The following is a 121,631-nucleotide window of genomic DNA, read 5'->3' as shown; positions in this document are numbered from 1 at the left end:
TTTGGAAATCAAATTATCCTTACATTTGGTCGACATAGTGGCAGCTGAAGAGGCAGTCAAATTGTCTATATGTTCCCAATCCGATGTGGACATAGTTGCCGTCAATGATAAGTGTGATCTGTAGAGTGTCTTGTCTAACTGATCTAGTTCGGTGCGTGTAAGTCTGATTTTTTCTGAGATAAGAGCGAAGCTAGTTCTAGCTAGAATTCGTTTTGCATTAAAAGAAGTTACAGCAGCGGAGGTTAGTGGAAATGCCGTTGGTATTACCTTAGAATCGCGGAATCTCTTTATAAAGGTGAGAGACTCGATTAGCTGAGCCTTCTTATCCCGGAGTCTGTTGAAGGATCTCAAGGTTATGTGGAATCCCTCCCCGTATAGGCGGTTAAATTTCGATTTAAAGCTTTCGTGACTGCAGGGATTCATCTTCTTGGTTCTTTCGGTAAAGTCAAGTAGAATGGAAATAAAATAATAAAAATAAAACATAATAAAATAAAATTCTCACGACGTTTCGGCCACAACACAAGTGGCCTTCTTCAGGTGAAGGAACAGAACTGTCGGGACGACAGCACTTCAATGAATGCTGCTAAGATTTGCAGCGTCTTTTAAGCTTGGTGGGAGGAGCAGAGCGCCTTGACAAAGGAGTTTACATATCAAACAGGAGAATTTAGCAATGAAATAGCTGTGTTAAAATGTTGAAACAGCAGGGTGTTAAAGTCAGAAATTAGCATGTAACTGGGGGATTAGCATGATGTTAATGTGAGGGATTAGCATGTGACTGGTCACGGAAATAGCTATGTTAAAGTCAGAGTTTACATATCAACAGAGGCATTTAGTATATGGACCCTAAAGGACTGCAACTACCCAACAATCATACAATAAACCAATGTGAAAAAACGAAGTATAAACTACATGAATATAATAAATGTACTCAATATATTCTTCAATAAGTTGAGCTATTAACATAAAGTAAAGTGCATTACTATAAATCCCATATAGTAAAATAATAAAATAAAAAATAAAAACATAAACTACATCAATGTTATCAATAAACTCTATATACTCTCCAATCAGCTGAGCTACTAACAATAAGTTGTTATACATTACAATGCCATATGGCGAAAAATTGGGTGGCGGTTTTTTCTTTCTCTTTTCAACGTTAGCACCATGGAGAGCGACGAGCTTTTTTAGACGTACGACTCCGTCTATGCTCGGAACTAGACTACTATAAATTGCAATGTTATACTTTCCAATCTAAACTACATTGTATAATATCGTATACACAGCCCCATGTAAGCTCTAACATTATGCATTATATTGATATGTCTCCAACTAAACGTTTTTCTACATTACGCGACTATTCACCGTAATATACACTGCCATAGACATACCCACCCTTGAATTATACAATGTGCTACTATACATTACCCTATACTTTAGACTGTAAAGTATTATACTTGTAATAGTACACTATGTATTATTCTACCAACCCTACTGTATACCACACTGCTGTATGTTCACTATACAATTACGATACTATACATTGCCTTATGAATTATGTTAAACATTACAATGTTATACTATTTATTATTAATCAACATGCTATAAACCATACCATTGATCGTCGTGTGAAAGATATTAAGAGGCAGTGCCACTGAATGGACTGCGGTCTGAAAGTCACCGTAAAATACAATCAATTAAGAACCGAAATGGTTTATAACGTCTTTCCAATGGTTACTAAGCCAGAATCCATCTTCTCGGTTGAAATTGTCTCTGTGTTTGTATTTGTGAATGGCCGGTGTCTTCGTCGGACCACAGATAAAGAAGATCCTGAAGTGAAGCTCATGAGTAAGGAGAAATCGGCTTTGAACAGCTTGGTCGCAGTGGTTCGTGGCTTCCTGGGCAATCACAAGGTCGAAAACTACGTGGAGCTGGTTGAGACTCTGGTGAAGAATTGCGGCACAATGAGCTTTAGGATGTCCCTCAAAGATAAATTCAAGGAGAACATGGGAGCATACTCGGAGGAACAAGGCGAGCGCTTCCACCAGGATATACTGGACTTTGAACGCCACTACCAAGGACAGTATAACGAGAACATGATGGGAGACTACATTTGGGGACTGATTCGTGAAAGTGATTTACAGTATATTCGTAAATCTCGAAAAACTTCTCACTTCTCTAATCTTTTAATCGTCATTTTTGTATTACTTTAGCATAAATACATGTTAATTTTGATTCATATGTTACTTTTTCTGACTTTATGTAAACGAAAAGACACAAATTCACCCGTTTTCTCATTGAAAATAGGTCAATTTCAAAATATCATTGTCCTGGTCATAAAAGCAAAGTTTGTGGGGAATAATAGCCATTTTCTATACTTTTTTGGCATAATCAATTAAAAAATAACACTTACTACCCAGGAACAATAAATTGTGTTACATAGTGTTATCACTCCCTTAGCCTCCCTGCGAAGGAAGGTGGCCTGGCCCTTCTTGACCTATTTAAATACCATAAAGCAGTCGCCCTTCAGAAAAAGCACTGATTTAACCCTGCAAAAAACGGATCAGTCTGTGAGTCTGGAGTCCCTTGTCGGGTTTTACCTTTCCTCGACTACGATAGGTCCCAGGGCCTTCAAGTCGGTGTGGACAGTCTCATCTATGCTGCAGATATGTATAGATAAACACACCACCTTCATGCACCCCTTCTTAGAAGGTCCTGTTTTAGGGTAACCCCTCATTGAAATCTGAGGGGTTAGGAGATATGGTGGCTCAGCTGGAGAGCGACAGGACTGGAAAAAGTTGGTGACCTCTTGTCTGAGCAGGGCAATCTGTTAACCTTTGAACAACTGCGAGCAGAATACAATTTTCCCTGGACACATTTATTTAGTTACCAAAAAATCAGGGATGCCATCACCAAAACCCCTGGCAAGAACATTGACAACTTTGTTCGTTCATCTCTCAGTCCGCTTTTCCTGGATTGGATTGTGGTGGCAGCATGTTGAGTATGGCAGTCTAAACCTCTCTTTCCCTGGCGACAGAGTCTAGCTCTTCCTGGGGAATTCCTAGGCATTCGCAGGCCAGCTCAGTGGCATAGTCCCGCCAGCATGTTCTGGGCAGACCCCGGGGTCTTCGCCCAGTGGGACGTGCCAGGGTAGATTTCCAGGGGGAGTCTACCGGAGGGCATCCTTACCAGGTTCCCGAACCACCTCAACTGGATCCTCTCGATTCGGAGGAGCAGCGGCTAGACTCTAAGGCCCTCCTGGATTGCCGAGCTGCTCACCCGATGCTGGAAAGTAAGCCTGGCAACCCTGATTTAACACCAAGAATATGGATACAGCTCTCACTCCGGGAATAGAGGGACCAGATAGCACACAAAAGCTACACCAGTACATCATGATCTAACAGCACCTCCCACAAGACATTGCGGGGGACACAGTAATATGCTTTCTCCAAGTCTAAAAGCAGAGGTAGACTGGAGAAGCATACTCCCATGACCCTTCAAATACCTGTGAGAAGGAAAAGAGCTGGTCCATTAAATTTTGATTTATAGCTTTCGTGACTGCAGTAATTCATATTCTTAGTTCTTTCGGTAACGTCACGTTGAAGGGAAACAATAAAATAATAAAATATATATTAAACAATAAAAATTCTCACCACGTTTCGACCGTTTGTGTTATGGTCGAAACGTCGTGAGAATTTTATTGTTTCATATATATTTTATTATTTTATTGATTCCCTTCAACGTGACTTTACCGAAAGAACTAAGAATATAGCTGGTCCATTGTTCTATCACCATGACGGAATACACATTGTTCCTCCTGAATCTGAAGTTCGACCACCGAGAGAAGCCTCCTCTCCAGCACTGTGGCACAGGCTTTACCTGGTAGGCTGAGGAGTGTGATCTCCTCTGCAGTTGGAGGACACTCTCTGGTCCCCATTTTAAAAAAATGGGAACCATGACTCCAGTTTTGCCAATCCAGAGGTACTGTACCCGCCTTCCATTCAACATTGACCACTACACTTCTGCACTGTCCAGCGCTTTCTAAAACTCTGGGCGAATCTCGTCTACCCCAGCAGGTTTGCCACTATGACAGCCCTCGACCAAAAGCAGCAACTTCAACAGCCGTGATGGATCTGCCCCCCCCCCTCCCCGCAAGGTGTTTCCTTGGTTGCTCCCTGAGAGGTGGAATTTCCACCAGGTTGAGGTGCTCCTCAAAGTGTCCCTTCCACCTCTGAACTATCTCCTTAGTTGAGGTCAATGTTATGCCTGGGCCACGTCCCATTGACCCCTCCAAACACGGCCGGATCATGGTCCCGTGGGGCCCCTGGGCACATGTCTTTTGGAGCCCCCCCCCACCACCCCCGCTTTCTTATATTGTTGTCTTTTTTTCCTTCGTCCTCGCAAAATCATCCACTAGATCGTCAAAATCTAGCTGTCTGACAAGGTCTGACTCTATTGACTTACATGCAAATGAGCTGAGACGTGTTTGGCACATGCTACTCCGCATCTCATTTTTTATTCTGCCTAAAAGGGAATATTTCCGCTCACACCTGGCAGTTTGTCACTGGCAAAGTTAGAAAAATCCGAAGTGCCACGAAAACATTCGGGAACACTGACTGCAGATTAAGTGCCTGCAACGTCTCAAGCAATTTAGTTGGGCACTTCTCAACCTCAGACATGAAAAACTTGAATTAGATGAGTTCGTTGGCAAAGTTCATGTCGAGTTCTGATGGATATGCAGCAGACAATGCATTTACCTTTCCCACTATGACATCACTGTTAGACACCTGATCTGACATAAACAGTACTCCAAAGAGACTGGTCAAACGCTTGTAAGCGTCCAAGCAATGTTCAAGGCATGCCACTAGCTTATCAATGACCACATCCAATGTTTCTATTTTTAACTTCTCCCTCCCCTCTAGTGTCACGCCTGGCTTTGAGCTCTCATCTGCAAATGTTTTGCGTTTCCTCTTTCGCTGAAGATCGTGCTGATATGACTGAGAGACACCTGTCACATTTAAGGCTGCCCTTTCAAAAGCCTCAAACAGGTCTCGCTGTCTTGCCACAAAATCCCGCAACGAAGACAAAAGCTGTGCTGCTACAGAGATGTCAATGTCACTTTTCTGTAGGTGCATGCTTGTAGCGTGGAACCGGTCAAGTATGATGTCCCAGAAATGTGCCATGAACACCATCTCTAAGGTGTCCAATTTAGCACATAGTCCAGCGGCCTCAATTCGAGTATCTCTTTTCTCATGATCATCATTGCACATACCACCGAAGGCCTCTCTAATGTGGGTGTAATTTCTCCACAGTGCCTCGGTCGACTGCCCGAGCACTCCACCGAGTACTGGACAGCAATTTTAACGTCAGTCTGACATCTGTCTTCCCAAAGACTTTTCCCCATCCGTGTGTGGATGAAGAGCAAAATGTGTACAGTGACTGCAACATGTCAAAAAAACTCGTCAGCCTCTGGGCTATTGCCGTCTAAGGTGTTAACACCAACTAAGTTAAGCGAATGTGCTGCGCAAAGCACATACTCTATTAGAGGGTTTTTTTTTGTTTCAGGTGGGCCTGTAGCCCATTGCATTTTCCTGACATGTTGCTTGCTTTGTCATATGACTCACCTCTACAGTTTTGAGAGGTCCAACCCAAGGCCCTCCACCATCAAAGTCACAGTCTGCTCAACTTCTACCAGTGTGACTCTCAATTGGCCCAGGAATCGCTCCACAACATTCTCAATGCTGAAGAGAAACAACAAAATAACAAAATATATATAAAACAATAAAAAATTCTCACGACGTTTCGACCATAACTCAAACGGTCATCATCAGGTGATGATGACCGGTCATCAACACACCTGATGATGACCGTTTGAGTTATGGTCGAAACGTCGTGAGAATTTTTTACTGTTTTATATATATATTTTGTTATTTTGTTGTTTCTCTTCAACGTGACTTTACCGAAAAAACTAAGAATATGAATTACTGCAGTCACGAAAGCTTTAAATCAAAAATTCTCAATGCTGTTAACAAACCGTAATATGAACGCCTATTGGTCCACATGTGACAGGTCTGGGTTGGAGTCAACAATTATTGATAAGTATTTGGCATCCCGAATGTCATTTGCTATTGTTTGGCGAGTTGTCTGACCCATTAGCTTAATGAGTTCTTCACATATTGTCGATGACAAATAGGACACTGTACCTCTTCCTTTTCTGCCAAACTTTTTTACATGTTCAGCTAAGAATGGGTCAAATTGTGATAGCAATTCTAGGATGACAAGGTAATTACCGTTATGGGTTGACCCAAACTGTACAGCATCTCCCCTAAAGGCAAGTTCTCTTTCACCCAAGAACTTGATCACTGCTACAAACTCTTTTCGAAATGTCCCTCCAGTATTTACGTTCCCAATCAAGTTGCTGCATCAAATCTGCATCTATATCACTGCCCTTTGTCCGCTGGTGCAAGGCAATCATGCGTGATCTGTGTTCTACGCTCTTTTCGTTTTCCCCTATTCGTTCAGATTGCTTGCAGTCACTAAACCCCTGGCTAAAGCCACTGAGCTTGCTGGAGAACAGTTTGCATGCACAACAGCGCACACAACCTGTTGAGGGTGAGTACAGTAGCCACTGTCTAGAAACCTTCTGCCCATTTCTGAATATACAGTTTCAAAGTTCATTGTTGAAACTTCTAGTCTTTCTACCAATCGCTCTATCTCGGACTAAAGCTGGGTATTTTTTATTGTGGTTTTGGAAGGGGACTGCTAATCCTTCAATAAGCACTGACTTAACAATGTCACTGGAAGTGCTTTTCCATAATGCAGGGTCAGTGACCTCATAGCACCAGGAATGGCTTGGTTGCTGATTTGATTATTGTAAACTGCCCAACTTCTCCTGAGGTGGAAATGATGGTGCTTGTATACCATTAGCTGTTGAGGGTTCGCCTTCAAAGGATGGCTCTGGGCGAGTGACAATATTACTGGAAGCTGAACTAGTGCTAGTTCCTTCCTCACAGCTGACAATAGTGCTGCTGTCATCATTATTACTCTCAGAGGGTTTTTGAAAGAAGTTGGTAATGAGTGGAACACTTTGAAGCAAAACTGCCTCTCTTGCCTCCTTTTCTTTTTTGGCTTTCCTTTTGGAAGCACCACTATTCCAACGTTTGTGGTCCATATTTCAGACCTAGTATGCTATTTATCTGAATATATTTATAGCATAGCTCACTATTTATTAAATAATCATTGAAATAATATATATTAATAATGACAATACCCTTCAAATACTGCTGAAAAATACAATCATGTGGTCGTATTTTATAGTCTACTTGTACCTAAAGGCAGCTTTGCGTAGATAAAAGAAAAAAATAGAAAAGCACATTAAAGAAAATAACCCTAACCCGTTACAATAGCTGTTAGAAAATAGCCCTTAGGAGGGAATGTTGAAATAGCCTTTTAAAAGGCTGATGTTTTAGACTAAGATGAAAAAGTCTCTGAATATATGACTGTCGCGTACCAAGCAAGAAAACAGGCGTCTGTCTGTGGCTTTACCTACCAATAAATGTCTTATATACCTGCCTGACAAAGAGAGAATCATGTTGCTTGAAATTCAAGAGATAACTTTTTTTTCATTGTCTGAACAACCAACAAAGGTTTCTGATAAGTCAGTGAAATTACTTGGTGGAGACTATGCACATCGGCCACACCCCATCGATGGGGAGGGGATAAAAATACCTCGTAAGAGCTGTCGACAATTTGCATGTCAACGTTAGCATTATGTACTCCCGTTAATCTAAAAATAGACGGTCTATGGAAAAAAAGAATGGGGTTTTCCTTAATCTTTAAGTATAGATTGGGTTTCATATATGCGTTAGTGTATTAAAAAATATAGCTTTTGACATATTCTTTAATGTTTCATAAAACCGCGGTGTATTTTTAATGATTGATTTTGTCAACGGCAAACTAAGCTCTCAACAAACGACGAGCCCTCGTTCTCACTAGCTGCCTTTTTCGTGCCGCTAATTCGTTTTTCAGGGCATCCCTCGGGAAAATGGGCAGCTAGCTAAAATAAAGGAATAGCTAGTTATGGTAAGTCAAATATCGAACGGCTTGCCATAATATGACGCCCTTCAAACTGTCCTGTTATGCGGAAAGAACTGACTTGTTGGTGAATATTGTATCATGTCACAGCATATTGTTGAGTGCCAACCAGTGGCTCAGTTGTACAGAAGCGCTGTGCTCTACGAGAGGCTCTCGTTTTAAGCATGCATGGTATGTACCAAGGGGCCCAGGTGTTATTTTGGATGTATGCACAGAGGGGCCCTAGGGGTCAACTCACACTGTCAGCATCCAGGGTCCCGGGGGCACTAGTGGTTAGCTCACGCTACAAGCACCCAGGGGCCTAGTGGTCAGCTTGCGCTGTGCGCACTGAGGGCCCTGGCATTCAACTTCCTTGTGAAGTCTTGGGCCACGCACCGTGCGTGGCCTGAGGCTTGGTGGCCCCCTGGCAGTCCGAGGCCCTGGGGGCACTGGCCCCACTAGCACGGTCCATAATCCAGCCTTGCTGGCACACCACGGACGCTGTTTTAATATCTGACACCCTACGCCATGTTTCTTTTCCACCCAACACTTTTCTCTGCTCCCGAAATGTTCCTCTGTCACTACGTAGCTTATTCCAGGCCCCAATTGCCCTCACTACAGCAAACCAAATGTTTTATCACGTACTCACTACCCTGCTGGCTCCTCCTTCCCATCGTTCCTCACCTGTCACCTGGTTCCCCTTACCCAAACTCCACCCACTCAGAAACCCTCACCAATTAGGAGACACCCTGCCTCGAAAGCCATCCCTCTCTGAGTGTCACAGGGTGTGTGGGAGGTGGTATTATTGGGTGAAATACTATATAGACTCCTCCACAACATATTGGTTGCATCAGTGGGCTTCGAGCACTGAAGACTGCATGTCAAGTCATTGAAAAAGCACGACTAGATGCTGTTATGCATACAGGCGACTCAGGTGAGTGAGAATGAAATGCAGTTAAGTCAGTGGTGCCCGTATTGTACGTGTGAAACAGGTAATATTGATATATATATATCAGTCAGGGGTAAGTTTCGAGGAATAAAAGTTCTTTTTTCCTATGTATGAGCATATGTAAACACGTAATTTTATCATTATTTAATTTATAAACAATGTTTAATACAAGTTTAGAGGACGTGCCAATGTGTTTTTTATTGCCCTTCAAAGTTTGAACAAAAATATTAATTTATGTATTTTATAACTTTGAAAAAAGAAAATATATAAATTTATAAAAAATCTACTACCTTTCCTTATGTAGAAGTCTCGTGAGATTTTCTGTGGAGCAATCAGTGTCAATAACACTGTGGCCTTTAACAGAGAATATTTCTATATATAAAAGTTAGTAGTTTCGTGCGTGTGTAGTGGGTCAATGACAGAGAGGAAACTTATCTGAGGCAACACAGGTTTATTGTAACAATTATTTTCCCGCATATAACCCACGGGGTATTCCACTTTTTACAAACAAAATGAGACCCTGTGGAGTATATAAAGGTGCAGGCTATCCCAAAAAGTAGTTTACACGTGTGACATGTCATAACTCGTTTAATTTTTTCATGGTAGGACTATCCACTATGCAACACTTATTTTTGACTAAAGCACTGCTGAATAAACCACTCGCACTAAAATTGCACTTGTTATCACGTTTTAAATGTTTCGAATTGTTCGTACAATGAAACGACAATGTTTGAAGGGCGCACACTTTGTTTACCGCAATACTTTCATTGCTTTAGGGGGGTGTGAAAGTTTCAGCTGAGGCTATGGATTGCGCAATGGGAAGGGCCTCAACAAGCGTCTACCAGACGCGGAATCATAATTGCTGAGTCACTTAGGCCGCTGCTATTGGCTGAGCACTATAAGTCGCGACCATGAGCTTCGTTTCAAACTTCCAATGGCTTTGTTGCCAGGAGGCAATGGCGTTACCGTAGTACCACTATTGTCTGTGCAGTGCACAATCTACCAGTGCTAAAACTGTACAGGGGTAACTACCGGTCCAGTAGCTGTAATATGATGAGGTCGAATGCTGGTAAGCCAAACAGTATGCTTACTTACTTATCTAGCAGTAATGTGTTACTTATTTATCGGATATTTACTTTGTTACTTATTTACTGTTTTACGTTCACTCGTTTCCAGTTAGTTTGTTTTCTTTGTGCACGTTATGATATTAATGTTAACAATTGATAGTGGAATGTATTACAAATGTAAACTTTGTGTTAATATGATGGAATTATGCTGCAGTATCAACGTTAAAGATATGAATGCATGCGGGGTATATGGAGGTGCGGGCTATCTGAAATTTGTTTTACACAAAACGCTATTTTTGTGGGTTATATGTATATGCGGGCTATATGTGGGAAAATACGGTAAACACAGAGGGGTGCGGCCCCTCACACTTGATACACTATGGAGAGTGTGCCCTCCAGACCAATATGCCTCTCACTGGCTAATCTATAACTTCTCCTTAAGTGAAGCTTGGATCTTCACTGGTACATAAGCTCAGCCGTCCCTTGCCAGGGGTACGGCTCTGCCCTTGGGCTCTTCAATCTTTAGGAGCTTCTTGTCTTCAGCTGGACGACAACTGACTCAAACCGTTCAGGGTCCGGCTTTTATCCTCGGCCCGTGGCTCGCTCCACCCTAGCCACGCCTTCCGAACCTTCGAGAAGGATCTGGGAGTGATCATCCCCCAGCCCCCTCCTGGGGTCTGGGGTCTGTCCTTTTAACATAACGATCCATAGGCTAACCGTTGGGTCCTACGGCCCAGTCTCTCATACTGGAGCTCAACCCCTCGATTGCCCTCTATTGGCATGTAGCCGTTACTGCGAGCAACTGCATTGGAATGGCGCATCTTTTCCAAATAGCACCATTTCCCTTTAACGGATCCTTTTTGTTTTCCCATTCAACACTTATTCTCCACTCCCTTTAAAGCCTGCCTCCCGACCAATCACCGTGGAAGACTCTTTCCCCCAATAGGAGACCGTTGTTTATTTTTAAAAAGTGAGTCACATCTGAGACAACAATAGTAGGAGGCAACACACGTTTATTCTACACCTTAGGCACTTGTTCATACAGGATAACTATTACTGGGCCAGGACAGCCGGCACTCTGCCTGACCCCGGAGACGAAGACGTAGCATGACGGGTTCCATTCCAACGACAAACAGCCCTGATCCAGCCTCGGGACTTCCCTTTTATACCCCACGGCGTGGCTTGGCTCGGCCCTCAGCCACGCCCCCTTCTGGAGTGGACACGTGGGGCTATACCGCACGTGTCCCCTCGGTCACCTTTGCCCCAGATCCTTTTCCCCGGCCTATCATGTTCCCTGTTAGCCGGCCCGGCTGCTACGTCCTCATATGCCCCTTTCTGCCAGCAGCCAACGCTACACACCCTAGTGACCCATTTCTTATCATTGCGTGCTCTACTGGCAGGTCGGCTGTCACGCCAACAATTCCCGTCTGTCAGTAAACAGCGCAATAAGCCGTAATGACCCATTCTATGTCACTACACATGTACTGTGATGTGCAATGTTGATACATAGGTGCATTTGTTGCACACCATTAATGGTTGAAACCTCATCAATGTGTCTTTTATTTCTAAACGATCTATCACTTATGTGACTTTTCCATGACAACTAACACATTATTTTCTCATAATACCCTCATCATTTATTGTCTACAGATCAGCTATTTTACTTGGTGAGGGTATGCAACAACATTACACGCAAGTTTATTATATCTGAGCTATATACAGTAGATAGTGTGATGTGTAATGTTACGAAACAACCTCATTCCTTGGGTCCAGGTAACGAGGCTCCCCAGCAAGTATACATCTAATGTGCCGTTATGGGAAATGGCGCTTCTACACTCATCAAAGATCCATTTATCATTCTCAAGAATTCTTATCCATGGAGCATTTACCCATCAAGGATGTGCATTCTAACCCACGACCATGATGTATCCAAGTTAGAAAATCACCCAATTAAAAAGCTTACATTTTGTTTCAGAATTATTGACTATATTCTCATACATGAGCATGGTGGGGAAATTGATGAGCCAATGCAACCCAAGGTCTCGCCGGTGCAGCAGGGGTCAGCCTGAGATAGCTCCCATCTCCTGCCAGTACTTGCACGCTGTCGTCGCTCGTCCCCGTTAATGACTCCACTGAAGATGCATCACGTGGCTCTGTGCCCGCAGCCGGAACTGACCACTGACTCGGCAGAGCTGACCTTGGCGCACCTCCAAGTCTTTGTCCATCCATGATGCAGTTTTGGTTAGATCGTGTAAATGGAAATGTGTCATGAATTCAGCAAATCAATAAGGTTTTGTCACGTTAACAATGTGCCAATTAGTTACTACTTCAGCACACCATATTCCCATCTCCTATATTGTAGGAAACCCCTTCTCCTGAGCGCCTGGGATCCCATAGCCCCACGGCCGGGTCGCGACGGGTGGTGACCGAGCCTCCGCACACGAGAGGGAGTCCCCCACCTCGCTCAGGCCATTCATCTCCCTCGCTCTCCATACCTGGAGGCTTAGCCAACTCCCCAATAGGAGCCTCGGGGGGGGGGGGGCGTATTTGGTTGCTGGAGGTGATCCATGCTGCGTGAGCACAGCAGCAATAAAAACAAAAGACCAAAACGTCTATATTGGAGCAAGGGAACGAGTACAGGGTCCTTCAGGAATACTGCACAACTAACAAGCAAGGTATTAAACGGTCGTGAATGAAACCCATAATAAAAAAAAACAGTGGATATGTATCTGTTTATATGTTGAACCTCTTTCGCACTTGGCATACCAAACCATGCTAAAACAATGAGAGCAACATGCACTAGAAAAAGTTAGGTGAGCAAGCTCGCTATTTTAGTCTAACAGTGACAGACACAAGAACATCGAAAAAAAAGGGAAAGTATGTGGGAGCAAGAGGTGTCATAAATAAAGTTAGATACAGGTGCAAATATGACATTTATGTGTTTGCCTAATAGGGAAAAAAAGGGGGAGTTGAAGGGAGGGAACCAAGCTATAGATGAGTAGCAAAAGTATTCCAGAAACGTGGAACAGCAACGCATACAGCAAAGGTTTAGCCAATGGAATGTTCCAAAGGAATAAGGAGGCACTTTTGAAGCAACAGGAAGGATTTAGAGGAACTGGGTTATCTTTTAGGTACCGGTAGTTGGCAGATTTGTTTAAGTGGACCCTTAGGATGAAGACAACCCAGTGTTGGCCTTTCCGGATATTCACAGGGACATATTTTAGTTAATATTAGTTAGTTAATGCAACTCAGTTTGCATTTGTGGTAATTGTTATATTGGGGAAACGAAATGACGTATCTGGCCGCATTCGCGAGTCAGATTTGAGCCACGGTAGGACGAATTCTTCTGCTGTGGCTGATCATTGCTACAACGCGGTAAGTTCTCATGATATTGTTTTCTCCGATACCAAAGTACTCTGCAAGCCGTCTGGATACCACTAAAGATGTGTCCATGAAGCCATCCAAATATACAAACATAGACATAACTTCAACTGAGAGGATGATTTCAAATTGAGCAATCATTGGAAGGATGCTATTAACCAAGTAAACTTTTAGCTGCATATAGTTTATATTTATACCCATATCTCCGGTCTTTTACTTCCTGCCTTACACACTACCACTCTCCCCCGCCCCCCTGCCGTCTCCCCCTCCATCCGTTGTACATGAGTACCATGCCCAGGAGCTTCTCTAATCCCTGTCCCCCAACACTCATCCCCCCCCACCCTGCATCCGTCCTCCCTGGCTCCTCCCCCTTTTCTTACCCTATATAATCTCGTGTTACAAATAGCTCTCTCTACTCACCACAGTAATTTTGCTGTGACTGTTACCACCTAATGACGGAAGCTTGTTTTGCCTCCGAAACGTCGTGATTTGTTTTTGTAGTTGTTTTCATTTTTTATTTTATTTTTTACCTACGTGACTTGCAGTTACAAAAACTTCAAATCTAGAATTAACCACAAGGCTTGTTTGAATTTAATCATCTTCCGATGGGTCTTCACTACGCTTCAGCCACGTTCCAGTGATTCATAGAACAAGTTATAGCGGGCCTCCAGTGGGACTCGTGTCTAACAGATCTGGAGGATGTTATCGTTTTCAGCCTTATGTTTAAAGAACATCTAGAACAGTTACATGCTGTCTTTCTTAAGATGCATGTGGCAAATCTCAAATTTAAACCACAGAAGTGTCACCTGCTCCAAAAATCGGTTCGGTATCTTGGCCACATAGTCAGTAAATCAGGGATAGCGACAGACCCGGACAAAACCGCTTGAGTTCGTACTTGGCCCACCCCCACGTCGGTGGGGGAGGTGCAGAGTTTCATTAGATTTGCGTCCTATTACTGTACCGCAATTTTGTATCCGGGTTAGCCACTATCACCAAACCTCTCCACGCCCTTACGGCAAAGGGTCAGAAGTTCCATTGGGGGTAGGAGGAGGAGGCCGCATTTGTTGCTCTCCGAGATTGCTTGGTGAACGCCCCTCCCCTCCGCTACCCCGACTTTTCCTTGCCGTTTGTCCTTGATACGGACGCTAGCAACACCGGAATTGGCGCTCTTCTGTCTCAAGTCGTTAATGGTGTCGAGAGTGTTGTGGCATATGGCAGCAGATTGCTGTTTCCGGCCGGACAACGGTACTGTCACACGCCGGGAACTTTTGGCTATTGTTTTTTTGTGCAACAGTATCGCCCTTATCTTTATGGCAGACACTTTGAGGTGCGCTATGGCCATGCAGCGCTACAGTACGCATTGCGTATTGAGCAGCCGTCTTGCCAACTTTCACATTGGTTGGAAGTCCTCCAGGACCATTCCTTTACTGTTTCCTATCACAAAGGTACCTGACACATTAACGTGGTTGCCCTGTCGCGATTACCAACGAGCGACAGGTGCACGTGTTTCTCGGGCTCGGGGCGCTGTAAGGCGCCTGTCGAGGACTCGTCCCCCCTCCCCCCCCCCTTGCTGCGTCGGCCGAGGTTGACACCTTTGAGGAAGCCGACGGTCCTGTGGCTGGTGATGCCGTTATTGGCTTGAACCATCCCATGCGTAGTGGGGGCGCCTTCAAGTTGAGGACGCTTTCCTGTTTAAGTTACGACGCCGTGTCAAGGAGGTGGACGGGGGTGGGGATCGACGGGGTGTAGCCTCTGTCATCCTCAGAGGCGGGTTGCTCATGCATTGGGACGGAGGGTTGCGCCGTTACAACATTGTCGTTCCCACTGCCCTACGGGGTAAAGTCATCTGGGCTGTGCACGAACGACTGTTGCACCTGGGTGTGCATAAGACGCTAGCCACACTTAAGCTCGACTTCTTCTGGCCAGGCATGGCAGAAGATGTCGCTAATGTTTTGAAGGGGTGTGTGTTTTGCGCGCGGCAGACACCCCCGTCCAAACGCTGTTACCCACCCTTGCAATCCATTCAAGTTTCCAGCATAAATGATTTGGTCGCTCTTGATATCCTTGGTCCATTTCCTACAACCCCTCGCGGCAATAAGTATTTACTGGTAGGCGTCAAATATTTTTCACGGTGGCCGATGACCTGGCCGCTCTCCAACCACCCGTCTTCAGGTGAAAATCGCGACAGCTGCGATATCTGCTGCGAGAAGCACGATGTCTGCTCCCTTGATTTTCACCTGAAGACGGGCGCTTGTATTACGTTCGAAACGTTGTGATTTATTTGATTGAATTTCTACCTACGTGACTTTACCGAAAGAACCAAAGAATATGGATTCCTGCAGTCACGAAAGCTTCAAATCATTAATTGTATTTTTACCATGTGGCCATGCAACCAAAGTGTCATCAACATATCTAAACCAAAAATATGTTTTTAATGTAATGTATTTGAGGCAAGTGCTCTTGTTTCAAATATTTCCACGTACAGATTCAAAGGTAACACCAAACAGTTAAAATAACAAATCACATGAAGTCTGTTAAAGCTAACCAACACCACACAAAGCTAGCGAATTATTATTAATAGAGAGAATACAGCACAACAGGAGTGAATTATCTCACATTTCTGAATCTCTAAAGCACTTGCACGTACGTATCAGCAATACTGTATCCATACATTATTGAAATATAATCGATACTATAACACACCAATCGGCTGATAATGTATTTAATCTAACTTAAACTAACCAAATTAATGAATTCTCTAGACTTCATAACAAACAATTCCCAACTAATAACCAAATTTTTTTAATTCAATAACTGTAATGAACTCAACTAACACTGATTTAACCAGCGACATGATTTCCATCCTTTATAAAGGCTTAACTTTTCCATTACCCCACGCACAATTCCAGTAGATGAAATCATTGCTGAGGTAGAATCAGCGGTAAGACACCTTCCACATAATGAGGCAGAGATGACTAGGCACGAGGTTGCCAAAATTATTGAGAACAGCAAAGTACTAAAAATATGTGCCGTGCCGGCCATCATAGGTGCTGTTCGCTAACAACAATTGCCCCGATAGTATGTTAAAGCTATGGGAGATATTTGTCTTTGTGTGTGCGTGTGAAAATGAGTGTGTGCGTGTTAAATTGTAAGAGTTTACTGATGAGTAGCGCTCTTCTCATAATTAAATCCTTGCGGGTTCCTGTTAGTAACGTATTATTACGCTTGGAAGCGTATTATTATTACATAACTAGAACGGTTAAAATATTTTTTGAATGCCAAAACTAAATCAAACAATACAAATGTTGAAATGTATCAAGTCATTGCAATGATTAAAATACCGTACATTGCAGGAGTAACTGAAAAGCTAGCCACATTTTTGGAAAAAAGTAAAATCCGAGTGAAATTTGGCACAGTACATATATTACAAAAAGTAATATCTGGTATGAAAGATGAATTACCGAAGCTATCAACAGACGTACACTGGATTCAGTGCTCCTGCGCCAATACTATGTTAGACAGACGGGACGACAGCTTAGCATAAGATGAATAGAACACCAAATAAATATAAAATACTCACAAACACAACTGTAATTAGTTGTAAAACATGCTTGCCAACATGATTTTGATAATGTTGATGTGTAAAACGAATTATTACTGGTCAACACTAATTATATAACCTATTGAAATTGAGGTAATGTGACAGTGATGATGTGACCGTTACTCTAGTTAAGAACAAAAATAGGAAGAAGTCTTCACAATTCTGGGAAATTGACTGATGAAGCTGGTTGTAATCGAAACGCCACTCAAGTTGCAAATGTTATGGTTTACGCTCCAACACAACGGTGTGCTTAAGTTGGAACTAATTGGCACGTTTTGTTTACATAACAAACCTTACTTATTGGCTGTGTCAGGTGGTGGTGGGGTTATGACCAGCTTATTGCATAATTTGAACAAAATTGGAAATTTAGGCTTTGCAACATTGTACCATGATCCACACTGTCAAATGCTTTAGACAGATTTAGGAATTAGATGGCAACAATGATGAACATAGTTTGTTTAGTTGGAAAGGTATGGTGCAAAAGAAGTTCAACATACATACATACACATATATAAACTTCACGTAACTATAAGCCATGTAACCACACCCATTGTGTACTTTGGTTTTGTTTACCCCCAAGTCGAGGTCACACGTACATCCAGTGGTACATGTACTACGAGTTAGAACAACGGCCCTGAAAGAAGATGTTTTAGGTATCAAATTTCGAATTTTAAGCACAATTGTGGTTTAACTCACTGTCGTAATTATAAAAGATATAAAATCGTACATGTAATCGTGTTTGTATTTTAAAAAGTTAAAGAAACGTGATATAACATATCTTAAGAAATCCAACAATTATTTGCAATTAATTGCGCCCATAATGTGACAAATGCCTAAGACCACAAATGTCACTTGATAACATTTGCATTTTGTTCTCGAATCCATGTTCATAGTTTTCTGTCTCTAGTTGTAATTTCCAGCGAACATTTCCCAACGGATTTTTTAATAAAATGCAGTGTTTTTTCTACGTGCGTAATCAGTCAATGGTCCAATTCAAATGGCATGACAAAATGGTTTGTTGCTTTTCATTCTCATTTTAAAAAAGGAGTCACTTGATGGCACTTTTGTCACTTGATGGCACTTTTGTCACTTGATGGCACTTTTGTGCCATCAAGTGACTCCTTTTTTAAAATGAGAATGAAAAGCAACAAACCATTTTGTCATGCCATTTGAATTGGACCATTGACTCTGATTACGCACGTAGAAAAAACACTGCATTTTATTAAAAAAATCCGTTGGGAAATGTTCGCTGGAAATTACAACTAGAGACAGAAAATTATGAACATGGATTCGAGAACAAAATGCAAATGTTATCAATCCTGTGGACTAAATGGACTTGGGCAAGAGCTTGGATAATGTCAGAGATTGTGAGAATAATGGTGGTGATAGAGTGATGAGATGAGCTGGTGTGCAAAAAAGACATGTTGTAGCATCACAAGGTTAATGCTCTGTTCAGCAAATAAAATGGCTGATGTTGAAAATTGGCTGATGCATATGAATAATTTTTGTATTTTGCAATTGATTCTTTTGACTAAGTAAAGCAGAAACCTAACTTATTCAACTGTTGTGCTCCCTTTGTAATTGAACAGACACTGCAGAGGATGATTCTTATTGGCGGGGAGTGATCCGCGCAAGCAAAAGAAAACTCATAGAATGGATCAGCGAAGACCCCTCCGAATTGCTGGATGAACTGGACAGTAAAGAACTAATTAACCGAGACGTTTATAAACAGGTTAAGGAAATCAGTGACTCTAAGAAGCAGTCTCGCTTCCTGCTCGACCACTTCATTGACAGCCAAGAGGAGAATTGCAAGAATTTTCTACAATCACTCAGAGATGTGAAAAATAATTACCATCCGGAGCTTCAGGATTGGATTGAAAATCTCAGTAAGTAACCATTTCAAATGTGAAATATAGATCTCCCCCAATTAGAAGAAATAGCTATTAAATAGGCATTAAATTGTTACATTCATTTAACTAAGCATAATCTAAGTTGCACTGAAAACAACTACAAGAGCATTTTGTCAGAATACAATGCATAATCAGAAACTATTGTTTTCTAAATTCATTACAGAGCAACGTAAAATGCAAATACGGTTAAATTTAGCAAATGTGAAACGGGTGCGTAATTGAAAACCCCTTAAAGTACAATTACTAATATCAAACAGCAAATCACTATGTGGCTGACCTTATTGCACCAAGCAAAAATAAGTGATTGCTATATCGGGGAGCCAATGTTTTCATGAAGAAATTTGAAACGGACGCCATCCAGACTTCCATCCTCAGACCTTCCCTGTGGAAGAGATATGTGGATGACACTTTCGTCATTTGGCCACATGGCCTCCCAGCTCTGAACCTTTTCCTACACCACATCAATTCCAGACATCCCGCCATCAAATTCACCATGGAAGTGGAGAAAGATGGCAAGCTACCATTCTTAGATGTTCTGTTTGAGAGGAGACCTGATGGCTCATTGGGGCATTCTGTTTACAGGAAACCCATCCACAGAGATTCCTACTTGAAACCTGATTCCCACCACCAAGCCCAATAAAACGCTCTCATCAAAACTTTATACCATTGGGCTCATTGCATTTCGGACCAACACCACCTGACCAGTAAATTAAAACATGTACAACTGGCCCTCAAAAGGAATGGATACTCTGACTGTACCATCCGCCAAGCTGTTTCTCCCTCCATACAGAAACAACCACTTGATACTCCGGTCAAAACCATCACACTACCATATATAGCAGGCGTTACTAAAAAGATTTCCAAAATTCTAAACAAACACAAGATCCAGGTCCGGTTCAATACAGTACACAAAATTCGTGATCTGATCCCATCCGTGAAGGATGTCATTCCTGACTTACAGTACCCCGGGGTTTACAAATTGAGCTGCACTTGTGGTGATTGCTATATCGGGGAGACGAAACGACATGTCTCTGACCGAATTCGCGAGCACAAATCAGATTTGAAACACGGCAGAACGAATTCTTCTGCCGTAGATGATCACTGTTACAATGCTGTGGGTGATCACGATATAATTTTCTCCGATACCAAGGTTCTTTGCAAACCCACGGGTTTTTATCAGAGATTTGTTCACGAGGCAATTCAGATCTACAAACACAGACACAATTTCAACCGAGAAGATGGTTTCAAATTAAGCAACCATTGGAAAGATGTTCTAAATCGAACCAAACATTAAACTAATTTTCAATGGTACAGTATATTTTTTCAAGTAGTGGTACCCAAACTTTCGCAGCACGTGCGGGTGCATGTGCACCCGCATGGTCACCCTCTCTACACCTTTCAACATGCTAAGTCCGCCAATTAAATGCTAAATTGTTATGCTAATTCCTTTGTCAAGGCACCCTAATCCCTCTCACACAGCTTAAAGGCCGTCGTCTGAGCTTGGCTGTTTCACTCCAGCGCAGTCTTCGAGACAGTCTGGTCCCTTCACTGATGAAGGCTGCTTGTGTTGTGGCTGAAACGTCGTGATTTTTGTTGTTTTATTTTTTACCTACGTGACTTCACCGAATAGAACCAAAGAGTATGGATCCTTGCAGTCATGAAAGCTTCAAATCTAGAATCATTATCACTCCCCATCATCACCCTCACTACAGTACATCCTCAGCATTACAACGACAGAAACCTGTCACAACACAAACGCACAAGAAAACACTGTACACCACTATCCAAGGAGTAATGGAAAGCCTGGTTCAAACCAGGAGATCTGCAATCCTAATGGCTTTGTCTCTACACCCAGTACTCCAAGAGCAAACGTATGGACATTCACTGACTCTGCAACCACATGATCCTCAGAAGAGTAAAGGTTGATGACTCTCACTTCACGAAAATATGTGCCATACAGACTACGATTCATTTTACAACAGAGCACTCAGTACATGCAGGTGTAATGGGCTTAGATAGGCGCACACACTTCCTGGGAGACAACATTGTTTATTAACAACACCCTCGTTACACTAATATAGGGTGGTAACCACCGTCCTGCTCTGACTAACACACACACCGTCACTCTCTATCTCAGACTCTCATATATACTAGCGTGACACAGCCAGGTGGGCTACTGGTGGGTCCACTGACTGCAGGCTTGACTCTATTTCTTAGGAGGTGTCTTCACAATCCCTCTTCATTCTTGAGAAGGGCAGCCCCGAACCTCGTTCAGAGGCTACTTATATCGTCCTCGGCGTGCCTGGGCCGCACCCCAGTCACGCCTCCCTTCGAGAACCCTCTCGAAGCATCCCTGCTGTGCGCGTGCCCCCCAAGGTGCCCTCCAGGCCCGCGGCTCCCACTGGGATCTGGTCACATGTCCAGCCAGGGTCACAGAGAGTGCCACTACCTCACACCACCCCGTGGCCTCCCGAGTCCAGAACCGGCCCTGACGTCATCCCCGCCTCCAGCCGAGATGGCGTCATATGTGTGTGTATATGCAATAGTGACGCTACTGGTCACTACATTACCCCCCCCCCCCGATCCGCCTGAGACAATCCCAAAAGAAAACCCCATGTACCTCCAACAATAACAGCAATAAATAAATGGAGGAATTAAATAACGCAAGCACATATGTACATCATAACAGAACATGCAACAACCCAAGAACGCGGCGAGAGGAATGAACCAACCCCCAGCGCCAATCCTGTGGGGGGGAACCCATAACAAAGACGAAGCACGCTCGCCATAATAAATAACAGAACCTGACACCTGTGTGGAATGTTTATGTAAATCGTGCTGTGCGGGAGCGAGTCCGCGTGGTCGGACCCCCAGGCGATGCCAGCCAATGCACGCCGGAGGGTGATGGAGCCACGTCGCCACAGGTAGGTGGCCACGTTCCCTCTAGCGGGGGCGACGAGGCTGGCGGGTGTCCCTGGGGCGATCCACGCACCACCTGGAGAGGGACGTCCGGACGGCCAGCTCCTGACGGTGTGGAGGGAGTCACGGGCTCTGGTCCTGCGGGCGGCACCACAGAGCCACCCTGAAGGAGCACTTCAACAGGCGCGTCCCCCAGCTCGCCCAGCGCACCAGACATGTGGCCCTCGGTGATTGGGGATGAATGACCGTGCAGAGGCGGAATGAACGCTTTAAGTCGTGACGGGTGCACAAACCACGACCGACGACCGAACCGAATCTTAACACATTGAGGGCGGTCGGCCTACACAATATCGACCGGCCCGCGCCAAGGTTTGTACAACTTTGGGGACGTCCCAACTCGTACCTGCAGGCAGTGTAGCCAGGCCCTGTCCCCAATGACCCACTGCTTGCCCGACACCTGACGGCCCCGCAAGCGCTCGTTGGCCTTCTGGTTAGCATCCGAATGGGCCCTGGCGGCCTCGCTTGCCTCCGCGACCCGCTGAAGGGTGACTCGCATCGAATTGGGAATGACCACCTTGGCCTTGGAAGTGCTCACCCTGAGATGAATGTCAATGGGGGGCTAGGTTCCCGACCATATATAAGGAAGAAAGGCGAGTAGCCCGTGGAAACAGGGGGGCCATCCTGTAGGCCGCAAGCACCCCCGGGACACACAGGTCCCAATCTTTTTTTAATCATCCACCTGGTGGCTTAACATAGAAACCAAGGTCCGGTTAAGCCTCTCCACCATTCCATCTGTTTGTGGGTGGTAGGGTGAGGCGCACACCTTCTCGGTGCCCAGAAGGTTACACACCTCCTTAAGCAAGCCGGCCGAAAAATGTCACCCTTGATCAGTAAGGAGATGCTCTGGGGCCCCCTTGTCCAGCACGTATCCGTGCAGGAACGCCTCAGCGATGCTCACAGCCGTCTGAATGTGGAGTAGCCAAGCAACAGGCCACCATGAGAAATATTCCACTCCCCCAAGTAAATATAGTTACCCTGGGCCATAGTGGGGAAGGGGCCCAATATGTCAAGAGCCACCAATTCATTTATACGGGACACTGAGATGGATTGTAAGGGCAGGCAGCATTTTACAGGCGGCTGCTTCCGGAGTGCACACTGCACAGACCCAGATGCTATGCCAGACCAAAAATAATCCAATTTCAGGGCAGCAAGCGTCTTGTGGCGGCCCAAATGTATCAGCCATTCATGAACGGCGATGACCAGCCTGCCCCTGAGGCATGTGGGCACCACAATGTTATACCGCTACAGCCCGCCATCCCAACACATCAGTAAGCCCCCTTTCAGGATGACAGGAGCAACCTCCAGCCAGCCTGCGGCACCACGCGGCGCATCGCTTCGGTGGCGCAACTTGAGGAGGGAAGCGTCCTTCACCCTGGAGGCGTCCCCTCTTGGAGTGGGACAACTCCAACACAGCATCGCAAAGGAACAGGGTCTCAGGGGAGGACATCGACGCTGCCGCGACAACAGGAGCTGGTGGTTGAGTCTCCAGGGACTAATAGCGGATCGAACCCAACAAGCAGGCACAATGGCCGCACGAGGGAAGCCGCGACAACGCATCGGCGTTAGTGTGCCGGGTCCCTTTACAATGCGACACCCAGAAGGAGTAATCTTGGAGGATCTCCAACCAGCGTGACAACTGTCCCGAAGGTTGGTCAACACGCAATGCGTATTGTAGGGTGGCGTGATCTGAGCGCACCTCGGAAGTCCGCCCATATAAATAGGGCCGGTACTGTTGTACGAAAAATACAATGGCAAGCAGCTCCCTCCGCGTCATGCAATAAAGCTGTTCGGCCGGCGAGAGCACCCTGCTCCCGTACGCCACCACCCTCTTGACGCCGTCGATCACCTGGGACAGTACCGCCCCGATGCCCATATTACTGGCATCGGTGTCCAGGATGAAGTGTAGGTTAAAGTCAGTGTACCGCAGGGGAGAGGCGCGCACCAACCCATCCCGGAGTGATACAAAGGCGTCCTCCTCCTCCTCCCTGCCCCAGTGAAATTTCTGACCCTTAGCCATGAGCGCGTAGAGAGGCTTAGCAATGCTGGTGAACCCCAGCACAAATCAACGGTAGTACGAGGCGAACCCGATAAAACTGCGGACCTCACCCATGTGCGCACGCACGCAGTTTTATCAGGATCAGTTGCGACGCCTGACTCATTCACGATGTGTCTGATGTACCGTACAGATTTTTGCAACAAATGGCATTTTTGAGATTTGAATTTGAGATTGGCCTGTCTCATTTTAAGGAAAACGGCGCGCAATCTACCAAGGTGTTCCTCAAACGAGCGTCCGAAGACGATAACGTCATCTAGGTAAATTAGGCAGGAGTCCCAATGGAGCCCTGCCAAGACCAATTCCATTAGCCTCTGGAAGGTGGCTGGGGTGGAATGTAAGCCAATCGGAAGCCTGTTGAATTCGAACAGGCCTTGCGGCATTCGAAAAGCCGTTTTAGGCCTGGACGATTCGAGAGGCAGTTGCCAGAAGCGGGAGAGGAAATCTAACGTGGAAAAGAATTTGGCTCCAGCCAACGCATCCACGAGTCATCCATACGGGGCAGGGGGTAGGCGTCAGCCACCGATACTTTATTGAGCTTGCGGAAGTCAATGCAAAAGCGCAGACTCCCATCTTGCTTTTTCACGAGTACTATCGGGGTGCCCCAGGAACTCGTGGACGGGGATATCACATCGGCCGCCAACATTTCCTCAATAGCGACCCATACGTGTTCCTTCTCAGCCGGGCTCAGCCGGTAGGGCCTCTGACAAATAGGGGGAGAGACCCGGTATCAATGCGGTGGCTCAAGAGGGTGGAGCGGCCTAAGTCAAACTTGCCGTGAATAAACATGTCCTCATAGTCCAGCAACAAAGCTCGCAACGTGGACCTCTGGTCGTGGGAAAGGTCCCGATTCTCATTACAAAGCGCGTCCACCCAAGCAGTATTGCAAGGCGACGCGCGCACGCCACCCCGCAACCCATCAACAGCCACAACACAGTCAGCCCCTACTTCCATGGCAAACGCGTGGGTGAGTACCGTACCCGCCTGAATGACCGACATGTCGGAGCCAACATTTAAAACCTGGATGAAAGGCTGATGTTCCCTAGACACCAACGTCTGCGCCCCCACAAGCGCCATCGCTCGGGCCGCTTTATTCGCGGGCGCAAGCACGATACCCCCCTCGGTGTCACCCCGATCAAGCGGCTTGCGCAACCAGTGGGGGACGAGCATTTGTCCCCCTGGGGGAATCGTAACCGTGTCCGTCACCAGGACCTGCACTGACGCACAGCCCTTGGCCACGTCACTGGGTGACGACAAAAATACCATCCGGCGTCCCAAAGGCAACTCCAGACACCTATGGTCTGTCAGGATTTTTAGGGGCATCTTCCCGAGGAAGTCTGTCCCCAACAGACACATGACGTCATCCCGGCTGGAGGCCGAGATGACGCCATGTGTGTGTATGCAGTAGTGACGCTACTGGTCACTACACATGTATTGAAGAGAGTAGGGGCATAGACATTCCCCTGATTCACACAAAAATCACTGGGCGAAAGACAGAGATATACCCACCATGCTGTACAGCACTCTGATTTCCTGCATGCCGGCACACCATCACATCTCATATATTTTAGAATTCCAAAAAGTCTCAGGACTTCCTACAATGTCTCCTGACACACTGCATCAAATGCCTTCTTGTGGCGTAAATGTAGACTGTTCAGGCTGCTTAGTGGACATCATGTAATGGAAGAAACACATACACCGACAGGAGTCACACGATGAGTTGTTGCAGTCCTGCTGGTCACTCTTGCCTTTCCAGATAGGTATGACACGACTCTGCCTCCTCTCACCTGGATTGCAACCAGACTCCTGGGTGGTACACATATTTGCATGCAAAACCATGACGTCGTTCACCTGCAATGCCAACCAACTCCAGTCACTTTCCAGCTCTTACATTCATCCTCCACCAATCGAGTTTCCTCAGCTAAGGGTGGAGCATCACTAATTGGAAAGTTAGCATCAAAACTTCAACTCCATTGGAATTAAACAGCTACTCAAATAAACTTGCCCAAATGGATCTGTACTCATTAGGAGTACAACCGACTACACACCTCTCAATTGGAAGTTCCTGAACGCATGGGCTTCAAACCGAGACGTTTGAGGAGGTGATGAGCAGTCTTTTGACAACAGGTTGAATTAATATATCACGAACAATACAGCCACTTCTCCTATAACGTGTGTTCTCATAATGCGAATTGGGTATAACACGATTAATGTATTAGGGAACACATTTTAGTTGTATTTATGTTGTGGATGCGAATTGGATACAACGCGATTGAGTGAGCAGAACTACGTCACGCAAGTAGGAATAAGTAGTCTTACAGCTGCCACGACGTAGCATCACAAAAAGCGGGATGCTGCTGGATTCTTCTAGATGCTTACGGCACACCTCAGTCTTTGTTTAGCCTGCGTACGAATCTGAAGTGTTTTCAAGGACTGCTTCATCCTATATTACATATTTTCTAATATAACACGATTTTTTCCAAAACTCGGTGTTCTTCAGGAACACAACTACCATGTTATCAGAGAACAGACTGTACTGGGAATCCAACATTACCTCTCCCTCCTTACAGAGAATTTTCCCTGACGACTCTGCTGTCTGGCGTTTTATGACTTTTAGGATAGCGGTGTGCAGTCCACGCATTAGCCGGGCAGTGGAGGTGCATGTTGGTAATCCAGAACTGTTGTGGCAAGGGTTGGTGGATTGCACAAATGTTGCAAATCTCCTCTCCCATGGGTGTAGAGGTGGCATACCTTCTTCTTATGCTGACGTAGAGGAAAAGCTATAATTTTACGTTGGGATGATTGAGCCAGATAAATGCATTAGCAGTAGCGGAATGTATCTCAGTGATGCCTCCATATTTGTGAATTGGGAATTAAGGCTTTACATGTTTGGTGGTTCTGTTATGTGTGACCATAGTCACATACTGGAGATTTTTTCCTATCTCCATTGTGGAAAAACCCTCCTACGTGCCATCTCTGCTGAAGGCAGTGGGGTCTTGTTGATAAATTTAGGTCATTGTCTGCTAAAGTTGATGATGGATCTCTCACTTGGTGTTTTCGTAGTGTGGTCCTTTTGTGCTATCCACTAATTTGGAAGCTATGCAGTTGGGTGGAACTTTTGAGGAATGAAATTCATTCGGATGATTAGCTCCAAGACGTTCTAGAGTGAAGTGCAGTCCTTTAACTCATTTATTCTATTGCTGGCGTCTAGAGGCTTGAGCAGGGCCCTTACAACTTGTGTGCTGCCTGATAGCTTTGTACTGCTGGAGCAGAGCCTGGGTCTCTTTTGTTCAGCAGGGAGTATATTCTTCCCAGAACTCCCAGAGGTTGCTCTTCTTGGCAGAGATAAATGTGGGATTAGTTTTGACATGATCATGGGAATTTCGTGATCATGTCGCATTATGATGGGCCTATGTTGGCTGTTGTGGAAGGCAGTGTGTATTTTGTGGGATATGTGAAGCATGCTTCTCGATGATCTTTGTAAGCTATAGTAAGGTCCAGGTTGTAGTCTCTTTTCCAGCAGAGTGAAAATTTTACTGATTTGGGGTAAACGACCATTTGCATATCGTCTGCGAACATCTAGCTTGTGAGGTATTTGCCATCGGTTTCATTCACTTCATATCCCCACTAGAGTAGTGGCTGTTAAAGTTACCAATACATAGGTATAGCGCTGGAATTGGTGCACTTTGGATTTCTGGATTATGCCATTTCGAAGTAGGGGCTTTATACGTGATGGTAATGTGCAGGTCCCCTTTCTTGATGGCGGTGGTGTAGGAGGCTTCTACTTCAGTCGCCGAGTTGACTGCATTAGCCCTGATTTCTCACTTAACAGAGTGGGTCATGTGCAGGTTGCTATCTTCCATTCTCATACCTCTTGTGACCCATTCGTGGGTCTTTAAAAATATCGTTGTGAGTCACTTAAAAAAATAGTGAAAAATAAACACATCGTTGTTTTTACATTTATCATAAAATTATTACCTTACATATGTCATCTTAAAAAACAGATAAAGTAGAAGGTCACGACTAAACTTACATCAATTAGAAAAATATACAACTGTGATGTGTAAAATGTGTGGATCAGTGAGCAAGCACACATTCCCACTGATCCACACATTTTACACATCACAGTTGTATATTTTTCTAATTGATGTAAGTTTAGTCGTGACCTTCTACTTTATCTGTTTTTTAAGATGGCGTGTACTGGAGTGCTTCTCAACCTGTGACTGTTCCACCTGAAGACGGAAGCTTGTGTTTCCTCCGAAATGTCGTGATTTAATTGAGTTGTTTTCATTTATTTTATTTTACCTACGTGTCATTACCGACAAAACCAAAGAGCATGAATCCTTGCAGTCACGAAAGCTTCAAATCTAGAATTATTCTAAAGAATCATCTTCTTTGGTTCTTTCGGTAAAGTCACGTAGAATTAGAATAAAATAATAAAATAAAAATAAGACAATACAATTCTTACGACGTTTCGACCACAACACAAGCAGCCTTCTTCAGGTGAAAGAACAGAACTGTCGGGACGACAGTGGTTCAAATGTTTATTCATTTGAAGCACTGTCATCCTTCATCAGGTGAAGGGAGCAGACTGTCTCGAGCGCTGTCCTCGAGACAGTCTGCTCCCTTCACCTGATGAAGGCTGCTTGTGTTGTGGCCAAAACGTCGTGATTTTTGTTGTTTTATTTTTTACCTACGTGACTTTACCGAATAGAACCAAAGAATATAGAACCAAAGAAGATGATTCCCTGCAGTCACGAAAGCTTTAAATCGAAATATTCTAAAGAAGTTGATGGTACACCGGTAGTTCGATATTTGGGTCTCAAATGAGGTGTTAATTGCGAATGTCCACGTTGTTTCAGTGTTTGCTAGCATTCTTCGAGATCTGTGTGAGATTCTAGGATGGTGACAGAGTGATTCCAGAAGGGGAATCGGGACTCAAGTCGGCGCCAATGTACATGTTTAAGGTCTTAGTTGATGGGCAGGTTGCCGTTGGCTAGAAATCACGTCAACTCCGTTGTAGTTTGATCGTTTCTCTGGATATTTGATGGCAGAATGTTAGCCATAACAAGGAGCCAGGTGATTGATGTCGGTTTCAAGTGTTCAGGTTATGATGCTCATTGTGGAATTTAATTGTACATCTAGCAGTTGTGTACGAGGTCCCGGACCAGGCAGGAGCACAGCGATTCTGCCGCTGAGTGGATGAGTGAGAGGGTGGCAGTTCGCAGCGCATCAGCTGAGGCACCCCAGGCTGTTCTTGCAAGTTTCTGTGGCAGGGCGATTATTGATTTGGTATTTTCAGATTTGTTTTATGTGGGGATTGAAGGTTGGGCTTCTATCCATGATAACCCCTTGACATCCTGGAGTGGGGTCACAGCTCACTGGGCTACAAGTGACAGCTGTAATTTGCTGACCCGTCCCTACTGGACAACTGTGAAAAAGAGCGTCATGGCTCATCGGATTCCGCATGCAGTCTAAATAAAGATTCTGATTCTGAAAAGATTTTGATTCTGTCGGAAGTATGCCTCCCATAAAGATCAGTTTTTAAAGTGTTGGCCTGTGCAGCAAGGGCTATGTTATCTACAAATATGAACTTGTGCGATGATGTGCATGGCAGTTCACTTATTAGATAATGTGCTGCACTGTAACACCTGCATAAGAGGTGGAATGAGTTGGGAGACTTTTGGGTATTCTCTGGCTGCTCCAGCTTTCTCATCATGAAACGGCATTTCTGCGTATCTGTATTTCTCTCTATTAGAGTGAGCAAATACTGTTGGCGTTACAAGTTTAAAGTATCATATCAGTGATAAGAATGTCAAGGTCTTAGATATATTAAACACATGCCAGTAATTGGCGATGCTGTGTTGGCAAAAGTGCATGAACACAAAAAAAAACTCACATTCGTCAAAGGTCATTGCATGTTTTTTAGCATTGCTCACAAAGCATTGGATATACAGAAGTGTCAAAACGACTGAGACTGGAGCATTAGATATAATGTTACCATGTTTGAAATGTGTTACCTTAACAAAAGGTTAAAACTATGTTTTAGATACGTCTGAACTCTTTACAGAATTTTACAGTATCGATGGGATGACTGTACAAGTCATAGGCTACTGCAGGAAAGTAAGATGAAGCTTGCTACCTGTATGATATTATTAAGCCAATAAATGCATTTTGTTGAATATGCTTTTCATTCCCTTGGCTGACCCTGCCCACTAGTTAATCTGTGCTAGGGAACCTCTAAGGTGGAGGAGGAAGCCAAGGGTCATCTTGGTTGCATCAGATTGACCGTTCCTCTCAAGATGTAGGGAAAGAATAAGGTCTTGCTTTGATGACTTTGCCAGCTAGAACTTTAGAACTAATAAAATTTACAAAAACTGAACAGATTGGATGAAGTTTGTAAAAATATACATATTTAAAACGAGAGTAAAAAAAGGTCACACTTTGGCCAAATGTACGCATGGCAAGATAGAAATGTAATAAAATGTGGAGAGAATGGTGGCATTAACGATATTCAGTTAGACTATAGGAATACAATTTTGATTGTATTTACTTGGGCACGTGATTAAAGTGGGACTGAAAGAGAGTTTTGATTCCAGATAATGTCTAGATATTGAACGTTGTCAACCTGTTCAATACGTTTTGAGTCCAGAGCCGCAATGCGCATAGGTGGCGAAACAGTTTTGGAGCAGCCCGAGAATAACATAAATTTTGTCTTTTTAACGTTGAGGACCTGTATTACGGCATTAAGTAGAAATTTAAGATCATCGAAATACTGTTGCAGATGAGATATAGCAGAGCTGTATTGACCATGACTAATGATGATAAATATTATTGCAGTATTACACAGTATTTTAAGTAATTTTGAATGGTTTGCCAGTGTGTTTATAGATGTTTCGAGAAAGTGATCTGACAGTTTCTGCTTTAAACGCGTTCAAACGGGTAAACCGGAATTAACTCAATACACTTTGATGTCAGACAAACATAACACATCTGCAAAACCTGTACTGTTCACAGGTGGTCGGAATAAATCCAAACAAGACACATACAAGACGTCCAGTAATACAAAATGTACAGATGCAGGACCATATTATCAATCCAGGTATTGTATGCTACACAACTGTCACAGCAAGTGATGTGGACATAAGATAATTATGATTTAAGAATGGAAAAAAAACTCAATGAAAAGGCAATTAATGAAAGAAATATGATTCTAGCTTAGTATAGAAAGTAATTCTAAATGCTATACATGTAAAGTCATCCGTAATTACCAAAAATATATTAGCATTAAACATCAGTTTTCTATACTCTTTGGTTCTATTGGGTAAAGTCACGTGACTTTACCCAATAGAACCAAAGAGTATGGATCCTAGAAGTCACGAAAGCTTTAAATCTAGAATCAGTTTTCTAGCTTAACATGTAATAATCTTCTGAAACTAAATATATACATACCCTTGCAGAACTTCACACGTGAACAAAATACATCTCTCTAACTTGCAATGTACAGGTTATTTCTTCTTATTTTATAGTTACAATTTTTACTTTACTCGAGCTATCACATTTTATTTAGTAACTTTTTTAAAAATCACCACTACTTATATACTTTAAAACCCTTTAACACGTTTCATTAGTATATTTAGATTTACACTGCTCTACTGTATTATCCTACAGACCTACACTATCTCTGTTGAGCTATGCTGGACTGGTTTGCGATACTGTCTCCATCTCTATCCTTGTGTGCATGACTCAGAGCTCTGTCTAACCCACTGCTGCTCTTCTTCTTGTCTACAGGAAAGTTCGTATTGTCACAGAACATATTATTAAACCATAGCTAACCTTACGTTGTATATTTTCAGATTTAAACAGGTGTTTGTAACGTCCTGCCTTATGGGGCGTCCATAAATGACGTCACGCGATTTTGGACGATTTTTTATTCCCCCCCTTCGTTTTGTGACGTCACACGACGTCAAAAAGTCAGACCCCCCTTCAAATATGCCGTCACAAAGCTCTGCCCCCCCCTCCAAAAAAATAAAACATGCTTCAAATCGCTTTAAACAATTGTCATTGTAGCGTATTTAATGTGGCGCTGCACTCTGCTGTTGTAGGAGAAAACATTTATTAAAAAGTCGATTTAATTGAGTAGAACGTGTTGTCAATATTTATTTAAAGTTGCGCATTTTGATGTGACGTCAGATTTCTCAAACCCCCCCCCTCGTTACACATCGTCACAAATGTCTGACCCCCCCCCCCCCAGGTGCGTGACGTCATTTATGGACGGCCCCTTATATTAAATATTATCTATATACAGTATCATGATTCCATTGTATGTGTGTGTGCTACATAGCGATCGTGTAGTGGTTAGTGTGCCACGCTACGAACCTGGCGACCCTAGTTCGATTCCCGTTAACGGCCAACACCAGTGACAATAATGATCTAAACCGGTCCTGGGCCTCCTAGGCCAACTCAGCCTCAAATGAGTACCTGATGTGATGTGTAAAAACATCGCTACTGGGGAGACAAAGGCAGTCGGGCATGGTACTGGCCACCCACCCCTCGTGTGCCATGCCGACCTTCATAGGTAAATGATGACGACCACTTGTGTTGCGATCGAAACGTCGTGTGAGTTTTTGGGTCTTATGATTTTTTTTTATTTCCCATCTACGTGACTTTACCGAAAGAAGTCACTGATACAAGTGTTTGTTGATGTACGTATGTGCTCAGAATCATCAGTCGTACTTGACTGTTATAGAGCACAATACTGTCATTACCCGCTAGATGGCAGTCAAATTATGCGGATGGAATTCCGGATTTGCACGACAGACAGACAAATAATCCCTGGTGGGCAGTGTGGAACCTGTTGTTCCTACCTGTAAAAAACAATATCATGCAAGCCCACAGAGTTATAACAATGGTCAGCTGTTATTAACCTGGTAATGGTTGTCTTTGTTTCCAACGTACCTGCCGGATACTACTGCATTTTTCGCCCCCGTGCCCCACACTCAGCTTCCCACTTCTCACCTCCCACTTCCCCCCCCCACCAGCCTCACGTCTTCTCCCCCTAGCGCTCACGCAACCCCCCCTTCCTCCTACCCCACACTCCCCACCCCCTTTCTCTCTCTCTCCCCTTGCCTCCCCCCTCTCTTACCTATATAACCTCTTGCCACGGCAGCTCTCTCGCCTACTTCAGCATTTTATTGCTGTGGTTGTTCCACCTGATGAAGATTGCTTGTGTTGTGATCGAAATGTCGTGATTTGTTTTGTTTTATTTCTACCTACGTGACTTTACCGAAAGAACCAAAGAATATGGATTCCTGCAGTCACGAACGCTTAAAATCAAGATTGTATGGATGTATGTTGAACTTCTTTGACACCGTATGTAGCATTTCTAAATAAATACATTTTCAATCTAGATTTAAAAGTGCATAGCTCCAGTGTCTGCCTAATGTCAGAAGAGCATTCTAGAAGGCTACAGAATTGTATTTGAAAGCGGAAAGCGTTAGTTGCGGTGACCATCTTTGTCCAACAGCTAGCCAAAAGCCACTGTGAGGATGACCCGACTTTGCTCAGCGAGCACTGGATGGGCAGAGTCGAATATTTCAGTTCCCATAACAATCCGTGCTAAATGATGTTGTACACGCTGCAGCTTGGTAATGTTTTGCCAGACATCTCGTAGAGTAGTTAATAATCGAGCCTTGTCGATACTACGCTACACACCAACGTGTTGGCTTTGTCACAACTCAATAGTGGTTAAATGTGTCGAGTCGTGATATGAAAATTGCAGGACCTGGCCATATTTTGCACGTGGTGATCAAATGATATAATCTGGTTGAGTATGGTGGCATGGCTCTTTAGATGAGTTAAAAACTGAATCCCGGATTCTGCAGTTGCCAACCAGATGAACCTCTAATTTTCTTGGATAAAGCAGCATTTCCTTTAGCGCAAACCACACTTGTAATACACGCGTGCAATCTTCGAGGTAACTGAGGCTCTTCATATCAATTTATTTCTTCATTATGGTGTACAATTGTGTATCATCAGCATATTAATGGAACTTGATATCGTGCAATAATATAACATTGGTGATCACAGAGATATATGTTGAAAATAGCAAGGGTCCAAGGATGGACCCCTGTAGTACGCCAACGAGGCACGGCATAGACGATGACTGTTCGTCACCCAGCTTGATGAACTGTGATTGACCATGTCGGCATGACTCAATCTACCCAATGTTGTACCCGATACTCCAAAGCTTGACTTTAGCCATGCAATGAGTATATCATGGTCAATTGTGTCGAAGGCAACTGAGAGATCGAGGCCAATGAACCCTTTGGCATAAGAATCAGCCATTATCTTTTAGAGATCATCAGCAATTTTTCGTAGAGCCACCCCTGTGATTGTAACTTCCAGTACGCTGACTGCAAAGGGCCAAATCTGTCCATCGCAGCGACGTGGGAAGTAACCGCTTTTTAGTCGTGAAGTAGTATGCAAATTGATGTGCTGTGGGATTAGGGGAAGACGGCTGAGAGGGGCGGATGGATGAGATTAAGCGTTCAGAACAGTTGGCGGGTATTAGAGGCAAGGGACAAAATTATAATTAAGTAGTCCTGTTTGGCTACTTCTAAGGTGGCTAGAAAGTGAGTGAAAAGGGAGTCATAGGATGACCAGTTCTGAGCAGATGGGGAGGACTTCCACAATCATTCAGCTTTGCGTAGAGAACGACTATCAGATTTTAAGGGGGGTAAACCATGGCTGGAGGGGCTGAGGTGATGGGGAGCAGAGGCATAGGGGGGCTAGGTAGTTGAGGGAAGATAGTACCATAGAGAAGGAAGAAGTTGAAGAGTCAGGGCAGAGGGAGGAAAAGTCAGTGATAGAAGGGGGAAATAGATGCGGGAAGTCAGAGAGGGAGCGAAGGTTTCAGCAAACGATAGGGTGGGTAAGTGGGGGGATCGGAATGAGTAAGAGAACGTAATACAAATTGTGAGAGAAAGGATACAGTGGTTAGAGGAGGGGTGGAACTCAGTGGAGATAGGCGATGCATTGTCATGAAGGTAAGATAAGGTCCAGTGTACTGCCAGATTTAAGAATAGGGGATGAAAGCAGGTGAAGACCAAACAAATTGATTAGGAGGGAGTAGGGCAGGGGCAATGGTGCTGCGAAGTTGAAGATTGAAATCAACAAGGAGAATAAAGAGATGGAAGAGGGGGAGGATAGAGGAGAGAAGGCAGTTGAGGTGGTCAAATAAGGAAATATGGGGTCCTGAGGGATGGTAGATAATTAAAAGAGTTTTGCAGTCGGGGGAGGTAAAATTGAGCTGAAATTCAAGAAAATTAAGTGATAGTAGTTACAATGGAGCAACCAAACGACATGTTTCGGACCGCATTCGTGAACACAAAGCAGACCTGAAACACGGTAGGACCAACACCTCGGCCGTGGCAGATCACCGTTATCATTCAGTTGGCTCACATGACATTGACTTCTCTAAGACAGAGGTTCTTTGCAAGCCATCTGGCTACCATGAGAGATTCGTTCATGAGGCTATCCACATATACAAACACAGAGACAATTTCAACCGAGAAGATGGATTCTGGCCTAGCAATCATTGGAAGGATTTGATAAACCATTTCGGGTCTTAATTGATTGATCACGCTTAAGGTGGCTTTCAGACCGCATCCATTCTTTTTCGTCTCCCCCCTCCTCTTTTCCGAACATAGATGGACTCGTCCATCTGAACAAACTGTCAAATCTCTCTCCGTGGTACTAACGTTAAAAATAACCGCCACTTTTTTTCAAATGTTCTTGTTGTGGTTGTCACACCTGATGATGATTGCTTGTGTTGCGGTCGAAACATCGTGAGAATTTGATTGTTTTATATTTGTATTATTTTATTGTTTCCCTTCTACGTGACTTTACCTGAAAATTAAGTAGTTCCAGAGTGCAGAGATCCACGAGGGATGGGGGTATGCAAGCCAATGCTGCCACTCTTGCCAACTGGATGGGGAGGTGTGAAAGAATGAAGTGGCAGAAGAAGACAGGGCAGCGGGGGTGGCAGTGTTGAGTGGTGAGATCCAGATCTCAGTGAGAGCAAGGACATGGGGGTGTAAAGAAAAAAAGGCATTGAGGGTGTCCACAGGTTTATTCCAAACAAAACGTGCATTAAATAGGCCTAGTTTGAATGATCGGCGGATAGTCGGAGGATAAGGTCAGTGGTGATTAGTGTGTAATGGGGACAGCTGGCAGATAGAGAAATATGAGATGTGAGTTTAGAGATAACAAGTGGTGGTTATATACTTGAATGGCCCTGCGACCAGAGTGGTATTGATCCTCCTACAACCAGACCCCAGGTGATTGTAGGTGGGCCATCTCAGGATACTGAAGCTCTTGCAGACCAGTTACAGGCCAACATTCCCAAAATGTGGAGTCAAATGGCTCCAGCAGGGAGGCCCGGCAGTAGACTGTCATGAGGGAAAGTTGGAGGGTCGGGTAGCCGTAGTTGTGGTTGTGGAAGCGGTGATGATAGTAGTAGTGGTTGAGATCGGGGTTGGAAGTGGCAGTAGTCGAGGTAGTGATCGTGGCAGTAGATGAGATAGAAATGTTTGACGGTACTGTATGTGTGTAATATAAAATAAATATATACGTATATAAATGCAAGTGTATGTGAACACTATCTCAAGGCGTAAGTGTGCATATGATCCTTATGGCCGTACCCCAGGGTACCAAATAATAAAAAATGGCCGAGGCAATTAAATATGTTATTTCTGGGACACTATTTTTTCCAGGGGTGTACTTAACTCCGCGACTGGGGTACCAATCAATCCGAAATCAGTGCTACTCCACGATGTCGAAATGCCAAACATTAGCATTTAAAAATCCGTTATCGACAAAATCAACTTGAATAGTGCATCGTGTACAGCTCGTCGAGATGAGTCTATTGCCGCATCGCCGACCATCAACAGACTAAATATGACTGCATCACGGACATTGTGCGTGAACCGGGGTACTCTGGTACCCCGGGGTACCACCATAAGGTTCATACACATGAGTGAAGAAGTATTTTGAGTCTGAGTGAATATGTGTGAATGTAGAAGAAATAATTTTTTTCACAAATGTATTTTATGAACAAAACAATTCAGGTACACACATAGGGTATGAAAAAAAACATATTACGGATTACAGTGCAAATGGAAACCTGTCTAAACCGGATGTTCAATACACTCTATAACTCGTGTCTTCCTCAGCAATTCTACCCATGTAGGAGAAGAAAAAATTTTAAAGGTGGGGGAGGAGTGCCTAAATGCCCGAATAAATATCCACTGGTGGAGAGTTAGTAAAGAGGTTCCATGTTTGGTGGTAAGCTTCCTCCTTGCCCCTTAGTTTTGCACTTAGATGTTCGAAAGTGGCAATTTTTTACAATTTATTGGCCCATTCCTGCAGTGTGGTGGGAACATGCTCTTTTCAGTTGGCTATAATGGTGCATTTTGCCATAACATTTGGAAGTAGCAAGCGATAATAAAAAAAAAACTTCTTAATGTCAGGATATTCCCAAAAGACATGTCTGTATGTTTGAGGGGTGTCCATTGGGCATCGTGGGCTGTTTGGGGAGGCTGTTTTGTCGAATTTGGCTCTTGTTTGGTGAGTCAAGTAATAGCCATGGAGACATTTAAATTGTGTTTCTCTGAGAGGGGCTGAGTAAAGATTGTGTAGCATCCTAGCCCAGATTGTCTCTTTCGGCACTTCATATTAGAGCATCATTAAGGGAACAACAGATTTTGTCGGTGTTCATTCATATTACGGAAAACTTTTTTTTTTGGTTACCAGAGCATGACTGACTAAAAGCATGTTTTTTGTTCGGGATCCATGAGCCACACCGTTGTTTTGGGGGCAGTAAGGTTTAGAGATAGTTTCTTATCCTGTGAGTTGGGCATACTTAAGAAATCGGGAAGTGGATAAGTGGTTTTCTGTGCATAAGTTGTGGAAGGGTCGTAATTGTCCTTGTGAGTCTACTATATCTCGAATTAAGCGTGTGTTTTTATTTTGCCATTCCTGCCATATTATGGGTTTCTTATCTATTTTGAGAGATGGGTTTTCCCATAGAGCAGAATACAAAGCTAGGCCTCTTGGATATCCTAATTAAAATAATAGGGTTTTTCCCCTTTTTTCTGGCAACAAAACTGAAACCTTTTTAGGATGATTAATGTCTGCATTAGCCACAATACTTACAGTCAAATTGCAACAAAAAAAACACTCTGATAATATAAGCATTGTCCTTGAAACTGATTTGTCCACACCAGAGCCCTCATCACTTTGATAGTGCATTGTCTTTGAGCTGTATTCCTTTTGGCGTCATCTGGTCGAGCACCAATTGAGACGAGGCTCAAAAGAAAGCTGTCTCTGGTGTGGACCAATCAGTTTCAAGGACAATGCTTATATTATCAGAGTGTTTTTTTGTTTGCATTTTGACTGCAAGTATTGTGGTTAATGCAGATATGAATCATTGTAAAAAGGTATAAGTTTTCATCTTCTTTGGTTCTTTCGGTAAAGTCACGTAGAATGAGAATAAAATAATGAATTGATAAAATAACGCAATAATATTCTCACGACGTTTCGGCCACAACACAAGCGGCCTTCATCATGTGAAAGGACGAGACTGTCTGGAGGACAGCGCTGGAGTGAAAAAGCCACGCTCAGATAAGCTGTGTGAGAAGAAACAAAGCGCCTTGACAAAGGAATTAGCATTGAAATTAGCATTGAAATGGCTGAGTGATTAGCTTGTGAATGGTCACAGAAATGGCTATGTTAAAGTTAAAGCATACACATCCGCAGAGGCACCCCTTGACAAAGGAATTAGATTTCGATTTAAAGCTTTTGTGACTGCAATGATTCATCTTCTTTGGTTCTTTCGGTAAAGTCACGTAGAATGAGAATAAAATAATAAATTGTTGTGGCCGAAACGTCGTGAGAATATTATTGTGTTATTTTATTTTATCAATTTATTATTTTATTCTCATTCTACGTGACTTTACCGAAAGAACCAAAGAAGAAAAAGGAATTAGCATAGAATTTAGCATTGAAATAGCTGAGTGATTAGCTTGAAACTGGTTGCAGAAATAGCTATGTTAAAGTAAGAGCATACAAATTCACAGAGGCACCTATAACAAATCAAACAGGAGAATTTAGCATTGAAATAACTAGGCGAATTTAGCATTGAAATAACTGAGTGATTAGCTTGTGACTGGTCACAGAAATGGCTATGTTGAAGTCAAGGCCTACACATCTGAGCTATTCACAGTAACTGGGTATACACTCCAATATATAATGAATACTACATAGTGAACCAATAAAAAACTATAAAAAAAACTAAAATATAAATTTCCTCAATGTTATCAATAAACTCTATATATTCTCCAATCAGCTAAGCTACCAACAATAAGTCGTTATATATCACAATGCTATATGGCGAAAAAATGGGTGGATTCTTACCCTCAACTTTAGCAACACGGATAACTACGGGCCCCGTTCAGACGGACGAGTTCATCCATGGTCGGAACAGAGGAGGGGGAGAGAGACAGCTGCGAGGCGCTGTTATACTCCGTGTTGTAAACCATACCATTAACCGTGGTGTGAGAGGTATTAAGAGTCAATGCCAGCGAAAGAGCTGCAGTCTGAAGGTCATCGTAAAATACAATTAATTAAGAACGGAAATGGTTTAAAACATCTTTCCAATGGTTACTAAGCCAGAATCCATCTTCTCGGTTGAAATTGTCTCTGTGCTTGTATATGTGAATGGCCTCATGAACGAATCTCTCATGGTAGCCGGTTGGTTTGCAAAGAACCTCCGTCTTGGAGAAGTCAATGTCATGTGAGCCCACTGAATTATAACAGTGATCTGCCACGGCAGAGGAGTTCGTTCTACCGTGTTTCACTTCTGCTTTATGTTCGCGGATGCGGTCCGAGATACGTCGTTTGGTTTCTCCAATGTAGCTACTACCACAGAGGCACTTTAGTTTGTGAACGCCCGGGTACTGTATGTCTGGAACAGCATCTTTTACAGATGGAACTAGATCACGGATTTTATGTACTGTGTTGAATCGGACCTGGATCTTGTGTTTATTCAAGATTTTGGAGATCTTTTTAGTGACCCCTGCAATGTAGGGTAAGGTGATGGTTTTGAGTGGCTCCACAAGAGGATCCTTCTTCATGACTGGAGTGATGGCTTTGCGGATTGTGTAGTCGGAGTAACCATTAGCCCTGAGAGCCTGGTGTACGTGCTTGAGTTCACTGGTAATGTGTTCCTGGTCGGAAATGCATTGGGCTCTATGGTATAGAGTCTTGATGAGGGAATTCTTCTGGGATGGATGGTGGTGGGAATCCGGTTTCAAATAATCATCTGTATGTGTAGTTTTCCTGTAGACAGAGTGGCTCATTGAACCATCATGTCTCATTTTAATTAAGACATCCAAAAAGGGTAGTTTGCCATCTTTTTCGACCTCCATGGTAAATCTGATGGCTGGGTGTATGGAATTGATGTGGTCGCGGAATTGGTCTAGAGCAGGCTGGCCATGTGGCCAGATGACAAAGGTGTCATCCACGTACCTCTTCCATAAGGTCGGGCGTAGAGTGGCAGTCTGGATGGCGTCAGTTTCAAATTTTTCCATGAATACGTTGGCTACAACCGGAGATAAGCATGGTTTACAAGACGCAGTATAACAGCGCCTCGCAGCTGTCTCTCTCCCCCTCCTCTGTTCCGACCATGGATGAACTCGTCCGTCTGAACGGGGCCCGTAGCTATCCGTGTTGCTAATGTTGAGGGTAAGATTCCACCCATTTTATCGTCATATAGCATTGTGATATATAACGACTTATTGTTGGTAGCTTAGCTGATTGGAGAATATATAGAGTTTATTGATAACATTGAGGTAATTTATATTTTAGTTTTTTATAGTTTTTTATTGGTTCACTATATAGTATTCATTATATATTGTAGTGTATACCCAGTTACTGTGAATAGCTCAGATGTGTAGGCCTTGACATCAACATAGCCATTTCTGTGACCAGTCACAAGCTAATCACGCAGTTATTTCAATGCTAAATTCGCCTAGTTATTTCAATGCTAAATTCTCATGTTTGATTTGTACTAGGTGCCTCTGTGAATTTGTATGCTCTGACTTTAACATAGCTATTTCTGTAACCAGTTTCAAGCTAATCACTCAGCTATTTCAATGCTAAATTCTATGCTAATTCCTTTGTCAAGGTGTGCCTCTGTGGATGTGTATGCTTTAAATTAACTATTTCAGTGCTAAATTCTATGCTAATTCCTTTGTCAAGGGGTGCCTCTGCGGATGTGTATGCTTTAACTTTAACATAGCCATTTCTGTGACCAATCACAAGCTAATCACTCAGCCATTTCAATGCTAATTACTTTGTCAAGGCGCTTTGTTTCTTCTCACACAGCTTATCTGAGCGTGGCTTTTTCACTCCAGCGCTGTCCTCCAGACAGTCTCGTCCCTTCACCTGATGAAGGCCGCTTGTGTTGTGGCCGAAACGTCGTGAGAATATTATTGTGTTATTTTATTTTATCAATTTATTATTTTATTCTCATTCTACGTGACTTTACCGAAAGAACCAAAGAAGATGAATCCTTGCAGTCACGAAAGCTTTAAATCGAAACCTGAGGTCAAATTTGTTCTTTGAAACAGAGAGGAGATCCAGCTGGTAGTCTGCGGATTTTCTTGGAAGTACATCGTGAATAAATAAGATCTGGTGCACAAGCCGTCGAACATTAAGAGATGTTAAGTTTGACCTAATGTACAGATCACAGTGGTGAGTCCTATATGGGCATTTCAATGTAAATCTTAAGGCCGAGTGATAGATGGAATCAAGCTTCTTCAGTACAGTACTTGGGGCTGATTTATACACGATGTCACAGTAGTCAAGTAGAGGCAGTACGGTAGCTTTTATCAATTCCAAACGGAACATTGGGGGGAAGCAGTGCTTGTGTTCGATACAGAAAACCAATTTTTAATTTTGTCTTTTTACCAATATAATCAATGTGATCTTCAAAATTCAGTTTTGAATTCAGGATGACCCCAAGATACTTATAGATCTTGACTTGCTCTATTTGATAATCATTTAAGGAATGTAATCGGGGGAAAATAACTTCCTGCTTTAGTCTTGGTGAGAAGCATAGCACCTTGGTTTTGAAGGTATTCAGGACTAGTTAAAGAGCAACTAGCTGATATTGAGTTTGTTGAAATCACCCTGTAGCTTAGCAATCACGTCATCCAGAGAGCGGCCAGCAGTAATCAGTATCGTGTCATCTGCAAAAAGATTTACCCTGGAATGATCCAGGTCAGAAGCAGTGTGCATTCCAAACATTGAAGTGAATGCAAGTCGACTATAGGGACGAATGGAAGTTAGCAGCGAAAAGAGAAGGTAGGTTGTTGTAATTTTCACCCCTAAATACTTTGTTCTGCTTAGTGACCAGACGAACTGGGCGTTCTAAATCTCAGGAAAAGGTTGCATAGATGGTGTCAGTAGCATAATCTCTGAGTTTGCTATATTTAGCTTATATCCTGCTGCTGTGCTGTAAATATTGATAGTATAGAGCATGTTTGGGATAGATTCAGAGGGGTTGGTTAGTGTTATGAGAATGTCGATAGCATATACAGTAAAGGTATTTTCATACTTTCTCTCCCAGGACCTTGTACCCCCCTTTATTTTGTTTGATATTCTCAGGGCCATTGCCAGTCGTTCTATAGCTATTGCAAAAGAGTGGCGATAGAGGACATACCTGTCTCGTGCGTCTACTTAGAGGGAATCCAAGCTATTAATGCTCTGATAGTGCACTGTCTTTGTGCTGTTCGCCTTTTGGCGTCATCTGGTCTAACATTTTTTGAATCTAGGCTCTAAAGAAATATCTCAGGTGTGGACCAATCAATTTCAAGGACAATGCATATATTGCCGAAGCATGATTTGGTTTGCATGTTCACCACAACTATGTGTGGTTAATAGAGACATGATTCCTTGCAAAAGGTTTTGGTTTGGTGTTTTAACATCTTAACATCTGATATATTGCCAGAAAGGGTAAAACCATTGTTATATTTTGATACTGGCAAGAAAGGTCCCAAGAATTCCCTAATGTCGTCTGAAATCTGCATCAGTAATTACGTCTTTAAGAAGCGTTGCATTGAGTGACCATGTTCTGTGAACAAGCTTTTCTCGGTTAGAGATAAAATGGAGGGTAATAGGAGCATAGTCAAATAGTTGAAATTCCATGATTTTGGTCTCTGTAATTTGTGGGAGCAGTGTTCTGGGTATCAAAAAAATGCCAATTCGAGATAGCCTTTTGTGGGTTCGGGATATGTGAATGTAGTAGTTTTCAAGGGGGTGGGTTGTATGCCAAGAGTATATGAGATAGAGTTTTGACATCATAGCTAGTAGGGCTTTCCTGTCCTTTTTTCTCTTTAGGTGGAAGGGGAGTTTTTTTTCTATTCTAGGGTTGAAAATCAGGTTCTGGTCCCCCCCCTATAATGACAATATCAAGAACGTTTGAATGTAGGTGCTTTGTGACCATTTTTATTGTGGAGGTGTTAACTTGAGGGGGGTTATGGACATTGCAGTGTCAAAGGGGTTCAATCTTGATTTGAAGCTTTCGTGACTGCAGGAATCCATACTCTTTGCTTCTTTTTGTAAAGTCTCATATGTAGAAAAATAAAATACAAATAATATAAAATAATATATAACCATATATGCTATATTGTTTTTATTTAATTTTTCTACCTACGTGACTTTACCGAAAGAACCAAAGAGTGTGTCAAAGGCATGTCTTCTATTTTTCAACACACTTTTATGGAGGATGTGAAGGTATTTTTTTTTGGATGCAACTGCAACACCTCAGAATCAGAATCAGAAAGGGTTTTATTCGCCATGAAAGTTCACACCGACACGGAATTTACTTTGGCAGGATGGTGCATACATTCAACATATAGGAATCTAAAATCTTAAATAAGTTTTAAACAAGTCTTACTATAATAATAAGGGTTAAAAGTCTAACTAACACCAAGGGGCTGAAGTATATAAAATTGAATAAATATCGAATATAAAATAGCTTCAAGATATAATTTAAAAATAAAAAATACAAATAGGTTAACATAGTTAATATCGGCAAGGTGTCATTATGTAGATAAAATGTTAATATCAGTGTTAGCCCTTGCGCTTGTTTAACAGGCCAGCAGCAGATGGGAAGAAACTGTTTTTATGGCGTGAGATTTTGGTCCTGATGGACCGAAGCCTTCTGCCGGAGGGGAGTAGCTGAAACAGAGAGTGTCCAGGGTGGGAGGAATCGGTCACAATCTTCCTCACTCGCCTCATGGTCCCTGTCGTGTGCAGGTCCTCGAGGGTTGGTAGATTGCAGGCAATTACCTTCTCAGCAGTGTGGATGATACGCTGCAGTCTGCTCTTGTCCTTGGCAGTGGCAGCAGCGTACCAGACGGTTATGGAGGAGGTGAGGATGGATTCAATGATCGCTGTATAGAATTGCACCATCATTGTCTTTGGCAGGTTGAATTTCTTCAGCTGCCGTAGAAAGTACATCCTCTGTTGAGCTCTCTTGGTGAGGGAGCTGATGTTCAGTTCCCACTTGAGGTCCCGGGAGAGAATAGTGCCTAGGAAGCGGAAGGACTCTACAATTTTGACTGGGGAGTCTAACAGGGTGATGGGGGTGAGTGGGGCTGTATTCTTCCTGAAGTCCACAACCATCTCAACTGTCTTTAGAGCATTTAGCTCTAAGTTGTTCTGGCTAAACCAGGTCACCAGGTTGTCAGCTTCCCACCTATAGTCAGACTCATCCCCACCAGAGATCAGCCCAATGAGGGTGGTGTCGTCCGCAAACTTCAAGAGTTTGACGGACAGATGATTGGAGGTGCAGCTGTGGTATACAGGAGTTCCGGTGCTGATGGAACTGGAGTCAGAGACTTGTGTTCCCAGCTTAACGCACTGCTTCCTGTCAGACAGGAAGTCTGTCATCCACCTGCAGGTGGAGTAGGGCACGTTCAGCTGGAATAGCTTGTCCTGAAGCAGGGCAGGGATGATGGTGTTGAAGGCAGAGGTGAAGTCCACAAACAGGATCCTGGCGTAGGATGCTGGGGCATCCAGATGCAGTAGGGTGAAGTGGAGGGACATGTTAACTGCGTCGTCCACAGACCTGTTGGCTCTGTAGGCAAACTGAAGGGGGTCCAGGAGAGGGTCTGTGATGGCTTTGAGGTGTGCCAGAACCAGGCGCTCAAAAGACTTAATTACCACACATGTAAGGGCGACCGGTCTGTAATCATTTAGTCCTGTTGGCCTTAGCTTTTTGGGCACAGGGATGGTGGTGGAGGACTTGAGACAGGCTGGTACATGGCATGTCTCCAGGGAGGTGTTAAAGATGTTGGTGAACACCGGAGACAGCTGGTCAGCGCAGTGCCTGAGGGTGGCTGGAGAGACAGAGTCCGGCCCGGCTGCTTTGCGTGGATTCTGCCTCTTGAAAAGTCTATTAACTTCTCCCTCCTGAAAGGAGAGAGTCGTCTCTGTAGTATGGGTGGGGGATGGCGCCTCTTGGGTGGGAAGGGGTGGTTCAGGACAGTCCAATTGTCTTCCAAATCTACGGTAGAAGTCGTTCAGGTCGTTGGCTAGGCGGGAGTCGTTAGTGGTGTGGGGGGCTCTGGGTTTGTAGTTGGTGATCTGCCTGAGCCCTCTCCAGACAGAAGCAGCGTCGTTAGTAGAGAACTGGTGTTTTAGTCTCTCTGAGTACAGTCGTTTAGCCTCTCTCACCGCTTTGCTAAACCTGTTCTTTGAATCTGTCTCTATCCCCACTCCTAAACGCTTCCTCCTTCTCCAACCTCAACCTTCTGAGCTTTGCTGAGAACCAGGGCTTGTTGTTGTTAAAGTTCACCTTGGTACGTGTTGGGATACAGCAGTCCTCACAGAAGCTGATGTAGGACGGCACAGCCTCTGTGAGTTCATCCAGACTATTGGTAGCAGTTGTGAACATATCCCAGTCAGTACAGTCTAAGCACGCCCGCAAATCTTCCACAGCCTCACTGGCCCACTGTTTAGATGTCCTCACAGCAGGTTTACAGAGTTTTAGTTTCTGCCTGTATGCAGGAATCAGGTGGACCATGGCATGGTCAGAGTGTCCTAGTGCTGCTCGGGGGACAGCGTGGTAGGCTCTACTGACTGTAGTGTAGCAGTGATCCAGAGTGTTCCCTTCTCTGGTTGGGCATTTAATGAACTGTATGTATTTGGGGAGTTCGTGGCTGAGATTACCTTTGTTAAAGTCGCCAAGTACGATAACCAACGAATCTGGATTTGCTCGCTCCACACTCAGAATCTGATCGGCGAGCATGCGTTGGGCCTCTTTAACCTGAGGACAAGACGGCAAATAAACTCCGACCAAAATGAGCGACGCGAACTCGCGAGGCGAGTAAAACGGTTTACAGGTTATAAAAATTGATTCAAGGAGTGGAGAACAATGTTCCAGAATCACTGTGACATCTACACACCAGCCACTGTTAATGTAAAAACAAATACCACCGCCTTTCGTCTTGCCGGGGAGTGCTATGTCACGATCCGATCTTACAAGATGGAATCCTGCTAGTTGTAGCGAAGTGTCCGGAATCAAATCACACAGCCATGTCCCCGTGAAGCACAAAACAGAAGATGAAAGAAAGTCTTTGTTTTTTACCATCAGTAGCTGAAGTTCATCCATTTTGTTGTACAGTGAACGTACGTTGGAGAGGAAAAAGCTCGGAAGCACTGTTTGGATCCCGCATCTGCGTAGCCGTACTAGAGCCCCCGACCGTTTACCCCTTGGGCGGCGTTTCACTGCTTGAGCAAAGCCTAGCGCGGCATTGACTAGAATGCCTACTAATTCTGCCGCTGGAAGCAGAAAAGTAGGAATTAAATCCACAGGAGTTGTTTCCCTGATATATAAAAGTTCGTCTCTTGTTAGAGAACTCCGAAAATCTTGGCAAAACACTGATTTAACAGACAAAACAAGACAAAACAGGGCGCACCGACCGGCTGAGGCTACCATCATCGGTGCCATCTTCGCACCAGCACGGGTGTGCTGAACAGCAGGACTCTCTCACCAGCACGGGTGTGTTGAACAGCAGGCCCCTCTCACCAACACGGGTGTGATGAACAGTAGGCCCCTCACCAGCACGGGTGTGATGAACAGTAGGCCTCTCTCACCAGCACCGGTGTGTTGAACAGCAGGCCCCTCTCACCAACACGGGTGTGATGAACAGCAGGCCCCTCTCACCAGCACGGGTGTGATGAACAGTAGGCCTCTCTCACCAGCACGGGTGTGTTGAACAGCAGGCCCCTCTCACCAGCACAGGTGTGCTGAACAGCAGGCCCCTCTCACCAGCACGGGTGTGATGAACAGTAGGCCTCTCTCACCAACACGGGTGTGATGAACAGCAAGCCCCTCTCACCAGCACGGGTGTGCTGAACAGCAAGCCCCTCTCACCAGCACGGGTGTGCTGAACAACAGGCCCCTCAACAGCAGGCCTCTCTCACCAGCACAAGTGTGCTGAACAGCAGGCCCCTCTCACCAGCACGGGTGTGCTGAACAGCAGGCCCCTCAGCAGCAGGCCTCTCTCACCAGCACAGGTGTGCTGAACAGCAGGCCCCTCTCACCAGCACGGGTGTGCTGAACAACAGGCCTCTCTCACCAACACGGGTGTGATGAACAGCATGCCCCTCTCACCAGCACGGGTGTGCTGAGCAGCAGGCCCCTCTCACCAGCACAGGTGTGCTGAACAGCAGGCCCCTCTCACCAGCACGGGTGTGCTGAACAGCAGGCCCCTCTCACCAGCACGGGTGTGCTGAACAGCAGGCCCCTCTCACCAGCACAGGTGTGCTGAGCAGCAGGCCCCTCTCACCAGCACAGGTGTGCTGAACAGCAGGCCCCTCTCACCAGCACGGGTGTGCTGAACAGCAGGCCCCTCTCACCAGCACGGGTGTGCTGAACAGCAGGCCTCTCTCACCAGCACGGGTGTGCTGAACAGCAGCCCCCTCTCACCGGCACGGGTGTGCTGAACAGTAGGCCCCTCAACACGGGGGTGCTGAACAGCAGGCCTCTCTCACCAGCACGGGTGTGCTGAACAGCAGGCCCCTCAACAGCAGGCCCCTCTCACCAGCACGGGTGTGCTGAACAGCAGGCCTCTCTCACCAGCACGGGTGTGCTGAACAGCAGGCCCCTCAACAGCAGGCCCCTCTCACCAGCACAGGTGTGCTGAACAGCAGGCCCCTCTCACCAGCACGGGTGTGCTGAACATCAGGCCTCTCTCACCAACACGGGTGTGATGAACAGCAAGCCCCTCTCACCAGCACGGGTGTGCTGAACAGCAAGCCCCTCTCACCAGCACGGGTGTGCTGAACAACAGGCCCCTCAACAGCAGGCCTCTCTCACCAGCACAAGTGTGCTGAACAGCAGGCCCCTCTCACCAGCACGGGTGTGCTGAACAGCAGGCCCCTCAACAGCAGGCCTCTCTCACCAGCACAGGTGTGCTGAACAGCAGGCCCCTCTCACCAGCACGGGTGTGCTGAACAACAGGCCTCTCTCACCAACACGGGTGTGATGAACAGCATGCCCCTCTCACCAGCACGGGTGTGCTGAACAGCAGGCCTCTCTCACCAGCACGGGTGTGCTGAACAGCAGGCCCCTCAACAGCAGGCCTCTCTCACCAGCACAGGTGTGCTGAACAGCAGGCCCCTCTCACCAGCACGGGTGTGCTGAACAGCAGGCCTCTCTCACCAGCACGGGTGTGCTGAAAAGCAGGCCCCTCAACAGCAGGCCTCTCTCTCCAGCACGGGTGTGCTGAACAGCAGGCCCCTCTCAAGACAAAACTGGACAAAACAGGGCGCACCAACTGGCCGAGGCTGCCATCATCGGCGCCATCTTGTTTCTAACCTCTACTTTGAGATGTATGCGTTGCTGTAAAAACCTTTCCCACCCATGACAGCTGTAGTTTAACTGAGTCAGGTAAAGTTAAGTGGGTTTCTCGTAGAAAATAAATCAGTTTGTAGATTGTTTAAGTATCTCAGTGTTCTCTCTCTTGATTGGGTGGTTGAGACAATTAACATTTAAGGAGTACCTTGTCAGTAGGCTTGGGCAGGGATAGGATGCTGCTCATCCCCGGGCATTATAGAGGTTGAAAGGGGGTAGTCGGAGGGCAAAAGACAAGGGAAGGAGATAGGGAGGGTGCACCAAATACCGGCGGTACTAACTAAAACTATTCTTGCTTCCCGCATTGCATGTTGGACCTCCTATTTCTGACCCACAACAGTTGAGAGGGGTTCTATGTTTATTTATCTGGTCTGAATGCTATTCTCAGCACCTTAGTGGGGTGGTATTACCCTCTCCAACTTTCCCCTTTTTATTTGTGCTTGATTCTGGCCTACTGTCTAGGCCCATTGAGGCATTCTGGTCTATGGTCAACTAACTACCAACAATTCAACTAGCTTAATCCGCAGATAAATTTTGTTTTTATTCAATTGCACTATACTCTCTGGTTCTTTCGGTAAAGTCACGTAGATATAAAAAATAATAAAAGAGAACTCGACGTTTCGGTCACAACACAAGCGTCTGTCTTCAGGTGAGAAAATTATCTGTATTTGTGGCTGTATATAGGCACGGGAAGGGGAAAGGAGTTTTGGCGCGGTTTATCATGATAAACCGCACCAAGTTTTGACTGCTATGATTTTCACCCACCCACCCGTGTGTCTTGTTGTCCAATTACAAATTGGAGCTCCTTTACTTGCTAATTTCTCCAGCCCCACCCTTCCCTGCATGCCACAAACCCTCCCTCCTCTCCCCTGTGAACTCCTACAGCAACGATTCGACAATACTCCTTCCCCCCCCCCCCCCCCCCCCGTGCCTATATAAAGCCACAACAGCAGAGGGACGCTTGTGTTGCGACTGAAATGTCGTGTTTTCTTTTATTAGTTTTTCTATCTTTTCTATCTAAGTGACTTTACCGAAAGAGAGTCCTGCAGTCATGAAAGCTTCAAATCAACTGCACTAGTTGTTATATTTGTAACTATGAGAAAAATAAGGCTGTCCATTACTAACGGCTCATCTTTTGGTGTGAAGGCTAGGAGGTGCTTACAGTATACTGCACCCCCCGTTGTGAACATCTTACCACATCTTTAATCCCTCCTTTAGTTTTGTAAGTGAAGCACACTGAACTGGGATCACCGAAACAATGACAACACTGAAAATTGTAGACAAATTTTGACATAATAATAAATATATATATAAATTCTACATCTGAAGTTTTCGTGACTGCAAGGATCCACTCTTTGGTTTTTTTGAAAAAGTAATGTAGATAAAAAAAAATGAAAAGAACTAAATTACATCACAAATTAAAATAACATACAAAATGAAAACAACTCAATTAAATCACGACGTTTCGCAAGCAACACAAGGCTCCGTCTTCAGGTGTAACTGCCACAGCAAAATTACTCATGTGAATAAAGAGAGCTGTTTAGAGAACCGTGATGGTGTGCTGTTTTTGAGTTGTACGCCTTATGGCGTCTTCTGGTCCAACACCAGTGGAGACTAGGCTCTAAGAAAAGCCGTCTCGGGTGTGGACCAATCAAATTCAAGGACAGTGCATATTATCAGAGTTGTCTTTTTTGTTTGCATTTTGACTACTTGTGTTGTGGTTATTGCAAACATGATCCCTTGTATAAAGGTGTCAGTTTTTGTGCCAGATAAAAGGGTAAAAACCTATTACTATATCTTGTTACTGGCAAAAGAGGTCTCATAATGCTCTTATAGTTGTTAAAATCTGTGCGGTTCCCCTTCTTAAAGACGGGGACCACCAGGGCATCCTTCCAATCCTGTGGAACCCGTCCTGTGGTCCAGACAGTTGTGATGATGTCATGTAGGGCAGTCTGCAAACAGATGCCACCCTCAGCATTTCTCTTGGGAAATCATCTCTTCCCGGTGCTTTTCCTAAGCTCAGGCTCCGAATCGCCCCTCACACTTTCTCCACAGATGGCACCTCAGCCAACCATTCAGAATGAGTGGCTACTTCTGACAATATTTGAGACACGGCAGCCCTAACAGGGTCGTCCCCACCTAGCCCCATGATGATGTCTGGGCTGAGGGAATTCCCCTCCCCCAAGACCTCACAAAATGCTCTTGGCTACGTACAGTGTGAAATAAGATCAACATACATTAACATTGGTTGACAACCAGGAAACATTGCATTACTATAACAGCAAACCGCTCAGTTTATTATGCTGAACATTTAATACAAGATATTTCAGATTATTATTAACAAATCTGCAGGGTATAAGTGTTGGAACTAAACACATTTTATTTGCACGTACCTTTGTTTAGAATATGACCTAAAAGGCAGATAATGAAATTAGATTAACCATGTATGAAGAGGAGCCATATTTACGACGTTTAGTGATGTATTATTTCCAATTATATTTCAGAATATCTTCAAGTTTTCCGAGAAGTCAAGACTATCATGATGATGAAGAACAAGGCTGCATCAAGAAGCACTCACAAAGGTACATCCAAAGAATTCCACCACGACATGGCATACACAATGTACTCTGTAAGGTACTATTAATTGCAATAATAACTTAAATAATAACTGTAGAGATCCACAATTCAAGCCTATTTGCATGAATTAGATTGAGATCATTAAATTGATAAACTCATCTAATGAATGTTTCTCCAAATTCCGCCTAGATGGGGTGGGTTAAACTAATTGTGATCGATTGACAAAATATGTTAGTGATTGCATATTAATGTATCAAATATCAATTATACAACCCCATTTGGGCTGAATTGCATATGAATTTCAACAAATAATCAAAATCCAACCAAAGCTGACTCATTGCTTGAGTTTCAACAGCACAAACGTAAAACAAATTGCAATTCACATACATTATACGCACTGAATATACTGCGAAAAGTGAATAAAACAAGCTAGTTCCTTAACTACATTTCCATCAATCTACTGGGGTGGCTGTGGTATTGCTCAGATACAACGTGCCACTTGTGTTCAAGGGAGGGAATGGAACCCAGGTTTCTGGAAGCCTAGAGTGTTGCACTAATACTCTTTGGTTCTATTGGGTAAAGTCACGTAAGTAAAAAATAAAATAACAAATTCTCACGACGTTTCGGCCACAACACAAGCGGCCTTCATCAGGTGAAGGGACGAGACTGTCTGGAGGACAGCGCTAGAGTGAAAAAAGCCACGCTCAGATCACGACCTTTAAGCTGTGTGAGAAGAAACAAAGCGCCTTGACAAAGGAATTAGCATATAATTTAGCATTGAAATGGCTCATTGAAATAGCTAAGTTAAAGTATACACATCCGCAGAGGCACCCCTTGACAAAGGAATTAGCAAATAAATTAGCATTGAAATAGCTGAGTGATTAGCTTGTAACTGGTCACAGAAATAGCTATGTTAAAGTCAGAGCATATACATTCACCGAGGCACCTAGTACAAATCAAACAGGAGAATTTAGCGAAACACAACCACGCTCAGACCGCGGACCTTTAAACTGTGTGCGAGCAAACAAGGTGTCCTGACAAAGAAATTAGCATAAAAATTAGCATTTGATTGGCCGATTTTAGAAAAGAGGTGGTGTACGTGCCGGTGGACTTGCCATTTGGCGCGGGGGGGGGGGGAGGGAGTTTATCTATTGATGGTGTGAAAAAGGAATTTATAAGAGCTGCGAAAGTTTGGGGTACCACTACTTGAAAAATATACTGTACCATTGAAATTAGTTTAATGTTTAGTTCGATTTAGAACATCTTTCCAATGGTTGCTTAATTTGAGACCATCTTCTTGGTTGAAATTGTGTCTGTGTTTGTAGATCTGAATTGCCTCGTGAACAAATCTCTGATAAAAACCCGTGGGTTTGCAAAGAACCTTGGTATCGGAGAAAATTATATCGTGATCACCCATAGCGTTGTAACAGTGATCAGCCACGGCAGAATAATTCGTTTTGCCGTGTTTCAATTCTGATTTGTGCTCGCGAATTCAGTCAGAGACATGTCGCTTTGTCTCCCCGATATAGCAATCACCGCAGGTACAACTCAATTTGCAAACCCCGGGGTACTGTAAGTCAGGAATGACATCCTTCACGGATGGGATCAGATCACGAATTTTGTGTACTGTATTGAACCGGACCTGGATCTTGTGTTTGTTTAGAAGTGAATTGAAACATGTACACCTGGCCCTCAAAAGGAATGGTTACTCTGACCGTACCATCCGCCAAGCTGTTTCTCCCTCCATACAGAAACAACCACTTGATACTCCGGTCAAAACCATCACACTACCATATATAGCAGGCGTTACTAAAAAGATTTCCAAAATTCTAAACAAACACAAGATCCAGGTCCGGTTCAATACAGTACACAAAATTCGTGATCTGATCCCATCCGTGAAGGATGTCATTCATGTTGTTTTTTTTTACCTACGTGACTTTACCCAATAGAACCAAAGAGTATGGATCCTAGCAGTCACGAAAGCTTTAAATCTAGAATTGTTGCACTAATCACAACACACCATTGTAAATGTTTTCACTTTCACAACATGGTAACTTTTTTACATATATGTGAATATCAAATACTTCACCTGGAAAGTCCGTTAAGATGCAACACAATGTGTAAGGTTGTCAACAGAACTATTCAAAACAGACCTTAGACTGAAAATGTTCCACTGTAAACTAAATGTGTTTTGTGTATGGAGCATTAAAGTGTTTAACAATGGTAACACTGTGTTTAATATATTTCACAGTGTCAGGGACAACATTCACATATTTGAGGCTAAAGCACAAACCACAAAAGCAGTTATCAAGCAATCCAACTCCTACTATGCTGAGTCAAGTTATTCAAAAGAAATTGGAGATAAAAAATCCACATCCACATACAGGTAAGCATGGTTCATGAAGGCTGTGAAAGAAAGTTGTGGCAGTCAAAATCTAGTCATGTAATTTATCATCACATGCCAGTTCTCAGAAGACACGTTTCTGTTTATAGGATGTCACGTGCTCATAACAGAACATCAATGTATGCACTTGATGTAAAGAGTTTTCACTAGTACAAACAAGGATCAAATGAAACGAGTGTAGAAATTGAAATAACGTCTAGGGCAGTTGGGTATCTTCAAGTGATCAAAAACACCCTTCAAGTCACAACACAGTAGCTGGATTCCAAATCTAAACTATAACAGACACTTATCATATCTTACAAAATTTAATATGATATTTTTAACAAGCATTTTACAAGAAATATTTTAATATCTAAAATAAAACATCTGCCCAAAACATCTGTTGTACCTCCTACAGTCCCTTATAATACTGCATAAACGAAACAATACGTATTTACATAATTGATTAAAAAATGTTACGCAAAATTGTCTTATCAATATGTAAATTAGATTAAATATATTTTATACTCTTTGTTTTTTTTCGGTAAAGTCACGTAGGTTAAAAGAAAAGAAAAAAACAACTAAATTAAAACACGACGTTTCGGAGGCAACACAAGCTTCCGTCTTCAGATGGTACAGACACAGTAAAAATTCGCTGTATCCTCAAATAAAACGGCTCTGGAATACCAGGGATTATATACAGGTTAAGGGGGGGGGGAGGAGCTAGCAAGGGACGTGGGTGGGGAGGGTAGGTCTGTACCACCTGAAGACGGAAGCTTGTGTTGCCTCCGAAACGTCGTGTTTTAAAAACAAAGAGTATGAATCATTGCAGTCACGAAAGCTTCAAATCTAGAATTAATTATATTTGATTTACAATAAACATATGATACAATTATTATTTCTTATACCAGTGTAGTGGGCCCAACTGAGTCGCAGACGAACTTCTAAGAGGCAACGCATTTATTACACCAACACGAATACACAAAGGGGTAGCTGCCCCTTTACCAGATACAGCCTAGGGTGTTGGACCACCTATCTAATTACACTAACATAATAGGAGTTAGATACAACTGACCGGACCCCTCTCGGGTCCCGGACCACGTGTTGGAGGCTTCTTCTTGACGTAGAACGTAGATCTTCAGATGACGGTAGCAACGACAACCGCGGTCCCTGCGGGGACCCGGCTTATATGCTCCTGGGTCAGGGCTGGCTCCGCCCTTGGCCCCGCCCACCTTCGAGAGAGCTCTGGCTCTCTCTCGACTCTTCTCGAGCCCACCTTCCCCCGGACACGTGACCACCCCGTAGCCTCCATCTGGGGGCACCCTGTCGACTTTACCGGTCACGTGCCATCGGGGTCAACCAGAGGGCCATGGCCCAGGGTAACCCTGTCCCTGGGCTGACACTCTCCCACTCCCTCTGGTAGGAGACAGCACTGCACGCCCATGCATGGTGCCACTGTGCTATCCCAGTGCTCACCAAGATCACACTAGGGCTGGTACTACACCCACCTACGTGGTGTTCGCAAAGACGGTGCATCGCACGCCATGCTTTGCTAGAGCCGGCATTACTCGGTGACATGCACGATCCTACTAAATATGTGATATTCGTGATGTGAGTACATCGCACACCTTGCCTCTCTAGGGGCAGCATCATACAGTGACATCTGTGATGTCACTACACCCGTATCAGGAATCTAAGCACTGATAAAACACCTGTTTCTGCCCCCCACATAAGCTCAATGTTAAAATTAAACTTAGTCAGCCATTTTGTTCCTTCCCAATGAACAGCACAACGCAACACAACATCAAATGTTAACGGTTCCAAAAACAACTTCTATTTTCATCACCAAAACACTCTAATAATCTTCCAATTACGTTATATCTATCAATTCTAGTTATTATTCACACTCATAGAACTAATTAAATTGCTTACCACGAGGCCGATTTCTCAAGGGGAAACGTCATGGAAAAACGGCAACCAATACAACTAAAAAATAAGTGAAAATCTCGTACCTGCAAGTGATCAGAAACACCCTCCATGTCACAACACCGCAGTTGAATTCTGCTGTTAATGAAAATGTGCGCCAGTGTTAATGTTGTAGACTCAATTATTATAAGTATCTTATCTATTGAAATCAAATTTATCAACGTCTTAATTGTGCACATTTTCATTGCCACCAATATCTCAATCAACAGTCAATTAACATTACCAAGGTCCTGTCAGTTGATTGACATTCAAGTAAATATAAATTTAAGTTTCATCTTATTGGAGCAAATGCAATCTAAAGCTTACCAGTACGGAGTCAGCCAAAATCTAAACTGGGGGCATACCCCATACCCTGCTGTGCACGTGGGGGTCCGCGTCTAATCGCTGATAACCTTTGACGTCACATAGAATAAAACACGCATCTGGCTACCCGTAGCTATTACAGCTGTGAAACGTAATACAAAAAATGTCTTAGATTGAATCAACTCTTTGAGTGTTTTTCCTTAAAATCCCTTGGTGGTTACTATTAAACCCATACACAGTGAGTCAGACATTTTTCATACTATTCGTCATTGTATTGTTCCTACTAAATTACTCGGGATTGGGAATGCACATTAATTAATTATATAAGCAATCACACTCTAACTGAAATTTAGATTCGTGGCCCAGCAGAAGAGTGAGTAACATCTGGTGTGCTAATTTGATTATGTCCAGATGTTGATCTACCTGGTCAATGAGCATTCCCCAATGCCATCCTTGAAATAGATGAGCTAACTTCTTGAAGTGCGATATCCAAAATTTCATCCTCTTCATATATGAGCTGAGATCAAAATTAGGAAAGAAAGAAATGGACCTCAACAAGATGGAGTGATTTCAGAAAATGAATCCTATTTTATTCTACTCTTGCATATGACAAGATATTCAGGAGCTAAATGCCAATAGATGTTTTCTAACCACGGGAGTGCTTTAGAAGGTTGGTGTAGTTTTAAGTAGCACAAACAACAGTGGTACATTGTAGAGGGCTTGGTTGATGGGTTGATGGTTATCCTTGGCAAGAAAACATGTAAATACCCTTTAGTTTGCATGTCTCTGCTGATATTTGGTGACAGAATTTGACCAGAAAAGGAATCAATGTGATTGATATCGGTTTCAGTGTGGTTCGGCGATGGTGTACATTGTGTTATTTAATTGTGCATCTCTCAGTTTTGTGTACGAGTTTCTGGACCAGGCTGGCGCACAATACTCTGCCACTGAATATATCAAAGATATATAAGGTGGCAGTTGACAGTACATCAGCTGAGGCATCCGAGGTTCATCCTGCAAATATTTGCAGCAGGACGGTTCTTGATTTGGTCTTTCCACAGAACTGTTGAAAGTGGAGCTTGAATATCAGGCTTATGTACATAATGACCCCTGGATATCTTGGAGTGAAGTCTTAGCGCACTGGGCTACCACAGTGGTGGAAATATGCTTCTAATAAGTTGGATCAGTTGTTAGAATATTAGCAATGTTCTTGAGGTTTATACCCTATGCGGCAAGAGCTATGTCATCTGCACATATACTCTTGCGAGGTAATGTATAATGTAGGCTACTTAAATATATATCCGTGTATCGTCAGTTCACTTACCTGTGTGTCTATAGCTCAAATGTAACTTTCCATTTTTATTGAGGGGCTGTGTATTGTTTTGGACTGTATTTTATGTTGAAAAAATTAATGCACTTATGCAATTTGTACTTATATACTTAATGTCGTATTTATTTATAGTGACTTGCTAAACTTTTATCTACATTGCACTCCTATTTTTTTGTATTAGCTGTTGTAACTCGCCGTTCCACACCTACTGGACATCTGTGAAAAAGGGCTTCACAGCTCATTGGATTCGTTCTCCAGTCTAAACAAGAATGCATTTCTAATTCTGATACTGCTACAGTCAGTAGATACTACTATACAGTCAGTAGATACTACTGTAGAGTTAGTAGATACTATTACGGTCAGTAAATACTTCTACAATCAGTAGATACTACCATAGAGTCAGGTGATATTACTGTAACGTTAGTAGTTACTACTATAGTCAGTGGATACTACTGTTGTGTGGTGCAGGACGACTCGGAGACAGAACTCTAAGTAACAGAACGGGTTTATTAACACAAGGGGTAACAATTCACACCAGAGATAGGTGTCCCTACACTCGGTCCTTCATGCGGACCTCAGGCTCTATCTCTTCCTAGCCTTGGCTATCTCTTGGGCTCTCTCACTCGAGTCGGGACGGGGGTTCATCCAACACCGCCCGACCGAGGAGAGCAGCACCCCACGTAACCTTAGCCGGCTCTTACAGACTTCTCTGAGCCCTACCCCTGGCTATATCTTCGGCTCTCCTACTCGTAGAACCCGGACGTCGGATCAGCCAACACCGTCCGGTCACGAGCAGGAGAGACCTCCTTTTCAGGTGCTCTGCATCCCAGGCTCCCACAACGGCCCCCCTTACGTCACGTCGTCATACTACTCCTCTACACTACTATAGAGCCAGTAGTTACTACTATGGAGTCGGTAGATACTACTATAGAGTCAATACTACTGCAGTCAGTAGATACCACTACGGTCAGTATATACTGCTGCAGAGTCAGTAGATATGACTATAGAGTCTGCAGATACTGCTATATAGTCAGCAGATACTACTATGGAGTCAGCAGATACAACTGTAGTGTCTTGTAAAATAACTCAGACTGACACGTTGTAACAGGTCACCTGCTTACACTTTATTAGCCTATTCTTGCACCAGTTGTAGGCACTCCTATCACTGTCTAAACGGTCACTTCTTTTATCTAATTCCCCTATCTACGTTACACCTCGCTAACCTGCACACAACAGCTCTCACTTTCAGAAGCTCCGCACTCAAGGCTTCGCACACCGCAGCCCTCATACAGAGACTTGCACCCAGTAGATCTCACCCAGAAGGTTGCACCCAGTAGCTCTCACACAGACGCTTGCGCTCAGCAGCTCGCTCTCACACAGAGGGTTGCACACAGCGGCGTTCACACAGAGACTTGCACACAGCAGCACTCACACAGAGGCTTGCACATAGCGGCCCCGTGCCACCGCTGCCCTCTCCTACGCCCCCTCAGGCCCATTAACTCGTCCGTCTCAGGCGGGGGGATCAACCATCACCCGGGCGGGTGAGGGTTGAGGTCCATTCCCGGCTTGAGCGGCAGCGGCGAGACGTCCCTTCTCTCCCTGGTCCCCAGCAACACGAACTCCCACTCGGCCCTCACACAAGTCTCACAGGCGTCAAACAAGCTGGCGCCTGTGAGGCCATCAATCACCCCTTATGGCACATCTCCCTGGCAACACCTCCGGTGTAAGCGTGCGACCCCAGGCCCACCTGGTCTGCACCCGCTTCTCTCCAAAGTTAGGTGGCAGTTTGCTCATGCAACCTAATGTTGCACACGCGCACGTGTTTGTCCTTGGTTGCCCTCGGCCAATAGTGTGCGCCACATATTTAACCACACTACACTACGATACAGTTAGTAGTTACTACTATAGAGTCGGTAGATACTACTGTAGGGTCAGTAGGTACTACTATGATCAGAAGTTACTAATACAGTTAATAGATACTACTATACAGTCAGTAGCTACTACTGGGCCCAGTAGATACGACTGTAGAGCCAGATCCTACTGTAGAGTTAAATAGTACCATAGAGTCACTAGATGCTACTCACTCTATTGTGAGGTGCATGATACAACCGAAGATGTGGAGCCCGTCCAAGCCTACGCATTGACCCAAGGTGGAGGCTGGCAAGGGAACAGCATGGTGCGATGGGAAGAACAACGATTGCGGAAGACATCTCTTCGTCCTGGGAGTGGGCTCTTTGTGTGCTACAACTGCAGCCTAACGGGACAAGTCTTGTTGGGATGCTGCATACCACCACGACGCCTCCCCCGACAACCGCCATCGTTTGCTCGACCGTCCTCCACTCCACTATACCCGAAGGCGAGTCGCGACCCATCACACACTCGGCCTCTGAATCCACCTCACTCATCTTGTTCCATCGGTTTTCATTCCCGTTGTGCATCGGTGCGAGAGGGTTCGGACTTTGATAGAGCCGACTGGTCAGTGGTCGGAGTTGGCCCATAGAGTGGTTGCTGCGACTGCAGGTTCATCCGCTGTTAATTGGATTGATAGAGGGGGTTGAAATAAGAATTCTCGTCGATGCTGGTGGGTCGGCAACTATAATTTCCGAGTTGATTTTTAACATCTTGCCCCCTAAATGTCGTACTCTATGTCCCGTCGAAACTCCATGCCTTCCTGCAAACGGCGGATCCTTGGGCATTGCGGATATCAAATTGACGGGACCAGTTCTTCTATCGATGTCCCTTGCTAGTCCTTGCTTCCTCGGGACTTACTTTTTGGGGAAGATGCCCCTGAAAATTATGATTGATCAAGGGTGCCTTGACTTACCATCTGGCCGTCGATTGGCATTTTTAAATAATCCCACTCATTTGTGCACAGCCAACACCACCGTGCAAGCACTTGCGCGTAAGACCATAAAGATTCCCCCAGGCACGCAAATGTTGGTTCCTCAATGATTGCGGAAGCCGCGAGACCAGGAGGCGACTGCAGGAGGAATCCTCTTGAGTCCCTCAAATGAAGCCATTCATGGGTTGACATTAGTAGGGGCCCAGATGTGGGTATATAACGATCAAGAACCCTTTATTCAGGTCCTTAACGCAGGGTTAGACACGTCAGTCATTCAAGAGGGCACCGGATTTTGGCAGTTGCACGAGATGAAGCCTCTAAGCCTAAAACAGCCTTTCATAAACCACAAGGCTTGTTCAAATGTAATCGGCTTCCGATGGGTCTTCACTCTGTGCCGGCTACGTTCCAGTGATTGATGGAACTGGTTCTAGCTGGTCTCCAGTGGGACTCGTGCCTGGTATATCATGACGATGTTATCCTTTTCAGCCATACGTTTAACGAACACCTCAAACGCTTATGTGCTGTCTTTCTTAAAATGCATGCAGCCAACCTCAAATTTAAACCACAGAAGTGTCACCTCCAAAAATCTGTTCGGTATCTTGGCCACATTGTCAGTAAATTAGGTATTGTGACATTTTTGGCCGACCCCCACGTCGGTGGGAGAGGTGTGGAGTTTCATAGAATTTGTGTCCTATTACCGCCGTTCTGTCGCCAAACCTCTCCAAGCCTTGACAGCAAAAGGTCAGAAATTCCATTAGGGGGAGGTGGAGGAGGCCGCATTTGTTGCGCTCCTGGATGGCTTGGTGAACGCCCCTCCCCACCGCTACCCCGACTTTTCCTTGCCATTCGTCCTTGATACTGCTGCTAGCAACACCGGAATTGGAGCTGTTCTGTCTTGAGTTGTCAATGGTGTCAAAAGTGTTGTCGCATATGGAAGCAGAGTGCTGTCTCCGTCCTAACAACAGTACTGTATCACACGCTGGGAACTTTTGGCTATTATTTTTTTGTGACAACAGTATCGCCCCTATTTGTATGGTAAACACTTTGAGGTGTGCTCTGACCATACAGCGCTATAGTAAGCACTGCGTATTGTACAGCCATCTGGCTAACTTTCACTTTTGTTGAAAGTCCTCGAGGACTATTCCTTTACTGTTTCTTAATGCAAAGGCACGCTACACACAAACTCAGACGCCCTGTCGCGATTACCAACGAGCAACGGGTGCGTGTGTTTTTCGGGCTTGGCGCTGTAAGAAGCCCACCGAGGACTCGTCCCCCCCACTTGCAACGTCGGCCGAGGTTGGAACCTCTGAGGTAGCCGAGGGTCCTGTGGCTCGTGACACCGTCGTTGAGTTGGACCATGCAGAATGGGGGTGCCTCCAGGTTGAGGACTCTTCCCTGCTTAAATTGCTACGCCATGTCAAGGAGGCTGATGGGGGTGGGGATAGATGGGGTTGTTGCCTCTGTCATTCTCAGAGGCGGATTGCTTATGCATTAGGGTGGAGGGTTGCGCCGTTACAACATTGTCGTGCCCACTGCCCTGAGAGGTAAAGTCATTTGGGCAGTGCATAAATGACTGGCCACTCTTAAGCTGGACTTCTTCTGGACTGGCATGGCGGCCGATGTCGCAAATTTTTTGAACGGGTGCGTGCAGTATGCGCGGCGGAAACCACCGTCTTAACCATGTTGTCCACCATTGCAATCCATTCAGGTATCCCGCTTAAATGAGCTGGTTGCTCTGGATATCCTTGGTCCATTTCCCACTACCCCTCGTGGGAATAAGTATTTGCTAGTGGGAGTCGAGTATTTTTCATGATGGCCGATGGCCTGGCCGCTCCCCCACCAGTTGGCGGCAGCGATCACGGAAGCATTCCTCAATGGTTGCGTGATGGATAAGGGTGCCCCCGAGCATCTTCTGACCTATCATGGCAAAAAATGTTCTACGAAATCACTGGGTGAGGTGTGTGATTTGTTGAGAACAAAGAGAGTACGCTCATCACCATCCCACCCACAGACGGATGAAATGGTAGAGCGGCTGCACAGGACTCTCACCTCCATGTTGAGCCGGAGTCCTGGCTGCCTATAGAATGGCCACTCACTCATCCACCGGATATTTACCTTTTTTTGCATTGTTCGGAAGAGATCACAACTCCCCGATTGATGTCCAATTACGAGCCGTGCCAAACAAGGCTAAATTAAAAACATTCTGACTCCATGCGCTTTACCCTTCAAAAGCTTTCAGAAGCGTGGGAGGCGTCAAGAGAAAATTCCAATTCGTGCCAATTGGCAAATGAGCGGCTGAGGGCTTCCCGTCCTTTCGCACATGAGTGGGTTCCAGGTGACAAAGCCTGGCTGCACTGTCTACAGGTGCCAGTGGGTACGTTACCAAAATTGTTCAAACCCTGGAGGGGGCCTGTTGATGTGATTCGGGTCCTTCGGCCCCAGTGTGTTCAGATTCGTTTGGCTCAGCGGAGTTAGTTTGTACATCCATCGCGCCTCAAACCTTTCATCGCACTGCATGAATTCATTCCATCTCCACTACGCAGGGGCCGAGTGTCAGATGTGTCTGGTGAGCTGAGGTGTCTACCCACTGAGGTCGATCCTTAGTAGAGTCATGTGATCCCGTCCTCAGGTGCCATGCGTCTAACGCCCCGCAAGCCGCCACCTGCACTGTCTCCACTGGATTTGAGAGAGGAGAGCCCGTCCACCCAGCCGACTGCTTTTTTTGAGGAGCCGGGTTCGACGGGACATTTGCAAATTCCCCCCGGGACCTCCAGGGAGAATGAGCCCATCTCCCCTGGGGGCCCAGCCACAAGGACTTGATCAAATAATCTTGGGTTTTCGTTATCCCCATTCACACATGCTCCCACACCGTCAGTTGGTTGTCGCACTCGGCAGGCCGTATCGGTTATAAGCTGAGCCTAACCTTTATTGTGCTTACGGGTGTTTTTACATGGTGAGGGTGGGAGATGTTGGTGATGGAGGGGTCCCAAGCATTTGCGTTTTTCTGCATTTTATTTTTCTCTCTCTCTATCTCCCCTTTGTTTTCTGTATTTCCACCCCCTTTCCCCATCCGTTACTGTACATTTGTAGATAGTGTATGTATTGTATAGGTGGGTTGGGGTATTTATTTGTTGAGGCACACATAGAGGTTTTGCTCACTTGTTCACTTTGTTCGCTGTTAAAGGGGGAGTTGACAGCCGCGACGGCTGAGTGCTACGAAGGGAGGGGTGAGGTAGTGACATCGCGGGATGTCACTGATTTGTGCCGGCCCTAGAGAGGCACGGCGTGCGATGTATTGTCATCGCGGACACCACTTACATTTGGATGCAGTACCGGCCCTAGAGGGGCCCGGTGAGCGCTGACTGACAGCGCTGGATGGCGCCACGCTCTGCGTGCAGTGCCGGCCCCTACAGGATAGGGTGTGGGAGTACCGGCCAGGAAGATAGGGTTACTAAAGGCCGTGGCACTCTGGTTGACCCTATAGGACACGTGATCTATTAAGTCTACACAGGGGCCTCAAGTGGGGGCTAGGGTGGTCAGGGTCGAGATCCTGCTCAAGGATTCTTGAAGGTGGTCGTGGCCAAGGGCGGAGCCAGCCACGCTGCAGAGGATAAAAGCCGGGTCCCCCAGAGGGACTGGCTGCTGATGTTCATTCTGAAGAATCTACGTTCTACGTCCTACAGAGTCACCAACGCGTGGAACTGGACCCAAGCAGCTGTAGTCCCGTCCATTGTAGCTAGTTACGTTGTAATTAGTGTAGTTAGCCTGGTGGTCACCACCGTTAGATTGTTATTCTGTTAAGGGGCAGTTACCCCGTGTGTTGGTGTTAATAAATGTACTGCCTCCAAAGAGTACGTCTGCGACTCAGTTGAACTCACTACCTAGGTATACTGTATGTTATGTTTTTAAGAGAAGTTTTGAAGTATATTTTTCCCCCGGGCAACGCCGGGTACTTCCGGGCGAGTCTTACCTATAAGAGTAATTTTTGTCTGTCTGTGTGTGTGGACACACCTTGTGACGCTTATACCTGACAAACTGTGGGGTTTACGTATCAAAGGGTACCCAGATACCACGCGATAAGCCCCGGGATGAGACAGCGCTATTCGTATTTCCCATCCGTCAACTTTAAAGTAGTTCAATTAAGAATGTATTTATTTTATAAGCAGAGGGTGGTGCCAAATCACGCATCTGCACATGCGCGAGAAAGCTGACTCGGTGGGGGGAAATAAATTATCATTCGCGTTCAAAATGCAACAAAAAACAACGCTGAGGTAAATTCTTAAAAGTGTGATGTCCTCTTCTCACCCCCCCCCCAATGTGTGCAGTTACTACTATAGAATCGGTAGATACTTCTACTACTATAGTGCGTAGATACTACTACTGTAGAGCAAGCGGGGGGGGGGGGGGTAGCAGCCCAACCCCAGCCTGCCAAGGTGCCACCTCGGCCGGCTGGGCAATCAAGGTGAGGCCGGGGGCTCTGCATGGTACTAGGCCTCACCACGGCACTCTGTTCAGTTAGTGGTTACTGCTATCGAGTCGATAGATACTATTATAGAGTCGGTATATACGACTATAGAGTAGGTAGATACTAACATAGAGTAGGTAGATACTGCTATAGAGTCAGCAGATACTGCAATAGGGTCTGCAGATAGTACTGTAGAGTTAGTAGTTACTACTATAGTAAGTAAAGACTACTATAGAATCAATAGATACTACTATAGATTCAGTAGATACTACTGTAGAGTCAGAAGATACTAATCCTGTAGAGTCGGTAGATACTACTGTACTCAGTAGTTACTACTGTACAGTTAGTAGATACAACTACAGAGTCAGAAGATACTACTATAAAGTCAATAGATACTACTATATAGTTAATAGATACTACGATAGAATCAGTAGCAACTATTGTAGAGCCAGATACTTCTGTAGAGCCAGACACTACTATAGAGTAGGGATATATGCCTATGGGGGGTAAAAATATTTTTTGAGGGGGGTGGTCGACAATTTTTGGAAACCTTTTAGATCAGATATTTACCCACCACTTTCTATTACTTTTTGATTCAGGACTTCTGCAAGCCTCTTCTCATTTTGTTGACAGACAAATGGACAAACGGGCTTTCACAATAGCTTTGTATTTATGTACGTATATGTTATGTTTTTAATTTAAGACAAGTTTGGAATTATATTTTTCCCCCTGACAACGCCGGGTAGTTCCCGCTAGTAAATAATCAATAGGAAATAATTTTCAATAATTTTCTGCAATTTTCCCAACAGAATTGGGAGTGCCTTCTAGTTCCCAAATACATAACATTCTTGCATTTAATCTACATATTTATACATTACATGGGAAATGTGAATGCAGATAAGGGACAAGAAATCTTAATCCGTATATTGCTAACATTGGTTGACAACCCGGTAACCTTGGAAGTACTATAACAGAAAATCACAGGGTTTTTTGTGCGAAACATTTAATACAAGGTTAGCTAGGTTATTATCTAAATAAGTCTGCAGAGTGTAAGTGTTGGAACGATTCAAAATGTCATCACACGTATCTTATTTCGGTATATGATCTATAGAGAAGACAACTCAATAAGATGAATGTGTGAAGAGGAGCCATATTTACGTGACTGTGTAATATTTTATTCTCCAATTATATTTCAGAATATCTTCAAGTGATCAGACAAATAAAGAATTTGACTATGCCCAGAGAGACGGACCAGGTGAAGAACAAGGCTGCAATAAGCAAGCATCTTCTGTTGTAAAATCTACACATTTTCCAAGGTAAATCCAAAGAATGCAGCCTCTACATCACATCCACAATTTACTTGATAAGGCACTTTAATAAATAACCACTGATATTAATAGCGAAAATTATTGAAATAATTACTGTAGGGATGATATTATCTCATCAATGTTTCTACAAATCTTACCTAGATGTGGTGGGTTCAACTAATTTTGATCAATTGGCATCAGATTTAAATTATTGCATATGAATGCACAAAGTAGCAATCAGATAAAACCATGAGGGGTAAATCGCATCCAAATATCAGGTAAGACTCTGAATCCAACCAAATCATAACAGAAAAACAAATTGCACTTAAAATACTGCCAATAGTGAATAACAAGAACCTACTAACACCATAATGGATATATCTATATATGTATGTGATTACACAATGTAACACAATTTTTCTTCCGGGGTAGGAAGTGTTATGTCACAATTGCTTATGCCTAAAAGTATAGAAAATGGCTATTAAATAAAATAAATCACGACGTTTCGGGCGCAACACAAGCGTCCATCATCAGGTGAGAAAGCATAATCTGCTGCTGAGGCAGACTGTTTTAAAAGGTTTGAAATGGGTGTAGCCCAAGGGTTGTAAAGAAGTGGGCGGGGCTAGTGATGTTAATGTGAGAAATTAGCATGTAAATGTAAGAACAGAGAGCGGCCTCCTCGACGAGGGTACGGAAGTGGCTATGTTAATGTGACATTAACATCACTAGCCCCACCCACTTCTTTATGACCCTTGGGCTACTCCCATTTAAAACCTTTTAAAACAGTCTGCCTCAGCAGCAGACCATGCTTTCCCACCTGATGACGGATGCTTGTGTTGCGCCCAAAAAGTCGTGATTTAATTTATTTTATTTTATACCTACGTGACTTTACCGAAAGAACCAAAGATTATAGGAAGGCAGGGCTGAGAGGGGCTGATTGATGAGGTTGCTAAGGGTTAAGAAGTGTTGGTAGAGATTAATGGTTCGGGACAAAAATATATTTATGCAGGCTTGTTTGGCTACTTCTAAGGTGGCTTGTCAGTGGGTGAGAAGGGTGTCATAGGATGACCAGTTCTGAGGTGGGAAGAACTCCCACAGACATTGAGCTTTGCATAAAAAACGACTGTAACATTTGAGGTTGGCAGATATCCATGGCTGGGGGGCTTAGCTGAAGGAGAACAAAGGCGTGGGGGGGGGGGCTAGGTAGTTGAAGGAAGAGGATAGTACAACAGAGAGGGAAGAAGCGGAAGAGTCAGGGCGGAGGGAGGAAATGTCAGTGATATAAGGTTGTAGCGAATCTAAGCAAGAATTTAGGAAGAAAGTGTCCATAGGAGTGAAAGTTCCATCAAAGGATAGAGTGGGGGTACGCCGATGGAGTGTAAGGAGCCAGGGAAGTTAAACAAATTGTGAGGGACATTAGAAAGTGGTCGGGGGGGCGGTGTAACTCAGTAGAGACAGGTGATGCATTGTCTGAAAGTAAGATACAGTTCAGGATACTGCCAGATGTATAAGTATGGGGGGATGAAAGCAGGTGGAGACCAAACGAGTTGACTAGGGAGAGTAGGGCAGAGGCAATGTGGCTACAAAGGTGGAGTTTGAAGTCCTCCACTTTAGCAAGGTGGAGGATTCCAATAACCAAGGAGGGGGGATAGAGGAGAGAAGGAAGTTGAAGTGGTAAAATAAGGAACTATGCGGTCCTGAGGGATGATAGATAATGAGAAAAGTGATGAATGAAGTGAATTGCAATTCAAAAGAAGAACATACTTAGTTGAGTGTAGAGAAGCAGTCGAGCCGTTTCCAGTAGTACAATACCATTTGTATAGACTGACGATAGCACCACCACTCCGCAGCATTCTGAAGCTTCCATTAAAAAAAAACAACAAAGGATCTATAAAAGGCATACTGCAAGATGACAGATGGCTGTCGTAATCTTTCTGGATATGTGAAGGAAGATTTATATTGCCGTCTATGACAATGGCTGGTTAATTGGGCATTGCAGATGGCAAAGTGCCAGACAACAGCGCTTTTGCTGTATATATACATTACGTGGGAATGTTAATGCAAATATGGACAAAAAACATTACTCGATACATGATTAACCTCCGATCATATCATGTACCTAGATGAGCATTTGCAGCCCCAATTAGCACGGTTGGCTACTTACAATGCAAAATAAGTTCATCTTACGTACATGCATTAACATTGATTGATAACCAGGAAACTTTGCATGGACCATAACAGCAAACGACACGGTTTCTTCTGCAGAACATTTAATAAAAGAACTGCTGGATGATTATCTAAATACATCTTCCAAGTGTAATTGTTGGAAATAAACAATTCTTCTTGGCATGTCTTATTTCGACAAATGACCTATACGGCAGGTATTGCAATAGGATGAATAATGTAGGAAGAAGAGCCATATTTACACGACTTTTGCAATGTTTTATTTTCCAGATTATCATCAAGTGTTCCTACAAGTCAAGACGCTGATGATGGTGCCCAAGCAGACGAGCGAAGTGATAAACAAGGCAGCATTAAGCCAACATCTTCGTGTGCAGAAAGTACACATTTGCAAAGGTAAATCCGAATAATTTCATATCTACATCACATACACACTTGATTTTGTAAGGTACTCTTAATAAACAAGCATTGATATTAATTGCTACAATAATTTAAATCATACCTGTAGGGATTGACAGGTAAATCCTTTTTCTGTGGATTAAATTGAAATCATGAAATTGACAGTCAACTGGTCTATGTGTTGGGAAGTTCCCGACGACTCACTCGGAGGCTAAGGTAAGTTAAGGGCTTCCGCCAAGGGTTTATTACAAATCTTTAACAATACACAGGGGTGAACAACTTCCCAGGGGTTAGGGGTCCCGGGCTAGGTCTCAACACAGCCGGCTGCCTTGTGCGGTCTCCTGTGCGCCGGCCGTGGGATCAACCAACACGGCCGACCGAGGAGCACAGCCACGTCTAGCCTGGCACTCTGCTCTCCCCTATCCCTGCCCTCTTGCCCCTCGCTCCCCGTTCCACCCTTCCGACTCCACCCGTTCCCACAGTGACCCCGCTTTCGTCACGGGGTCCCCATTAAATACTAGAGGCGACATGACGTCATCGAACCGCCCAGCGCGCATGACGCCACGTTCCATGACGTCATCGCACTGGACGGCACACATGACGTCACGTCCCTATTTTACTCCTCTACATATGTAATCAAGGTTTCACCAAATCCAGCCTAGATGGGAATGGTTGAACTGATTCTGATCAATTGGCATCACATGTAAATGATTGCTAATTAATGTATCGTGTGGCAATGAGACAAAACCATTTGGGCTAAAATTGCACCCAAATTTTAATTGAGACTTCAAATCTAAGCAAGTCTAGGAGTGCCAACCAGCAGAACTCCAATTTCCCTGGATTGAGCAGTATTTAGTTTCATGCAAACCACTATTGCACCACTCGGGTGCAAAATGTCGAGATTTTCCAGGCTCTTCATATCTAACTTCGTCTTCATAGTGGTGTATTATTGTGTATCATCAACATATTGATAGAACTTGATATCATGCATCAGCGATCGGAGAGACGTATGCTGAAAATAGCAAAAGCCATTGGATGGACCACTCATACGCCAACTAGGCACTGCATTGGTGATGACTGTTTGTCACCCAGCTTGACGAACAGTGATTGACCAAAAAGTTACGACTCAATCCACCCCAGTGTCATACCTGATACTCCAAACCTTGACCATAGCTACCTGATGAGTATCTAACAGTCGATGGTATTGAAGGCAGCTGAGAGATCGAGGCCAACCAATGCTGCGGCGTACCGGTCATCGATGATCTTGTTAAGATCAGTAATGTTTCGTAGAGCCGTCTCAGTGCTGTGTAATGTCCAGTATGTCGACTAAAAGTGGTTGAATAAGTCTATAGTAGCGACAGGGGAAGTAACCGCTTTTAAGAAGCGAAGTAAGTGTGCAATGTCAAGGACTGTGGGGGTAGGGAAAGAGGAACGCAGGGTTTGAAGTTTTTGTGACTGCAGGGATCCATACTCTTTGGTTCTTCCGGTAAAGTCACGTAGGTATAAAATAAAACGAATTAAATCACGACGTTTCGGGCGCAACACAAGCGTCCGTCATCACGTGGAACAACCACAGCAAGAAACAACTGCTGCAGTTGCTTGCTGTGGTTGTTCTCATTGTTTCTTGCTGTGGTTGTTCTACCTGATGACGGACGCTTGTATTGCACCCGAAACGTGGTGATTTAATTTATTGTATACCTATGTAACTTTACCGAAAGAACCAAAGATTATAGGAAGGCAGGGCTGAGAGGGGCTGATTGATGAGGTTGCTAAGGGTTAAGAAGTGTTGGTAGAGATTAATGGCTCGGGACAAAAATATATTTACATAGGCTTGTTTGGCTACTTCTAAGGTGGCTTGTCAGTGGGTGAGGAGGGTGTCATGGGATGACCAGTTCTGAGGAGGTGGGAAGAACTCCCACAGACATTCAGCTCGGCATAAAAAACGACTGTTACATTTGAGGTTGGCAGATATCCATGGCTGGGGGGCTTAGCTGAAGGGGAACAAAGGCGTGGGGGGGGGGGGCTAGGTAGTTGAAGGAAGAGGATAGTACAATAGAGAGGGAAAAGCGGAAGAGTCAGAGCGGAGGAAGGAAATGTCAGTGATATAAGGTTGGAGGGAATATAAGCAAGAATTTAAGAAAGTGTCCATAGGAGTGAAAGTTCCAGCAAAGGATAGAGTGGGGGTAAGCGGATGGAGTGGAAGGAGCAAGGGAAGTTAATCAAATTGTGAGGGACATCAGAAAGTGGTCAGGGGGCGGGGTGTAACTCAGTAGAGACAGGTGATGCATTGTCTGAAAGTAAGATACAGTTCAGGGTACTGCCAGATGTATAAGTATGGGGGGATGAAAGCAGGTGGAGACCCTACGAGTTGACTAGGGAGAGTAGGGCAGAGGCAATGTAGCTACGAAGGTGGAGGTTGAAGTCCTCCACTTTAGCAAGGTGGAGGATTCCAATAACCAAGGAGGGGGGATAGTGGAGAGAAGGAAGTTGAAGTGGTCAAAGAAGGAACTATGGGGTCCAGATGGACGGTATTGTATTTGTCGGTTTTGTTAAAATTGATGAAAATAATGAAAATTAAATTAAATTTGAAATTTACATAATTTATCCGAAATTATGTGAATTTGGGTAATTATAGTATACATTTTGCTAATTCGAGAGATAATCGTATTAATTTATGCGAGTGGGTGTGGTTATGTTAATTACATCCTTTATGATAATCAGGCCCCGCCTCGTTGACGAGGTTGGGTTATTAATCGGGATAATGCAATCAATCGTATGCAGTTATGCTAGTGTCAACTTGGCGTCGTTGTCTCCCCTCGTATTATCGATCAGTATAATGCAATTATTCTCGCTTTAACGTTTATTGAGTGGATTAGTGTGTTTATATTTTAGGTCCCCAGGTTCATATCTCGTCGCAGGATACAGTCCTTATGCAAAAATTATAGGAAAGAATCACACCACAACTTCTGCATTAATCAATTTTATTTCTAACTAAACTTTAACTCTAGAAGATGCAACTCTCGGCTTGGAGTTACAACACAGTATCAACACAGTCTCATCAATGACTGCGTGATTTCACTTTGACATTTCCCTCCACATAACGCGATTGTTGTTAGTGAGAGAGAGTTGTTAAAATATGCATGTGTAAAGGAGTTCCCGACGACTCACTCGGAGGCTAAGGTAAGGTAGGGGCTTCCACCAAGGTTTTATTACAAATCTTTAACAATTCACAGGGGTGAACAACTCCCCAGGGGTTAGGGGTCCCGGGCTAGGTCTCGACACAGCCGGCTGCCCTGTGCTGTCTCCTCTGCCCTGGCCGTGGGATCAACCAACACGGCCGAGCGAGGAGCACAGCCACGTCTAGCCTGGCACTGTGCTCTCCCCTATCCCTACCCTCTTTCCCCTGGCTCCCCGTTCCACCCTTCTCAGACCCTACTCTCCCGCTATGACCCCGTTTACGTCACGGGGTCCCCTTTTTATCCTTCAGGAGCCGTGACGTCACTCTGCTGCCCCGAGCGCATGACGTCATGTCATCGCCCTGGACAGCACAAGTGATGCCACTTCCCCATTCTACTCCTCTACATTACCCCCCCCCCCCCTGTGAAAAAAACAGCCGACCCGGCTGCAAGAAAACCCCAACCTTAGGGCAGCACGGCATCCCAGGCATCACAATAACAACAACCAAATGAACGGGAAAAAAAGTAAGACGGCTTCTTCCGGCCGGCAGTGCCGAGCGGGCGCCGGGGCTGGGTCCGACGAACGGCCGCCCAGGCCATCACCGGAGCCGCATCCCCCTTGAACGGGTATGCGCTGCCGGCCCGCTTCCCCGTGTGGCGTCCGCCGCCGGTGCAGGTGGGCTGTCCGCAGGCAACAGGCCCACCGCCGTAGCCTCCGGTGGCCGGGGGGTCCCCGCCGGTGCTACTTGGAAGGGCTCTGGGGGCACACAAACAGGGCGAATGCCGCCCCCGTCAACAGGACCCAGCCGGACAGGCACGACGGACGCATCACCCGCCGGCCGCCCCGGAGTTGGGGGTGGATCCCCCAGGGTAGATGGAATATAGCGTTTGAGCCGGGACGGGTGCACTATCCACCGCTGGCGTCCGAACCGAATCCGGACGCACTGCGGCCGGGGGACTTCCACGACCTCAACGGGACCCTGCCAAGGGCGGTGCAATTTGGCAGATGTGCCAACCGGGACCTGGGGACAATGCAGCCACGCTTTCTGGCCCGCTACCCACGGGAGGCCCGCTGCCTGGTGTTTGGGCAGCCGCTCATTAGCCGCCTGCCGGCCGGCGGAATTCTCAGCAGCGGCCTGCCGTGCCTCGCACAGCCGGTCAAGCGCGACTTTCAAAGGGACCGGCACAGCCGACCCCTTCCTGGAGGACCCCACGTCCAGTTGGACGTGCACCGGGGGCTCCGGCTCCCTCCCGTACATTAAATAAAAAGGCGAAAATCCCGTTGAGGCGTGAGGAGCCAACCGATACGCTGCCAAGACCCCCGGGACGAACAGGTCCCAGTCCGATTGAGACGTGTTCACATGGTGGCCCAGCATGGAAGTGAGGGTGCGGTTCAAGCGCTCTACCATCCCATCCGATTGGGGGTGTTAGGGCGAGGTGCGGATTTTCTTGGTGCCAAGGAGGTCACACACCTCCTTGAGCAGCTTAGACGAGAAATTCCGCCCCTGATCCGTCAACAATTGTTCCGGCGCACCCTTGTCCAATACGTACCCCTGGACGAACGCCTCGGTGATAGAAGAGGCCGACTGATCGACCAAAGGCCACGCCACAGGCCAACGTGTGAGGTACTCAACGCCCACCAAGAGGTATTTATGGCCCCGTTGGGATGCATGGAACGGGCCCAAGATGTCGAGCGCCACGAGTTCATTAACGCGAGAAACCCGGATGGACTGCAGCGGGGCCCGGTCCTGGACAACTGGGGCCTTCCTCCGCGCGCAGTGCCACGTCACCCTCCACACCTGGCCAGTAATAGTCCCGCTTAAGGGTCAATAGGGTCTTGTGGTAGCCAAGGTGCATAAGCTTCTCGTGAATGGCTCGGGTTAATCTAGTGGGCACAACTACGCAATAGCGTTCCAATTGGGCATCCCAACGCATGAGGAGTCCGTCATGCACGGCGATCGTTGGGGCCGCCGACGAAGCTGAACCCCGGGCCGTACGTCCGACGCGTCGCCGTAGCTTCAGCAGGGAGGAATCCTCCATCTGCAAGCTGGACCATACCTCCCGGGGGAGTCCCAGGCCAAAATCCGCGGATGTCGCCGCACCCGGGGGGTGGCCGTCGCGGCCGACGCGACCAACTGGGCCGCGATGTCCCCTGGGGCCTTACAACGGCTAGAGCCCAGGGCGCAAGCACACCCGCCGCCTGCCGGTAATCTGGACAAACCGTCCGCATTTCCATGCAGTGCCTCCTTTCTGTGGATTACGTCAAAGGGGTAATCCTGGAGCACCTCGAGCCAGCGGGACAGCTGACCCCAGGGCTGACCAATCCTCAGCGAATATTGCAGGGCCGCGTGGTCGGTTCGGACTGTAAACCGCCTACCGTACAAGTAGGGCCTATACAATTGAACAAAAAAAACTATGGCCAAAAGCTCCCTCCGAGTCACGCAGTATCGCTGTTCCGTCGGAGACAGAACCCGACTGCCGTAGGCTACCACCCTCTCCACCCCGTCGACCACCTGGGCCAGGACTGCCCCAATGCCCATGTCGCTGGCATCGGTGTCAAGCAGAAAGGGCTTCGAGAAATCAGGGTACCCCAAGGGCGGCGCATCCGCCAAGGCCGTGCGAAGCGTCGCAAAAGCAGCCTCCTCCTCCGCACCCCAGTAAAACCTTTGGCCTTTGGCGGAGAGGGCGTGCAGCGGCTTCGCAATCATCGCAAAATCGCGGACAAACCGGCGATAGTACGATGCGAAGCCGACGAAGCTACGCACCTCCGCGACAGATGTGGGAGTCGGCCACGTCTGGACACAAGCCGTTTTCTCCGGGTCCGTGGCGACACCTGACGCACTAACAATGTGTCCCAAATATTTCACCGATGGTTGTAGCAAATGGCATTTCTGGGGTTTAAATTTCAAGCCCGCAGCGCGCACTTTGACGAACACAGCCTCGAGGCGTTGCAAGTGCTCGTCAAACGTACGCCCAAAAACAATAACGTCGTCCAAGTAAATTAAACAAGACTCCCACTGCAGCCCCGCCAAAACCATCTCCATGAGATGCTGGAAGATGGCTGGGGCCGAATGAAGACCCATAGGAAGCCGATTGAACTCGAACAGCCCCTGGGGCATGCGGAACGCTGTCTTGGGTCTAGAGGCTTCATCCAGCGGCAATTGCCAGAAGCCGGAGAGCAAATCTAGAGTCGAAAAGAACCGCGCGCCCGAGAGGGCGTCCAGGGAATCATCCATGCGAGGCAATGGATATGCGTCAGCCACCGAGATCTTGTTCAATTTACAGAAATCAACGCAGAACTGGAGACTCCCGTCCCATTTCTTGACTAGCACAATGGGGGCACCCCAAGGGCTAGTGGAAGGGGAGACGATGTCCGCCGCCAACATTTCGTCGACAGCCGAGCGGACATGCTCCTTTTCCGCAGGGCTAAAGCGGTGGGAATTAAGCCGAATAGGGGCTGAGTCGCCCGTATCTATGTGGTGTTCCAAAAGAGTAGTGCGATCCAGATCAAACTTACTTTGGCTAAACACATCGGTGAACCTCTCGATGAGTTCGCGGAGTTGCTGACGCTCCCCGGTGGACGAGGCATTCTCGTCGGACAACGTGGCGATCCACGATGCGTCGGAGTCCCCCGCACACATCACGCCCGCCACGACTCCTCCATCCGGGGCAGCGCTCTCGGGTGGGGGAGCCGGGGTCGCGTGCGCCAGGACGGCACCGGCCGGGATTACGATCGGCGTGGGCCCCGAATTGAGGACCTGTAGAAAAAGGTCCTGGCCCCCCGACACAGCCGTCAAGGCGCCCACCAATCCCATCGTCCTTGAAAAGTAACTCGACGGGGACAGGAGGATACCTGTCTCCGTGGAGCCCCCTCCGAGCGGTCTGCGCAACCTAAGGGGTACCAAGATTTGTGATGCCGGCGGCACGGTCACCACCGCCCTATTCAAGGCCCGCACACTGGCAACCAAGGGAGACAGGACGGTAGGCGATTGTAGGAATTGCAGCCACATCCCTGACGGCAATTCCACACAGCCCTGGTCAACGAGAATTCAAATTGGCATTCTAGACAAAAAGTCGGTCCCCAAGAGGCATGAAACTGCCAAGGTCTTGGAGACAAAAATAGGCCCGGCCAACTCAATCTCGTCCACCCGAACCAACGCAAAAACTTGGCCCAAAATGCCCAAACTGCTGCCGTTCGCGGCGACACAAGCCCCACGAACTGGCCCTAACGGACCGACGCTGCGGGGTAGGAGCTTGAAAATGGCCTCTGAAATAATGGTGGCAGATGCCCCCGTATCCACCAAGAGGCGAACTCGCACCCCCTGCACGCAACCCGCCAACGCTGAGGAGCTAGCAGCTGCCGCCACCATCCGATGCGCCAGCGCGTTCCAGTGGCGGGTCAGCCTGGGCCATCCAGTAGGTGACAATGGTGGTGCACCCGACCCCTCGAGGACAACCACCTGACGATGAACCCTAGCCCCACTAGATGCATGAGGTGAGGGGGGCGGCCGCGCGGGTGATGCGTCGCGACTCGCCTGGGGCCCTGGGCTCGATGCCGATGAAGGTCCGGGAGGAGTTGGAGCCCCCTTGCTGAAGGCCCCCGGGGCATTCCTACACCCCCGCTCAATGTGGCCCTGCTGACCACAGCGGAAGCAGGTCACCGTGGCAGTGTCCTGCGGGCGGGAAGGTCCTGGCTGCCCCCGCTGCTCCGGACGGCGACCACCCGCCCCCCTCCCACGACGACCCGGCATCACCAGGGCCGCGAGGGTGTCCACACCCTGAGAGGCGGCCTCCTCTTCTGGCGCCGGGATCCCCGCGCACGCCGCCATCTGGGGCTGTTGGCGAAGGGAGAGGTGCGCCTGGATGTTTTCGGCCACCGCCAACGACGTGATCTGGTGACCGCTATTTATGGACAAAGCGATCCCCAGCTCAGGGCCATCGAGTCCAGCGCCCTGCCCTGTATATCAGGGTATGCGGCCTGTGCCAAGGCCAGGAGCGAGCAGCGGAAAACCAATGGAGATTCCCCCACCTCCCGCCGCCGTAGTGAAAACTTCTGGCGTGCCCTGGACGGCGGCTCGAGTACATCGGCCATCCGGAGGTACACTGTCGGAAGCGTAGCCTTATCGGCCGGGGGAATGGACTTGAAGACCTGCATCGCCTTCTCGTCCAGGTAGGTCGGAAGGGCCCCCAACGCCTCCTCCATGGACCAGCCGACCGACATATACGCCGCGTCGAACCGGTCCTGGAAGGCCAACCAGTCGCCCACTTTCGTGACAAACGGCGTGATGTGGGGTAACCGGCGCAGCCCCTGGCCACGCGGTGCGGCGAGGTATGGAAGCCCCCCGACTCCCGCGGGCCACCCTGCAACCACGGCGTGGTGCGGCAGCGTTGCGGCCCCCATAGGCCACGCCGAAGACGTGGCAAGGTGCGGTGGCGCTGCGGCCCCCATAGGCCACGCCGGAGGCGCGGTGGGTGGCGGCAGAGTTGCGGCCCCCATAGGCCACGCCGAAGACGTGGCAAGGTGCGGTGGCGCTGCGGCCCCTGTAGGCCACGCCGGAGATGCAGCGGTATAACACGGCCCCGCGGTGGCCCCTGCGGGCCACCCCGCAGGCGCGGCGACGGATCGATCTGCAGCCGCAGCCACAGCAACCTCCTGCGGCGTGGTGCGGCAGCATTGCGGCCCCCGTGGGCCACGCCGGAGATGCGGCGAGCAGCGACCGTGTTGCGGCCCCCCCGGGCCACGCCGTAGACGCGGCGAGGTGCGGAGGTGCCGCAGCGGCCGCCGCCAACCCCGCCGGCGCGGCGGAATGCGGAGGCGCACTAGCGCCCGTGACCCACCTTGAAGGCGCGACGAGGTGCGGGCCCGTGGTATCCCCAACGGCCAGCCCCGCGGCCCCGCCCGCGACGAGGGCCGGCGGCGCTGCAGCCTCCGTGGGCCACGCCGCAGACGCGGCAATGTGAGGAGGCGCAGTAGCGCCTGCGAGCCACCTCGCAAATGCGGCAGCATATGGATCCGCGGCCCATCCCGCAATTGCGGTGGAATCTGCGGTCCGGCTCGCCGGTACGGCGAGGTGCGGAGCCGCAGCAGTGACATCTGCGGCAGCGACATCTGCGGCAGCCTCCGCGGCCAAGCTCGCAGCCACGGCGAGGTGCGAGTCCGCGGCGGCATCCGCAGCCGCATCCGCGGCCGCCACGGCCGCAACAATGGCTGCCGCTTCCGGCGTCGCAGCGGAAATGACGTCCGCTTGCGGCTCCCCCACCAACATGGCCGCCACTTCCGGCGGCGCATGAAAAATGGCGCCAACTTCCAAATTGGTGGGCGGCAAAGCGGCGGGAATCTGCCGGTGCCACGCGGAATGTGGGCCGGGTGGGTGCGTCCGCGCTCCCATCTCTGTAAGGGCGGCAGTGAGCTGCTCGATCGCCCGCAGGAGCAGCTGCGACCGCTCCTCGGCATCGCCCCCCGCCACCGGCGGTGGTGCGCTGGGACCCCCAGCCGCCGACACCACCTGCCCCGCCGAGTCCATCTCCATAGCGACAGACTGCCCCCGGGCCGCAGCCGGAGCCTCCCCGACGTCGTCAGCACTCTCCCGACGTCCCGCCGGTGGATTCTTATGCCGCCCGTCCGATTTAGGCATAGCGACGGCAGCGTAACCACTCCTGACACCAGTTGTAAAGGAGTTCCCGACGACTCACTCGGAGGCTAAGGTAAGGTAAGGGCTTCCGCCAAAGTTTTATTACAAATCTTTAACAATTCACAGGGGTGAACAACTCCCCAGGGGTTAGGGGTCCCGGGCTAGGTCCCGACACCGCCGGCTGCCCTGTGCTGTCTCCTCTGCCCCGGCCGTGGGATCAACCAACACGGCCGAGCGAGGAGCACAGCCACGTCTAGCCTGGCACTGTGCTCTCCCCTATCCCTACCCTCTTGCCCCTGGCTCCCCGTTCCACCCTTCTCAGACCCTACTCTCCCGCTACGACCCCGCTTACGTCACGGGGTCCCCTTTTTATCCTTCAGGAGCCGTGACGTCACTCTGCTGCCTCGAGCGCATGACGTCACGTCATCGCCCTGGACAGCACAAGTGATGCCACTTCCCCATTCTACTCCTCTACACATGCAAGATATTCTAAACAAAAACCTTAACATTCTATTATGAATAATTATATTTGAAATCGTCCACACAGTACTCCCGGATGCTCATTCATTGATCCATAGGCAATCCTTATAACTTTGTTAACAGAGCAATTAATTCTCATGCCGCGTAACACGAACGTATGGAAAATATGAATAAAGTCCTTAATATTATGTGACGGTATTCATACGAAAAGACAATCAAAAATTATTATTCTCAAAGGCACACATAATGTATTCGTTGTCAAGATTATGCCATTGAAAAGAAAATACAAAAACGTACGACGGAGTTCCTTCGTAACTTAATGGCAGCAGTGTTTTTCACGATTCACTTGATATTTAATGTACCACCTTGGAATGGCAACTATTCTTGAAACCAAAGATAACTTAGAACAACCTTATTGTCGATTCGGGTTCGGCTGACGCAGCTGCAGTTGCAGAACTCGGTCGGTAGATGGCGACCACAGCTCGCTCGCAGCGTGCGTGGTGGTCTCGTCGTCCGGCCCCGTCGCTAAACAGCGACCCTCGCCACTCCGGCGGGCGGCAGAGACTTTTCCGCGTCAATGGCGGTTGATCTCCTGCAGGGGTGCGTTGAGCTGCCAAGCAGGTCTTGCCCGCTTGCTGATGAGCTGTCGGCAAGCAGATGAGCCGAGCTGAGCTAAGCTCAGCCGAGCTGAACCGAGCTCCGATGAGCCGGCCGAACTGTTGAGCTGTTGGTGAGCTGAGCTCCGATGAGCTGAGCCCCGATGGGCCGGCTCCGATGAGCCGACCGAACTCAGCTGAGTTCGGGACGAACTCCCTCGATGAGCTGAGCTCCCCCTGAGCTGAGCTGGCAAGCGGGTCTTGCCCGCTTGCTGACAAGCTGTGGGCAAGCTGATGAGCCGAGCTGAGCTGAGCTCAGCCGAGCTGAACCGAGCTCCGATGAGCCGGCCGAACTGAGTTGAGCTGACGAGCTCCTTGCTGATGAGATGGTGAGCTTAGCTGGTGGGCTCAGCTGAGCTCTCGGCGAACTCAGCTGAGTTCCGGACGAACTGAGTTTTCAATGTTGTAGCGTTCTCTTTAATGCCAAAATCCTTCCTCTTGACTCCTCCCCACAAGGTGGAGCTTCTTTTAATTTACCTGTGTCGTGGTCTGGAGCGCGTGTCCATATGCGCGTCCGTATGTGTCCATCCGTATGTGTGTACTTGTGTGCGCCATCTGTTGTCCTCCTCTTTCCATAAACCACCAAAAGTAAAACAAACAGATGTTAGAAACCGTCTCGAAGGCGTTTATGCAGGTATGGACAAGAAACATTATTCGATACATGATTAACATCCAATTATCTCATGTACGTAGATCGAGCTAGCGCACCCCTAATTCGCACAGTTGGTTACTTACGATGCAAAAGAGGTTCATCTTACGTACATACATTAACATTGATTGACAACCAGGAAACTTTGCATGTACCATAACAGCAAACGGTACGGTTTCTTCTACAGAACATTTAATAAATGATCTGCCAGATGATTAGCTAAATACATCTTCGAAGTGTAATTGTGGGAAATAAACAATTGTTCTTGGCATGTACCTTAATTCGGCATATGACCTATAGAGCAGATATTGCAATAGGATGAATACTGTGGGAAGAAGAACCATATTTACACAACTTTTGCGATGTTTTATTTTCCAGATTATCATCAAGTGTTCCTACAAGTCAAGACGCTGATGATGGTGACCAGACAGACGAGCGAAGTGAAAAACAAGGCAGCATTAAACCAATATCTTCGTATGCAGAAAGTACAAATTCGCAAAGGTAAATCAAAATCATTTCATGTCTACATCACATGCACACTTGATTTTGTAAGGTACTCTTAATTAACAAGCATTGATATGAATTGCGACAATAATTTTAATCATTCCTGTAGGGATGCACAGGTAAATCCTTTTTCCGTGGATTATTTGAGATCATGACATTGACACTCAACTGGTCTATGTAATCAATGTTTCTCCAAATCTACCCTAGATGCGAATGTTTGAACTGAATCTGATCAATTGGCATCATATGTAAATGATTGCTAATGAATATATCTTGTGGCAATGAGACAAAACCATTTGTGCCAACCAGCAGAACTCCAATTTTCCAAGATTGAGCAGCATTTAAACGCTGAGCCCCGATGGGCCGGCTCCGATGAGCCGACCGAACTCAGCTGAGTTCCGGACGAACTCCCCCAATGAGCTGAGCTCTCCCTGAGCTGAGCTCCCCCTGAGCTGGCAAGTGGGTCTTGCCCGCTTGCTGACAAGCTGTCGGCAAGCTCATGAGCCGAGCTGAGCTGAGCTCAGCCGAGCTGAACCGAGCTCCGATGAGCCGGCCGAACTGAGTTGAGCTGACGAGCTCCTTGCTGATGAGATGGTGAGCTTAGCTGGTGGGCTCAGCTGAGCTCTCGGCGAACTCAGCTGAGTTCCGGACGAACTGAGTTTTCAATGTTGTAGCGTTCTCTTTAATGCCAAAATCCTTCCTCTTGACTTCTCCCCACAAGGTGGAGCTTCTTTTAATTTAGCTGTGTCGTGGTCTGGAGCGCGTGTCCATATGCGTGTCCGTATGTGTGTCCATCCGTATGTGTGTCCTTGTGTGCGCCATCTGTTGTCCTCCTCTTTCCATAAACCACCAAAAGTAAAACAAACAGATGTTAGAAACCGTCTCGAAGGCGTTTATGCAGGTATGGACAAGAAACATTATTCGATACATGATTAACATCCGATTATCTCATGTACGTAGATCGAGCTAGCGCACCCCTAATTCGCACAGTTGGTTACTTACGATGCAAAAGAAGTTCATCTTACGTACATACATTAACATTGATTGACAACCAGGAAACTTTGCATGTACCATAACAGCAAACGGTACGGTTTCTTCTACAGAACATTTAATAAAAGATCTGCCAGATGATTAGCTAAATACATCTTCGAAGTATAATTGTGGGAAATAAACAATTGTTCTTGGCATGTACCTTTATTCGGCATATGACCTATAGAGCAGATATTGCAATAGGATGAATACTGTGGGAAGAAGAACCATATTTACACAACTTTTGCGATGTTTTATTTTCCAGATTATCATCAAGTGTTCCTACAAGTCAAGACGCTGATGATGGTGACCAGACAGACGAGCGAAGTGAAAAACAAGGCAGCATTAAACCAATATCTTCGTATGCAGAAAGTACAAATTCGCAAAGGTAAATCAAAATCATTTCATGTCTACATCACATGCACACTTGATTTTGTAAGGTACTCTTAATTAACAAGCATTGATATGAATTGCGACAATAATTTTAATCATTCCTGTAGGGATGCACAGGTAAATCCTTTTTCCGTGGATTATTTGAGATCATGACATTGACACTCAACTGGTCTATGTAATCAATGTTTCTCCAAATCTACCCTAGATGCGAATGTTTGAACTGAATCTGATCAATTGGCATCATATGTAAATGATTGCTAATGAATATATCTTGTGGCAATGATACAAAACCATTTGTGCCAACCAGCAGAACTCCAATTTTCCAAGATTGAGCAGCATTTAAACGCTGAGCCCCGATGGGCTGGCTCCGATGAGCCGACCGAACTCAGCTGAGTTCCGGACGAACTCCCCCAATGAGCTGAGCTCTCCCTGAGCTGAGCTCCCCCTGAGCTGGCAAGTGGGTCTTGCCCGCTTGCTGACAAGCTGTCGGCAAGCTCATGAGCCGAGCTGAGCTGAGCTCAGCCGAGCTGAACCGAGCTCCGATGAGCCGGCCGAACTGAGTTGAGCTGACGAGCTCCTTGCTGATGAGATGGTGAGCTTAGCTGGTGGGCTCAGCTGAGCTCTCGGCGAACTCAGCTGAGTTCCGGACGAACTGAGTTTTCAATGTTGTAGCGTTCTCTTTAATGCCAAAATCCTTCCTCTTGACTTCTCCCCACAAGGTGGAGCTTCTTTTAATTTAGCTGTGTCGTGGTCTGGAGCGCGTGTCCATATGCGCGTCCGTATGTGTGTCCATCCGTATGTGTGTCCTTGTGTGCGCCATCTGTTGTCCTCCTCTTTCCATAAACCACCAAAAGTAAAACAAACAGATGTTAGAAACCGTCTCGAAGGCGTTTATGCAGGTATGGACAAGAAACATTATTCGATACATGATTAACATCCGATTATCTCATGTACGTAGATCGAGCTAGCGCACCCCTAATTCGCACAGTTGGTTACTTACGATGCAAAAGAAGTTCATCTTACGTACATACATTAACATTGATTGACAACCAGGAAACTTTGCATGTACCATAACAGCAAACGGTACGGTTTCTTCTACAGAACATTTAATAAAAGATCTGCCAGATGATTAGCTAAATACATCTTCGAAGTGTAATTGTGGGAAATAAACAATTGTTCTTGGCATGTACCTTAATTCGGCATATGACCTATAGAGCAGATATTGCAATAGGATGAATACTGTGGGAAGAAGAACCATATTTACACAACTTTTGCGATGTTTTATTTTCCAGATTATCATCAAGTGTTCCTACAAGTCAAGACGCTGATGATGGTGACCAGACAGACGAGCGAAGTGAAAAACAAGGCAGCATTAAACCAATATCTTCGTATGCAGAAAGTACAAATTCGCAAAGGTAAATCAAAATCATTTCATGTCTACATCACATGCACACTTGATTTTGTAAGGTACTCTTAATTAACAAGCATTGATATGAATTGCGACAATAATTTTAATCATTCCTGTAGGGATGCACAGGTAAATCCTTTTTCCGTGGATTATTTGAGATCATGACATTGACACTCAACTGCTCTATGTAATCAATGTTTCTCCAAATCTACCCTAGATGCGAATGTTTGAACTGAATCTGATCAATTGGCATCATATGTAAATGATTGCTAATGAATATATCTTGTGGCAATGAGACAAAACCATTTGTGCCAACCAGCAGAACTCCAATTTTCCAAGATTGAGCAGCATTTAAACGCTGAGCCCCGATGGGCTGGCTCCGATGAGCCGACCGAACTCAGCTGAGTTCCAGACGAACTCCCCCAATGAGCTGAGCTCTCCCTGAGCTGAGCTCCCCCTGAGCTGGCAAGTGGGTCTTGCCCGCTTGCTGACAAGCTGTCGGCAAGCTCATGAGCCGAGCTGAGCTGAGCTCAGCCGAGCTGAACCGAGCTCCGATGAGCCGGCCGAACTGAGTTGAGCTGACGAGCTCCTTGCTGATGAGATGGTGAGCTTAGCTGGTGGGCTCAGCTGAGCTCTCGGCGAACTCAGCTGAGTTCCGGACGAACTGAGTTTTCAATGTTGTAGCGTTCTCTGTAATGCCAAAATCCTTCCTCTTGACTTCTCCCCACAAGGTGGAGCTTCTTTTAATTTAGCTGTGTCGTGGTCTGGAGCGCGTGTCCATATGCGCGTCCGTATGTGTGTCCATCCGTATGTGTGTCCTTGTGTGCGCCATCTGTTGTCCTCCTCTTTCCATAAACCACCAAAAGTAAAACAAACAGATGTTAGAAACCGTCTCGAAGGCGTTTATGCAGGTATGGACAAGAAACATTATTCGATACATGATTAACATCCGATTATCTCATGTACGTAGATCGAGCTAGCGCACCCCCAATTCGCACAGTTGGTTACTTACGATGCAAAATAAGTTCATCTTACGTACATACATTAACATTGATTGACAACCAGGAAACTTTGCATGTACCATAACAGCAAACGGTACGGTTTCTTCTACAGAACATTTAATAAAGGATCTGCCAGATGATTAGCTAAATACATCTTCGAAGTGTAATTGTGGGAAATAAACAATTGTTCTTGGCATGTACCTTAATTCGGCATATGCCCTATAGAGCAGATATTGCAATAGGATGAATACTGTGGGAAGAAGAGCCATATTTACACAACTTTTGCGATGTTTTATTTTCCAGATTATCATCAAGTGTTCCTACAAGTCAAGACGCTGATGATGGTGACCAGACAGACGAGCGAAGTGAAAAACAAGGCAGCATTAAACCAATATCTTCGTATGCAGAAAGTACAAATTCGCAAAGGTAAATCAAAATCATTTCATGTCTACATCACATGCACACTTGATTTTGTAAGGTACTCTTAATTAACAAGCATTGATATGAATTGCGACAATAATTTAAATACCTGTAGGGATGCACATGTAAATCCTTTTTCCGTGGATTTTTTTAGATAATGACATTGACACTCAACTGGTCTATGTAATCAATGTTTCTCCAAATCCACCCTAGATGCGAATGTTTGAACTGAATCTGATCAATTGGCATCATATGTAAATGATTGCTAATGAATATATCTTGTGGCAATGAGACAAAACCATTTGTGCCAACCAGCAGAACTCCAATTTTGCAAGATTGAGCAGCATTTAAACTCTTTGTTTTTTTCGGTACAGTCACGTAGGTAAACATTTAAAATAAATTAAATTACGACGTTTCGGGCGCAACACAAGCATCCTTCTTCAGGTGGGGACAACGTAGCCAAAGCACAAACGCTTCAGTGTGTCTCAGAGATGGTTGTGACGAGGGATTTTATAGTCGCGGGGGGATGGGGGGAGGGGGCATGGTGAGTGTGGGGGCGAGGTGTGGGGTGGTAGGTAGCGTTGTGTACTCCGTGCAACGATTGGAGTTCTAACTGAGGCTTTGTAATGTAGATGGTGGAAGTAGATAAGCCGCCTTTTGTTATGCTGCCGGGTAAATTAGTAACGCATAGAGTTCAAACTGAAATGTGCAGGCTAAAAAACGTGTGGTAATGTGGGGTAACAGACTGGGAGTATGGATATGTTTATAAAATTAAATCTAAACTAGCTTTATCGCAGTGTATAGGATAATATACAATGTTGTTTAGATTGGAAGGTATAACATTGTAATGTATAGTAGTCTAGTTTATAACATAGTTGTAACGCAATACAGGACAGAGCAGCACATCGTGGCTGTTCCTCCCCCCTCCTCCGTTCCGAGCATAGATGGACTCGCCCGTCTGAACAAAGCTCGTCGCTTTCCGTGGTGCTAACGTTGAAAATAAAAAAAACCGCCACCCATTTTTTTATCGACATAGAATTGTAATGTATAACGTCTTATTGTTAGTAGCTCAGCTGATTGGAGAGTATATTGAGTTTATTGATAACATTGATGTAGTTTTTATTTTAGTTTTTTATCAGTTTACTATATGGTATTCATTCTATAGTGTAGTGCAGTGGTTCTTAACCTTGTTGGAGGTACCGAACCCCACCAGTTTCATATGCGCATTCACCGAACCCCTCTTTAGTGAAAAATAAAATGTGATTTTTTTCAAATTCAAGACATAGATATGTTTTTTACTGGTACACAAAATGAGCCATGCATGAACATTACCTTGTTCAAAGAATAAAACCAACACAATGCATAAACTCACAACAAATTACATACCTGGAAATCAATGTGACTTCTGCTGTTGCCTTTGAGAGATCAGTTCAGATATGCGTGGCTTCACCTTGGCAAGTGCCACTCTCATGTCATTTTCACAGCAAAGTCTGTTCCTTTTCTTCGTTTTTATGTCCAGCATCCTCGAAAAAGATTGCTCACAAAGATATGTTGTAACAAATGGTATAAAAAAATCCAGGGCTTTCTTAGCAATAACTGGATACTTGTTCATTTGTCGACACCAAAACGTTGAGAGCGTTGTTGTTCTGAAGAGTTGCTGTTGAACCTGGCTCTGCTGAATTTCAATGATTTCGTCGAGGAATTCATCATTGACATCCATGATATTGACTCCACCACCCTGCATCTGCTGATTGAGATGATTGAGAGCTGCGAATATATCAGCCATGTACGCTAAAATGAGAATGAACTCAGGATTTTTGAAGCAATCTGCATGGCAGTGTTGGTGCTCTTGCAAAAACAGGGCTAATTCCACACGCATGGCAAAAACACGATTCAGCACCTGTCCCCGGGATAACCACCGAATATTAGAATGGAGCAGAAGTACCTCAAATTCAGAGCCCATTTCTTTACACAGCTCACTGAAGATGCGGTGCCTCAGAGCACTTTTTCGCACATAGTTCACACATTCCACCACAGTTTTTAATACTTCTGCCATTTTTGGAGGTAAGGTTTTTGTTGCCAACGCATGCCTGTGCAGAATACAATGCGTCACAATGATGTGTGGTGCATCGGCCTTTACTAGCGCACCAAAACCAGACTTTCTTCCCAGCATGACTGGAGCTCCGTCCGTACAAACTGCAGAAACCATATCCCATGAAAGATTGTTGTCTCTGAAGAAGTCATCCACAAGCTTCTTCACATCGGCTGCCTTCGTTGTTGTTGTAAGAGGCTTACAAAATAAAAACTCTTCTTTTATCATGTCGTCTTTCACATAGCGTACAAAAACAGCAAGCTGGCTTAGATCAGAAACGTCTGTGGTTTCGTCGAGTTGAAGGCTGAATTTTGCCGGGCTTGAAATCAGATCCGCGACTACTTGAGCCAAGATGTCTTTACTCATGTCTTCTATTCTGTCACTGACGGTGTCATTTGAAAGGGGAATTTGGGATAATTTACCTTCGGCCGCTGTTCCGAGTATCAGATTCGCCATCTTTAATGCAGCTGGTTTCACAAGTGTTTCACCAATGGTGTGTGGCTTGCCCTGCTTTGCGATCAGGTAAGCAACTTCGTACGATGCTGTCAGGATCGGTTTGTTAACAGGTACAAATCCAAGAGCAGGCAGAGTGGCCCTTTCATCGAATCTGGCTCTCTTCACCCTGAATTCAGCAAGTGTTGTGTTCTTGTATTCCCCGTCTCCATGCAGCTTCAAGAAGTGTTCCTTTAGTTTTGCCGGTGCAAGACTAGAGTTGCTCAACTTGGCGTTGCAAATCATGCAGATAGGACGCTCACTCCCATCATGTTCCATGATACATGAGAATCCAAGTTGTACATATTCGTCCGACCACTTTCTTCTTTTGCCCGACATAGTTAGTATGGATAAAATATTAAAGAAATCACACGACGTACGACAACAACAGTCACACGTTGACTACTGAGTACGCACTAAATTCCCCGCAGCGCTGATTGGCCAAGCAGTGTAGCATGATCATCTGCAGCCAGTGATGGCCAAGCGGGCCGTGTGTGTCATCACAAATTTACACAATAATTCAAGTGTATCCGGACCTCTGTGGCGGGGGCTCTGCCGAACCCCTGAGATCGACTCACCGAACCCCTGGGGATCGATCGAACCCAGGTTAAGAACCACTGGTGTAGTGTATACCCAGTTACTTTATGTTAATATCTCAACTTATTGAAGAACATAGAGTACATTTATTATATTGATGTAGTTTATACTTAGTTTTTTCACATCGGTTTATTGTATGATAGTTGGGTAGTTGCATCTTCTTGGAAAGAACCAAGAAGATGAATCCCTGCAGTCACGAAAGCTTGAAATCGAAATTTAACTTGTAGGCAGTGATGACAAAACTCTGCTTAACACTATTACCAATATGCTCTCAGCATCTCGTCTATGATCAGACATTAAATGTTTTAAAATCACATTCAACCCAACCCTTGGACATACACAAAGCCGAATTACATGATGGCCTGATCATTTGTATTCCATTTTGAAGTTCAAATGATCAAACAACACCTGAAACAAAACAATGGCGTGTGTCTCTAAAGTTTAAACTACACACTTTCCTATTTAAAGCTTTCGTGACTGCAAGGATTCATCTTCTTTGGTTCTTTCGGTAAAGTCACCATGTAGAATGAGAATAAAATAATAAATTGATAAAATAAAATAACACAATAATATTCTCACGACGTTTCGGCCACAACACAAGCGGCCTTCATCAGGTGAAGGGACGAGACTGTCTGGTAGGCCGCTTGTGTTGTGGCCGAAACGTCGTGAGAATATTATTGTGTTATTTTATCAATTTATTATTTTATTCTCATTCTACGTGACTTTACCGAAATAATCAAAGAAGATACACACGTTCCTGTCTGTTGGGTATTGTGAAGGAGAGAACAAGACCTAAATATGTGTAATGATATGCGTTTTTAGTCATAAGAATTGTGATCAATTTAGTAGAATTATCTGATTACCACATTTGCTATTAAACAAAAATGAATGTGATATCCAATGTTGTATTGTAATGTGACGTGTTTATTTTTCAGTGTTCTCGGACGGAATAGAGGAGGCCGCATATTGGAAGAAAGCGAGCTGCATAGTAATCAAGACACGGTTGAAAAAATTGTCTCTTCAAAAGTTATATTTCAGACTATTATGAAGAAACTCAATTTGGACAAGTTTTACCCCCAAAAAATATCAATTAACCATGTTTTGAGCATAACTGGCTATGAGGAATATCCCAAATCTCTCGAGGAAATTTCAAAACATTTCCTAAATAATATAATGAGGGCAAATCCCAAGGCAAGAACCACAGAAAATGGCAAGTGTAGAATGGAATATGCAGATCCAAGTGATGACGATTTAATAAATCCACTGGACATGATAACTGCGGTTTTTCTCTGCGCTGACAGCTTCTTACAGCAGGTGCTTATGCAGAAGATGGCCCAGTGTCAGTTTGCCTTGCCTCTCTTACTGCCCGATTCGGGAAAAGGTGACGTCACATTTATGTTGTGGGCCATGAGGCAAATTGTAAAAAACTGGAAATTACAGAAAAATGCATCCAGTATGGAGGAGTCATTAGTCAGCATACAAATGCCTTTCATTTCATTCATTCGGGTTGGAGAGTGCAGTGTCTCAAAATCAAAATTGTTAAATTCAATTCTTAGCAATGACAATCACGATTTATTTGTTCATCGAGACGTGGAATGTGGTGATATCCCACGAAAATGTTCTGATGGTCTAGTTGAAATGGCTATGTTCTGTCCTTGTGGGAAATCAAATATAGATGTTTTCGAAAAAGCCTTCGGCATTTTAAATCTCCGTGGTGATGCCCGGGATCACTTAGATCAGCTTAAGTTTTTAAAAGCAATCTCAAATGCCATGTTCATTGTCATTGACGGAAAAGTAGATGGAGAAGAAATGTCTATTCTTGCCGATTCGAAGGCTCAGTTGTTTATAATTACAAACCAGAAAGAAAATAGCAGAAGCAGCAATACAAAAGCATTCACCGACACTTTGTCTCAGCTGAAAATTAAGGCAACATTTATTGAGAAAGGGCGACACAATGACACAGCATTTACTAAAAAACTACGTTCTGATATTACAATTTTTTTACAATCTACTGAAAACCACGAGACATTAGAACGCATGGTTGACGTTGTTGGAAAGCTAAATATTAGAATCGATGAACGTAAAAGTAAATGCATTGAAAGCAAAGATAAAGTCAACAGCATCATGAATATCATAGAAAAATCTCGCGTGAAAGAAAGTAAACAACGATATCTCCCTTTACAAGGAGATCTGTGGCACAATTGGGCAGAGACAAACAAAGAACAGAGTCGAGTGAAACATATCGGACGTGAGAATTTTGAGGACTATATTATTGCAAATAAAAACAAACAAACCGACATTCGCAAACAACAGAAAGAAATTGGTTTTTCAGATGTCATGAAAATGTTTGTTGATTTAATATTGAACGAGTCAATAGAAATGAAAATGTTTGTTCTTCAGTGGATGCAATTAAAACTAAATAATCTATCCAGAGTTACATTTTCCAAGTTAAGAGATGATTACAAAAAAATATATGTTCATCTCGATGTTGATTCAAAAATTAATGCAAAGAAATTGGAAGAAATTGAAGAATTAATGTCGTCCAGTTCATTGGGACTGGAACACTTCATACGGGAAATTGGGCAGTTTTACGAAGCAACTAAAGCAGTTCAGAAATATGCAGTGCCCAATACCAAAGAATCTGCCTACCGCAAGGCACTGACACTCCCAGCTGTTGCTGCGGAGTTGTTCTTGGAGGGGTTTCCCTTGGAGCTAATGGATGGTGACGTTGGCTGTATTCCCATTGACTGGGTGACCGACGTGCTTAAGGAAGTGAGGGCTACGCTTGGCCGAGATCCCCGCGTGTTCGTACTGACCGTGCTGGGGGTGCAGAGCACAGGCAAGTCCACGCTTCTCAACACCATGTTTGGGCTGCAGTTCACAGTGAGCAGTGGCCGCTGCACACGCGGCGCTTTCATGCAGCTCATCAGCATTGAGGATCACCTGAAACAAGAACTTGAGTGTGACTTCATCCTGGTGATTGACACAGAAGGGCTGAAAGCCCCTGAGCTGGCAACACTTCACGACAGCTACGAGCACGACAATGAGCTGGCCACGGTTGTTATTGGTTTGAGTGATGTCACGCTCATTAATCTGGCAATGGAGAATGTAGAAGAAATGAAGGACGTTCTGCAAATCGTCGTCCACGCATTTCTACGAATGACGGAAGTTGGCAAAAAAACAAAGTGCCTATTTGTGCATCAGAATTCTGGCGATGTCGCTGCTTCTGATAAGAACATGAGAGACAAGAAATGTCTTATTAATCAGCTGAATGCCATGACGGTGGCAGCTGCAAGAATGGAGCACAAGGAGTCCACTTACAGTAAATTCACGGACGTCATGGAGCACGACGTGAGTCAGGACAACTGGTACATACCTGGTCTCTGGCATGGAACCCCTCCAATGGCTTCAGTCAGTGCTGCATACAGCGATCAGGTTTTTCAACTCAAGCAGCACCTGATAGACCATCTTAAAAAGAGACCAAAAACACAGAGAGCTTCAACACTAAAAGATTTCAGCACTTGGATAGGAAGCATCTGGGAAGCAGTGAAGAAAGAGAACTTTATTTTTAGTTTCAAAAACAGCTTGGTTGCCGATGCTTACAACCAACTGTGCATTCAGTATACTGGCTGGGAATGGGAATTTCGTAATGACATTATTTCTTGGACACAAGAGCAAAATAATTACATAAATAGTGTTAAATATGATCATCTTCATAACCATTTTCAACAGTTGGAATGTGAATTAAGTAATGAGATTTTAAAAGGAAAAGCCACCTTACAGAGCAAAATAAAAAGTCACTTTGAAAACAAAAGCCAAAATGTGCATTTAGTTGAGAAATACAAGGAAGACTTTAACATCAGCGCAAAACAACTGTGCGTGAAGTTACAAGAGGAAGCCTTGAATAAATTCCTGGAGTTGGTTTGTAGGAGACAGTCTGGACACTCCATTGAAGAACTTGAAACGCAGAGTAAAAAGATAATTGGATCGGAAGTCTGTAAACTCCTTCAGCGCTGCAAAGATGATGATGTGAAATTAAATGAAATACGTCTAAACAAAGAGTTTAACGACATGTGGTCAAACGTGGTTACACACCTTCCAAAAATTAATTTGACAAAACACGACGTTTACAGCGATATGGTGACATCACTGCGTGACATTAAATTAGAACATGCGTCAGCTGTCAGCCATCTTTTGTGTAAGTTTGGAAGCCCTGCAACATATTTTGAAAAAAATCGCAACAAAATATTTCAACTAAACCCAGAGCACTTCATTAAAGACTTATCTAAACTTAAACCGATTTTCAATATATTCACAAAGAATAACGATGCAACTATGAAGGAGTTGACCAACATTTCACATATGATTATCGAAAGCAGCAATAGGTATATTAAGGAAAAAATAAAAATGAATGATTATTGCTCATCCTATAATAACGATCTTCTGCAACACATCCATAAAGAACTGGAACAACAGCAGAATCAAATATTTACCAAAGACTTTTCAAGGGACATTACTGTATTCATTTGTTTTAAAGCCATAGTAATTTGGCAAAAAGCACACGACATTTCTTTTGAAAACAACAATCCAACTACTAAGATTAATAATATTAAGAATAAATTTTTTGTTATTTTTAAGGAACTATGTCGTCAAGGTGATGACAATATTAAACATGCAAAGACATTTTGTGATGGGTGCCTGAAGCCGTCTCTACTGGAGGCTGTCGACAACAAATTGGGGATGGATATTGCGACGAATGTGAAGAGCGATAGCGGTGGCCCAACGTTTTCGAGCCGAAAACACCTTCAGCTAGCCATGTATCTTCATTTGTTGGATGAAGACAACTTTGAAACTCACTACAGATACATAAACAAATATGCAGATTTTACAAAGGAATGGATAATGGCTGAGGTCATAAATCACTGCCAGAGAGAGAATGGGTCACACTCTCAGATGTACCATCTCTCAAGCGCCATTTTGAGCAATCTGATTAATGAAGTGAAGAAATCTGTGGACTTTGTGACCAAAACTATAACCACTCCGACCACACTTTTGGAATTCGCAGACAGCTTGGGCGAGTGTCTACTCAAGCACATTATTATCAATAAAGATGTCATTGACGTAGTTGGGTCTTTATCCTTCAAAGACAAAGAAAGTGTCAAACAATTTTCGGAAGAGCTCAAGAGTTCTCTGGACTCTGCTGAAGAAGAAATGTTACAAGGGTTCAGTGTCGCCAGTGACACCGAGTGCGAGGCGTGGTTGAGTCGTCTCAGTGTGCAGCCGCACATAGAGCTCTACAAGAGCCTGGCTGGCTGTGAGAAGCAGTGTCCTTTCTGTAGGGTCCCTTGTGACCAGGGAGGTGGTGGACATGAGACACACTCTGCGGAGCTGCATTATCCTCAAGGCCTTAATGGTGTTAGTATAATTACTAACGACAAGTTGGTAGCTGAAGTTTGCACAACAGATGTTGCTGGCAATAGGGATTTTAAAAGTTCAGCTACAAATGACCAATGGGTTCCCTACAAGGAATACCGCACTATCAACGATTACTTTGCCTCCTGGAGCATTCAGCCAGACACCAGCCTAGAGGCCACGACTTTCTGGAAGGTCGTATTCTGCAAATACAATCGCAATTTTGCTGAAAGACATCATGTTTCACCAGCAGATATTCCTAATGCATGGAAAGAGATCGATACCGATGAAAATAAGATGAAAGAAGACTTGATAAAATCATTCGCATTAACATTGTGAAAGCAGTAGCTAATTAAAAATATTAATCATAGTCATCACCCATCATCATTTACATTGCAAAGACCCCCACCACCCCCCCCCCGACCCCCCACACCGCCTCATTCACGCCCGTGCCTGTCCAAGTTGTCGCTGTGCCCACTCCTTATGGCCCCGTAGAATTCTATCGTTCTAGCACACCTATCTTTGTTAGCGTATGTTGTTTTTGGGTGCGGTTGCTGTTATTAGTTTACTTATAAATACAATTTATATTGTTGATCATCGCAAGATATTACTATTATCGTTATGGGTTAAGGGCATGACAATTAGCCTACAGCAGTGTCTTAAAGGAATGGCCACGAGAAAAAAGTGGTTTCAAATCTTCAAACTTAATCTTTTTAAGAATCCATCATTTTGGTTATACTATGTTCTTTTTCAGGTCATTGTCTGGAACTTTAAGGTTTTTTTTGTTATCTACATTTAGGCTGTGCTAAGGGTGATGTTATTTGAATCTGTCTTTAATAACACAGTTCTTATACCTGTGTTTATTATGTTTGTAATCAAGTGGTGTTGCTTGTAATCCCATGTGTGCCTAATAAATCCAGAATGTAATCACTCATTCCTCAGAGTGCTACTGAATGTCTGTGGTTTCAATATTTAAAAAATCTCCCAAGTATCACAGTAGGCATCTGTTTAGTTTTGAGAACAAGGTCCTGAAAACGTCGTGACCTTCATTTCCAGGTCATCCGATTACTATGGTTGGCTACGTACGATGTGAAAGAAGTTTAACATACATACGTCAATCTCCAATTAAAACTATTTCTATAACATGCAGATTACATTTTAAATAATATAATAAAGAAAGACAATTTGTAAAATAAAAACATGCTGATAAAACAAACTGCATAATGGATGTAGCTGGTAGTTTTATGTAAAAATAAAACAGTATACGAGAACGTACATTTTTTGTACTCCTTTGGAAGTTATGGTTTGTTCTCCTGCTCTTCACGTTCAAGTTTCATGTATTAGGTATAGCCCTGTGAGCCATGCGGCTCTTAAGTCGGGTGCAACCACAACAAACTAAACATGAACAGAGAAACATCTTAAAGCGACGACGCGCAACAGAAACATCCTGGATAAACCAGCAAATCTTCCAGAAAAAAAACACCGTATTACAACGCTGTGTGCAAAAATCCCAGTGTGATGCAAGTCAAACAATAACAACCATAAGACAATATAGATAAAAGTTATCAGGCCAACTCCGCACTTCCGCAAGAAACATGGCTTAACCATGTTTTCGAAATCACCAAAATAAAGCTATAAAAACCAATGTAACAACAGTAATTATAGGACCTGTGGTTCAAATTTAACAATAAACGATATACATAACATGTACGACCAAACTTGCAGCCATAGCTGGCAGCATGACACTACCAGTGTATGATGTGTGAGTGAGTCAGTGGTAGTGTGAGTGAGTGTATGATGTGTGAGTCAGCGTATGATGATTGAATTATTGTATGATGAGTGAATGGGTCAGTGGTTGTGCGAGTGAGTGTATGATGTGTGAGTGAGTCAGCATATGATGAGTGAGTCAGTATATGATGTGTGAGTGAGTCAGTGTATGATGTGTGAGTGAGTCAGTCTAAGATGAGTGAGTGTATCACGGCCTCCTCCACGCCATCATGGCCTCCTTCCCACCATCACGGCCTCCTCCACGCCATCACGGCCTCCTCCCCGCCATCACGGCCTCCTCCACGCCATCACAGCCTCCTCCACGCCATCACGGCCTCCTCCACGCCATCACGGCCTCCTCCACGCCATCACGGCCTCCTTCCCACCATCACGGCCTCCTCCCCGCCATCACGGCCTCCTCCCCGCCATCACGGCCTCCTCCACGCCATCACGGCCTCCTCCCCGCCATCACGGCCTCCTCCCCGCCATCACGGCCTCCTCCACGCCATCACGGCCTCCTCCACGCCATCACGGCCTCCTTCCCACCATCACGGCCTCCTCCACGCCATCACGGCCTCCTCCCCGCCATCACGGCCTCCTCCACGCCATCACGGCCTCCTCCACGCCATCACGGCCTCCTCCACGCCATCACGGCCTCCTCCCCGCCATCACGGCCTCGTCCACGCCATCACGGCCTCCTCCACGCCATCACGGCCTCCTCCCCGCCATCACGGCCTCCTCCACGCCATCACGGCCTCCTCCCCGCCATCACGGCCTCCTCCACGCCATCACGGCCTCCTCCACGCCATCACGGCCTCCTTCCCACCATCACGGCCTCCTCCACGCCATCACGGCCTCCTCCCCGCCATCACGGCCTCCTCCACGCCATCACGGCCTCCTCCACGCCATCACGGCCTCCTCCCCGCCATCACGGCCTCGTCCACGCCATCACGGCCTCCTCCACGCCATCACGGCCTCCTCCCCGCCATCACGGCCTCCTCCACGCCATCACGGCCTCCTCCCCGCCATCACGGCCTCCTCCACGCCATCACGGCCTCCTCCACGCCATCACGGCCTCCTCCACGCCATCACGGCCTCCTCCACGCCATCACGGCCTCCTCCACGCCATCACGGCCTCCTCCACGCCATCACGGCCTCCTCCCCGCCATCACGGCCTCCTCCACGCCATCACGGCCTCCTCCACGCCATCACGGCCTCCTCCACGCCATCACGTTCTCTTCCCCGCCATCACGGCCTCCTCCACGCCATCACGGCCTCCTCCATGCCATCACGGCCTCCTCCACGCCATCATGGCCTCCTCAACGCCATCACGTTCTCTTCCCCGCCATCACGACCTCCTCCACGCCTCAGGGGCGCGCTCTCAGCACGTGCTCCCAGCCGCTGGCGGGGCCGTTTGTGGTGGGCGAGAGGCGCGAACAGAGGGAGCCAACGGAGCCGAGGGAGCCAACGGAGCCGAGGGGAGGAGGCCGTTGATGGCAGGGAGGAGGCCGTGATGACGTGGAGGATACCGTGATACATTCACTCATCTTACACTGACTCATTCATCATACGCTGACTTACTCACACATCATACACTCACTCACACTACCACTGACTCACTCACACATCATACACTGGTAGTGGCATGCTTCCAGCTATGGCTGCAAGTTTGGTCGTACATGTTAAATGAGAATCACAGTTCCTATGATTATTGTTGTTACATTGATTTTATAGCTTTATTTTGGTGATTTCAAAAACATATGGTTAATCTAAATTGGCTTATGGTTATTATTGTTTGACTTGCACCACACTGGGATTTTTGCACACAGCATTGTAATACGGTGGTTTTAATTCTGGAAGATTTGCTGGTTTATCCAGGATGTTTTTGTTGCGCGTCGTCGCTTTAAGATGTTTCTCTGTTCATATTTTGTTTGCTGCGGTTGCACCCGACTGAAGAGCCGCATGGCTCACAGGGCTATACCAAATAAATGAAACTTGAAACGGCCTCCTCCCTGCCATCAAGGCCTCCTCCACGCCATCACCTGCCGTGTGTCAGATGTGAGCAGAACAATTAAAGATCAGCTGTCACGACTCAACAAATTAGCCAAGGCAACCAAGACACCGCGTGCTGTGCAATAACAGCCACACACCGTCGTACACCCACCTACACGAAATACTTTGACATGTATTCACTAGCGACATGAATACATTGTACAGTGAAATTTAACGTGACAAAGTAATTACATCCATAAAATATTTTTTTTGGATTAGATCGCGTAAATATAAATGTGCCGTTAATCCCGACACCACTCGATTAATATAGCAAATACAGCCATGGATGCCTTTTTCACCGCCCTGAATGGGTCTCAAACGGCGTGGCTAAAATGTGAAGCTAATGGAAATGAATGAATGGAAATTTCTCACTCGGACGCCTTCACAGGCTGCCCCGAGACCCCCGAGGCACAAATCACACTGTGTTGCAGCAATTTCCAATATGAGCTACTTAAAATGTTATCTTAATTATACAATTCACGTTGAAAGAATCTTTTTTTATTTATTAACACAACGCAACTATTTATATAAAAGTCATTTTTATTAGAAAAAATACTTCTCATCACCTGCTTGGTGGCACAGCACCCCAACGTTCCGAGATTTGACGAACCGCGCCTGGATTGTGAGTCTATCTGACCACTCTGCAGTTTTCTTTGAAATGTCATTATTTCGCCCTGCTCGCTCATATAGTCGGATCTCCTTTCGTAAATTGAAATCACTTAGTCCAACTGCACTTATGGATGCTTTATCTATTTCGGTTTCATTAGAGCCCAGTCTACTCCGTATTGATGAGGATGTGCTTCAGTATAACAGAACACTCTGACATTCTCAACTCCATGGCTCCACTTAGGTCCCGGTTAATTTCAGCCAGCCACTCGTCCCCTTGGTATTCAAGAGAGCTACGGGCCCTTAAAATCAAAGCTCGTCAATCTGAACGGATTTGTAGGAAATCAGGCCTCACCATTCATTTTCATATGTTTAAACAATTACTCTGTACTTATGTAGCGCCATGGATGGGCTGCACTTGCAGGTGTAGTGGGTTCCAGGACACGGAGACGGCAGAATAGAAGCAGCACTATTTATTTAAACCTTAACAAGGGTTACACTAGAAGGGGTAGCGGCCTCTCCACCCGTATAACTCAGGAACACACCCCAGGCTCTCTAGCCTAAGCTCTAGGCTCCCAGTTCCTCCTGGTAGGGCTCTAAGGGAGGCTATCAGATCCGGCCCTGGATAGGCACAGATCTCGGCACCCCGCCGACCAGACCGGCCCTTAAAAGGACTCTGACTCTGGGGCTCTGGGGCCGCACCACTGGCTTGCTGTGCCGGCCCTGAAAAGGGCAGCGGTCACAGGAGTTCCAGGGTCTCACCTAGCTGGCCTTCTTTCTTCACCGGTTGCTTCAGCCTCGGGCCCCACACTCTGCCCCGAGCTCCCAGGCTCCCCGCACTTTATACCCACTGGAGCCTTAGCGGACGTTGTTGTAGCCACCAAGGTGTGGGTGAACCACACCTTCCCAAGCCATGTGTTTATTCCCCATAGCACCCCTACATCACCCCCTCCCGTGTAACCCGCAGCCGTCCCGGCTGCAACAATACTCGAACAATAAACACAACAGACCCCCACCCGTGCGTGCCTCATAAGAACGAACACCCCTATAAATAACCCAACCCACCTATACAAAATTACACTATATACACATATACATTGTACCCCCATCAACGCAGCAAGAAAACTTAACAGTGAACAACAAGAGTAACAAGAACCCTTATTACAACAAGCGGCGCGTTTTGGCGCGAGTCCGTTTTGCGGGTCCATCGTAGGGGGAGGGTCCGGTCGGCCCGGCAGTGGGCACCGGCTGTGCAGGTGCACCGTCTTCCGTCACCCCGGAAGGGCAAACTCCGTCCCCACCGGGTGGCGCAGGCGCGCTGGAAGCCGTCACTCTTGAGGCGCCTGAAGGTGGAACAGTTAGCGAAGCATCGAGGGCAGGTGACGAAGACGCCGTCCGGGAGTCAGCGGACACATCACATGCTCGGCCCGTGTAATGTGGTGGAGGGACGCGCGGCGCCACAAACGGCTTCAGACGCGAGGGGTGTACGTACCAGCGGCGTTTCCCCCACTGGATACGAACGCACTGCGGCCGCATAACCTTCACAATAACCACAGGGCCCCTCCAAGGCCGCAACAATTTCGCCGAGGTCGCCAACGGCACCTGAGGGCAGCGCAGCCAGGCTTGATCGCCTAGCTTCCACGCATGTGTGCGTGATTGGCGCGATCGCAACCTCTCGTTGGCCTTCTGTCGAGAGGAAGAGTTTTGGGCCGCTGCCTCCCACGCCTCGGTCAACCTCAGGATATTAAATTTAACGTGGTCGGCCAATTTCGATTTTCTGCTGGTTTCCGAGACGCGGAGCTGAGTCGCAATTGGTGGGTCAACGTCGCGACCGTACATCAAAAAGAATGGCGAGAAGCCGGTTGCCGCATGAGGAGCCATTCTATAGGCGGCCAAAACCCCCGGAATGTGAAGGTCCCAATCGGTCTGGGAGTCACACACCTGTTGACACAACATAGATGTGAGCGTCCTATGCAGCCGCTCCACCATGCCATCGGTTTGTGGGTGATAGGGGGAAGTGCGAATCTTTTTCGTACCAAGAAGCGCACACACCTCGTGCAGAAGGACGCCAGAGAAGTTCTTCCCTTGGTCAGTCAGCAGCCGTTCGGGAGCACCCTTGTCGAGGACATAGCCCTGGACAAAGGCCTCGGCAACGGCTGCTGCTGACTGGTTAACGAGAGGCCATGCCATAGGCCATCGGGTGAAATATTCCACGCCAACCAGCAGGTACTTGTTACCCCTAGGGGTCGCAGGGAAGGGCCCCAATATATCGAGTGCGACGAGTTCGTTAACCCGAGAGACCGTGATAGATTGTAGCGGTGGGCAGGTGCCTTTCGCTGGTGGTTTTCGCTGGGCGCACTGAGTGCATGCACCCAGGAGGTCATCCACATCCCTTGCCATACCCGGCCAGAAGAAATCCAGCTGGAGCACGGCAAGGGTCTTGTGGGTCCCCAGATGCAAAAGCCGCTCGTGTGCGGCCCAAACGGCCTTACCCCGCAAAGCGGATGGCACCAGCGCATCCGCATTAGTGTGCCGAGCACCCTTCCAATATGTGGTCGTGAAATCGTAATCCTGAAGGATTTCGAGCCATCGGGACAATTGCCCCGAAGGCTGCGTCACCCGCAAGGCATATTGTAATGCCGCATGGTCCGTACGGACAGTGAAATGCCGACCGTACAGGTATGGGCGATACTGTTGCATAAAAAATACAATAGCCAAGAGTTCCCGACGCGTGACGCAGTATCTCTGTTCCGCCGGAAACAAAACCCTACTGCCATAAGCCACGACGCGTTCCACACCACAGATCACCTGTGAGAGCACACCCCCAATGCCCGTATTGCTGGCGTCTGTATCGAGCAGGAAGGGTTCCGAAAAATCGGGGTAGCTCAATGGAGGGGCCCGCACGAGAGCGTCGCGAAGGGAACAAAAAGTGACCTCCTCCTCCTGGCCCCAGTGAAATTTCACTCCCTTCGCCGTCAGAGCGTGTAAGGGCTTAGCAATGGTCGCGAAATCCGCGACGAACCGCCGGTAATAAGACGCAAATCCAATGAAACTCCTGACCTCAGCCACCGAGGTGGGGGTTGGCCAGGAGCTGACACACTGCGTCTTTGCGGGATCGGTGGATATGCCCGAGCAGCTGACGATGTGCCCCAAATAGCGTACGGATTCCCATAGCAGGTGGCACTTTTGCGGCTTAAATTTCAAATTCGCAGTACGCATTTTGAGGAACACGGCGCGCAAGCGCAAAAGGTGTTCGTCAAATGTCTTGCTGAACACGATGACGTCATCCAGATAGATCAAACAGACGTTCCACTGTAAGCCAGCCAAAACCAGTTCCATAAGGCGCTGAAATGTCGCCGGAGCGGAGTGTAATCCCATAGGTAACCGGTTAAATTGGAATAGGCCGTGTGGTGTGCGAAACGCAGTCTTTGGCTTGGACTCATCATCCAATGGGAGTTGCCAGAATCCGGATAACAAGTCCAACGTAGAAAAAAAAACGTGCGCCAGCCAGAGCATCCAGAGATTCGTCCATCCGGGGAAGTGGATACGCGTCGGCCACGGAGATCTTATTAAGGCGGCGAAAATCCACACAGAATCGCAAGGACCCATCGTGCTTTTTGACAAGCACTATGGGTGCTCCCCATGGACTGGTGGAAGGGGCTATAATGTCTGCAGCCAGCATGTCATCCACTGCCGATTTGACATGATCTTTTTCGGCCGGACTTAACCGAAAAGGATTCTGGCGTACCGGGGCATTGTCACCCGTGTCAATGTGGTGACGCAACAATTTCGTGCACCCAATGTCATATTTGTGTTTACCAAAGACATCGGAAAATTCCATCAGAAGGGTGCGTAGGCCGGCATGCTGGGAGTTGGACAGATCACTCGTGCCCGAACATAGTGCGTCCATCCAACTATCGTCCCCCTCAGAATGCGGTTGAGCCAGAGGATCGGTCCCCACATTACCCATAACCGTGTCTACCACGGGGACCGGCGTCGCGTGCGCGAGCACAGTTCCCTGAGGAACGACGGCCGTCTGTACGCCAACGTTAAGGACGAGGATAAACGGGTCATCGCTCCCCTTAACGAGCGTTTGAGCGGTCACCAGATCCAGCCCGTTTTCCCCAGCCCTCGAGGGCCCTAACAGAATTCCCTGGTCCAGAACACCGGGCACGAAAGGCCAACGCAAGCGAAGGGGCACGAGCATTTGCTCCCCGGGAGGTACACGCACCGTCCGAGTGACGAACGCTTGTATCGACGCGCACGCTGCCCTTGAGGTGACAGGGGAAGGCAGGAATGTTACCCGTCGGCCCGAGGGAAGCTCGATGCAACCCTGATCAATTAGAATTTTAATCGGCATTTTGCCCAAAAAGTCCGTCCCCAACAAGCACGGAACCGCCAGCGAGGACGAGACTAATATCGGCCCGGAGAGTTTGATATCGCCAATGCAAATTTGTACTCGAATTTGGCCTATGATACCCAGTGAACCCCCGTTTGCTGCGTAACACGGAACGGTGACTGGGAGCAAGGGGCGGCTTTGAACGGGAAGAATATTATAAATCAAGTCTGACACAATGGTCGCCGAAGCTCCCGTATCGACGAGGATACGCACCTCGACCCCGTCAATGCGACCCGTGACCACGGACGAGCCTGCCGACGCAGCAACAATGCGGTGGGCCAATTCCGTCCACTGCCCCGGCCCGAGCACCCTCTCGACCACGCCGCCACCCAACAAACCAATGGGCGTACCCCGAGGCCCGTACACCGAAACGCGCGAGGTGGGGACAGGTGTGTGCACAGGCGGAGCATGTGGGGTGCCGCGACTTGCCGGGTTGCGATGCGGAGGCCTGTAGGCTGGAGCGCCGTCCGACCATCCCGGCTGTCGTTGACGAGGCGCCCGGCATTCCGCAGCCACGTGGCCCTTGCGGCCACAGTTGTAGCACGTGATGAGCGCCTTGGGGTGCTCCTGGCGATCCAGTGTTGTCCGAGCTGGCCTCCCTCCGGATCTCCACTCCACCGGGCGACCCGCCGCGAAGACCTCCTCGGAGGGGGGGATGGTCGGCGTCCCAGCGCACACCGCAGCTGCGCCCTTGGGGACGAGAGGTGATCGACGCTGCGCTATCAGGTGCACGTGGATGTGTCTTGCTGCCCGCAAGGAGCACATGTCCGCGTCGTCCTCTGCGACGATGACGATCTGTAGCTCCTGGGCCAACGCCAGGAGCTTCTCCGTCACCATCGCGTCCACCCCTTCACCGTCCATCCGCGGGAAAGCCGCTTTTGCAAGGGCCAGGAGAGCCGTACGATATGCCAGCGGTGGCTCCTTCTGGCCCCTGCACCGCTCGTGGAAGAGTTTGCGGCAGTCCGACGATGGCCCATAGACTATGGTGAGGACCTGGAGCGCCGACTGTAGCGTAGATCGCGTTGATCTGGGAACTGTGATGAGCGTAGCAAGGGCGTCATCGTCCAGCATGGCCGGTAGCGCACTCAACGCCTCGTTGTCCATCCAGCCGGCCATCTCTTGATGAGCGAGAAAGCGGCGTTGAAAGGCCCCCCAGTCGCCGCCGTCTGAAACGAACTCCTTCAACACCGGCAGGCGTTGTTGAAACGATGGCTTCGTCTCTGAGAGGTGCCGCGCGCCATCACCGGCCTCTCCGCCGGTGTCGGAGGGGCTGGGGACACCCATCGGCGGTCGCGCAGGTGATGACGATGCGCCCGCCGATTGGTCCTGACAGCGGGCGTCCGTTGGTGATGACGTCACCACCGCTGATTGGCCCACAGCGTCCACGTGGGGCTGTGACCCTCCAATCGCCGTGGCGGACACTGTCATGGTGGCAAATCCGAAATCTGGTGGCTGTGTTTCGGCGGGAATGGCCGTTGAACGGCGTTCGTCTCTCTGCCGCCTTTGCACCCGCAGCCCCGCGCGGTTGATTTCCTCCAGCAGCTCAGCCAGTCGAGAGTGAGCCACCTGCAACCCGTCCTCCATCGGCGGCCACTCCTCCAGCGGCGGCTGCTGTTGGGGCGTCTGGGGCATCCCAGGATCGTCGGCCGCGGCGTCTGGCGCAATCCCAGGCGAGCCGTCCTCCTCCTGGGGTTCCTGTGATCGGTTTGTACTCCTTGTGTCCATTTTAAAACCACTTCTGACACCAGTTGTAGTGGGTTCCAGGACACAGAGATGGCAGAATAGAAGCAGCACTATTTATTTAAACCTTAACAAGGGTTACACTAGAAGGGGTAGCGGCCCCTCCACCCGTATAACTCAGGAACACACCCCAGGCTCTCTAGCCTAAGCTCTAGGCTCCCAGTTCCTCCTGGTAGGGCTCTAAGGGAGGCTATCAGATCCGGCCCTGGTTAGGCACAGATCTCGGCACCCCGCCGACCAGACCGGCCCTTAAAAGGACTCTGACTCTGGGGCTCTGGGGCCGCACCACTGGCTTGCTGTGCCGGCCCTGAAAAGGGCAGCGGTCACAGGAGTTCGAGGGTCTCACCTAGCTGGCCTTCTTTCTTCACCGGTTGCTTCAGCCTCGGGCCCCACACTCTGCCCCGAGCTCCCTGGCCCCCCGCACTTTATATCCACTGGAGCCTTAGCGGTCGTTGTTGTAGCCACCAAGGTGTGGGTGAACCACACCTTCCCGTGCCATGTGTTTATTCCCCATAGCACCCCTACACAGGCAACGACAAGCAGCCCAGAAGCGGTTGGGGACTGTGAGGGATTCTACGATCCCTCGCTAACACTCCCAACGGCTGGGGGGCTACGGCTGCACTGGCCTGCAACGGCAGACATGCGGACCTCAGTGGGGGACTCTGGGGTCACCCACGTCCCTCACTGAGGTCCGCACCTGGGCCGAGAAATGTATATAAGGCGGACCTCAGGAGAGGTCCAGGCCGTTGAAAACCGAAGCAGTTGAAGACGACCAGTTGACGCAAGAAGACGCCGCTAGAGTAGTACTCTGAACCCCGAGCTTCGCCGTCCTTTTAAAGGCCGAAGCTCTGTGAGGTCAGTGTTGGACCTGTACCTTGGCTGGTCAGGTCAGGTAGCCTCACATAGGATATTATAGCCGGAGGACCTGGAGCGTAGCCGGGTTAGGCACGCTACGCAGGAGGCGTATAATATACCAAGTGGAAGAAGTACTCGAGATCAACTGTACGAAGAATTGATGTATAGTAGTAAGCGCGCGTGTGTATAATAAAGACGTGCCCCCTACGAAGTGTCTCCGGAATTAAGCCTGACTGGATGAATGTTTGAGGGGCGTGAAAATGGGAGGAGCTTTGGGATTTTGGTGTTGTAAAGGGAATTAATGATATAAAGTACAACTTCCTCTGCAACAGTATATAAAAATCATATGCATTATTCTTGCAAAGGCAAACTCCGGAGAGAGCACTCGTAATTTAGCTAAGAGTGAGCTTTGCAGAGGAACAGGCTCTGAGTAGTTAAGAGTTGAGTCCTGCATTGGCAGACTCTAAGCGTCGCTACAGGTTTATTTTACGTTGTTATTTATGCAGGGTGGTTCAAATTTGTTTTAACACTTCCGAGAATGTGCAACAATACTGCAATAAATGTGCATCCAGGCTCTGGAGACCACCTGGCGAAGATTCCAGTCAACGTGTTGACAATGATCGCGAACAAGTGGAGACTCTTTGACTTTTTGAAGCTATTAACATTACATTTGTTTATATCATTAGACCTCCTTTGCCAGTACCAAAATATAACAACATGGTGTTTCCCCTTTTTTCTGGCAATAAAACTGAAACCTTTTTACAAGGATTCATGTTACTGCATTAACCACAATACCTGCAGTCAAAATGCAAACAAAAAACATACTATGACGCCTTTTGGCGTCATCTGGTCGAGCACCAATTGAGTCGAGGCTCAAAAGAAAGCCGTCCCTGGGTGTGGACCAATCAGTTTCAAGGACAATGCATATATTGTCATAGTATTTTTTTTGTTTGCATTTTGACTGCAGGTATTGTGATTAATGCAGACATGAATCCTTGTAAAAAGGTTTCAGTTTTGTTGCCAGAAAAAAAGGGAAAACCCTATTATTACATTTGTTATCATGTTACAGTGTATTATCCGTTCTTTTTCCATGAAAAACTATAGTCCCATATAAGCGTTAACGTCTTTTTTTTAAAGCGCCCTGTATTTGAGTCGCTTGCAGAGTCAAGGACCTCTAAGCTATGAGGTGTGATGAGTTATGTGGTTGAGGAAAATTGTTGATAAGAGTTTCTGGTGGCAAAGGACCTTAAACAGCATTCCTCATGCTATTGTCACACCTTTCAACCCATACGGTTTGCCCCGTATTCTTGTACAGGGAAATTTAGATTTCAGGTCCATACGGCGTACAGCCGTTTCAATACGGACAAAAAAAATGTGTTGTCTGTTTGTGTTTCTCCTTTGTGATAGGACTTTGTAGGATGAACGTTGAAATTTATCAGGGTGCTGGTTGACCAATAAGGTCTGAATTTGTCTGTAATAAGGTAGGCACTGATAAAGGGTTGACAGGTACGTATTATGCGAAGGGATTTTCTATATAATACTGTGATAAGCCAAGACGTGGGAGAAGTTAAGTGGAGATTTGAGTTAGACACCAATATCGAGTGTGCTTAAAATATTGTCCAAGCTATCGGCTGGAAAATTTCTGTTGATGGCAGAGCCAGTGACTGATATTGTGTGAGTTGTGGAGAGGCCGGGAGAGTGAGTGTGGTCACGTGCAGGCTGCTGCCCAGCGTGAGGCCTCCAGGAGGGAGCCACAAGGGGTGCTCGCACACCAAGCCACTCTCAAGGCTGCTGACACGCAGCGTGCTGGGCCAGCGTTTCCTCAGCATGCTCCAGCTGCAGATCGAGCCTGGCGTGCAGACAGCCTGTGAGCGTGCAGCGTTGCATCTAACGGCTGTCAGCGTGCTGACTCGAAAGCCGTGAGGGGCCGTCCATAAATGACGTCACGCACCTAGGGGGGGGGGGTGACAGACATTTGTGACGATGTGTGACGATGGGGGGGGGGGGGGGGTTGAGAAATGTGACGTCACATCAAAATGCGCAACTTTAAATAAATATAGACAACATGTTATACTTAATTAAATAGACTTTGTTAATGTTTTCTTCTACAAACATCAGAGTGCAGCGCCACATTAAATACGCACTACAATGACAACAATAGTTTAAAGCCATTTGAAGCATGGTTTATTTGGGGGGGGGGGGGGGTGGTGGGCAGAGCTTTGTGACGTCATGTTTGAGGTGGGGTCTGACTTTTTGTGACGCCGTGTGACGAGGGGGGGGGGGGTTCAAAAATCGTCCAAAATCGCGTGACGTCATTTTTGGACGGCCCCTTGGGCACACTCCAGCTGTGTATCGAGCACGATTCACAAACAACCCTGGGAAACACGCAGAAAGCAACATGGCCGCGAGCGTGCTCCAGCTGTGGACCAGCCCTGCCGTTCTGCACATCCGTGGGACTGGAGGTATATTTCAGGAAGATAGAAGATGGAACGTTCACTTTACGCTGCCTCGCCATTTTTAACCGTGCCTTGTGTTGATGTGTAACTTTGTACGGGATTGTGGATCAAGAAGAACCTCAGCTTGCACGCATCACTCACCATAAACTAATTGTGTGCTGTCGCGTTACCATGAGGCATCAGCCGGGTTGTTTTCTTTAATCACGTGGTCATGAGATCCGATCCTTGATGCTTTCTAACCATTTGATACGCATTTGAGAATTCTGTACGAATGTTGACATTTTAAGGTTTGTGCCTATTGTTCTCATTTAAATCACGTGATCGTGAGATTTGACCATGCTTTTATGATCATTCAGTACGGATCGATGAGTACGTATATTTGCATGGGTACTGTTGCTATTCTGCTGACAAGTGTTTGGATATGAGAGTAAATGGTAATGAAGTTGTTTAGATGAAGGATTCCGAGTGCTTCTTTCCTAACTCATGCATCACTTTATCTCAATTGCGAAAACTGTATCCGGTGGTAAAATATGAATCCTGTGACCTGACATAATTACACAATTGATAAGCGAGTATCAGTAAATGTTGAAGCGAGAATCATTGATATCACGATTAATAAAACATACCCCTAGACAACGAGAGGCAATGATACGAATTTGTGGTAACCTTCATGCATAATCGCTTCTTAATCATATGCATACATGTTGAACATTAATTCTAATTTGTTATCGCATTTACACACTTGTCTTATTTGTAATCACATTCAAAACGTGTAATTTTCCAACTTAAATATTATTTAATTATTTCTTTGATATATTCGTGGCCTGTGGAGGTAGCGACGGTTGGTGGCTCACACAAATGACAAAACGTTCCTTGTCTCCCTTCAGGTGGGCATCGAGGTGCAATACCCTCGCTCACCAGCAGAAGGCAGTACAGCAACGTGTGAACTGATATCATTTGTCCCTTCTCTTAGGAAAAGGAGTCAGCCCCTTGCATTTATTTTCTCCGGGTGGCGTCACAACTTCACGGTTCAGGGCAGAGGCGATGTGACGTCATCTCCGCTGTTCACACTGGGGTTGAGCCGATGAACCAGAGATCACCCACCTCAACGAGGTGGATTTTGTGTGTCACATGGAGTGTGGCACGCGCTCACATAGGAGGCATATACATACATGTCACGTCTCAGAAATTATCCTTGAAACTCACAGAAACCTCCACGCAATCCCCTGGCCCCCTTCTCCAAAAGAAGACTCACCCTTGCCTGCCCGCGTGACAGATACATTTGTACGTGCCTCTATTTCTCAACTTCTTGGTTTTCCTAAGGTGTTTCCTAAGGTGTTTCAACAAACTACAACATCAGCTAGTTTCTCTTAAACTAGTCCTGAATACCTCCAAAACCAAGGTGCTATGCTTCTCTCCGGGACTAAAGCAGGAAGTTATTTTTCCCCAATTACATTCCTTGAATAATTATCAAATAGAGCAAGTCAAGATCTATAAGTATCTTGGGGTCATCCTGGATTAAAAACTTAGTTTTTAAGATCACATTGATTATATTGGTAAAAAGACAAAAATAAAAATTGGTTTTCTGTATCGACACAAGCACTGCTTCCCCCCAATGTTCCGTTTGGAATTGATAAAAGCTACCATACTGCCTCTACTTGACTACTGTGACATCGTGTATAAATCAGCCCCAAGTACTGTACTGAAGAAGCTTAATTCCATCTATCACTCGGCCTTAAGATTTGCATTGAACTGCCCATATAGGACTCACCACTGTGATCTCTACATTGGGTCAAACTTAACATCTCTTAATGTTCGACGGCTTGTGCACCAGATCTTATTTATTCACGATGTACTTACAAAAAATTCCGCAGACTACCTACTGGATCTCCTCTCTGTTTCAAAGAACAAATTTGACCTCAGGTCTTCGCTCATTTGCCAGCTTCACATTCCCTATTGCCGTACAAAAACTGGAGGAAGGGCCTTTGCTATTGATGCCCCCAGGGTCTGGAATGCTATTGCCAATAAACTGCAACTTGAATCACTACCTATGAGATCTTCACTCAAAACTGCTCTAGAGGAGTTGTACAACCCTAGCTGCCACTGCTATTCAGTGACCTAAAATATGGCTCTAGATTTTGGTGTTATAATTTATTTATGTAGTTTATTGTTAAAAATTCGGTCACAGTCCCTATGATCACTGTTACATTGGATTTATGGCTTTTATTTTGGTGATTTCGAAAAAATGTTTTTGTTTTGGCCATGTTTTTGTTTATTGCAGTACGGAGTTAGACTGATGGCTTTAATCTTAGTTGTCTTGTGGTTGTTGTTGTTATTTGACTCCCACTGGGATTTTTGCACACAGCGTTGGTGTACAGTGCTATTTCAGGAATATTTTGATATTTTTTTCCTGTATTTTCTGTTTGCACAGTCACATAATCACTTTAAGATGTTTTCTTGTTCATGTTTTTGTTTGTTGCGGTTGCACCCGATTCAAGAGCCGAATGGCTCACAGGGCTATACCAAATAAATGAACTATGAACTATGAGTGAGTGTCGAAACGATTTGAACCATTTAGGGTTCATATGTACATAGAGAACACTTCAAAAAGGTGAAACGAAAAAGGTATTATGAATCTTTTGGAATGTTTAGACATTCGTAACAAAAAAGGTGATTGTCGTAAGTTTAACCATCTTTGTTTCACTGTCTTCAAAATCATAGGAGACAGTAGAGCCCTTTTGCTGCTTCATCCTTTTGTTTACAGAAGTCACCTTGCCACAAGAAGTAGGTGTTCTTTAGACAGTGTTCAGCTTGTCTCGGGATATATTTGGCTAAACCGTTGTTCGTTACCAGAGTGTCGAGTAATTTAATTGACTCGTTGACCGGAACCCTCGTGAACATAGAAGTCACCTCAACATATCAGTAACGACCAGCGGCTGAACCACCGCGTGAAACAAGCGAATGACAGCGGCGGTAGTGACATCGTGCATCAGTACCAACTGCAGAAAGTTATCACTGAAGGCCTGCTAAACTGAAGTGCCTAGGGCCTACAAGAACCTTAATTAGGCCCTGGCTACAGCTGGGGGTCTCTCTTAGAGGAGGCCTCCAACGATGGCTGAAATTTCTCACAAGCCTGAGCTGTTAAACCCGCTGCTGCAGTGCGGCAGGAGGGTACAGGCCAGATCTCGCTTAGCGCGACCCCGTAGAACGCTGATTGGTTATCCTGGAGAAATATATAACGAAGGAAAAAATAGCTTATGAGTGAGAACACGCAGCAGCACTGGCCAAGGAAACAGACCCGAACCCATCATTCGCTCAGCCAAAGAGAGCAATGCACACTCTCGGGCAACCAGACACCACCCCTCGCAATTCGATTATCACGATTTGTGGTCACGGTAACGTCAACAAATAACCGATGCTTTAAAAAAAAGAGAAATCGATGCTAAAGTGTTTGTTTGTTCAGCCAGGCAAGAACCGACAAGACTAGGATAGAGACTCAGGCTCCACCAAAAAAAAACCTCATCACAGATTTTCACTGAGGGCATCAACAAGATCAGGCCTGCCCCAAGCGTCTCACCCATCAGTGCCTGCCAGGCCTGCCCTGAGTGTCTCTACCATCAGTGCCTACCAGGCCTGCAATGAGTGTCTCTACCACCGGTGCCTGCCAGGCCTGCCCCAAGCGTCTCACCTATCAGTGCCTGCTAGGCCTGCCCTGAGTGTCTCTACCAACGGTGCCTGCCAGGCCTGCCCTGAGTGTCTCACCTATCAGTGCCTGCCAGGCCTGCCCTGAGTGTCTCTACCAACGGTGCCTGCCAGGCCTGCCCTGAGTGTGTCTACCAACGGTGCCTGCCAGGCCTGCCCTGAGTGTCTCTACCAACGGTGCCTGCCAGGCCTGCCCTGAGCACCGCAACCTCCAGCACAGCGTTGCAGTGGCATTGGTTGGGGGGGTTCGGCAGCAGAGTAGGTAGCAGCTCGGCCAAACAAAGATCCCCCTTATAGCCTTAAACAGACTGTTGGAGCAAGTGCTGTTAGCGAGCACCTATGAAAGCCTACACGACACACGAGGGTGAGGGGGTGAGTGGTCAGAACCATGCCCGGCCGCCTTTGTCTCCCGAGTGGGGATATTTACACATTGCACCAGGTATGCATCTAGGGGAAGCCGATAATTGGTTCAGATACTCATCATTGGTGTTGGGGCGTGAGTAGGAACTCGGATCGCCAGGTTCGTAGCACAGAACGCTAACAGCTGCACTAACCACTCGCCCTCAAACACATTCACCCAATGTTTAGAAGTACACACATATACACATACCTACATATATACTGACATGACTGGCCTGCTGGCAAAAATTTGCAGTGAAGGAATCACTCTCTAGCACTACCACTGCCACCACTACAAGCACCATCTCCCAGTTCCATCGCACACACTATCACATTTCCACAATAACAACCTCAAGCTAAATCTTTGCATCCAAATATTCCCACTACACCACTCTACAGCCAACCATTACAACCTAATGCATATACGACCAATCAACCGCATTCACAAGAACAAACGCAATCCTCTATGAATCGTACAGCTAAACATTACGAAACTCACAAACAAATCACAAACTCTCCATGACTACATCATAGCCAATCACATAGACATCATTAATCTTCTGAAACTTGGCAAAGACCTAATGATATCTTAAACCTTTACCTGTACCGCCAACGAATTAGCCATCAACCCACCACGTACAAGCAAGAAAGGAGGCGGACTCGCAACCGTCTACTCAGCCGCAATTCAAATGAAAGCCATTAAAATGCTACGGTGCCATTATTTTGACCACATGTCATTCAAAATCATCAAACCCCATTGCATCACAATCTGAATTAATATTATTCTCCAAAGCACAAACGGACAATACGAGAAACTCAATCATAACAATTACCAGCCTCCAGACGCAACAGCAACACGTCAGCAAACAACGCCAGTATCACATGACACAATTACACAACATCATCAAACAGGCTAAACCTACTCCAGTACACTTACACTGCACGCTCTTCCAATACTCACCCCGACAATCACGCTCCGAATACACCACTCATAAGCTACTGGTAGGGCCGTATTATCCAATAGGGCTCCCACCCACTCACCCACCTACTCACTCATTCACCCACCCACTCACCCATCTACGCACTCATTCACCCACTCACCCACCTACTCACTCATTCACCCACTCACCCACGGACTCAATCATTCACCCACTCACCCACCTACTCACTCATTCACCTAACCACTCACCCACCTACCCACTCATTCACCCACCCACTCACTCATTTACCCACCCACTCACCCACCTATTCACTCATTCACCCGCCCACTCACCCACCTACTCAGTCATTCACTCACCCACCTACTCATTCACCCGCCTACTCACCCACCTACTCACTCATTCACCCACCCACTCACCCACCTACTCATTCACCCGCCTACTCACCCGCCTACTCACCCACCTACTCACTCATTCACCCACCCACTCACCCACCTACTCACTCATTCACCCACCCACTCACCCACCTACTTACTCATTCACCCACCCGCTTACCCACCTACTCATTCACCCGCCCACTCATTCACCCACTCACCCACCCACGAGGGACGTATTATTCAATAGGCCACAGTCGGCAGTGTGCCTAGGGCCTACGAAAACAGAACGTGACCGTGTCTTTTGTTGCTTGAATGATAAAAAAATATATAACCAAGATATCTTCTTGAATAAATATATTTATAAAGTAAGGATGGGAAACAGTGTATATAGAAAGAGACAGAGTCATGTCAATGTCATTCGTTTTATTTTCATAAGGTGATAGAGAAATTAATACAGGAGATGAACGTTTCGAGATATTTTCACTGAAGTTCCTAGGGCAGGGGTGGGCAAATTTTTTGACTCACGGGCCACAATGGGTTCTAAAATTTGACAGAGGGGCCGAGCCAGGGACAGATGGATGGAGTGTTTGTGTGAACTAATATAAATGACATGCAAAAATCATTACATGAAAGGATTTGGCCTTTAACAGGTAGCAAAGCATTTATTTGCAAGGCAATTTAACAAATTGCGCGAACATGAACAATATAAAAACATGTCGTAACGTGACTGATCAAACATCATGAAAACATCTGAGGCCTGCGCCAAAACCAATTACCACACTCCCAGTCAAAGTCTGCCATCTAATGGAGAAATGTGGGCATTACAGGAGAAAGGTAAAATTTAATTAAATAATAATATTTGGACAAGTTCGGCGGGCCGGATTAAAACGCCCAAAGGGCCGTATACGGCCCAGGGGCCGTACTTTGCCCATGTCTGGCTTATAGGAACCTTAATCCGACCCTGGCGACTGGCAAAACTCCAAGCTCATTTAAAAAATCAAACACCATAACCACTAAATTTTGATTTAAAGCTTTCGTGACTGCAGTACTTCATATTCTTAGTTTTTTCGGTCAAGTCACGTTGAAGGGAAACAACAAAATAATAAAATATATATAAAACAATAAAAAATTCTCACGACGTTTCGACCATAACTCAAACGGTCATCTTCAGGTGTGTTGGTTTGCATAAATTTATTTTTAAACGGCGCATTTATTTATTTATTAAAACGTTAGCGCCACGCGCAATGATTTGGCAATTTATTTAGGACTAGTCCATCTATATTCTGAAAAGAGGAGGGGGGAGACGAAATTTTTTATAATGTATGCTGTCTGAAAGCCACTGTAAGCGTGAACAATCAATTAAGACCTGAAATGGTTTATCAAATCTTTCAAATGATTGCTAAGATAGAATCCATCTTCTCGGTTGAAATTGTCTCTGTGCTTGTATATGTGGATAGCCTCATGAACGAATCTCTCATGGAAGCCAGATGGCTTACAAATAACCTCTGTCTTGGAAAAGTCAATGGCATGTGAGCCTACTGAATTAGAACAATGATCTGCCACGGCCGAGGTGTTGGTCCTACCGTGTTTAAGGTCTGCTTTGTGTTCACGAATGCGGTCCGAGACATGGCGTTTGGTTTCTCCAATGTAACTACTACCATAGAGGCAACTTAGTTTGTAGACACCAGGGTATTGTATGTCTGGAATCACATCTTTTACAGACGGAACCTTATGGAAGAGGTACGTGGATGACACTTTTGTCATCTGGCCACATGGCCGGCCTGCTCTAGACCAATTCTTCGACCACATCAATTCCATACACCCAGACATCAGATTTACCATGGAAGTCGAAATAGATGGCAAGATACCTTTTTTGGATGTCCTAATTAAAAAGAGACCTGATGGTTCAATGAGCCACTCTGTCTACAGGAAAGCTACCCATACGGATGCTTATCTGAAACCGGATTCCCACCACCATCCATCACAGAAGAATTATCTCATCAAGACTCTGTATCATAGAGCCCAATGCATATCCGACCAGGAACACATAAGCAGTGAACTCAAGCACGTACACCAAGCTCTTAGGGCTAATGGTTACTCCGACTATACAATCCGCAAAGCTATCACTCAAACCATGAAGAAGAACCCTCTTGAGGAGCCTTTCAAAACCATCACTTTACCCTACATTGCGGGGATCACAAAAAAGATCTCCAAAATCTTGAATAAACACAAGATTCAGGTCCGTTTCAACACCTTACATAAAATCCGTGATCTGGTTCCATCTGTAAAAGATGTGATTCCGGACATACAATACCCTGGTGTCTACAAACTAAGTTGCCTCTGTGGTAGTAGTTACATTGGAGAAACCAAACGCCATGTCTCGGACCGCATTCGTGAACACAAAGCAGACCTTAAACACGGTAGGACCAACACCTCAGCCGTGGCAGATCATTGTTCTAATTCAGTAGGCTCACATGCCATTGACTTTTCCAAGACAGAGGTTCTTTGTAAGCCATCTGGCTTCCATGAGAGATTCGTTCATGAGGCTATCCACCTATACAAGCACAGAGACAATTTCAACCGAGAAGATGGATTCTATCTTAGCAATCATTGGAAAGATTTGATAAACCATTTCAGGTCTTAATTGATTGTTCACGCTTACAGTGGCTTTCAGACAGCATACATTATAAAAATTTTCGTCTCCCCCCTCCTCTTTTCAGAATATAGATGGACTAGTCCTAAATAAACTGCCAAATCGTTGCGCGTGGCGCTAACGTTTTTATAAATAAATAAATGCGCCATTTAAAAATAAATTTATGCAAACCAACACACCTGAAGATGACCGTTTGAGTTATGGTCGAAACGTCGTGAGAATTTTTTATTGTTTTATATATTTTATTATTTTGTTGTTTCCCTTCAACGTGACTTTACCGAAAAAACTAAGAATACCATAACCACTGTTCATAATACCATCGTGAGTCATCAGTGATCCAAACAACTATAGGTATCCCTCGATTTACGAGAGGAATACTTCAAAAAACGCGTGTAAAACGAAATGTCCTAAATCGGAATGGCTTTTCCCATAAATTTAATACAAAAACATTAGGGATGTATTTTTTAGAACGGTCATTCCAACTCTACTGCGAACCCAAAAATATACACCACCTATATAACTTTTCACAATACAAAAATGTATCATTAAGAACGTAAACATTAAAACAATTCAATGAAAATGCATTTTTAAACAAAAAATAATTAACCTTTTCAGGGGACGCACTCAAATTTCTGCTGCATTTTGGAATTGCTGGAAAGTTAATGTGGAGGCGTCATTGTTGCGCTGCAGGGACACCGTGACGCTGTCGCGGGTCAGAATCTGAATATTTAGACTACAGAATGAGCAATCTGAAGAGCTATGAAGCTCTTCGTCACAGATGTCCAGTAGCGGATGGATGATGGCAGCCTCCCATGTGGCTTCTTGTTTGACGATCTCGTGGCACGTGGCCGTAGAAAAATTAAAATTTTGTGTCCGTTATTCGTCAATTGCGTTAACGCCAAATGTAAGCCAAACGTTCGTAACTCGAGGGATACATGCACAGACCTGTGTCCCACCCACCTTTTTTTTCATCAAAACTACTCGAAAACATTGTCATGCAACAGCTCTCTCATCACATCACCAAGAACCGACCTTTTACATCCAAACCAATCCGGCTCCTGCGTCAACTGCAGCACTGAAACAGCCCTGATACGCCAATCAGATTACGCCCTACGGAACATGTATAATGCCACACCCATTGCAATCATCATCATCATCTTTGACCTGACAGCAGCATTTAACACCATAGACCATACCAAACTGTACTGATAAACAGCCTCAGTACTGACATTGTCATCACAGACACGGCCCTTGCATGGCTTACCGGCTACCTAAAAAAACCCACCGCGACACTCACATTCAGCAATCAAACATCATCCGTCTTCAACCTTTCTTGTAGAGTTCCCCAGGACCTCTATGCATGGACCGCTTCTCTTCGACCTATACATCAAACCACGCTGCACCTTAATAACAAACCTTGGACTTCAATATCACTCCTACGCAGATGACATCATCCTTCTACCCACGATCACACCAGTTACCTTAGCACCAAAACACTATAAAACATGGCTCGCAAACAACTTTGTAAAACTAAGCAAATAATTTAACTCTTTATAACCAGCGTCGAACAACAGACATTTATCACATCACAAAAACCGCACAATGCCATCTACGCAAAATCAAACGGATAGCCCCATACATCTCTATCAACCACAGGTCATCCCTCATTTACACATTCATAACCTCACGTCCAGACTAGTGCAACTCCATATTTTCGGCAGACCTCAAACACAGCTAGAACACATTAAAATCGTCCGTAATAATGCCACTGTACTCATTCTCAACCTCCAGAAATCATCTCACCATTACACAAACAAAATACACTTCAAAATCAGAGTATTAACATACAAAGCAACATACAACCAAGCCCCACGTGACATCAGATCTTTCTCATTTGCAGCACCACACCTCTGGAACAACCTGCCCAAGGCAATCCGCACACTCGACTCCATCACTGCGTTCACAGTCACAACTCAACAACACATCTGAGACACAAGACAACTTAATCTAAGTAGTCTTGTGGTTGTTGTTGTTTGACTTGCATCCCACTGGGATTTTTGCATACAGCGTTGGTGTACGGTGCTTTTTCTGGAGTTTTTGCTGTTTTTTGCTGTTTTTTCCTGGATTTTTCTGTTTGCGCGTAATCACTTTAAGATGTTTTCTTGTTCATGTGTTAGGTTTTGTTTGTTGCGGTTGCACCCGATTCAAGAGTCGAATGGTCACAGGGCTATACCCCATCTCTTTGCAACGTGCACGCAACAACTGACTGACAGCTAAAACTTGATTTTTAGTTCATGCCACCCCTGTCTCCTCTGGCCGCCACTGCCTACCAATCGCGTAATCAATCAACCAAAATTAAGTTAAAAACAGTATACTTATAAATATTATCGCCGTATAGAATTGTTTACGTTTATAGGTTAGATTATTGTGATGGCGCTTTGGTGGCCAAAATGCAACATGTGTTCAACAACAACAATACGTTGACTTGACAACAAATGAGGGTGAGTGAACGAGTGGACGAGCGATCAACTTGGTGAGTGGGGGTGCTACGGTGGCTAGGAGATGTTAACTACCTTACCTGATATACAGGAGGTCGTGGGTTCGATCCCGATCCTCACGCCTGTGTAGTAATCGTAGATGGAGACGGAGTCGTGGCAGGAATTAAACACTTTTATTGATATCCTTAACAACGATTCCCTAGGTCCTCACACGAAGGGGTAACGGCCCCTTCTACCCACAACCTAGGGAGGTACAACCTCCGGGCTAGCTTACTCTAGCTTTGGGTCTGACTACTACTCTAGCCCTCCGGCTAGCCGGACCTCGGGGAGGCTGACCCACCGCTGGCATCGGTGGGTCTTCGACCACTGGCCCGTCCAGACCCGGCCCTGAGAAGGGCGTCGGGCTGAGGGAACCTCAGGGTCCTAGCCTGCTGATCACTAGTACCACACTGAGCCCCGGCCCTCAGAAGGACGTCGGGGCTTGGGGTCCAGGATCTCCTCTTCAGGCGGCTCCACGGCTTCGGCTTGAGACGAACTGCCTCCTGCTCTCAGGAGCCCGCCTTTTATATGATTTCCCACCGAGGGGCGGGGTTTCCGAGGGATCATAGATCCCTCAGAAACCCCGCTCCTCAGGAGAGGTGCTGGCCACAGGAAGCCCAACAAGCTGTGCTTGTTCGACCCCACTTTCTGTCTAGGACCAGGGTTCTGGGGGATCCCACACACACAAACTTCACAGCCTCCACCCCTCGGGCGGGGTCTCAATCAGGGTTATGAATGACCCCGCTCTGGTAGGTGCTGTGCAGCGTGTGCGTGTTTACAGAGTGACCATCACATCACCCCCCCACCCCCCCACCCCCCGTATAGCCCGCAGCCGTCCCGGCTGCCATGACAGTAAACCTCTCCTTTTGACAATAATAAAAAAAAAACTGAACATGAACTTGTGTGCCTCAGCAAGAACAACAACAACAACAATGACAACGAACAGTAGCAACTTGCAGGATTCGCCCCAACCCACCTGTAAAATTACATGCCATGTATAAAACATACAAAACCCGAACTCGACCACGCGCATTTTCGACTCTCCTTGCGCCCTGAATCCCACCCATCGATGAACGCACCGGCAGACTGAAGAAGGGACAAGTGAGGCAATGACCGGTGCATACACAAGGGGAGGAGACGGACAGTGTGGGAAGTGGCGACAGGCCTTAAGAGAATCTGGAAAGCCTGGAGCGAGTCCTTGTAGCGGGACCATCATAAGGGCCAGGAGTCCCTGGTGGGGGACTGGGCGGGGCCGGGCGATGGACCTCCGGTTTGTCAGCAGAGGCAGATGCCGGTGCTTGCAGGTCAGCTTCCTGTCGGACGGCCGGCGGAGCAGCACGGCGATCCATCGGCGTGAGCGCCGCCGGAGAACTCACTCCTGTGGCAACCGGGGGAGCAGCAACACGGCATGGTGCATAGGAAGGGTCAGGAGAACAACTCCGCAGGCCATCGGACACACCACGCACACGGTCCCTGAGAGATGAACTTGAGGTGACAGTGAGTGGCGTGATGTAGGGTTTCAGTCGTGACGGGTGAACAAACCATGGGCGCCGCCCACACTCAACCCGAACGCACTGGTCACGAACCACCCGAACAATGTCCACTGGACCCCGCCAGGGTTTGAGCAATTTCGCCGACGTCGCCAAGGGTACTTGGGGGCAGTGTAACCATGCCTTGTCCCCCACAGACCATGTATGTGTGGATACGCGGCGGTTGTGCAGGCGTTCATTTGCCCGTTGCCTCACCCCGGAGTTTTCCCTTGCGGCTTCCCGCGCCTCGACCAACTTCTGTATATTGAACCGAATGTGGTCGGATAGTTTCGACCGTGACGCGGCTGGTTTTACCTGCAGTTGTACGTCCACGGGGGAGTCAACATCCTTGCCACACATCAAGTAGAAGGGCGAATAACCCATGGCTGCGTGAGATCCCAATCGGTACGCGGCCAGAACCCCGGGCATGCGGAGGTCCCAATCGAGCTTCGCCTCATCTACTTGATGGCACAGCATAGAGGTAATCGTTCGGTGTAGACGCTCGACCATACCATCGGTCTGCGGATGGTAGGGGGAAGTGCGCACCTTCTGGGTGCCTAATAGGCCGCAAACCTCCCGCAGAAGGACAGAAGAAAAGTTCTTTCCCTGGTCGGTCAACAGCCGTTCCGGGGCGCCCTTATCCAGGACATAGCCCTGGAGAAAGGCCTCCACAACGGCCGCCGCCAACTGGTTGGGGAGGGGCCAGGCCATGGGCCAGCAGGTGAAATACTCGACCCCAACCAGTAGGTACTTATTACCCCGGGCAGTGACCGGAAAGAGCCTGAGAATGTCCAGCGCCACCAGTTCATTGACGCGGGACACCTGAATTGACTGAAGCGGCGGGCAGGCTGGTGTAGCTGGGTGCTTCCGCCGTGCACACTGTGTGCAGCTTTTTAGCAAGTCAGCTACATCGTAGGCCATCCCTGGCCAAAATAAATCCAATTTCAGAGTGTCGAGCGTCTTATGAGTGCCCCAATGTAAGAGTCGTTCGTGTGCGGCCCACACGGCCCTTCCCCGCAGAGCGGTAGGAACAACAACCCTGTAACGGCGAGAGCTGGCATCCCATGACATGAGGAGACCATCTCGCAAAACGAATGTCCCAACACTTTCCCGGCCATTCAAGGTACTCGTACGTTCGGCACGGTGGCGCAGTCTAAGGAGGGAGATATCCTCCATCTGGAGACGTCCCCATTCCGCAAGAGGCAGCTCAAGCAATGAGTCACGGGCGACCGAATCGTGCTGGACTTGAGCAAAACCGTCCTCTGGGCCGCCAACCTCTGCTGCTGCAGCCAGGAGAGAGGTAGGCGCAGCTACAACGGCCACTTTGCACCTCCCAGAGCCCGTAAAACACGCGCATCCTTCCCCCAGGGGAAGGCGCAACAGACCATCAGCGTTCAAATGCTGAGTGCCTTTACGGTAGATCACCGTGAACGCGTAGTCCTGTAGAACTTCCAGCCACCGTGACAACTGGCCGGATTTCGATTTAAAGCTTTCGTGACTGCAATGATTCATCTTCTTTGGTTCTTTCGCTAAAGTCACGTAGAATGAGAATAAAATAATACATTAAAACAATAAAATTCTCACGACGTTTCGGCCACAACACAAGTGGCCTTCTTCAGGTGAAAGGAACAACCTATCGGGACGACAGAGCTACCATGAATGCTGCTAAGATTCGGCAGCATCTTTTAAGCTGGTTGAGAGAAGTGAGGCACCTTGACAAAGGGGTTGACATATCAAACAGGAGACTTTAGCATTGAAACAGTTGAGGGATTAGCTTGTGACTGGTTACAGAAATAGCTATGTTAAAGTCAAAGCCTACACATCCACAGAGGCACCTAGTGCATGGACGCCAAAGGGGCTACAACAACTCAACTATCATACAGTAAACCGATGTGAAAAAACCTAA

The 121,631-nt window shown here is 46.3% G+C and overlaps 2 protein-coding genes across 3 annotated transcripts; one reads left to right on the top strand and one right to left on the bottom strand.

Annotated features, from left to right (window-relative positions):
* Positions 1-8,893: 8,893 nt before the first annotated feature.
* On the top strand, positions 8,894-94,629 carry LOC116956551 (interferon-induced very large GTPase 1-like). Of its 2 annotated transcripts, none has more exons than XM_032978245.2 (12): positions 8,894-9,004; positions 18,658-18,954; positions 31,028-31,112; positions 51,506-51,583; positions 53,830-53,964; positions 66,084-66,203; positions 68,649-68,771; positions 80,746-80,868; positions 82,166-82,288; positions 83,586-83,708; positions 85,006-85,128; positions 89,239-94,629. In XM_032978245.2, exons 1-12 carry the CDS (start codon positions 8,986-8,988, stop codon positions 94,052-94,054), a joined length of 6,165 nt encoding a protein of 2,054 aa, XP_032834136.2. In that variant the 5' UTR covers positions 8,894-8,985; the 3' UTR covers positions 94,055-94,629. The 2 variants fall into 2 exon arrangements, with proteins under 2 accessions (XP_032834136.2, XP_075910493.1); XM_076054378.1 differs by having other exon boundaries at positions 8,895-9,004; positions 68,661-68,771.
* Positions 94,630-101,466: 6,837 nt separating this feature from the next.
* On the bottom strand, positions 101,467-105,116 carry LOC142906494 (uncharacterized). The gene has a single exon (XM_076054377.1). The coding sequence runs from the start codon at positions 104,262-104,264 to the stop codon at positions 101,583-101,585; it is 2,682 nt and encodes an 893-aa protein (XP_075910492.1). The 5' UTR covers positions 104,265-105,116; the 3' UTR covers positions 101,467-101,582.
* Positions 105,117-121,631: the final 16,515 nt, after the last annotated feature.

This window comes from Petromyzon marinus, chromosome 66 (genome assembly GCF_048934315.1).
Source record: "Petromyzon marinus isolate PM22_M1 ecotype Great Lakes invasive population chromosome 66, UKy_Petmar_22M1.pri1.0, whole genome shotgun sequence".
NCBI lineage: Eukaryota > Metazoa > Chordata > Hyperoartia > Petromyzontiformes > Petromyzontidae > Petromyzon > Petromyzon marinus.
Note: the sequence above shows the minus strand (reverse complement) of the source record. Positions and strands in the feature narration are given on the sequence as shown.

Coding starts and splice junctions, on each gene's coding strand:
- LOC116956551 (XM_032978245.2), top strand. Junction 82,289..83,585: donor GAAAGTACAAATTCGCAAAG/GTAAATCAAAAT, acceptor TTTATTTTCCAG/ATTATCATCAAGTGTTCCTA. Junction 85,129..89,238: donor GAAAGTACAAATTCGCAAAG/GTAAATCAAAAT, acceptor TTTATTTTTCAG/TGTTCTCGGACGGAATAGAG.
- LOC142906494 (XM_076054377.1), bottom strand. CDS start 104,264: ATGGACACAAGGAGTACAAACCGATCACAGGAACCCCAGGAGGAGGAC.